At 29.5% G+C, this 144179-nt stretch overlaps 1 protein-coding gene across 2 annotated transcripts; it reads right to left on the bottom strand.

Moving 5' to 3' along the window:
* Window positions 1-30323: 30323 nt before the first annotated feature.
* LOC129969547 (chondroitin sulfate N-acetylgalactosaminyltransferase 2-like) lies at window positions 30324-125826 on the bottom strand. 2 transcript variants are annotated; one of them, XM_056084171.1, is made up of 3 exons: window positions 125655-125826; window positions 34327-34575; window positions 30324-31797 (listed from the first exon to the last, which is right to left on the bottom strand). In XM_056084171.1, the coding sequence occupies exons 1-3, from the start codon at window positions 125673-125675 to the stop codon at window positions 30415-30417; spliced, it is 1653 nt and encodes a 550-aa protein (XP_055940146.1). In that variant the 5' UTR covers window positions 125676-125826; the 3' UTR covers window positions 30324-30414. The 2 variants fall into 2 exon arrangements, with proteins under 2 accessions (XP_055940146.1, XP_055940152.1); XM_056084177.1 differs by lacking the exon at window positions 125655-125826 and adding an exon at window positions 34666-34749.
* Window positions 125827-144179: the final 18353 nt, after the last annotated feature.

The raw sequence follows: 144179 nt of genomic DNA, 5'->3' as shown, positions 1-144179 counted from the left end.
GTCTTAATTTGTTGCAGTTATAATATAGCGTTTTGATTCTTATGTGTTTCAAATACAAGACAGCCGCAATTAAATGATACCTTATAAAAGCTTACCTGCAATCTTCACTATTAATAGAATTTAACAATTAAAAATAATTATAACGATTCAAAACATTAATTTGAAACGTCATAGATAGAAAACGCTTTGCTCATGTTTCATTTGCCTTCATTTTATTTTTAAACTCTATTTAAAATTTAATTACATAGCAGCTTTAATATGCATACAAAAAGTAATTTAGTGTTCTTGCAAAGCTCCTGAGTATAAAAAAATAATAAAACAATAAAAAATGTTGGAATAAAATGTCTGAAAAATCTTTTTTTAAATTTATTAAAATTAGAAAAAAACTATCTGGAAAAAGAAAACTGATGTGTCTGAAAATCTTATTTTTTTTAAATTTTAAAGTGTTGTGAAAATAACTTTCGTTCAATAAAATGCTTTGAAGTTATTGAAGAAAAATATTAAAATTTGATTATTTTTTAAAAATTAAAAATTTGAAAAAAAAACCCCTTCATATTGAGCTTTTAAGTAATTACATTCAAGTTCAAAGGTCTTCCTGCGCGTTTTGGCATTTTTTTTCGTCGTGCGTTTCGGATTTCATGCTTTAATTTACAAATAATAAATAATTTCCTTCAAAATTTGATAGAAATCTGCAAATTTGGTCTAATGCCTAAATACCAAATTTTATTCATCTAGCTTAAATTGTTTTTAAGTTACTGTGTTCACAGAAAGGCAGACAGATATAATGCCAAAAATGTCTATTTTTCCTGACTCAGTCAGTTCTGAAACGTGTAAATTCGTAAAAATCTCGAGTTCGAATTTTTCAACGATTATAATACTTTTCTTTCTACTTCGTATATGAAAAAGTAAAAATTAGGAAATTTTGCGCACTATTTGGAACAGAAAAAATATTTTATTCATCTATTACTAGGATAAAATATACTTTTACTCTACGAAAACTTAAAGCTCGGGCTATATAAATTTTTATGTACACAGAATAGATTAGCTTTCATATATCTATTATATTTGATGGAGATTTTACAATGCCTCCAACTTTCAAATTGCTTAGAATTAAATATCGCATACTCGAAAAAAATATCGAAACGACGATTTCGTTCATGCAACTTTGAAGAAAATCCGAAATTTGAAGAGATTTTGAATAAATGTAAACACTTCCAAGAATTCTTAAAATAATAACACAATTTTAAGGAAAGTAGTATTAGCTATTCGGCACAAAAGAGCTAAAAGCCACATTATACAGTGGCCGTCAAGAGATTGAAGTTCAGTAGGAAAATTCTGAATTTCAAATTTAAGCACTATTCACCCTGTTCCACAAATGCTCTATAAGTCACCTTGCACTGTCTATAATATATCCTGGAAAATCCTATCGCATCATGAAGTATTTAAAAATTTTCACGTGTTTGCCACTTGCTCCCACTTGTTTAAGAGGCACGATCAAATTTTCAATATTGTGGTTTACTCGCTTTGCAGTTACATAAGAATGGCACTGGAAAAGCTTCTCATCAGAAACTTTTGGTGGGGGTGGCTCAGTGAGAACCCACACGTTTAGTTAAATTTCCGAAAATATTTCTTCAATCTTCGACACTTTGTTGCATTTTGTAAAAGTTATAATATGAAGAGAATTATCTGCACCATTTATTTGGGAGCTGTATTCAGTAGAATTTATTTCGTAAAGCTCAGCATCATGCTCCAAAATCGTATGGCAAATGTAAAGGAAACTTCATTTCTAATCATCACATTATAAAGATGCCTTAGATGAAGCATCTATATGCCCGACAGAGTTCTTTTACACATTGTATTTACTTTTATTATGCTTTCCAAAAAGTTTTAACAGAAATAAGGGTTAAAACTCGGGATTTCTATTGTGAGCACTCTGTCCTTATATAACACTAATTTTGGCTGGAGCTTTTTAACGAGATTTAATCTTCAATGATTTGACAAAAATCTTAGAAGATCTAGATTACAGTATTTCTCAGCCTGCGTTTTATATTTACAGCTATTAATTTTACTCGACTATTTCAATATGCCACTTAAGGTTTCTTAGACAGTTTAAAACTGGTGTGAGTAAAGTTTAAAAAGTTTTACTCTAGTGTTGCAAGAAAACGATATACATAAATTTATGTTTTATGACCAATGAATGAACATTACTCTTTGTAGCTTTATTAAAATTTTTTTTTTTTTTTTGCTAATTTACTTTACTGTTACTTATTTTTAAGAATTGCTCGAACTCTAAAGCTGTAGGTAGATTCTATAAAGTAGTTTTAATCGTGAATTAGAATATATAGAAGCAAGAAACAAATTCTCAATTGTAATTAAAAAGAAATAAAGTTTAGCACTTCTCTCAAAGTGAGTAATGGTCTATGGCATTGCGCAATGATGTCGTACAATGAAAATTTGTAACATTGTATGGCATCATGAACATTGCGCAATGCCATAATATTTCTGTAACATAGATAAAAAGAAATTATGCGTCCAACATGAATTTATATTAATACTGTGAGATCATAGATTCTTGTATACTACTTTATTTTTATTATAAATGAATTGAATAACTGATCACTTCAGCAAATATCTTCCAAAATTAAAAAGTCAGCCTTATATGTATAGCTCACATAGCATTTTGGAAATACTAGAAATTGTCATGTTAAATTTAAAAATTATTAGTTAGCCTTTATACCACTATCGCCTAAATGACGAATCAAATCAACAGAAAACATGACTGAACAAAAGCATCATTCAAAAATGAAAAATCTCAAAAACTATTTTCTCTTTTTCATATTCTTTGCAAAACGGCAGAGAACATTCGAACTTCCTTAAGAAAATAAAACCGAGCTTTTGAAAGCGAGACCATATGAAAATAATAAAAGTACAAGAGGAAGGCATGGCCCACACATGATAGCACTTCGAATGAGTTTATCGCTCGGAAGGAAATAGTTACAGAAGAAGGGGAAAAAAGTTTCCAAACCTTTTTCCTTGAATGGAAAGGGCACAAAAGCATGATTTACACATTCAGTCTCAGGAAGACGAGGTTATTGCTGGATCTATTTGTCATGGGCTCGCGTACGGTGGCAACTATGGTATATGTGAGGAGCAAGAAAGGAGAGGAGGAATACTTTTTTGGGGTTTTTGCTGAGGAGAGAAATGGTGACAAGATGTTTGATGGTGACGTGACGCATCATTCCGGGTGAAGGAAGCGCGTCGCGAGAATGTTATTTTCACATCTGTCCAAACTGAAGTATTATCTTTCCAACGTTTCTTTTCACGGGTTAAGGATATAGAAAGGATATGCTCGTCGATGGATAGCGCTGAATAGAACAGCACGGTATCCAAAAATGCTGAAAGGTGTATGGGTGGAGGGGGGATTTTCTGAATCTCGGTCTTTCAAAAGATACGTCTTTTTTCCCTACTTTTTGGGGAAGGAATTGGATAGTAATAGAATTTGATCCTTTACTTCATCGCTGATTTAGCATAGGTAGTTGAATAAAAAAATAAATAAGGATTTTATTTTCGAGGGAAAAAGGTTAATTTTCTTTTTACGTGCCTATATATAGACGATTTTTTATATTGTATTCATATATCGATTATAATTTATGGAAATTAAATGAATAAATTTTTAATACCTTTTATCTTTTGTTTACTTTAAGCTGATTGTCATCTTCCTTCTGGAAATTTGTTTTCTTCTAACGCGTGTTAATATGGCAACTTTCTTTTCACATTTATTATTCGTTCGATTGTCGATTAAGAAATGGTTTGTTTCATTAATTCTATTTTCAAAAATAAATTAAGAAACTTAATTAAATAAAAATATTTCACTCTTTTTTTCCGGGACTAATGTTTAAACCACCAAAATGTTTTGTAGCTGAATGACCGTGAAATGTAATTCATACATTTAATTTGATTTGAGACGATCACTTTATATTTAAATACTACCAGGGAAAAATATCTTTCTCATTTTGCAAACTTTAAAAATACTTTTCTTAGTTTTCTAACAATATTAAAATATACTTTAGTTTTTGTGACCTGTATTAAACCCGTAATTATGTAGTTTTCCCTTCTGTCTAGTTCGGTGACCATTTCTGTTTTGGGTATCTGTTGCTGTATTGACTCAATTATATATGACACATGAGATGTCAATGAATTATTCACCATTTTGTATCAAATTATATCGTCTATGTATGATTTAATTTTTAGCATATACATTTAAAACTTTCATTGTTTAACGCATTAGTGAAATTTAGATATCATAGCTGAGAGGTGAATTCCAGATATTAGCAACTCATTATTTGATACTTATCTTTATTTTAATATGACAAAAGCGATCATGGCTATATAACTATGCAAATATGTTCTATACCTCCCCTTCTAAATAAACGGGCCAAACTCAAGTAACTTTGTATATTTATTATTTAACACAAGCGACTAAAAAAAGACTGTTAACATTTTGAAGTAAGAAAATTAGATATCCAGTTAATTAGAAATTAAACTAAAATTTTTCATTTTTATCATTGCAAATTTGCAGTTGCAATTTTACCAAAGTAACCACAGAACAAATTCTTCCATTAAGAATATTTCAAAACTATTCTAAAATTTAAAATTTTCCTTTTTTAATGATACCACTTTAATTTTCTTGCAATTTTCCTTTCATTTTTTATTAATATTTCAAAATTTAATAATTGAGAAATGCAGATGATTTTGTGGTAAGGAAATTTAGATACTCCGCTGCTCGGTGACATTGAGATTATGAACTGATACACCTTTATTTTAGATATTTCAGTCTTTTATTTAATTGGTAACATTTTTGATTTATAAAAAAAGCTCTAAAATTATTTAATAAATTAAATACTTTTCAATTCCAAAATATTTCAGTTCCAAAATATTTGTTCTTTTTCTTTTAATAAATGTTTCAAAATTAGTTTTATGTATAATTTGTAACAGTACTCTTCATTTTTGAAAACAAGGAAGTATGCGAAGAACTGTTACTAGAATACATTAGCAGAAATTTGGAAAAAACACAAAAATAAATGTTTAAAAGCAAATTATTTGATTTATTTTAATGATTTTTAACAATGAAAAACGAACATTTTGTTTAAGTTTCTCAAAAAGCTTATTAAAACTTTTTTTACACTTAAATATTTGTGAATAAAATTTGAATTATATAAAGGTATTAATAATTTAAAAAGAAAATTAAGTATCAGCTGTTTTTAAAAATCGTCTGGTGCAAATGATATTCACATCTTAATTAAAAATAATTTCAAACGATAAAAGAAATTTGAGCATTGCTATATTTTAAACAAAAGTCATTTTTACATCAAAATATTAAACATGAAAATATTTTGAGCAATGCTGGTTATATCAACTAGTAAGAAAATATATATAAGGAAATAATTAAGCCTAATAATATATGCATAATAAGCCACCTGCAGTATCCAAAATAGTTATTATGCGTAGTAAATCACTTTTCATTACGGCAGTGCTATAATTTATATCTCTTGTTCTGAGAACAACTAAAAGAAAATGGAAAAGGAAGAACGACAGAAGCTAAAGAAGAAGTTTTCTTTATTGAATCTCTCCAGACAATAATCTGAACAATTGAGTTGATTAGACCTAATCACACTTAACTGAAATTTCTTTATAGTCTGGTTCCTTCTTTTTCGAAACAAGCGTCAGTTTGTATTCTTTCAAGTTAACAAACACAACATTAAGAATTGAATTTAACTTCATTAACTATTATTCATAAGATGTATAGTAACCGCCAGATGATTTATGGTATGAAATAATTCCCATAAATTTATACATATATATTATTTTCAAGGGTAAACATAGTTCTCTTTTATGTTGTCGAAAACTACTATGTTACTTTATAACTGAATTTTAATTTTTTTGAGAATATTGAAATATTAGATAATGGCATTTTCAAAAATTTTAATGTTTTCAGTAAGTATTTTTCTACTCTATTTGTATGTTCGATGCAAAATTTGCAATCGATTTTAAACTTTCCAATGGTCTAGTCTTGAAATTTTAAACATAGTTAAGAACTGAATGACAATGCACCATTAACTCGCTCTCTTGTCTGTCTGTCCAATACAAATTTTGCAATCGATTAAAAATTTTCATTATCGACAGATGCCGCCATACCAAGTTGTGTGCTCATCAGAAAGTTAGAAAAAAATCAATTGCAAAATTTCACAAACACGATTAGAAAAACAGAAAATAATTATTTCAATGCCTTTTTCAAATCTACCATGTTTTTAAAATGGACTAAAAAGTATAAAATAATTTCTTCCAACCCCATACAGATTTATAACCTAATACAGACTCTCTTGAAAATTTGTGTGAGAATGAATTTTTAAATTTTACAATATATATATCATATCTATATCATATGACCCATGGCTTCATAAAAACTATTAAAAATTTAAATTTTTAGTAATCTATTACAAATTGCGTGCTATCCTCTGTACAATTATTTCTCTTTTATTTACTTCATGTAAATTGGCCAGATAACAAATGCAATCTTTCTTCGTTAATTTTTTAAAAAAAGGAAGATAATCATGGGATTAAATATGAAATAGTGAAAAAACTTTAATTTCACCAGAACACAGCAAAGTCTGGTTGAAAATTATGTAAAACATTTTTTTAAAAAAATGTTAGAATCTAAGGAAAAAAATGTTTAAAAATGAAATGGATATTATTAAAAATGTAATGCTCTGTGATTTAAAATAATCTAAAAATATGTTTTAAGCAAAAATATTTTTGAGAATTATTGCGGGAAAAAGTAGGAGATCTTGTAACATTTTTAATTAATTAAAATGAAAAAAAAATCTCCAGGATGCACATTTCTAATCTCAAAAGTATATCTCTGGTACATTTGGTAATAATCGAACCTGCAGGGAAAACACACACACACACACACACACACACACACACACACACACACACACACACACACACACACACACACACACACACACACACACACACACACACACACACACACACACACACACACACAACTATTTTTCTATCACTATTAGAGCGTTTTCTTATTGAGAAATTATTTGGATGTATTTTTATGGCAATTTGTTACTTCCTTTTATGTAAATATAGTAATATTGTCATTATATAAAATATAAAATAAAGGTTAAATTTATTTTACATTATTTGCAATTCCTGATAAATTTTAAACACTTATTTAAATAACAATACAAAATATATCAATTTTTGTTTCAAATGTCTTTAAATAGAAAGATATTTTAAGACAATCTTATTTTTTTCAAAATTTGCCTTATTTTTCAAGTGTTTTCCAATATTGTGAGAACATTTTTTTCCCTCTATTTATAACTCACATGCTTAAAGATAATTGGAAGTGGTATCTGTCTATTTTATTTTTGTTCTGTTAGTGTTCATTTTCAGAAATCCAGTGTTCTAATAATTCTACGAGCAATACACTAATGAGGCGAGATCAGTTTGCCAGTTAAAAAAAATATCGAAAAAAAAAAGAATTATTTTAAGAATGAGGAGATATTTGAAATCTCGTTTGATTCCATTCCGGTTCTTTGTTTCGGTGGATAGAAAAAACAACAACAACCGAATGATGAAAATATACTTTGTTTGAAAAAAAGATATTTTATGCACTGTTCTGAAAGTAAAGGCAAAACTGAATAAAACATTTTTTAAAGCCATAATCCTTATTAAGCAAGTAGAAGATTCTATTCATTTTTACCATAATTTTTTTTCAGTCAGAAGAGTGTTATAAAATTTAGTATTTGTGGGAAACTTATTTTTTCCGACGTCAAGAGTTATATTATCATAAATCGGTTCGAATTTACTGATTCAATTTTCAAATAAGAAAACAATTTGACGAAAAACACTTGAATAAAATTAAAATAAAAACAATGCCAAATGTATTAAAATGTATTATTTCAGTTATCAACATCTCTCTTATTTTGTCGTATACGAAAAAAGAGTATTAAAATCGTGAAAAAAAAATCAGCCACGAGTGTTTGATGAATTCTTACGTTTTAGGTGTCTTTGTGTTTAGCAAATACTTTTTAAATCATACCTGTGTGTTTTTGAACAAGAAATTCAAACATACTTAGAAGTTTGATAAAAAAATATCAAATTTCTAGATTTCTGTAAAAATTAAAACGAAATACATCAATAGGAATATTATCTGTTTGTCTGTACAGCATACGTGAAAATGATAATTAAAAAATTGTAGATGGAACAAGTAATGGAACAAAAATGTAAAGAACTATATAAAACAACTTTATCAATGTGCATCAGTAAAAGTGTAAGTAATTTAAACTTAAAAATTCACTTGGAAACGCTTCAGTATCTCATTGTAGTTTTATGCCAGAATTTCTCAACCTTTCTGTATTCGTGGCCCAATTTTCAATCATAACTTTCATCGCCCCCCCCCCCTTACAATAAAATGTATACAATAATAACGTATATTGAGTATTTTGGATTCTGTTTTTAAATTATTTTTAATTAACTGCCAAAGCAAGAGTAAAAGCGAGCCAACGTTGGCGAGAAATCACATCTTGCATTTTGGACAAGCGGACAGTAAACAGATGAAGCGAATGAAAGCGGAGAAAATTTAAATATTATATTTGAACAGAAAGCCAAATAGGGAGATAACGTTAAAAAAATATGAAAATAGAAAAATTCATCAATGAAAGTTAACCTAGACGGGGTGAGCTAAATTTAGAAACTGGGAATACATTTTTTCGAATAATCTAAGAAATAAAGCAGAAGCACGACTAAACAAAAGAGAAAGAAATAATATTTGTGGAAGGGAATCCACATCACCGATGCCGTCTTGAGCATGCATAGAGCAAATGTATTCTCATAGGAAGAAGGAAAATATTCGATACGCAAGTTTCAATTCCAGCCAGTCTCATTCGAGTCGATCCTTTTATCGCTATCGAATCAATTGTGAATTTGTATGTTATATATGTTTTAGTGTTAATTGCAATTAACCATATAAAATATTCACGGCAGCAAATTTATGCAGACTCATGAATAAATTTTTAAGCGGAAGTAAGCAAGCATTAGACGATAGTCAAGTATCAACAAGTACACAGACGAGCGTGGTTCCGAAAATAAAATCAAGGAAATATTCTCAAGAATACTTAAATTTTGGGTTTACCAGTCCTGAAGTAAATGAAGAAAATAGGCCCCTGTGTATCATTTGCTCAAAATTGTTGGCCGCAGACAGCATGAAACCTAATAAACTTAAACGACATTCGGAAACGCTTCATAGTGAGTACGTCAACAAACCCAGAGAATTCTTCGAATTTAAATTAAAATCATATAACAAGCAATAACAATCATAAGAATTTGCGTGACAAATTGTTTTCAATACAGCTTGACGAAGCAACAGATAGTAATAAAGATGCTCATTTAATTGCCATATTCGAATTTGTGGTAATATGTCAGTAGTAGAACTACTTTTCTGCAAACCAATAGAACTCAAAACATCAGCAATCGCATTATTTGCTATTTTAAATGATTTTATGAACGAGGCAAACATAGAATGGAAAAATTGCGTCGGAATATGCACCGATGGTGCTCGTTCAATGTCCGAAAGATTCCAAGATATACAAGCACTTTTAAAACAAAAATCGCCTCAGTGCACATATTGTATGATCCACAGAGAAACTTTGGCTTCGTAAGAAATGAGCCCTGGTTTGAATATTGTGTTAACTACAGTTGTAACCGTAGTAAATTATATAAAAATGAGACCCCTGAAATCGAGAATCTTTTCCGCACTTTGTGAAGACATGGGTTCAGTACATTCAGCGTTACTATTTTATTGCGAGGCAAGATGGTCATAACGTGGGAAATTTTTGCAACGTGTTTATGAATTAAAAGAAGAAATCGCCATTTCCTAGAAGAAGAAAACAGACAGGAGGCCGAGAATTTTCGCGATAGTTTATTTGTGATGAAATTAAGGTACTTGGTCGACATATTCGAGAACTGAGACTGGCTATTTCTAATATTAAGCCTTCCTTCGAAAAACTTTGCTCTGCAAGACAGGCCCAAGGAAGTCACTAATAATTATTAAATTTGTTTTTAATTTAGTATGTTTTGATTAAGTAAGTTGTTTTACTTCAATAAGTTATTAAATATGTCGAAATGTATTTTGTTTTCTATGTGTATGTGTGCTTTCCTTTCAGTCATAATATTTTCTCTTTTTCTCTTTTAAATAATATTTTCTCTTGGATATTCTCGCGCCCCCCAAGGGGGGCGCCCCATAGGTTGAGAATCGCTGTTTTATGCTATTATAAGTATTGAAATTGCAATAAATATTCCAAATAGAATGTGTTTTTTGTTTGGAATATAATTTGGAAATTAAATAAATTCGTAAGTCAAGGGATTAATAAATTATACTTTAACTGATGCATTTTAAGATATTTTTTAATTTTACTTTTGATATACGAAATTAGAAGAAGAAAGCACAGTAATTTTTAAAAATTTCAAATTAGAGTTTGATGAATACATGTTTTGGATCGACATAAGTACGAAAATATCATTGTTTTTTTTGGAATTTTGTTTATCTGAGTATGATAATTCTAAAATGGAGAGTTACATAAATGAAGTTTGATATATTGATTTTATATCTATCTGTTTAGTTTAGTTATATTAATATCCCTTTTCAAAATAATGCGATGGTTTTGTATTTTAGAATTAATAATTCTGAACATCAGCTAAGTGCCAAGAATGCCGTCTAAGCCTGCATCCCATCTCCTAATATTGCTGCACACATTTGGCGCTTGTGGATTTAAAATGCAACAGATTACACGGTGGTACTTGGCTGAAATAAGGTTCCGAATTAGGAAGCCTTCTGGTCTCTGAGCCGAGAACACCATACCACTATGGCTCAGATTATACACCTGTATCAAAATTTAAATAAAATTTACCTTAAGAAGTATATCTGTTAGGTCGTGTGCAGTATATCTGTTAGGAAGTATATCTGTCTCTTAAGAAATATATCTGTTCGTTCGAACTAGCCAAGTGAAATTTAACCCAAGGTTTATCACCAGAACAGCAGATTTGCATTCCTTTGGATCAAATCTTTTAATGGTTTTAATCCTCGGTTTTTCAATGCGTGTATGTACGAAAACGATAAGTCAAAAACGCTAAATAGCGGTATAAACGATATTTGATTCACTAGCTTAATGTCTCTACTAATAATAATTATGAAAGTGTGCGTGTTATCACTGTAACAAGCAGACCGTCAGATCTAGGGCATCTAAACTTGGTACATATAAATTTTGAAGATGGAAATAGCAACGTTAACGATCTCGTAGTGATTTTTTTAAATAATTAAAATTCTATTTAATTTATAATTAAGCGAAATTTTAACGTTTTTTTGACCATAACTTCGAAAAATATTATAACGCAATAATGATTTTTGTGTTACGAAACTCAAAAACTCAATCATTTTTCAATCATTTGTACAAATCTTTTCTGAAATTCGGCAATTAAAAAAATTTTTTTACTTAATTTTTAACAAATAGATGGGATAATTACGCTGCGATTCAGACCATTTTCATTGGTTCATTAAATACTTATAACTTGATTTTTTCCCATTGCAGTAAGCTAAAGAAGAATGATTGTTTAACATCTGCTTAGTTTACGAAACGAAAAATGTAGTTACAATACCACAAAAGTCATAATAGAGACGAACCGGACATTTTTCATGGATGATGTATGAAACTATGATGTCATGGGACTTGTCTCCATCAAAAAGGTTTATGCACACATTGAAGAGAATGTATTTAAGACAATAATAATAATAATAAGGCTTTAATGTCTGATAGTTGAAGGAATCTTGGACGTCAAGTTATATCTAAACGATTTGTATCTTAATTAAAATTAAAAATATCCATTCCTGGCGAACCGGTCGATAATTAGAGGCAATTAGTAACTAAATATTTGTAACGTTCAAGTAACCTGTTGAAAGAAAAATTTCCAAAATCCATATCCGAGATCCAATATTATGTTAAATACAAAACGCACAATATTGCATCTAGTATGCGAGAAAGAAGAGGAGAGAGCAGCTCAGTTATTTAATAATAGGAATTGTACAGATTCAAATGCTTTAGAAATTTTTCAGATTTCTTCAGCTCTTTCAGAAGTGTTCCTAAATGATTCAATTCCAAGGCAAGAGCAAATAATTTATTTAATACTTCTCAGATTAACAGACGGAAGGAAGTTGTTAGTTCCTCTCTCTTCCCTCGTGAAACGAAAAGCATTATGGTTACTTCTCTGAGCTATTCGAAAACACGAAAACGTTTCCTATAGTAATAATATTCCGACTTATCAAACGGAAATTATTGATGTTCAGTGTTTTCATTGTTAAGGATTGATGTATTTATTCTACGCATTATAATAAAGAAATAAACAAAGAAGATTCGAATCTCTTCCAAAACTTAATTACAATTTGTAAAATTAAAAAAAAAAATCAGCTTTTGAATTCGATTAAAAATTATTTTGTAATTCATATTTTATGAACTTAATTAATGAAAGTTGTAGAAAGTTTTGTATAATATAATATTTTATATAAAATTTTCTTCAATTAAAAATATTATGCACATTAAAAAAATCTGTTTTATATGGACTGCGTTGGCTTTCGTTGAGAGGTTTTATAAAGCATGTTTTTATCTTCAAACGTATTACGTTACATCATACAACCATCGATTTGATGTGCGATAATTATAAACATTTTTATGCTACAGATATTTACTGTACTATGTGTAAGTATCTCAAATTTTGCCCCTTAATAATAAGCATAACGGCTGCTTAATAAAGGTTTGCTAACAATAAAAGACATGAAAATATTTTCTTCTTAAGTAAAGGCATGCAAATCAGCTTGTTTACAAAGCACAAAAAGCAGTGCAAAAAACAGAGACTGAAGATAATAAAAATCAGATATTCAAAAATAAAAAAAGAATACAACACGGGCACGATTGTTAGAAAGTTTTATCGAAACAAATATGAATAAAAAATTCTTTATACAATATTTTTCAAATTATAGATAAATTTTGATTTATTAATAAGAAACTTATAAGCTGATTTTTATTCAAAACAAAATGGCACAGTTCTCAAAAATCTCCACTCATCAGTTAGCTTCCTAATCAATTCTTAATTTCCCTCGATGATCGCCGTAATTGATGAAAGATGGCTAACAATTCCGTGCGCAGGTAACGATCTCGTTTAATTAGGCCCTTTTACGAAGAGAAATGGAAATGTAAAAGAAATTACTTGTTGCTCTAAATGAGCTCTATCAAATAACAAGCTAAGTGCCCAATATTTAGAATTATTAAGATAATTACCTATTAGTTTCAAAATGAGAGTGAGGGAGTTGGAAGTATACGAAAGTTAATTTGATTCCAATCCAATGACTAGAAGATTAAACGAAAGCAGTTATGCAATAAGTATCCAATTCCATAATGAACTTTTTTTTGAGTATTTGAGTGAAAAATTCTAATTCTGATCTTTACAAGTATTAATTTTTACCTATAGTAGTTTTTATGTATAATGGCAAAATATGTAATAATCATTTTGTTTTATTTTGAAATACAATTGAATTTGCGCAGTTAGAATATTTTTAATTAGAATTTTTCTCTTGTGTTTTGAATTTACAGTAATAGTAAACACTTTTTAATCCGGAACGTTTTATCGGATTATCAAGCGTTAATCTATTTTCAAATGGAACTGGGTCAATCGAGGTAATCAGGACTAAATTTTGCAAATGTTGCCATTGCAGTTTAAAAGAATAGTCTCGGATACAGAAATGGTCATAATCATATTGAGCCAACCTCAATAAGCATTGGCTTCTTCGTAAAAATCTATGAATCAACCAATCTTCCTTACAAGAATGTTCCCAATTAATCTAAGAAATGTGGAATAATTGGAAACAAGCGTTTTGGATTCTGTTTCCAAAAACGAATTTAGTTGAAGATATATTTAAAATGAAGAAAAAAGTATTATATATTAATTCTTAATGCATTTTACAGCCTGTTTCCAATTACCCATAAATATAGTTCAATTGATTTTTATTACTTTTTATTATCTTTAATTTAGAGTAATTTATATTCATATTGTCTCCGATTTTGTTAAAAAATAATTAGAAATATTGCGATATAAATTTTTATAAAAATATAAAGGACACACGTAGATGAAATGCTATCAGTATTAAATTAGTGCTATTAGTATTTTGTATTAAATTACAGAGTTTCCACTTCAAGAAGAATGTTCAATCCACCATTTAACTAATTCTTCTTCAATATTTTCTCTTTTTGAATAAATAAAATTTTCTTTTTTATCATCTATTTTAATGATAAAATCTAGGAGAATAGTTTTTATTTGACTCTGAAATCTCACTCATTACCAAATGAAACTTGATTTAGTAAAATTGTTACAATTTAAAGCTGTCTGTCGCATCCATTTTACCAGTCTATTACATCATTCCCGCAGATGTACGAATAAAAATGTCTTCATTCTGACATCTCAGATATAAAACAATTACTTCCGCTATTCTTTCAGCCTCTAATTCCTGTTGAAAAAAGTGAAAATTAGTCTTCAGATTCTTCATCAATATCACGCTTTCTTCTATATGTGAGGGCGTTCAAGCAATTTCATTTAATAATCAACCACCGACTTTTATACGTGAAAAAGAATAAAAAACTATGAAGATCATTTGGTAGATTTTTTTAATAAAAAATTTAACATGAAAGAATAAACAATAGTAGTTGCGCCAAATGTTACCGTTTCCCTAGATTTACTACTTCCCTAGATTACTATTTCCTATCATATAAAAACATTTTATATACACACACAAAAAAAAAAGACAAGCATTTTTATTTTTAAGTACCAAACATTGGAAATTTCAGTGATAATTGAGAATATTAACTTTCTTCTTAAAAAAAACATCAATAGAAGTTTCTTCGTAACTATTATATCATACAGATCCAAAAAATTTATAACTTAGCAACTTACCTTCCATACAACCAACATAGAGGAGAAACAATGAAACTTACGAAAGTTTTGATTTCACTTTTTTTCTGAACACATTTGAAACTAAAATAAACAAACTACGCCAGATAATACTGCTAAAAGTGTTCTTTTTCACTTTGAATATCTTAAGCAAAGCAGATGTTTTTAACTTCGCTGATGTTTCACCAGTGTGGAGGTATCAATATTTTTTATTACTCTTCATTACCTTCCCAATTTTACCAAGGAAAAATTAACAAGTTAAATTGATATTTAAAACTAATTCCGATAAACTATTGTAAAACAAGAAAAAAAAAGTTTTACTGTTTAAAGAAATATTTTTTACTAAATTCGAATCATGATTCAGGTAGTTTCTTCAAATTAATTATGGATTATATACAGATTAATGATTTCTGCAGAATCCTAATCGGTATGTGATTACAGAATGTACTGAACTGAAGAATATCTGAATAAAGAGTGTTGATAGTAATATAACAAAAAATATTATCCATAATTCGAATCATATATTTCTAAATCCTTTTTTTTAGCTAAATAGTCCATACCTGTGTCTTAGAGATGAAATGTGAATAACTTGTTTAAAGTTATTAATTAATTTGTAAGCCTTTTTGCTTAGTAATGGATTTAATTTTCCATTAAATGAAATGGAAATAATTTCATTTAATAGATGTAATCAAAATTTAAAAAATTCTAACTTTTAAAATATGAATTATGAATTGCATTGTTTATTTTGAATTTTCTCGAATAACTATTCCTTATGCTGTCTATTCCTTAGTTATTAATTGAAACTGTTATTAACAATAAATATTTAATACCACTTTAAATGTAAAGATTATCGTTTTCTTTTTGTTCTCGCTTTTAGATCCAAATTTTCTTAATCCGAGGTTTTGGATAAATCGAGATTTTATTATATTTCATTAGATTCGAATCGACCAGTTTCAACTACAACTTTTTCTCGCTTAAAATGTCCTGTTAATGTATTTAAAAGACTGAAGGAGAAGAATCAACTTTCATCGAATCGGTTATCACTATATTTTTCAGGTGAAAAAATGCAAATATATATATAACTATTTCAAAGGATTATTTAAATTTGTTTCAATACCATTTTAATTTTTTCAAAGAATAAAGATCTTGTGGGAAATAATTGAAAAACAAAACAAAAGAAAGTTTTTTTTTACCCTTGAAAACGCTATTGATAGTGAATAAAATTCATAGGAAATAAAAAATTATTAATCATTCATAAAAAAAAAAGTAAGCTAACCATCTGTTGTCTTTCTAAAAGTTTGAAAAGATTTTTATTCATGCATCATCAAAATATTACTGCCTAGTTAAAAAAAAAAAAAAAAAAAAAAAAAAAAAAAAACGCTATTGAAAAATATAGTTTCGAACGTAAAGCCTGAAAGGATAGATTTTACATGGGCATTATATACGTCTGTTTAAAAATTAATTTCTGAAAACACGAGAAACTATAAAGAAAGTTCGTTAATATATTTTGCAAGCAGTATTTTATTAGTTAAAATATTTCGAAGTTGATTTCCGAATCTACTCAAATTCTAAAAATCGTACACATTTTCAGAATTCAGTAACATTAAAAAAATCAATTGATTCTAATTCTTGATATATTGTTACTAATATTTTTTTACCATATTGCCATCTTGAATCAAAGAATTAATATGAGACAAAAAAAAAAAAAAAAAAAAAAAAAGGGTAACATGAAATTTATTTGATATTGATATAGGAAATCTAGTTTGAAAATTGCAAAAGAAGTATTAATAATTATAGAAACTGTGTCTAAATGAGGCCATGGGACAAATTCTTAAAAAAAAAAAGCAATGGAAAGCTTAGGAAATCCGCACAGTGAAGAAAATGTCAGATTTCCAAACGGGCGGAAGGAAAAGTTCTGAATGTTCTGTTTATTGCGTTCTGAATTGCGATTGATCTCTTTTCCGATGTAAAGCGAACTTTTTTCTGATTTAGGGCTTTTTCAAAAACTGCTGATATCCTGATTATGTCAAAATTATTAAAATAATGTGATTAAAATTTGAATAGAATCAAACTTTAGTTTTGTAAAGATAACAATGTATTGTAAATGTAACAATGTATAACTAAAATGTAACTAGTATTTTCATTTGTTAAATGTTTTTAATTATGTAATTATGAAATATAAGGCAAAGAAATGACTTCAATATTAGTGAAAGAAATGGAAATATTGGGAAAGAGTTTTATGTTTGGGATTATAGTAACGCGTTTTTGGATTCTAGAACTGGGATAAATTTTGGTTTTAACTGGATTATAAAGCAAATTATAGATGCTGTTGTAATTATAAGTTGGAACTTTAAAAAAAATTTACATTTCTGTATAGGGTAAATAGTTGAATGTTAACTTAAAAAAATATGAACTTTATAAACTCTTTTAATGTGAAAATAAAATCCAACATAGACGGAATAGTCTGAATGTAGAACTATATGTTACGATGAAATTCATTAAATTGGACAAAAAAGCATCCAATTTTTATACGAATATACAAATAGATGCCACCAATAATTATTGAATGTTCTTCATAAACATTAAAGTGCAATTACTTAAAATATTTTTCCTGCAAGTTTTCTATGAAAAATTTTACTACAGCAGTTTTATTATTACTTCAGTATTATGAATATCATCACACCACCACTTCATTTACATATTAATTCCACGAAAAAAAGAAATAGTTATTAAGAAAAACAAATAAGATATAAAAATTAAATATGGAAACAAAGTTTTGTGTTTATTTTTAGATACCTTGCTATCTAAATATTCCAAATGCCCAGTTTATTACTAATAACTTTTTGCAGCGCATTAACTTTTGCTCGTAAAGAAAATTCTATAATTTGTTCAGCTTGCTAAGCAAGTACATTAACTTGACATTAAATTTTAGCAAAAAGATTTCTTTTTCTCTAAATAAATCAAAAAATCAAATTTTCTCTTTTTTTTTCTTTATATTATTGGCAGAGATTTCTGGTCTTCTGTTTCTTAAATAATAGGTGATATTTAGAATGGGCAGATTTTGCTGATATTTGCAAATTTTTAATAATTTGTTTTAGTTTGATTTTTTCACGCCTTCAACTGCTCAGTGTGTTTACTTTCGAAAGTCCATAGTGAATTAAATACACATTTTCTCAACATATTGTAAGAAAAATCCCAAATCTTTTGCATAAAATTACTTTTAATAAAATAACCGGAGGAATTTATAATAATAATGTTGAAATGCAATAACAAATGATTTATAAAAAATAATAATCACACGTAGAAAAGTAACAACGAAAATTTATTTTTAAAAAGTCATGTCATTCGAGACGAAACATAAGAAAAAAAAAATTATCTCTGAAAATAAGATATAAAGATATTCATGGAAAAAAACCCCGATTTTTTCCCAATCTAGCCATGCAAAAGGAAATAAGAATCATGTCAATGAAAGGTGAGGTGTATATTTTTCCCACACCATCCAGCATTTTCCACCTTAGAGTTGAAAGATAAAATATCGTAAAGAAAACACGTTCATATAATTGGTACACCTAAAAATATCTCGTTATTTCTCTGTTGTTAAAGAAGTTAATCACAAAATTTTACTATTTCATACACGATGTTAACATGAAAACATGAAATTAAAGACTGTTATATGTTCTCTAATGAATATCGAAGCTTACCGAATATGTCGAATATCTGGTTATATTTTTGTCGTTCTTGTTTATAATGGCACTTGCCATGGACAAGCTCGCTGACGAAGTCAGCGATTTTAAGCCAAGGGAGCTTCTCTTGTTTTAGTAGCGCCAACTAGGGCCAAGAGTACGTTTTAGCTACTCACGCATCACATTCGCTTGCATAACCCCGCTTTATAGGGGGGGGGGGGCACATTCACACATCTTAGAGATAGAACAGATGAAGAACAACCATACCCGAACTGGGACTCGAACCCAGGACGCCCATGTCACGGGGAAGACTCGTTACTCCTAGGCCAGGACGCCGGTGGTTATATTCTTAAACAGTTGTACTATCGCCGGTGTATATCGACAAGGACAAATAAGTTCTGGTCAGAAGTGAAAGAAGAAGACGCTACCAGAGAGGCGAACATGACAGTTTAAGATATATTCATTAAATACCATCGTATAATATTAATCATATAATTTTTGTGTAAGTTTTTTAATGATACCTTTTTTTCCCTTCAGAATGTACTGTTTGCCTTATGTTCCACTGTTTTATTATACATGCTGTTGCTTAACCCTTTTGCGTACAATGACGTGTCTGATACGCGCACCAAATTATTCAATTTTTAATTTTAAATCTGCATTTAAGAGACATAATTAAGTATTTAAGAATGCCAAAATCGCTTAGAAATGCTTTTATGTCACAAATGTTTCTTATGTTATTATATGAATCGAAATAAAAATAAATGTCCAAAATAAGATGTCATCTAATTTGGAAGTTAAATAAATTCGTATGTCCAGGGCTTAAGATTTCTCCTAATTCGATATAAATCATAATATGTTTTAATAGTAAAATGTGATTAAAAATGAAGTTTGTTTTAACGTAATAAAACACATTTTTATTCAACGTTCGCTTTAAAGGCATGCTGGATGTCGGCAGTTGATAATATGAGAAAAAAAATTTAGTGTTTCGGGTACACATCACGCAATACAAGAATGCTGATATTCATCAAAGACTATTGGAATTTGCCAAATAATGATTTTTCACACTGACATATGTGATAAGGGATGTTACAATAGCCGAACAATTTTCGATCTCAGAATTGTGACGAAACTCCATGTCTTAGGCTTCCCTGAATTCGACTTTTTTAAACTGTAATTGTAGTTGAATATTATACCGGAAACGCAACAATTAAAACACGGAAAAATTTGACATGTAGTCTTTAAACCAAAATTATGACTTTTTTATATCAAATTTGCATTATTCATCTCTAAGTTACTAAATGGGTGAATTTTTCTATATGATTTTTACACCAAGATGATTGATATGCCATTTATTTTTTGCCCTAAATTAAAGAAAGAGTAGATTGTCTGTTCACTTGTCCGTGTATTTGAGATTACGATGTTTCAAAGAACAACAAGATAAATGAAATTTGGTATGTTACCTTGATACCAAATCTGTCGATATATACCAATTTTGAATCCAATTGGCTAAACTCAAGGTATCAAAAATGCATATTTGACTCATTTCACTTTAAGACAAGTTAAAATGCGTCATATTATGTAAGTATAGAAGTAACTCTCCAACTGGTTAAATTATTTCTGTAAAAAAAATGAAAAACTGGGTTTATTTTATATTTTAGAGATATAAATAAGCAAAAGCACAGTATTTATGAATATTTTATTTTCAACATTAGGAACAAGACAGAGATCAAATAATTTTCTTTTTACAAGATACAAAATGTTTCTGCAAATAAAATTATCTGATCTGAGAGGACTAAAAAGTAATAAATAAATGTATAAAAATTTGAATAGCAAAAATCACACTTTTTTTTGCACACACATTACAAAAAAATAAGGTTTGCTTCTTCAAATGTTTTATATGGATTTAGATAATAGCACAAAATTATATCACATTTTCAAGATAAAATGAGAAAAATACAGTTGACTAGAAAACTTCATGAATGATCAAGTTAACGACAAAAATTACAGCACCTGATTTAAAAGTAAAATTTTAAGACGCATTCTTTGGTCTTACCAAATAGAATATATATATATATATATAAAAAACGATACGAATGTCTGATTTTAAGTTTTATTCTTTTATATCGGACTAAATTTCACCTTGGCACTTTAACTTGCTTAATTGAAAATTATGACAAAAACTTGTAATTAGAAAAAGGAACCAAAGTATGTTTTTTTATAAAAATGTATTCGCAAATTTTAATAAAATTATCATTGGGTAATGTTTTCAAGTGAAGCATGTTGAAAAAAAAATAAATACGTTTACTATATTAAGTTATATCGGAGCTATTTACTTTCTCGTATTCTTGTCAAAGATTTTTCTGAAATCATTTTTATATATAACAAAGTATACTCCACAGTAACTGATAATGCTGAAATTAAATTAGATTAACTCAGAAAAATATCAAATCATCCATGATATTTGAATCTATTTCCATATTTAGACACACGGTCAGTGCACAAGTATTGCAATACAATATTTTACCTATTTTATCAAATACTAAGCTCAAAAATAACCAATGGATTTTTAACTCGGAATTTTTAACCTATTAGTTGACTGAAGGTTTAACGCAATAATTATACACAAAAGTTGTCAGTCCACAATTTTTTTTTTGGCTAATTCCCAAATTTAAATATGTAATGAATGAGTATAAGTTAATTTTCACAACTCTAACAGACGAAATTGTGTTAATTTTTATTTTATAACTTGATTCCCTTTAAATTATTGAACTTTTGTTAAAAATTGTTATTCTCTGCCTATCGAAATGTTCCTTTCACTGGAGCTGAAATATTAGTGTATAACAATTTAGGGAGATGCCAAATGCATAAATAATCATGAACGTAATATATTTAAAATCTCAAATATTTCTAATAAACAATTGATGCCTCAGTTATCGCGACTCTGACGAGTTGGCGGCTGACTTTTGAACTTAGGCGAGTGTATTTGCTGTGAGGGAGAGAAGTGAAAAATAATAGTGTGGGTTACAAAAAATATGATTTTGTAGAATTAGGAGCATTTCTTCATGTTTATTATCTACGGGATATCTTTATAATCGGATTATAAAGGAGGAAACACAGCTAAATCTGGCAAATTTGTCTCATGTATGCCAATATTTCAAATTGACTCATGTCACATAATAAACATTTTATTCATATAATATCCGCTAACTCGTCAGGGCCTAGTCATATTTAAGTTTTGTATTCAAATTCGATACCAAATATCAAAACCTCAAGTGCGATTTATAACAGAGTTATAGAATTCCCATTAACCGAAATAAATCATCTCGATCGATAGAAACTGAAATCGATTATATAATTAAGATAACCGAATGGATTTTTGTTTTCGTGTGTTTTGTTATTTGGTAAGAGAATTGTCACTTGTTATCAATGCAGGCATCTGGCACTAAGCTAGAGAGCAATTTCAAATAGGTTATTAATTCAACGAATCAAATCAACTGATAATTAGAATTGATAACATCCACTCACATACTTTTTAAAAAGAAAAAGGAATTCAAAAATAGGAAATTGGAAAAGTTACAAAATAATTAGAACAGTTTGCCATGCTGAAATAAAGCATTGATTTATTTGAGAATTGAAAGGTTGTTGATTGAACAATTTGCATCAAAATTTGTAATGATATTTAGGAATCAATTTTTTAAATAAAAAATTGCTTGATTAAATTTCATAGTTATTATAATCGAGAATTGATTCTAAAACAGAAATTACGAGAGATTGTGCCATACAAATGGATAAAATTAGATTAAAAGTGATGACAGAATGCAATTTTTCCTTCTTTTAAGTAAATCCTAGAGCTTGTTACTAGCCATTTTAAATAAAAAATACAAAAATAATTTTTAAAAAATTAAGAATAAATCGTATGTTTATCTGACGATTCTCTTTTGAATTATTTCTATAATTTTTTTAAAAATTCTATTATTTATGGATATTACCGATGGTAGGGTTTTATCTTAAATTTTAGCTATCATTTTTTCAATTGTCTTTTCTTATTCGAAATCAAACTAAAGGCTGTTTCTATATAATATTTATAAGCCATATCATATATTATACTGACCTTCAAATGTCTTTTTTAGGCAGTCGGGGAAAAGTAATATAATTAATGCATTTATTAAAGTTCATTTTTTTTTCAATTTCACTTTACTATACATTTGTGGTGTTTCTCTCTATTCATATATATCTACGGAAAATACGCATTTGTTGTACACTTATTTTTTTTTATCTCGGAGAAAGTAGAAAAGGTGGAAGACTTGCAGGATGAGATAGTTCTAAGCTAACTACAAGCACTTTTCAACACATAAGATAAAGGGTAATGTGTTCCAATAAGTATATACATTGCTAGATTTTAATTGAAGCACATCATCTTACTGCATATTATGAATGCTGGAAATAATACAACAAACACAATATTGGAAAAGGTAGAAAGTAGATACTAATACAAGAAATTACTTATTATTCGGCGAAAGTCTATAAAGACATTAGTTATTGTAATATGTAAAATTAGATTTCAGTTATTTCAATTTTTAGAAATGAAGTTTATTTCAAATAATTTGAAAGACAAAAAACTGTTTAATTAGCACATTAAATATTTTACTTGTTTTGACTTTCGAATCGTATATTAACCGTTTCTTATACCATAGTATAAGTAATTATAATCAAATTAATTAGCTTTTAATTGTCCATTTATTTTACTGCTTCTAATTGGAGCTCTTTTAATAATTTCAGAAATTAAAATATATTAATAAACCCTTTAATCGTATAAAGTGATTTTAATAATCAACTTAATTATAAGTTAATTATTGTTTTAAGATAAAAATACGCCGATTCCTAAAGCTAAAAATTTTGTTTAATCGAATTTTTTGATTAAACAGAAACTGGAAGCTTCAATTTCTTATTTCGAACTATAGTGGATGTTTTGATTTGCGTATTAATTTTAATTAGTGCAATTAACAAGTATTTTTTATTCAAAAACGAAATTAATTAATTTTATTATATTTATCTCAATCTTAAAAATATATTAATGTATAATTAATGATAGAAAAAATTAAAGGATTATTATAAACATGTGTCCAAAAGTCATAGACATAAATTAAATATTCAGTTGCTTTACAGGTGTGTTTCTATAATAATGATATAAAAGGGAGCCTCACCACTTTTTCATTTTAGTTTTCCTTCACTTTTTATAGCACATCATTCATCTTGCAAATTACAAAATAAAAGAAACTAAAATGTTTCAAAAATTTTCTTTGTCTTTCAATGTTAAAAGACAAGATTACGAGTGTATAAAAAAGTCTGTATGTATTCGAAAATCGAAAAAAGCTGCATTTTATATGAAAAGAAATAAACGACATATTTTTATAGCACCCTGAAAGTAATTAATAAATCATTAAATAAATTTGCTAGTTAACGAAATTAATCAGTTTTGCGTAATTAATACAAAATTAATTAATTCAATATTATATCCAATGATATATTATTGACTACATAATAGAATATAGTCAATTAATAATTTGAATATTAATAATTTTCTTATTTTATCCATAATAAATGAAATTAATCATCATTTTGCAGTTAATTATATGGCCTACACATAGCATAATTTTAAGAGCAAGAGAACAGTTAGCCAAATTTTTCGCAGAAAAGAAATTAAACTATATTAAAAAATGCATGAAAGGCGTCTACTTCAATAATTTTTTTTTACGTTTACTTTTATTTTTTATTTTTGTTTACGATTTGCTTTTGTAATAATTACATAAGTGAGTTCTTGAAGACACAAGCATATATACCTACCAACAAAATATGTAATCTATTAGAAACCATAACCTTAAAGTTCAAAGCTATAATTTTAGCCTCAAATATGATGGACGAGAACAAATGAGGAAGTTAATAATGACGCATTGAATCGAAACATAAGTACTTTACAGATATTTTTTTTTTTTTTTTTTTTACTGATACGCAACTTTCTAAATGCCAAAGCTTTTATTTAAAGCATAAATTGACCGATTTCACAAAAAGTTACTTTTAAATTCAAAATTATCCTTTAATAGACATAGTTCTTACAAAAGTTATTTATATATATGAGTATTAAATCCGCAAATTTAACTTGGACGAGGATTAGAATAAATTACCGATCAGATTTAAGCCACTGCATTAGCCTATAATCCAACAAGTAATGACGTAAAGCTCTCCATTTGGAGTTCCATGTTAACAATTATTATGAGAAAATTTAAGATTCTTAGAAATTTTCCATCAGTCGATGTCTATGATTAATATTCGTTAAGGCGAAAAGTTATTGAGTAATACCTCGAAATCGAAATCGAAATCGTCTTAGATTTCATTGTAAAATCTCAAAAACGTTTTTCGGAATAAAAAGCCGCTAGATTCAGAACGATCTTCTTCAAAGGCCAGATATGATCAGAGTATCCATAGATTGAGAAAATAAACATGAATCAAGTTCGATACCTTTTACAATAACCAAGTTCTTGAAAGAATGTGCGATTCCCCAAGTCGATGCCAAAATGGAAGATTAAATTAAATTTCTCTATTTTTTTATTTTTTTCATTTGCACCTACTCACACTTTTATTATGAAACAAATATAATAAAGAAACATTGTAACATTTAAGATTGCTACACTTTAGTGCATTTGGACAACTTTTTCTACAACAGTAAGAATAGAGATGATTAGCGATTAGAAGTTATTGACATTACATCTGGCATCAGTATAATTCTCGTTTTATTTGACTTGTGTAGAATATCAGATAATTTTTTTTGTCTTCAGAAGGTGGTGAATGACATTTAATGTTTACTTATAAATTCAGGATTGGGCGTAAAAGTATTACTCAATTTATTTTGCCTGTTCTATCATGATTTCGATTTCAAAGAGAAATAACATACATCTCAGGTATTTTTGTATAGGTAGGGTATTTTCTAACCGCATGTATTTCCTTTGCGTTTTCTTAGTCTAAAAATATAACCATTGTTTCAATTTACGATACATTAAAAAAAATTTCTTTTTTTCTTTACAAAAGGATAGAAGGTATTTTTGTGGCACCATTGCTTCAAGTTTATAATTTGCAGTGTTCTGAAGAAATGAAAAAGATAAGCTTACAAAATTTCATATTAGAATAATGCTTTACATCTTTTGTCAAAATAAGAAAACTGTTTTTGTAAAAGGGAATTAGTGAATCGATTGATGTGTACACAGTATTCGAGATTAAAAAAGAAATAAATTAACGTATAGAAAATCTTACTTATTTCAATAGAAAAATAGAAGTGTTGGAAACCAGATCCGTTGAGAAAGCAATATTACCATCAAGCAGAAAAAAAAAAGGCATTATATATACTTGGAAAATTGTTTTTACATATAAGCTACTTAAGAAATTTCACAAAAGTTGGCTTATTTCTCCATTATGAAGTAATTGAATAGTAGCGGCGAAGCCTTTGAAAGCTAGGGAGGAAAATTATCAATATAGAAAGAAGATTATAATCTCGTATTTCAAGAATAAATAAGTAGTAACGCTAATATTTTTAGATATTCTGTTTCACTTTCAAATTAAAAGGCCGCGCCAGAAATAAATCGGATTAATTATATTTCCTATCTGTCACACGAAATAAACAAATTCACAGTCCAAACATTTAAAATACATTTTATTCTAAATTCAGGCGACAGTTCTTGTTGAGATTCAATTTTGAAACATTAAGAACTGTAAAATAATACAGCATTGTTTTTCTTTCCATAGCAGGTCTTCAGATAGATTCTTTTAAAATATAGCATAAATAATTCAATTAACGAATATATTCTATAATAATGGTGCGACGTTGATTTCATAATAAATTTAGAAGAATTATTAAAATGGTACATATAGCTAAAAATCTAATTAATCAAATTTTTAACTATGTATCAGATTAATTCGTGTTACAATTTGATTTTAAACGAATGGATTTTTGAACTTTAATTTTGTTCTCTTTATATATCTGATAGGAATACCAAGTTGAAAACTAGGGCTATTTTACCACTTACCCGAATGATAATAGAAGCCTACATGCAATTATATTTATTCCTTAAACATTAGTTACTAAAAGAGGATGATTACATTTTATAAATAGTTGAAATTTTAAAGAATTTTTTTTAATGTTAATATTTAAAGTTCAATTAAATTAATCTTTCCAACAAGTTTTTAATATGAATTATTCACTTAAACATGAAGAGCAAAGCCAATCTGGAACATTTCATTCAAATCTATGACCAATAAGGGACATTTTTCCAAAAAAGTTTCGTTACTCGATTATTTTATATGTTAAAACGTTATTTTATATGCTAAATGTTAGGGTTATTTTATATGTTATGTTATATTCATATACGGTTATTCTATATGAATGAATTGCTGTGATAGTGTATATAAACTTAAATACCATTCAAATTTGTTAGCAGATAACTGCAAATTTGGTTGACAACAATTAAACAAGCTTTCAAAGCCAATCTTAAAGACAGATATAATGATTAATTATTTTATTAAATAATCTACATCTGGCTGCCAGATTTGCCAGATTTTAATTGTCTAAAATTAGAACCCCCATTTTTAAAAATTGAAAAGAAAATCTACACTTTATTTTGAATTACATGAAAACAAAGATATATTTATTCGTCTTATATATTAAATCTAATCATTATAAATCTTGGTAGTATATTTGGTTTTTGATGTTAAATTTAAAATACAAAATATTACTTAAAAGAGTTGACTGTGTTTTTCTAATCTAAATTTTATCATAAGAGGCAAACGATAATTATTAATCCTATATCGTTTGATTTTTTAAAATTTCTGCCAACATTCTTTTGTTGTTTACACAAATTAAAATCATGAACTTTTCGTTCCTATTAATAAACTTGTGAGAAAAATTGGAAAATAGCATAGAATACGACGGTCCACTTTGCCATTTTCCATCATAAAATTGGCAGTTGCACATAAATAACATACATTGAGCGGACTATCGAAACAAAGTTTTTCCAAATGTGACTTTGTTATTATTTTTTTAATTTGGAGGAAAAAAGGCAAACTGAATTTTAAAATTAGACGAAGCTAGTAAGCCAAACGATAAGTATTGCTTTCTGAAAATTAATAAAATTGGAACTAAAGTAAAAACAGCAGTTCAGGATACGAGAAATATACTTTAAAAATAATAGAATGAACAAAATACATATTAATTTATTTCGATCAAAACTGAATGTAGAAAACTGAACTCTCGTGCATAAAAAAGTTTCCACTTTCAAATTTGGAGTTCAGGTTTAATTTTAAAGAAGAAACTCTGCACCGAGAAGAAACGAAAGAAATGAGTTATTTTTCCTTCTTATTTCGTTTTACTTTTTCGGTGTTTCATTTCACAAATGCAGCTGCGCGGAGATTTTCAATAAGCTAGAGTGCTACTCCGGAAGGATGCAGAAGTCGGATCTGAAGTGAAGATGTACAGCCGGAGGAAAATTATCTAAAATGAAATCGAGAAGAAACTCGAAATTAGAAGGAATCTTTGCCTACTTACTTTATTCAGAGGAATAAATCACATGTCAGCCACCGAGACAGAGAGAAATTGGGAAACAGAAAAGAAGTGTGTAACTTCTGAAACGAGTTGAATTTAAATATAACGAATGATCTAACAGTAACAATTTGCTTTATTCCGCCATCAAACCAAACAGCAAATTGCATTCTTATAATCTGTCTGGGTTGTTTTTTTCTAACTTTCCACTATTTTATCAACAGAATGTTTGTCGCGATTCATTTCTTTGGGAATAAAATGTTCATTTCAACTAATAATAAAGATAAGTGTGTGCTTTTCTGAGTGTGCGTTGTCTTTCTACAAGCCAGACCAATTGATTAAGAACTACCAGACTTGGCATATATATATACATATTTCGGAGCGTGGCAATTTGCATCTTGGAATGATATTTCTGAAATTTAATTTAAAATTAAAAGAAATTTATCCTTTTTTCCCCTGATAATTTCCGAAAATATTGCAGCACAAAAATGAATTTTACATCTGAAACTTCAAATATATAATCCTTTTTAATTGTAGAAAAAGTTATGCAGCAAAAATTACAATTTTTAATTAATTTTAAAATAATATTTTATGTTTATTCTAAAATATATTTTATTGTTGAAACTGCACTCAAAACAGTTTCATAATTGTTGTTAATATATTCTGTCCTGGTTTTTTAACTCATTGTTGATAGTTAAAATATGAAGATTTTAATTATTTTTTAATACTGAATAAATTTTAGTAAAACAGTATGTTTTTGATAAACGTCTTAAAATTTTATTGCAGAAACAATGAAGGCACAACTTAAAAATGAAGTAATGACTCAAAATTTTCAAATACTACTGCTCTTTTTTTGTGATATAATATTGGAAGTATAAAACAGAATTGTGTAAGGCTTCTAAAATAGTATGATTTATATGTTTATAAAAACGGGAAATTTAAAGATATTTTGCTAAGGAAGCCATTAAGATAAAATTTCATAAAATACAATGATACTTTCAGAAATCATTAATCCTGGGAACCAACTAGTCGTCAAAGGCGGATAGTGTTCATTTCAAAATTTAAACCGATGAATATACAGGTGAATTTTTTAATAAATGTATATTAACATTTAAATGAAATCTGCATATCCGTGTTATATACTAAAAATGGAAGTTAGCTTTATTTTACGTTATACCTGCTCGTCACATTCAGCATATATTAATACAGCACTGAAGTTGAAATAATTCTGGCTAACAAATATTAGAAATAATAGTTGAAGATTATCAGAATTTCATAATATGGTTCTTTATGTCTGCTAGTTTTAAACAAGATCTAAATTCGATTCTTTGAAATATAGAATTCAATTTCAAATTGTTTCGACTTCTTTTAAAGTTGAATTATAAAAGACAAACATGATGACTTCATATATCGCAACATTAATTGATGAAATATTAATAAGGTTTTGAAGTAAATGTATCTGTTATTCTGCAAACTCAATCCAGCATCGGTGAAATCCTTTCTAAATGAGATTAAAACGCTGTAGTTCCTTCCTCAGTCAAGTGTGGGACTTTGCATAGTTTCTGGGGGCAGTAACATTTGCTCAATCGGAAACACTTCCCATTTAAAATCAAATATTCAGAAAATAGTAAAAGAAAAAGTTGAGGGAAATGCGTTTAAATTTATTCCTCGATCAATTAGTATATTTTTCTCCTACAAAATAGTACTGAGAATTAAAAATAATAATTTAAAGTAGATTTTTACAAATTGCTTGAATTTCAGAAATATTACTTTTTTTTATAAAATGAGATTACAAAGATCTCGGCGAAAAAACAATTAAAATATAACACACCTTGTTTTTATATGTTTAACATCGCTGGAATAGTCATAATATAATCAGTTCTAAGTGTTAATTATTAGTATCTACTTTTTACCAGTATGTTAAATTAATAAAATTAATGTAAAAAATTAAAATTTCCATAAAACGAAAAGAAACACATATTCACAACTGGATAAATAAGCATCTGTTAAAATAAAGGTAAGATAAAACTAATCACAACTTTATAGTACACTTTGAAGTGACTGTAACAAATAACATTTTCAAGTCTCGGTTCGCCCCTCATGAGGCTTTTCTATCACATTCACAACACCGCCACTGGCGGTTGAAGACCTTATCGAGGCCAGATTTTTTTGATGATTTCTAAGTTCATCACCAAAAGCTAGGAGGCCCAGTTGAGCATGAGAGGCCTCCCCAAGTGCTCTTGACCTTAAACAAGCACGGTACTGATCCACTGATAAGTCAGGGTCACAAAGCTTTTCGTGCCAGTTGTGAAAGATGCCAGGATCAGTCGCCCTGACAACAATAAGGTTACTGCGAACATACTTTCTATACAACATGACATCTTCCCCACCCCAACCTATAATGTCTTCGTCGAAACCTTTTAGATTCATGAAATCACTTCTGTATTGACAAGTCATACCATAACCAAAATCTCTCCAGAAACCAGAATCTCTAGAGATTGTCAGTTGTTCTGCTTCTGAAGGCGTCTCTTTGCCTTGTAAAGAATACACTAAGGAAGGATTATAAAGGCTAAAGACAATAGGATAATACACTTTTTTGCCTGGCGATGCGTTCAGACGACAGCGTTCTAGAAACCTGTTAGTGAAGACAATGTCGACGTCACATAGAAACATTAGAACATCTCCTTTAGACCAGTGCTGGACACCTACCTGCAGCCCTTTCCCCCTGGAAAAAGTCTCATTCAAAGTCAAGAGTTTAAGGTTCCGGAATTTAGTCTCTCGAGATACTTTAGTCAGAATCACGCGAACATCATGAAGACCTTCGTCCCCGAAGTAAACTACAGTCAAGAAAACTTTCCTGTCATGCTTGATGGCCACTTTGGAAAATCTATCCATGAACGTCCTGAAAGCGTCTATTCTGCCTGACAAAGGCAGAATTACATTGATAAGTTCCTTTGAAGTTTTCACTTTCTCATTGATAAGAGTCTGCACAGGACCAAATGGCCTTATCAAGACTATCCGGTGATAAGCCCTGGACACATTCTTCTCTTTGAAGTATAGCTCGTATTGGGTTCCTGTAGTTGGTTCGTTTCTGAAGAGACCTTCAGCGAAGTCATCCACAGTGTATCGTTGCTTGCCCTTTTTATCTCGGTTGAGGACATCCAGAGCCCTGACGAAGACTTCAAGAAGGTCCTTTCGTTTATATCCGATGGGTTTCTCGACAACTCTTTTTCCAAGTCCCAGAGCGACTGGGTATACCCGTCCAAAGGTAAAATGGCTGAAAGGAACCACCTCATACTCGTTGTTTAATTGAACCCCGTGACGAATTTCGGCGGAGTTTACTTGCTTGCGAAGATAATCAGAGCACTCTACAGGACGCTGGTTTTCAGATGAGGATCTTGATGGAGGTTCAACAATCGGCACAGAGACGGGATCCACAAAGGGCTTTTGCAGATCAGAAACCTATGGCAAGAAAATAAATAAATAAAATCAACTCGTTTCAGACTGTTGGTTAAAGTCGCATTAACTTCCAATTTCGATGAAGCTTAAGCTGTTTTAAAACTTTAAGTATATCACTTAGTAGAACTTTGTTATCAAATCTATTTTAAAAATTTCATCCGCATTTCTATATGTAATGCTTAGCTGTAAAACTATTTTGGATTCCTAATTTCATTTTTAATTTATGATTGCTCTTATAGATCGAATAAAACGAAAATCATAGATTGTCCTTCAGTTATTCCTATAATAATTAAAATTCTGAAAAGGGATTGCATTGAAATTCAAAAGTATAAAGAAGATATTAAAGAATGTTCAAAAAATTTGATAGATATTTTGATGAAATTCCAGAGTCTTTTTTTTTCTCCTCAATAGATTTTTTTTTGATATTATGCTTTTATGATCCCTTATCCACATAAGTACAATAGTCATAAAGAATTGTTATAAGGATAACCAGTAAAGAATTGCCTCACCATGGCTGAGCACGTGAGGCTTAACTGAATCATATTCAGCGGGACAGTTACAAGGGAACTTCAGTTCTAAGTGACGAAGTGAATTAATACGGCCCCACCTTTTCTCTCAGAAAGTACGTTCTGTTATCAGACTGGAGGTACTTTATCCCAAACTATTACTATATCACCTGGATGAAATAAGTACCATTGGTGCTCCTCTTAAGGGATACATAAGGATATAGACGGCATTCTTTCTGCCTGCGATAAAACTTTCTTCTAGTAAAAGCATTTAAAGCTGTTGTAGGGAAATCACAAAACAATACATACATACATAATTCTGAATAGTTTAAGTATAGTTTTTAGAAGTCAAAAGAGATTCCTATTACGAGTAATTAGGTAAAGATTACAAATAAAGTTGGTATATTGGTAATTTATAACAAACATTGATTGGTAATTGATAACAAACTTTAATGAATTATCATAGTTAAGTTTCTCTTGTAGGAATAATGTAACTGTAGAATGTGTTTGATGAAATTTAAAGAATCTACAAATATTTATCTTTTCTGTCTCAATTTGGTTAATCGCAAAATATATATTATAGTGCATACATTTTATCAAATTATTATTAAACGATGTAGAAATACTGGTAACAATTTGTGATAAAAATCCTACAAATTACCAGTAAACCAGCTACAACTCTTATACAGTAAGTGATTTTCATAAGTGAAAATATGGGAAAATATATTTGATTATTTTTATTATGAAAATGAATAATAATTCGGATGAATAATTATTATGAAAATGAATAATAATTCGGCAAATATGATATATATATATATATATCTGAATAACGCAAACATATGTCAATAACAGAAACCTATTCTTTCAATAGAAAAGCTATGAGGAAAATTTGTCTGAAATTCATTAACAAGATAAATGGTAATTTTAATTAAACTGAAGCTGGTCGAAGAAAAGAGGAATCCAAAATATTCAGGGAGAAAGTGATTTAACTCTAAGATGTCTGTTTAACCATTTGACACTGTATTTGAAGCATTTATTACAAATATGTTTACGGCTCAGTGAGTACTGTTTACAATGTGAAGAATCTGAACCCAGAATTCTCTGGAAATACTGGAGAGGAGTAACATGGAGTGTTATTAGAGAGAAATTACAGTTTAACCTTTAATGCTTCTTTGTCATCCAGAAACTAATTAGATGCTTATAATGCTTTGCTGATCGCAACTGTTGGCTAAATTCCTTAAAAGACAACGTAATTACTTTGATTAATAACAAAATTAGAAATTTTGATGTTAGACAAGGTCTGTCTATATAGCTTAATTCAGAAATTGTATTACATACAAGTTGTCCCTGCATTCATGGGCTAAATTTTAAGGGTAGGTAAAATACATATAAAGAAGCATTTCTTTGTATAGCAATATGATGTCGGAAATGAAAAGTGCAGGTGGAACTAATAAGTGTAAGTAAGTGCAAACAAGACGGAAAAATGTAGTGTTTACCTCCAATGACTCTGATAAAAACTTCATTGCAAAACTTTCAGTTGCTACTGCAATTATTCATGGAACACCTGACTTCTTGGAAGGAGTATACGCTAATTACTTCCTAGACGCTACTAGGTTGTATCGATGTTTCTGATGAGACATTTGTGCGCTTACTGAAATATGTAAGTAAAGAATTTTCTCTTTATTTCCTCAGTATTTCTTGTTTTACCAAACTTTTCATTTTCGACCCCACATTTTTATACAAAAAACGCTTCTTTACACGCATTTTACATGCCCTTAAAGTTTGGCTCATGAATTCAGGGACACCCTTTTTTGCTGTATCTAAAGTGTTTGTTCCCACAGTGGCAGTAATTGTGTGCTAAAAATTAAGAAAGTGAAGCTGTACAGATGAAAGTATTGTCCGTGTTAAAAACAAAATATAAGAAATGGAACGAGATTTAAAAATAAAGAATCGCGTAAATGCTTGTCTAAATTTGAATATCTTTCATTAATAAGTGCAAATTAAGAAAATGAAAAGGACGTACTTTCTTCTTCAAGTTGGCGATCTCCTCTTTGAGGGACTTGATTTCGGCACGGTGTTCCTCCTCGCGGCGGTGCAGCAGATCCAGATAGTATGAATCTGGGGACATGGACTGCAGATCGCTGGACAAAGAAGGGTCCTCGTCGAGCCGAAGTCCGCAGTGTCCAATTAGCAACAGGAAGGCAAGCGAGGCGGCGGTCAGAAGGAGCAAAGCACGCGTCACTAGGCGCATGCTATTGATGGAACCCACCACCTGCAAAAACAAAAATAATCTTAAGCCACACTATATCTGACGTATTAACCTTTTGCACACGGAAAAATAATTCGATGCAAAATTATTTACCTAAGAAGGGGTATTAGGTGAATTAGGGTTACAGTTTATTGTTCCGAAAAATAAATATATAATTGTTTCAAGTTGAATTTCCCTGAAAAGTTAATTTACATCATTTTACCATTCTGTAGGTATTTTTAACAATCAAAATTGAAAAATAAATAAATAAAACGTCAAAATGATGCACTGTCTTGAGTGGTGACCATCAGTCACTCCTCGAGTGCAAATGATTAAATAAATAAAGTTGACAAATATTTTTAGCCCCCACCCCCCAAAAAAAAATCCATTACCGCAGAATTTTTCTAATACTATTTTATTTTGATAAATATTAAATCTTAAAGGATTTATAAAGGTTCTGGGTAGCAATTCTGAAATCTGAAATCTCGAAAAGTAAGAATTCAAAAAGTTCCAATAAATTAATAACTAAAAAATTTTAATAAATTTTAAGCTAATTTTGGGTTAATTAAACATCATTAACCATTGGCAAAATCAAAATCAAAATTGAAATATGGATTAGGAAATTAATTTTATTAACTCGCTGTTAATCGCAATCAATGCATGGATTTCAGGCAACTATTTTGTTTTCTCTTGAAATTTACGATAGCTAAAATGATCGACAAATGGGGATAGCGGCTAAAAATTTTCCGTTTGAAATATATTTAATTTTGCTCTCTAGGATTGTAACTAAAATTTTACATTTTTCCACTTTTAGCGAGTTATATGTGAAAAAGTTATATCTTGCCGTGATGCATACCTCTTAAATATTATGAATAACGAAAGATTAATATAAGAATCAAACAAATAATTTAAATTTCATTGTATCAATTAAAATTCAAATCATTATGCAAAAAAATGTTTATAAAAAATCGAGAAAATTTGGAGAAAAAAATTGCACGATATTTAAATCGGTGTCATAAATACAATTTAAAAATTTTTCAAAATATAAGTATAATTTTTGTGCAATAATATTTTCGGAACTCTTATTTATCCAGTTAAAATTATAATTCAAATTTCAAGAGTAGCACAATTTTTTCTTTCAAAGAATATGCATTTCGCATTTAGTAGTTCCAGCAAATAATTTAGTGTGAAATGTTAACATACAGAAAAATTCCTTTCTTATTAATGGAAATTAAAATACAGAAAATTCATACTATAAAGAATCTCAGAAGTTTAAATTAGTTGGTTATATTAACGGCGCTTTGGAAGTCAACAAAATAAAGGTCAAGCCAAAAATAACCTTAAACTTTAAACCACGGTCAGAAGAGGAGGACGATACACTGTGTATGCACTTCTTCTCTAAACTTTCTTACCATACCAATGGGAGGATATGTAGTGACGGATTTTCGGAGTAATCGGAGTTTGAAATCGGAACCTTTCGGCTCCGAAGCTGAGACCTTTTTATTAAGCCACCGCTTGTTCCAAAGATAATTTTAAAACGTGAAGCAATTAGTAGGCACTTTAATGACTTAAGTAATTTTTTTTCTAACTTAGAGAACATTTTGTTTCTTTCGAGCAGATTGGATCATTATTTTATTATAAGAAAAAATCTAGCTTTTAAACAATGTCTAAATCTCATCATATGGAAAAATTGTATGCAATTGCGTTATGTTAATATTAGTAGATCATTGGTTTCATTTAATAAATTCTTTAAGCAAGTGAATGCTTCTAAAATGTAACTTCACTTATAATTGAAAACCTTTAAAAATATAACACCATCATTAAAATACATTTTATTACTATTTTTTGTTATTAAACTCAGCAATTGCACTGAATTTTTAGAAATCCACTACTGTCACTGACATCAGCGAAGCTGCGTAGGAAGAAAGTGAAGGAGTGACAGTTGTGTTTATACTTGGAAGCAGCTTATTTTTTAACAGCTGAGATCACTCGCATTTTAATTCGTCATTTATTTCCTTTTTAAAGTTGCAAACATTTTGCATAGATTGAGTGGTTTCTACACATATCCCACAGAAACGGTTATGGAAGGGAAATTGCGTTTGAAAGTGAACAATAAATTTTACTCATATTTGAGAGAAATAAAAAAAATCCAGTTATCTGTTAACGTAAAAATATGAATTGAAATTTTTTAAATGAAGGTAAACTTTTGTTAAAATTAAGAAGAAAGAGAAAGACGAAAGGTACAGCTTTTAGTTTCTTAACATTTCAGTTTTATTACTCATTAAATAAAATTTGTTTCAAATGTTCAGTTAGGGGTGAGAATCAATTTTTCAGCTCATAACTTCTAAGTTATACAAACTATTGAAAAAATTTCATTAGAAGTTGTTCTAATGAAAAGATGACAAAACTGTGAAACTTGAATTATCTTGTTTTCAATAACCAAGAAATTATGGAGAAATGAAAACTCACATTCCGATACACCATTTTTTTTTGTTGGATGACCCCTTCACGAAATTCATTCTTCCTACTGTATATTCCTTGCTCGCTGCAGTCCGATCAAAACTTTATAAGATAACATGAGTAAAGTGTTTTAACCCTTTAGAGGGTCATTTTTTTCTAGTCATATTACGTTAAAATATTTTTAGATTTGAAATTAGAATAAGAAAAGGGATTCATTTAGCTTATTAGATAAATTTAATTTGATTCATTAATTAATTTGGTTAATTAATAATTAAGTAAAAAATCAAGACACATTTTGTCTGAGATAAAGAACTGATACATTTCAGTTTCTGACTTACTAAAAAAATTCGTCAGAACTTATGCCAACCTACATCATTTCATACAAAGATTGTTATATTTGGTGGTTAGCATACTTCCCACGGCCCTACAAATGGTTAAGCAAAGTGTTTATAATTTTGAACTAAGGGCTGTTTCTAAGGGCATGATAAAGATTTGCGGAAATTCTCATGCCATTTGAATAAGTATTATTCTCATAAGAAATCTCCCTAAAAATTTGAAATTATTCTACTTTTATTGCTTTGATAGATATTATAATTTATTATGTAATAATATGAATAAAACGATACATTGAACAACGAAACTGAAATAGAATAAAAGTTTAGTTATGTTCACTCCGGTTTTGAAATAAAAAGCTATTTTAAGAAAAAATGTAATTTTGAACAGTTATGAGATAAAGAAAACGACACTTAAATTAACAACTCGGCTTTTGCGACACATTTTTCGAAAAAGATTTGACCATCGAAGTCAGATATAACGTGTGTCCATATATAGGGCGATCGATGGCTGTAATTGGATTTTGAAGCAGAAAATCTACAATCCAGTTGCCAAGATCTTAACATCAAGCCACAGAGTTCTAGAAGGAACCAAAGTTCGACATCTAGAAAGTTAATGAAATAGAAAATATTCGTTCCCACATATTCAGAATCAATAATTTAAACTGTGTTACAACAAAAATCCAATTTTATTGACTTTGAATTCTGAATCTTAAAGTAAAAGTTTATCTTCTTGCAAATAAACTTTATTGCAATTATGTATATCTGTATAACATTAAAAAACAAATTTTCCATCAGGGACTTTAAGCACTTTCACTTGATAGTAGTATTCTGATAGTTTGGGTTCAACAATGTCACAATACCCTTTAATTAAATAGTCAACACTCGAAAAGTGTTTAGCACGGAAAGAAATATGCCATCAAATCAAGCTTGAAGTTACATGACTTCGAACTCCTCTAATTTGAACCGATAATTCGAGATGGTCTAGCTTAGTTTAGGTCAGCGGTTCTTAACCTATGGGTCGCGACCCAAAATTGGATCGCGAAGCATATTTCTTGGGTCGTGCTGAGTCCAACCAAAAAAGTTAGTAATACAACAAATTTCAGACATTTTAGAAATGACGACTTGAATAAATATCAACAATCGAAAATGAATGTGAACTAACTGAAAAAATTACATGTTTTAAAAATAAACTCAAATTATGGAGAAATAAGGTTAAAATAAAGAAACTTGCTTCATTCCCGACTCTTAATTTACTTGTTGAAGACAATAATATTGATATCACAGATTTTGAAATACAGAAAATTATTATTAATCATTTAGAAAAACTAATAGCAGACTTTGATCGATATTTCCCTGCAGACGATGTTTTCAAATATAATTGGGTTCGAATGCCATTTAATTTTGATGTAAGTGATTTGCATGAGGAATTTGTTAATATTAATCAATTTCAAGAGCAATTAATAGAAATACAAAGTGACCAAGCACTTCGATACAATTTCTACAAAAACACTGAATCTTTATGTGCTTTCTGGTTAAAATTAAAAACCGAAAAGCCAATAATTGTTAAAGAAGCCCTAAAAGTATTATTGCCCTTTGCAACAACATATATGTGTGAGGCTGGTTTTTCGGCTCTGTGTGTAATCAAAAACAATTACCGGAACAAGTTAAATCCTGAAATAGATATAAGGTGCTCCTTGACAAGCATTCAACCGAGGTTTGAAGATCTTTCAAAATGTATTCAAGCACAAGGTTCTCATTAAAACTGTATGACTTGCATTTAAAATTTAAAAGACTTAACATATGCATTGATATTTCTTTTTTTTTTTTAGGAATAAGTTAAAATGTCAATTATTTTCAAAAAGTTATAAATATATTTTAATTTGGTCAATAAAAATTATTAAAAACACTTGATTATTAATTAAATTTTCCTTGGATCGAAAAGTACTTTTGTTTATCTTTATTATTAAAAAAATAAATAAAAAAATTGTGAGTTAAAAAAAATTTTCATCGTAGGATTGAAGATTTTTTAAAAATACAATCTAAAATAAAGCAATGAAAAAATTTTAACTTTTTTTTTGGGTCGCGACATGAGCATATTTCTCAAATTTGGGTAGCGGCTTAAAAAGGTTAAGAACCACTGGTTTAGATGGAGAGCAGTTTTCCATCAATTGAACAATTTTTTTTTCCATTTTGCATTAATATTTATAAAAAGAGACAGAATGATCGCCTGATAGGACGTCGATGTGAAGATCTACTGATCTTCCATCAACCACTGATTATAAATGTTTTTACGATTAGTTCAGTTGTTTGACCAACATCTAACCATTGTTTCTGATTATACGTAATTCATAGACATATCTATTTCTAACTCATGTTACTACTCATAGAAAAAAAATGATTCCATCGAATAAAATTTGAAGTTGCATGGTTTCAAATTAATTGGTGTGTTTTTCAGAATTTTACTTTACGGCTGGTGTAATATATGTTCAATTTAAAAAAAAGTTCTATATAATTTCCATACATCTTGAGGGGATTATGCAATATTCGACATATAGTATCCTTCGATTATTTAAGTATATATTCAAGTTTGCGATAGCTAATGACTGAATTCTTCACTTCGATTCTTTTTCTCCTTCTGTAGGCTCCTATTTAATTCACAGCTCTAATTTCTGTGCTTGATTTCAAGTATTTGCTATTCTTCCTTGAATCATTGGAACCAACTTTGAGTTATTCGATCACTGACCTTATTATGCTCTTCAAGTTAACGCATTCCATGAAAGTCTTTTATAACTTTAAGGCACAATTTGAAATAATTCTCAAAATGGATCAAATCATTCATTCCGTATGGATTCTTTTATTATGAAGGAAGATCTTCAAATGAAAGAATTCTAAACGAATATAAGTTATAAAAGGGCATATAATGCTTTGAATTCAACAAAAGTTGCAAGTCAAGGCAAATTCAAACTATGATATGCAAGCACTCAGATAACGAAAATACTTTTCATATACTCTAACATGTTTGGACAAGAAACCAATGTAATAGGTACAAATTTATATGTCAACTGATGCTGTTATAGTTCAATTTGGACTTTATTGTTGAGAATAAATTTGCATTCATGAAGACACTTTTAAATTCAACCGTTTTCTTACTCCCCTCTGCTTGTGTTGTCTATTTTTCGAATGTAGTTTTAACGATTTTCCATTTGGAGATTTCGTTGTTTACGTTACGTTGTTACATTATTTGAAGACATTACAATTTAGTTTTTTCATAGCCCATTGTTAGAATAACCTCAGAGAATTCATTCCACAAATGTGTTTCTTTAAAGTTCACATTCGTTTTCATAATAAACCAAAAAGGAAATTAAATGCAGCATTTTTCCTTTTACATCCTATTTACTAGAAAACTTTAAAAAAACTTACAAAATATATCTGAAAATGAAGATGAAAAGATAATTATACCAAACTTTCAACTTGAAAAGAGAGAAAAAAAAAGGCCCACTTCTGAAAAGCGTGGCCTTTCCATTACATATTTATTTAAGGCCACCTCACCTGAATGGGGACCTCAAAACAAAAGATGTGGATGGGGCCATAAAACGGAAATCGAAACTGCCTTCCTGCGTCTCCGGAGCCATTACATTACCATAAAAAACAAGGCCGAGCAGCCAGGAGCAACTCCGGAAACAGAGGAAAAACAGGAGGAAAAAAAAAAGCTGACCAAGAATCTTTTTTGGCCTTGCTTTCATTGTTTTCCAAATGATGTCTTTATGAGATAAATTCACAGAACCCCGAGAAGTTATGACAGCAGATGCTCGCGGCCATGTTATCGTAAAAGTTTGCTACAATAGCTGAATTTACCTAGATGAAGTTAGGGGAAGTATTTATGGAGAGAGAAGCTAAATTAGTTTCTAAAAAGGAAGATATGCACTTCTGGAATTCTAATCAGGCTTCATTTTGTGCAATCGTGGAAATAAAACATGCTTCGAATGCGATAAAAACTGAGTTCTGAAAAAAAAAAAGTGTGTATTTTTTTGCATCTTTTTTAAAACTGATGTAGAATTTTAGGCTTTAAATTTAATCATCATATTCAGCTTCGTCAACGAATGTAAAAGCAGCTCTTATGAATATCAAAGAAACTAAGTCTGAATAATTCTAAATTTGATAAATAAAATTGATGATGATGTCGTGTCCGCGTTACCACGGAAAGAGGTTGCAGTAGCTTCTGAGGGCAAAGACCCCTGAGCACCCGAGGGCAGAAGTCTGACTTCTAGCTCATGAAACTCACACACATTCGCTTGCACAACCCCTTTTTACAGGGGGGGGGGCACATTCACACACCTCACAGATAGAACACAGATGAAGAACAACCATGCCCGAACCGGGATTTGAACCCGGGACGCCCAGATCAAGGGAAAGACGCTCTACCCCTATGCAAGGATACCGGAATAAATAAAATTAAGACAATTTTTCCATATGTTTCGATAATATCTAATATAACATTTTCAATGTAATAAAATTGCATTGTATTTTTTTTTTCTAAAATTACCATGAAAGCAGGTATGGGAAAAAAGGGAAGAGATGATGGTTCCAACACGAAGAAGTCTGCGGACCACTAAGCTAGAAATTGAACCGTGTCTGAACCAGCTCCCAGCTGTAATTTGAGAGAATCTTCCAAAAGGATACGGAATACACCGAGGCAAAAGGGGGAGAGACTTGAAGGATTCCCCACCGTAATTTTTTTGAAAAATAGGATGTTAAAAAAGGTCGTTTTGAGGTACTTTTATAGTGCATTTTTTAATTATATGCTTTATATATAAAATGGATTTTTGTTTGTTCGTACCCTATGCCGTCCCATTCAATATATTGCCATGAAACTTTATCAACTTATTGCTTGCACCTGCGCAAAGGTTATAGGACAGTACAGTTATTATATATAATATATAAAATTAATTTTTGTTTGTTCGTACCTTATGAGCTGCCATGCCGTTCATTCGATTGCAATAAAATTTTGACAACATATTGTTTGCACTTGCGCGTAGGATTATATTTATAGCATAATTATTATCATTTAATTTGAACACAATAAAATTAACACACAAATCGTTTTTATGATTCAATATTATTTTTAAATTGAATGTCGACAAAAGAGAAATAGTAAACGGCAAACGGTACATGCTATTCAGAGTTAATCGCACATTTATCAAACAAAATAAAATTATTATCTTCGATGGCAATCAATGCGAGTAAAATAAATTCGAAAATATTTAGTGCAAGAGTCAATTTTCATTCAGCCTGCAAGATATTTTATTTGCTGTGAATTGCACATATTATTTAGTATTTATCTCACACATACAAAATAGAATTGTTATTACCGATGCCGATCAAGGTAAGTTATTGATAATGGAAATTTTTCTATTTTTTCAGTGAATCGACACACGATGTTTCGGTTATGCAATCATATATCGTGTTGATCGCTTCGTCAAAAAATCGTCTCCGAAACATTCGTCACTTAGTAGATCTATCAACGTAGTACGTAGAAATAATCGAATTCGAGAATCTCTAACTAATCAGCAAGCAAGCGAGCAATGAAATAGATCGTTTACAAATACAAAAATTCACGTGCTTTAGAATTTCAGTATCAACATGCGGGAAGAATCGAGGCAACTATTCTTAACGGAAAGTAGAATGGAGAAGATGTGCTCATTCCACGCATTTCCATTATTCCCACCGATATGCCTTTTGACTTCAAACGACTGCACTTCTCCATTCGACTTGCATTATCGATGACCATCAATAAGGCGCAAGGTCAATCACTTAATGTGGATAAAACCTTGAAAATCCATGTTTTTCACATGGCCAGTTGTTTGTTGGATGCTCACGAGTCGAAGAGAAAAGAAATTTGTTTTTAATGAAGACGAAAAACACAAACCCAAAAATATTTCTACTATAAAGACCTCAATATGAAAATATAAATTAGTAATTATTATTTTTACTTCTTCTTTATATATCATTCAGTTTCAATGAATTATTCACTGTCAACAAGAAAATAAATCATTTTTCCTATCATTCCTAACTAAACAAGACAGCTATTTTAAATTTCAAACAATATTTCCAAAATTATTTCTCCTACTGCAGCAACGCGCCGGGTACTAGCTAGTATATATATTATATTATATATTTAAGGTCTGACTTCTTTTCAACCACTCCCGGGGTTTAGAAAGACCACCTGTGGTCCGTGGACTATCGGTTGGAATTGGTTGGTTTAAGTTAATTATTAAGAAAAAAAAACTACTAAAATAAATTTCTAAAAGAGTTATTTCGTTTTTTATGAGGTTTTATTTAATTTTTGATATAAAGATGAAATATGCAAACGTGTTATTATGAAACGTGTTTATAAAGATGAAATTTTGCTATCAGTTTTCACTTTTTTATGTTACTTAAAATCTGAAGTTTTCAAATGCTATGTTTATCGATGGAAATACGATATTTTCTACATTTTACAATGATTTTTATTTATTCAGAATTTAAAGATATGTCAATAAAATCATATTTGATTCTATAAAATAAATGAAATTTGGTATTGAATTCGAGATATGTTCTTTCTTCCATAAATCTCATGAATTCTCCAAACGAAGTATTCATAAGTATTCTATCTTGAAGCTTGATGGCGGGAAAAAATTGATTACAAGATTTCATAATATTTATAAATATGAAATATATCAAAGAAAAATATAAAAGTAAAACAAAAAAAAATTTAATGCATTTTGATTACTGTATTAAAAGGTAGAATTAAAAAAAATGTGGAGGTTAAAACAAAATCATAAAAGCTGGAATAACTAAAAATATTACTTTGAAGAAAATACTCCGCAATGTATGTCACAAGGTAGAGATTATTTAAATAAATAAAATAATTATAATAGATTAAATAAATAAAATTAACATATGTTTTAAATTTTGCTGAAAGAGATTTCTATCAGCGCTTTGTACTTTTACAATATTGTTGATCTTCGACTTTCCGATATAATCTACTTTTTGTAGTATAACAAAGACATGCTTATTAAGATGCATATTTCAAATATTTCATAGTGTGTAAAATCTTTGTTTTTTTGGTTAAATAATGAAATCCGGTCAGTTTATCAAAAAACAGATGTACTTTTACAAATACAACATCAGTAAATTATGCTAAAACTTAAACAATTTTGTAACAAAAATAAACAAGCAAAATAGAATATATTTGTAAACAATATTTATGTTAGAATTAAGAAGTAAACAATGATTTCAAATATTAGAATTTCGATAAATATTATTTATATTTAAAGAAAATTAATATTTGAGCTTTCATCACATGTATAGAGAGACCAGTGTTGCTTTAGCCTTTATAAATTTCACCAATTTAATATATATGATGCGACAGAAAATTGTATCAAATTTTCAAGTCAAATCGCATTTCAGCGCACCTTGTTAAATTGAGAACTACTACATATCCTATAAACCTATTTTGACTTACTTCATTCGGAGTTTAAGTGCCGTAGGCTTCAAATGCATGGAATATTTGAGTTTAAATTCTCTTGTAGTGAATTTTGCTTAGGATTAGTTTGTTGCAAATTCACAGGAAAAGTAACCATAAGCATCGAAGATAAAGGTACACTTTTAAAAGGAAATATTTTGTAAAAAAAGTAATAAATTTAATTGGATCTTTAATTTGGCAGATTAATTTATTTTGTAGTTTTCCGACAATTCTAAAAATGCAATCTGCTGCGCTAACCATATTTAATTTAAATATATAATAAAAATTATTATATATTTAAATTATTATTATTTAAATTTAAATATATTTAATTTTCATATTTCTTCACCTGTATTCTTGTTCTCGGTATGTTTTCATGATCGTATTTTTGACGTGATATAAAAAATAAATGACTATATTTATAAAATGCAGGGATTGTTATTGAATCAAATTTAAATATGAAAAAATCTGATAATACAGAATTCCCAAAAAATATTTCCTTTTGTTTAAATCGTAGGCTTTTATAATGGCATTTTCACAATTTTTAAAAAGGAATTTTTACATAATGTAAATTAAGTTTTTACATGCATATTTTATAATATAACATTTTTGTTTTATTAAAATTATTTTAAACTAACATTCTAATCATAATTGCCAGGAGACTAGTATTTTTTTTTTTGTAACATTAGCAACGGTAGTTTCATCGTTGCTAATGTAACAATCATTCTTATTCTGAACTTAGATATCATATTGATTCCATAACTCAATCAACATTTTTGAATCACACAATATGAATAGTGGTTTTTGTGAAAATTTTTAACATTCAGACGATAATTTAAAAGAGAGAGCAAATAATTACTGAAAATATAAAATTGTTTAAATCCAAACGATTTTTATGTATTACAACCGAAAATATTCAAAAAATATATGAAAGATTTCTATATTTAAGATGGTGTTATTGCATTGCATATTGATGCAACAACGATTTCGTTTATCTAGAAATTATTAAAAGAGCAATTCGTCAGAGAAAATTGATCAAAACTTTGGACAGAATTATGATTAATCGTGGCAAAAGCCAAGGACGGGAAAGTACTGAAAAAAATCTCTCCAAAAATCTCCAGACAGCAATAAATTTCTATTGCCAGCAACCAGTCCTTTGTTAAACAACCGCGAACTTCCTAATCAGCGCGCTTCCGTCAGAGGGCTGGTTCCTGCACCGCAGATAAGCCGGGGCGGCATCCTGTAATTAAGGGGCTTCTACTGCGATGGCGATCGCCTCTCACGATGCCAGTGGAAAAGGTTGCCCTTGTGCAGCAATAAAATGGAATTTTTTTTAAAAGATAAGACTTTTTTTTTTTTTTTTAATGAGACTTGAAGAGTTCTTGCAAATTTTTATAATGCTCTGGAACTGAGCGAATAAGAATACTGTAACTAGGCAATTTAAGAACGAATAACGTTTTATAAAAATTTAGATTTTAGAGAAGAAATTTGATGTCATATTTATACAATTTTAAGCAAAATAGTAGTGTTGTTCTCGATTTAAAGTAACATGCTGATATGAGAATCAGTGACATATAGAAACCGTGACATCTTTCCTGTGAAACAAAGCGACATAGAGTAGAATATCTCAGAAACAACAGCAAAGGAACCTCACATTTGCCGGCCTTTTTTCCCCGGACAACTGAAATATATATTCAGAATTTATTTATTCATGATTTCAATGTCTCATCTATACAAATTTCATCAAGTACAGTCCTTTATTCATGCCTTTCAATCTATAGAACATAATTAAATGATTTCGAAAAAAAAAAAAAAAAATAGAATACAATGTTATCTTAAATTAAGAAAAATTCAATTTTAAAAGAAAACGTACGCGAAATTTTAAAACTACATGTATTATCGCATTGAAAATATGTATTTCTTAGTGCAATCATGGTATTTTCATCATTGAGTTAATTTGATTTATTCGTCAAAATTAGATTTTATGAAAGAAAAAAAAGAATTTTAATACATAATATGTTGTGAAAACTTCATTGAAAACACGTTTTACATATAAATTCTATTTTTTTTTTTGAGAAAAGGAATTCAGGAATTTTTATTGTATTTCGAAAAAAATCTGACATCAATATTTAGCAATGCTCAGTTAAATGATACATGATCAATTTTATATACTTTTAATTGATAAGATTAAACATAAAAATTTATGTGTAAGATATTTTTAGAAATATTATTAGAAATTTCTTCATGCAAGACACAGTTTACGCATGTTAAAACAGTTAATAAAATAATTCAAAGAGTCATCGTGCCCCTTGCAGTGAAATGGTAGATCTACCGTATTCGAAAATATGAAAGTAAAGAATGGGTGGACCAATAAATATACATGTATATATTTCATTAAATGATAAAAACCAACGAATAATTCTTTTAATTTTTTGTATAAACAAATCTTAAATGTATAAAATCATCTCACTACATGTATCCAATACAAATTAAAACACTTGAGCTTTGAAGAAAATATTTGAACATAGATTCCCCAATATCCAAAAGCTCGGAATAGGAACATTTGTTTCACTTTCTGTGTGGCGCAACTGATTTAACAAGCACGTCATACGCCTATCCACTATTCCTTGCCTAGAAGCGAAGCCACTGTTACTATTAAATAATTATCTCCTACGTGGAGGTGTCTGAACACGTACCAGTTAATTGATTTTAAATGGGAATTTTAGGCTAGAAGTGGTTTGTCAAACACAGATATTCGCTCAATTAGGTGCTAAGCAATTAAGTTATGAAAAATTAAGCAATAAAATAGAGAATTTTGGAAAATATTGGTATAACCACAGATCTGTTAGAACTGAAATGATTTCATCTCCACAGAGACAAACAAATAAACAAACAAACAAACAAAAAAAGTCGTCATAACCACACAAAAAAAAGCATAGATATGCTAAATGTATTGTTCAAATTAAAAAATGGAAACCTAAAATAAAAATTAAAGGCGTGTAAGCGTAGAATTTATACAGTATTAACAATTTATTTGCAGTTCATGTTGCGAAGATATAAATACATCCTTCTGAAAAATATTACTTTAAAACAATTTTTAACACACAGTACTTAGTTTGTTAAGAAGATATTGTACTTCATTTTCTTCCTTTTATCTTAATTGAATTATTACTAATGATTAGTCTATTGTTAAGAAATGAAAGATAATTAATGGAAAAGTTATTTTGAAACAGCAATTTCTTTTCAATCAAAATGACTCGCTTAATTTTAAAATCCATTAAAAAATTCTCAATGAAAAAATCCCATTTCGAAAATTTAAACCACTTATTTTATGAAATGCAGCTGACTAAAATAACTTTTAAAATGCAGCTGACTAAAAGTTAAAGAATTAAGTGGGCAAGCCATACCTTGAATGTAATCATTAACTGTAATACTATTACTACTGAAAATACTAATAATATAACTACAACTTAAAGTTCTGAACCTTTAAAAATGCTTTCAAACGTAAACTGAATTGTTTTGCTAAAGAATCAGAGAGTATCATTTAAATGGCTAAATAGCAGAAGAATACAAAACCTCACGAACTGGTTTCATGCGATTTAAATATATTATAGCGCATGCATATGGCTCATGACAAATAGCATTCAAAACTTCCCAACATGATGAAAAGTTTTCAATTTCAAGGAGATTGTATTCAGGGAATTTGTTTAGCTTAATTATCGAGCTCCAAAAAAACGTTTAAATATTTAAATATTTACATGATTCAACTAGTGCAAATGATCGGATTTCTAAAAAGTCAATCGTGAGCACTGCATCAATCAGTCAGTCACAAGTCCCTCCTAAAATTAAATAGATACTCCGTTACACTCACACTTTGATATCGGTCTGTTCTTCGGTGAAACGATTCTCAGGTGCCAAAGAAGTGCACTGAGCATAGCTGACGACTGATGTGGCAAAAAAGAGGTATTCGTATTTTTCGCGTAAAGACAGTAAACATGCATGTTTCTCAGGGTGAATATAAGAATGGAAGCATATACAAGATTATCTTCAAAATATACTCCTTCTTTCGAAATAAAATAAGAAACTTTTTCAATGCAAATAGCATACTTTTCAAACAAAAGTATTAAAAAGCAAATGATTTTGATTGTTCTTCAAAAGTTCAATTAGAATTAATGTTATCAAAACTAATTTGTTTATTAATGACACTTAAGATAATCTGATGTTGAAATTTTAGTATTCAGTTACGCTTTTGAACAAAGGTTACAAGATAATACCAAAAATCTACTTTTGTTGCATTAAAGAGAATTAATATTCTTAGAAAAAGCTAACAAATTAGTTCATTATAAAGTGATCGTGGAAAACGGAAATTTTACAGGATATAAATTTATTGATGAGAAGTGAATCAAAAATAGATACAAGTGCATAAATAAACTTCGAAAATTTATAATTTTTCTATAAAATTTTAACGTTTATATATATTTAAAAACGGCAATGAAAATATAATGAATACTAAGTGAAACTGATTATTTTAGCTGAAAGTCATGAATTTAATAAACTGCCTATTGCTTTCCGGCTCACTTTAAATTTTAGAGTAAAGTTTTGTGAAACAGTTAATACACCAAACCTATGATTATTGAAATTAGAATTCTAATAAAAAATTATTATGATTAATATTTTAAAAAATACACTCATTTGTACTTTTGGCATGATTTCTTAAAAATTGATTATATTAGAAGAAGAAAATGAACTCTTTCATGTGTGAAATATCAAAATAAATAATGCAAGTAGAAAAAAAATTGCTAAAAATTTTGTTACAAAATTTCAACGGGGAATTTCTGGTTATAATTTTTTTTTCTGTCTGAAAATGCAATTTTACACCGTTATGTTTTTTTTATTGTCTGAAATGCACTTTTTATCATATAAAATTTAGTAACATTATGAATACATGAGAATTTCATAAAATAAAAAAGCAGGCCGACATTTGAAGAAGTTGTGACAAAGTCTTTCATTCTTTTTTATTTCAAAAAAGGCAAGGAAAGAAATAAAGATAAATTATTTCTAGTTTTACTGCAATATATACTAGAACGCCGCTCATAAAAAGGCGAGATTATTTCAGTCAAGAACAGGCAAAGAGATTTTTTTAAGGGGAAATTATTAATTTATAGAACATTCATATTTAAAATTCCTCTATTCATTGCTCCTTATCGTCGTAAATATTCTCCAAGAACGTGCAAAACTTTGCGAGTGATTGAATAAAGGAAGAAAACATTTAAGGAAAATAATATATATAACAGTTCAAAATATGGCTATGAAATGGCATATTACGGTGGAAACAAGCAATTCACTCGAATTTTTTTTTTCTCTTTCAACATGGCGCATTATGTGTTATAAAACATATTGAAATTCGTGAAGAATTGGCTTTCTGTTTCTTGCAATCCAAAAGTTTGAGTTTATGAGGTAGAATTTGTTAATTTATTTCATAAGGTGAAAAATGTTATATTGAATTCTTAATTACTGACAAATAAGTTCTAAACTAGGACGGATATATGATCATCTACATTCATTCAAATTTTAAATATATCTAGAACTAATAAAAGAGAGGTAGTTTAGCACTGATCTTGCAGTCAGTGTTTAGATCCATATTCATCAAACTATTTCTTCAATGCATAAAAAAATCTCGAAAATGAGGGAATTTTGTTATTTTTCTCATTGGTACAATTGTTTTTATCTAAAAGATTCATTCTTCATTCGCTGTCATTAGGAAATTTGGACCTTAATAAGACTTCGAATAAGTTCAAACGCTGCTAGAGAGTACTTAAAATGGCAGTGAATTTTAAATAAACAAAAATCCATTTTCTTCATCATAGAAAAGGAAGAGAAAATTTTTATTTAAAAACAGTGACATAGCGAGGGTAGGTGGCATATGGTGTATGGCACCATCTTTTGTCCATCATTTTTTGTTTTGTTTGCAGGTAGTAAAGATTGCTGCCCATAAGAAAAAGTTTGAAATTTCCCAGCCAACACCAAGTTCTCTATTGATATAAGATTTTATAACTATTGCTGAATCAGATTGGGGAAAAAATATGCGCGCATATAATGAATTTTCACACTATTAGGCCATGTGGTGACTTTGCTGCTAATTTTTTGTATTGTTTTATTCTGTAGATGTTTTCCTTTATTACATCTCCTACAAAGCTTTACACTTTTCTCAGAGTAACTACAGCAGAAATCATTTATGAATGGGAAATTATAATTGTGCTTGAGCACCCTATATTTTAATAACTATCCGTAAAAAGAACGAAGGATCTTGATGTATGAGAAGCATTGAAGTCTATATATTGAGTATATACACTCATGTCCAAAATTAAGGTCACAAAAGTGTTTTTCAAAGTAATTTTAAATGGCTACCAGTAAAATTTAACACGATATTAACTTTTGTTGTGGGAAAAAATGTTGTTTAGCATTAGATTTTGAGGAACTACTGAAATTAGACTGTTTAAGCATCTGGGATTTTTGCCTGCAATTTTGTGAATATTGCATTAAAAACTAAAAATTTAACCTGTTTCCAGTGAGAATGAGTTCTCCTAATCGTTTAGACGAATCCTTGAGATGGAGATCCGTTTGCAGGCTTGAAGCTGGGCGGTCTCAAGCGGAGGTGGGTCGATGGTCACAAGTGACACCGAAAGTGGTATCCAGGTTGTGGAATCAATTCCAAACAAGTGGTACTGTAACCAGGAAGGCCGGCCAAGGTCGTCACAAAGCAACGACATCTGCACAGGATCGCTATTTGGTATTAAGCGCACGACGGCATAGGCTGACAACGGCTCCTTAACTTGCACGTGACCTTGCTGCTGCGTCTAGAATAAGAATTTCCAGACAAACAGTATACAGACGTCTAGCAGAGAGGGCCCTTTATGCCCGGCGACCAGTTGAGTGCGTCCCTTTGACTGCATCTAACAGAAAAGCCCGGTTGTTGTGGTGCCGAGCGCATCAGTCTTGCGCACAGCAAGAATGGGGGCGTGTTCTTTTCAGTGATGAGTCGAGATTTACCACACAGAGTGACACTCGTCGAATATTCATCTGGAGAGAGCGAGGAGCTCGCAATCATCCCCCCTAAGTAAAAGAAATCGACAGATTTTTTGGCAGAAAATTCTTGTCTGGTGTGGCATAATGTTGGGCAGTTGTACACCACTGCACGTCTTCGATGCGCTTACTGTCAATGCATATCTCTAAAGGGATGAGATCCTTGAAGCCTATGTGAGGTTGTTCCGGGGTGCTTTTGGCCTAGACTTCATATTTATGGATTAAAACGCGCTTCCACACAGAGCCCAGATCGTTGAGGATTTTCTTGAGGAAGAGGATATTCGACGTATGGACTGGCCCTCGATGTCTACGGTTCTCAATCCTATTGAACATATTTGGGATGGTCTCGGAAGAGCCGTTGTACAGCGTAACCCCCCTCCTAATACCCTCCAAGAGTTAAAATTCGCTATTTTAGAAGAATGTGCTTTGTTGCCCCAAACATTTATTGACACCCTCATAAACAATATGAAAGCTCATTGTGAAGCCTGTATAGCAGTGCACGATGGTCACACTCCATATTAGACAGGCTTTCCTCGAGATAAATGCTTTATCTCTGATTCATAATGTAACACTTTTTGATATACCCTGTTTCTTAATTCCCAATTAAAATCTTTTCCGTGTTGTTATGTGTCTATGTTCTTTCTTCCATTGCAGTGTACCTCTGTGCCAAATTTTGTGGCAACACAGTGAATAGTTTTTGATTTTTCGCAGATTTTATGTTTGTGACTTTAATTTTGGATATGAGTGTAGTTGTAAAATCAAGAATATTTTGTCTTCATTAATCATTTACTTTCCTTTTAAAAATAAAAACGTAATTGACTTTGTCATAATGAGCGTAAATGAACCTGAATTTTTTTTTTTTTTTTTTTTTTTTTTTTTTGGCTGTTGGCGTTTTTTTATTAATGTTTTTGTTCATCAAGCTTCTGATATCAAATTGCCAATGCGGAGAGAACACTTAATGTATTAAGTAATTAGATAATTGTTTAATATTATAATAAACCTTCAATAATCCTAAACAGATATTTATCCTTTAATTTTTATCGCATAAACATAAAATAATGCGATTTTTATTATTGAATATATTACTATATTTCAGGTAATTTTATTAGAATTGATAAAAAATATTTAATTCTTTTCTTCAATAATTTTTTTTTCTGATTTCCCTTCCTTTAAAGCAAATTGTTAAAGTTAATATTTTAGAAATTCCAGTTTCTAGTCCGAAATATGGTAATTCTTTTATGCTTGATCCGTTTACTTTTATTATAACAATACATTTTTAATTATAAATCAGAGACAATATGTACACAACAACTTATTCGATTGTAAGTGTGAATACAGTAACTGAAATTATGTTGTTGTTGTTTTCTTATGGTACTTGTCATAGACAAGCCCGCTGACGAAGTAAGTGATTTTAAGCCGAGAGGCGCCATCTAGGGCCATGGGTACGTCTTAGCTACTCATGCGTCATATTTGCTTGCACAACTCCTTCTTATAAGAGAGAACATTCACACAACTCACAGATGAAGAATTACCATGTCCGAACCGGAACACGAACCCGGGAAGCCCAGATCACGAGGAAGACGCGCTACCCCCCATGCCAGGACGCCGGCAGTAACGGAAATTAGTAAAAGTATTATCATAAAATATATTTCAAGATATTTTTTAAAAACATTATTAGATTTGGCGAGAAACTATTAAAATTAGAGAAAAAAATTATACGCAAATAAAATTGATATTTTCGGAATGCTTACTTTTTAATTTTAAGTGGTCAAGAAATAGCTTTTATTCTGAAGTTACTGAAGAAAAATATTAAAATTTCGATTAGTTTATTCATAAGCACTTTCTGTTCAAGACGTAATTACGCACAAAATTTGGGAAATTAAAACTATTGATCCAAAAATCTGGCTTCTGGTTGATATTTAATTTTTTTTCTTTTTTTTTTTATAACTATACATATCGCGCGATGTAATTTACAAATAGTATGCCTGGAGTATGTTGTTTAAACTTTTGTTATTTTCAATTGTCATTATGTTTAATTTTGAATTCTAACTATCCCTATTAATCGAATTCATATCCTTAAAACAACTTTTCTATTATGATTTTAGGGCAACATTGTCAATTTTTAAAATCGTCTAAGATGGCAAAAAATTTAAAAATATCAAAATGATTTAGAATAAAAAGGCAGATGAGAAAACATAATGAGAATAAAATGTTATCGTAAGACATCCTAAAAAACGTCACTATAAAATGTTTTTGAGTATACCAATAACTGCAAATATAAACAGCTATGGAAATCTGCTTGTGTTAACAATGTTTGTGAGGAAAATGTTATGCTGGAGTGTTTAAAAGATTTCATTTCATGCGAAACATAAAATCAATTACCCGTTTATAAATGATCCTTTAAACGCAAGTCCAATTATCTTAATGTCTCAGTCATCAGCCTGATATCAGCGAAAGGTCTACTTAATGTAATTACACGGTTTTAAAACGACCCACTCTAATATTAATAGCAACTGCGAAAGAAAAAGAAATATTTTCGAAAAGTCCAGCATTAAAAACTTTCCATTTTATCAACAAGTACTTTCACTTTACCAGACCACCCAAAGTTAGCGTAGAATCATTTCCCTCAGCTGATGCAGCTGAAAATTATACTATCGTTTGCTTTTATTAAATGTTCTGTGGGTTTAAAAGTTTACATTTAAAAATCTGGCCTTCAAAGCCAATAAAAATGCACTTGAACTGGTTTTACCGCCGAGTGGAAACCTATTTAAGCGTGAAGCACGATGTGGTGGTAATGGAAACAATTAACCCTTGGAGAGTTGAATCTTGATGGATAGCCTTCAACCCATACTTTAAACTTTTGAAATGATATAAGGAAAAATGAAATCTGCCGATCGTAATAAAAATTGAAAGTGAAGCTGATATAGCTTCTAACATTAAAAATTTTCATCATCAGATCTTTTATTTTCCACTCTAGACTTGTACTGAAAGCAATTTACTAAGACGTGGGAATGCTTGCCAAATGAATGCAAATCTATTCTGGAACAAAAATTTAAAAATCTTTTCATTCGACAGAATCTTTTCGTGCACAATTCTAAATGATGCATCGTTTTGAAGTTTCCTGACTTCTATAATTTTATAAAATTATTTAGAGAAAATAAAAATGGCAAATTAATTTTTGGAAAAAAATCAAATTTATAAAAAAAAATATATATTTTTTATATCTCCAAGTATTACAATCAACGTATAATAATTTGAGAGGAAATATATTTTTAATTCTTCGTTTTTTGAGCGCGAAGGGTTAAATTCCAGTGGCATGCTCAGACTTTCTATGTTATAAATGATAAAATAAATAATACTTTTAAAACAAAATGAATGTTTTGGAATCAGAAAATGCTAGCAATAAGCTTAGATTCTATAATTGAAATTTTATCGCAATAAATTAGATGATTTTCTTCTGAAAATTTAAAAATAGATATTTTTTCTATTATATAATAAATCCGAATATAAAAATGCATGGTGTTTTATCATGACTTAAAAAAAATTTGTTTCTTTATTTTGAAGTTAGATTCAAAATTAGTGATAAAGGGACTTTAAGTAGCAATTAATCCTGTCGCATAATTCTTGAAATGCAGTGGACAAAAAGAAGAAATCTCAAAACGTTTGTCACACTTTCATGCAAGGTCGTGATATACCGACTATATAACTGATTTTAATTACGTTCTTTATAATTAGCTAATTAAAATATTATGATTACAATTTAAATTATTAATTTTTAGTGGTAAAAATAGTAAAATTGTCTTTAAATCTCATTTTTTTTATAAAGTTATTTTGTTTAACACTTTTATAACAATTGAATGCAAGAACAATTATGAAATATCATTAGATAAACATTCAGCATAATTTCATTATGTTTAACCACCAAAATCTATTTCAAATACTAATTCATTTTGTACTCCTCTGACAAATGATTATCAAGACTATGAATTTTTTCATGAGAATTAAGTAGATTTTTTAATATTCCAAACTTTATTCATATTCGATCAAATTTCAAACGATTTTTTCTCTAGTATATTACAAATAACAATTTAAAAGAAAATCTGAGTAAATTATAAGCATCAATACCTTAAAATTAAAATACATTTTAGTGACATTCAATTAACTCAAGAAATTACCTCAGTTATAAATCGCTCATATATTAACAATGTTTATGTTCAAAAAAGCACATTGTTTATTTCCGGCCAGTTTGGCAACAATCATACATTCTAACAAATTGAAAAATAACTAATTTTACCTATGTGAAACATCAATTGATTGGATACTAATAATCTGTACGCAAGTGTCATAAAAACTGAGTGATTTGTCTTAGGTAGTAATCGGATTTTGAACTTCAGAAACTTGCTTCTATTGATATTTATAATTTCACATCAAAATGAGAAAACCGCAAAACAATTACATCCATTCAATCAGTTTGGAATATTTCATTACATAGATCTCAGGAAATTTTTTGGTATACAAATATCAGAGTATTCAAAATATTTGTTATTTCAATTTGCAACAAATCTGAAAAAAAAAAAAAAAAAAAAAAAAAAAAAAAAAAACGGTATGGGGGTGGGTGGAGAATACAGAATTAACATTAAATTCTAGTTTCATGGAAATTTAAATATTCAAACCAAATTAAAATTCATTAAGATGACCTTAAGGGACCCGATAAAGTTTAAGACTCTAATGAAACGTTAATGTAATGTAAAGTAAAAGCAACTTGTTAAAATTTTTGTACTCTATAAAAATAGCTTAAAAAAGTAATCTTACATAATTTTCTACTCGTAATGCTTGAATTTAATAGGCAACAAAGCTATTAAGCAATAAAATGTAAAATCATAATGACCAAATACTAAATGATGGATAGAAAATACCATTACCTGCATTATGAAATGGAACAGATCTAAGAATTAATTCAAGACGCAAACGAGCGTGTGAACCATAGAGTTGAAATACTAGTTTATATACCAGCTCTATGGTGTGAACGCTAATACGCAAGTTACAAACTCATTTACTGTTACAAACTTTACATTCACACTCAATGTAATCTCATTTTTAACTCCTTAGTAAACAAACAGATAGCAGTATCGCTTTTCGAAACCTGTTTCTTGCGGCCCCCTAACCGGAAGAGAATTTTTAACCCTCCCCATCTGTTCGTTTGCACCCCTTTGTTACTATTATCAAAGGCAGGATACAGGGTTCCAAAGAAAGGTATTTTTCTTCATACTTCTTTAGAATCTGAAAGCTAATAGATAAAGAAACTGAAGAATGCATATCAGTCATTTTCTGGTGTTAACAAATTGATTTTATGATTTTTAGTCTCACCCGATAGACATTTATACCAGTAAGCGATCTCAAGATTTTTAAGGTTTATTCAAGCAGAAGTCTTCACCATATGATCTGGCCACGAGAGCTTGTAATAGTAGAACTATGATAATTTATTCCTATATAGTTTTCACCTTACAGAATATAAGGTGAAAGCTAAGGCATCAGAATTTTTAGAATTTTATTTAATTTATTATAAGAGATCAGAAAAAAAATTATCCGATAATCTTAAATCTCTCCTTATTTCTTTATATCTTTCTCGTATAAGAATTTTCAAAGAGAAAGTATTACGATTTTCAAAAAATTCTAACTCAAGATTATGATGAATCTCCATGATTTATACCTCTAAGTCCGCAAAGGACATTTTTGGCATTATGTCTATCCGTGAACTCGATAGCTCAAAAGTGCTTTGAACTCGACTGTTAAATTTGGTCTTTACATCAAATTTACAAATCTATCAAATTTTGTAAATCTATTCGTCTACCTGGCTGTCTGAGTACAAGAGAGCATACTAATTTAAAAACTTAAACAACTAACGAATAAAATTTTATACACAGATTTTTCACTTCAAGTATAGATTTGCACCAAATTTTTAACAGACTAAACAGGAGGGGAGGTGGTTATCTCTGTCGGTTTATACATTCTCATGCACGTGAACACAATAACTGAATAATGCAATGACTTAGATAAATAAAATTTGCTATGTAATGTTTCTATAATTAAAATTTGATACCAAATTTGTTTTTGATTTGTCCAAAAGAAAATGTCCAACATGCAAACTCGTTTTTTTTGTGTGTGTATCTATTGTACCAAACACAAAGCTCTTACGTAGGAGACTCTGAAAATTAACAAATACTATGTATGCCAGGAATGCTAATGTCCAGAATTTTTAATGAAGGGAAGGAGAAAGTTTGGGGTATATGAGAACACACAGAATTATATTAGTCGAAAATATTGGAAATATTTGCTTCTGTATTCAAATTATAATACCCTCCCGAGTATCCGGCCTAATGTGGCGGAAGGCAGGCCGGATAACAAAAAAGACAGATAGGCCGGAGTTCTATGAACCCACTTCTTTGGCCACAAAGATGAGAAGACAAAATTTTTATGCAAAAACTCACTGTTATAATACTTATTTTTATGCAGAAAACCTAAATAACTTAACCTAATGCCTAAGTAAATCGTAGGCCTAATTCTTAAGAAAATTGACTCAAACTGATTTATTTTTCACTGATAAATAATTAAGATATGAAAAGAATAACTCTAAGATAAGAGTATACAGTTTTTAAGTTTTGAAAAGTTCTTAATAGAGGATTGCTTTTGTAACGCTTTGCCTCCCTCATTTAATTATGATTAAAGGAAACTAGGCCGGATAGTCACGAGCAGGATATTTGGAAGTGTACTGTGTTTAAAAATGTACATTTTATAAAGATACTTTATAATAATTAAGTAAGAAGGAATTAAATTTTAAGAAATTGCATGTGGATGATCTAAAGCTTTACACAGCCAAACCTCATCAACTATTAAAGCGCAGATCACCTAACCTGTTAACTGTAAGTACTTAAAATACTGAGAGTATCTTCTTTCTCACAGATTATTCAATTTCCCAAAGTTGGTGAACAAAATTCCTTGCTTTCAGAATAATCCTAAACAAACAAAAGAAATTATAACAAAATTCTCTTCCGAGGAAAAAAAAAAAACACACTAAAGATGCGATAACAATTTATTCTGAGCCGCTAGTTGGGTGGTAGTTAATTTGGACGCGATGAAAATTAAGCCAATCCCATTAAACAATAAGCCAAAGCCTGTCGGAATAGCAGAACTTTGGGTAAAGTTATTAGGAAGAGGTTGACTTTTGGCGAGCAGGAAATAAGCCTTCCCCTCCTATTGCGGCAGATGTTAATTAAAATTTTAATTAAAATCTTTAATCCATGGCGCGTGCTAGCAGTTTGCAAAGCAGCTGATTCGGAAGCCAAAAGATCAACAAGATATCAACAAAACCAGATTTTTTTAAATATTTATATTTCCTATTCTTTTCGGCGAGACCTCATTGTTTACAGTTTGCAAAGGGTTCGGAATGAATTTTGCCATGAAAATGTGAAAGGGTTCAGAAGTTCAAGCATACTTAGATGAGGGGATTCTGAAATTAGAGAAAGCCTTTTGGAGCAGAATAAATTATCAAAGAGAAGGGCGGGAGATTTTAAATGTTATTTATTAACCTTAGCGAAGTTTTGTTACATTGGTAGCTATATTGTTTTTGAGTAACATATAATTGTAGAATTTTCATAAAATTCTAATTTTTTTTATTGCTTTTTCAGAAACATATTCTCATCAGACTGATAAAATGAACACATTCAAGAGATTTCTTGATATTTTTGAAAATTAGTGTTAGCAAAAATTTTGTTTATTATATATATATAAAAAAAGGTTTTAGTTTTAATTTATTAGAGGCAGTAAGGATTTTTAGTCAGACGTTGGAGCAGTTGACTGTCTGAATTTCTGCGTCATTCCAGTATATTTCAATAAATATTTTAATAATTTATACTGGTTTCTTGATATCTTATAACTTTAAACGAGCAATTTTTTTTATATATAAAGATACTTCGTATATTATGGAAATGGCTGTGACGATTTGGATCAATTTTTATATTTATATAAGATTTTGCTTTTCAAGTTTATGTATGTAGGTGTTCTTTCCTGAAAAAAAAAAAAAAAAAAAAAAAACGAGTTTTTACACAACACACACACACACACACAATTTTTTTTGTAACTAAATATTGACATGATATACATGTATAGCATTATACATGTGCATACAAATATTGACATGCTATATATGTCCTGCATAAGAGATGGGGTAATAGTTATCGATCCGTACTCTCATGCATTTGAAATTCAATTAGATTACGCTTTGAACGAGCCATAAGATAGGAAGCTTGGTCTCTCAGGTCTCTAAATATTACATTTTATTTTATAGAAAAGGAAACTGTTAAAATAATTTCGCTTAGTTTTCATTGCAAAGCTCTGTTTTCCTGTGATAAGTAAAAGATTATTTAAAATATTCCTTTTAAAAATTATTAATTCTGAAAACTTGATAAAAATGGAGACAAATTTATCTTTAGCCTCACTTTGTTTAAAGAATCGCATATTTTTTTCACAAATAAAGCATTTTTCTATTATTTATACTTGTTTTCTATTTGAAGATATATTTATTAATCTTTTTATATATTTTTGAATTATTAAATATTAAACTAAACACATAATGAAGTTTATAAATTCACTGGCTTACTTGCAAAAACATATAAGAAATGAAAGATTTCTTTATTTTATAGGGATTCAAAATTTAATTAAAAGTAAGCAACTAAAAAAAGTAGAATCTTCTATCAAGCATATAAAAAAGGCAATATTGCTTCAAATTTAATACACGCCAAACGATATGACAAGAATTATCCTTCTTTAGTTTTAATTCAAAAATTTTTTGAGAAATAAAAAGAAAAATGCTATAAACTTTAATTTTAAAATAACGAAGAAATATATCTCCTTAAATATGACAAGAATCTATCAAACACTCCCAAAATATTGACCTACTGTAACATTTAGTTAATCCCGAAGTTCAAAAAATTCGAACGACATCCCATTTATCTAATCTGTTTATCCTCCACACGTTGTCCAGAAAACTTTGGAATCTAAATTTTTGTATAGCCTCGTCCAAGTGTGATCTGGAACATAAATAAGGAGCGCAGCTGGCAAGACGAACGAAAGATTGGCGTGTTCGGGGAGAAAAAGAAGGAAGAGTAAAAAAACAACAAAAAAAAAAAAACACTGGAGCGGAGAAAGAGTGTTCTTTTTCTATTTTCTCTTTCTCTATATCTACCAAGTAATCTGATTTAAATTAAACAAAACACCTTCGGAGAATAAAAAGAAGCCCCGTTTATTGAATTAGGATTCCCAGTCGTTTCAAAACGATCTGGCATCGAGGTTATCGGAAAATTTTACCGCCAAGGCTTAGTCCCTTTTTATTATTTTTTCTTCTTGCCGCTGCTTTTCTATTGTGTTTTGTTCTTTGCAAGGAAAAGGAACTGTTAGCTTTTCATTAACAGAGACTTTTCTCTGATGATGCGGGAGAATTTTGGGCATTCCGGATTTCGAGTTGATTGTCATCGGGGAATATATTTTGCTTCGAATCTTAGATTAATAAAAGAATGCTTCCCTTTTAAAAAAGAAAATAGTTCATATCTGTATAAACACATGTCCTTTTAGCTTAAGTTTTATTTTCTTTGTCTTAGTTCCTACATAATAAACCCAATACAGTACAAATGGTTTTATTTTTGCAATATTTTATTATCAAGACGAGCCTTTAGCTGGTTGAGTCAATTACTCTCAGTTGTGTTTTGCTCCAGACTGCAGTTACTCTTGATTCAACTCATTAGCGTAACTAGAGTGGAGCAGTCAGTACTGGTGGAATTTATATCATTACAAGTGGTTCCATCTTTTTTTCTTTAAGAATTCGAATAAGATTTTTTTCTTAGTTCATTATTAGAATTTTAGAAAAAAAAAGTTCTAATTTTGGAAGTCTTTTTTGTAGTTTGGATTCAGATTAGATTAACCTTCTCGAAAATTGTTTTCGATTCAATTTTATTTTTGCACCACTTATATGAAATTCAAAATTCTGCACAGAAAGATTAGATTAAACATAAAACAATAAAGAAGTCTGTCTTTAAAACAATAATTAAAAAATATGAAGGAATTTTAATTCTGGGTTGTTTTTCAAGTTTGCCTTTTTTTTCACTCTAAATCTCAAAATGAGAAAAGAGTAAGGAGTGACCGCTGGACTGAGACTTTTCTGTAAACCAGGTGACTAACTAATTTTTTTTCCCAAATGGTCTTCGCGCCTCCCAAGATCTACCTTGTACAATATTTTAAATATTTTGTTTCTATAATTTATTTTTTAGATATTTTTTTTATTGGAAAATGTTTTACTATATCGATGTACCTGAAAGTATCTATCCAGAGAAATACACCCAAATCCTATTTAGAAGCTTATTTAACCAAGTCTGTGAAATAAAGGGTCGTATTAAATAGAAAATGTGACATTTTCTGTTAATTAAAACCACTTTGGGAAATTTATATATTATTAAGGCTGAAGTCTAACATAACTTCAGTAGATCTAATTTTTGAAAGTTTTCAGATGAAATTAGCTCACATTTGAGTTTCATTTAGAGGAAAAATAGAAAACTCTTCAACAGCCAATCAGTAAAACGCTCATCGATTTACCAGTTTTGGAATAATGCTGGTCAGAAGATGAAATTCATAATCTTCTCATTCATGTTCTTTAGCCATATCACACTGTAACCGACTAAGTGATTAGTCAGCAGGATTTATTGTTCTATCAAAGAGATTGAATCGAATAGCAAAATTTAAATGATTTTTTTTTCATATTAGATGTTTGATATTTTATATTCTTTATACTGGGTGTCTGATCTAATTGTGGCAAACTATCCAATTTCCAAACTATTAATGATATGCATTAGTGATAGTAAAGCAAACGACCTGTTAGCAGTTCATTCTTGACTATTGATGTGTTCTTGACCGGCTGTTGATGTGTTCGTAATATGGGATCTTCCTTACCTTAGCTTGCTTTATTGATAAAACTGTTCTACACTAGGCAGTGTAATGCCATGGCTGCTCTTTAGCAAAACTGTACAAAACATAAGACGGACTGCTCTTAAGCTTATGTACAGAACATAAGACGGGCTGCTCTTAAGTTTATGTACAGAACATAAGACGGGCTGTTATGAACATCGAAACTGTCAGTTTACACGCAGCAGTGAAGAACGTCATACACCGTATGCAAAATGTTGTGCACAGAAAGGTCAGCATATTGAAAATGTTGCATGGATCCTAATACTGATGAATAAAGGATTATTTTCTGCGAGTCGCATGAATTCATTCATAACTGTACTGCCACAGCGCCAGTATTCCCCATCGGTAAATTTTAGTATTAATTTTTTTCTACGAAATTCATCATCCCACGACTTCCATAGTCTGTATATGAAATATGATTTCATTTCGTTCATACTTCATACGACTTCCATAGTCTGTATATGAAATATGATTTCATTTCGTTCATTCTTTTCAGCTGCAGATGCCACCAAACATTCAAAGTTATTTTATGGCACTCTGTATACATCATTATGCATTTCTTAGTATCACAACAAGTAGCTTTAAATGTCTGTCAGCTTACAAAACTATCATCGAAGTTTTGAATATACACGTAATTCAAAAAACGTTGTTTTTTGCTTTATAAATTTCTTAGGCTATGTCTTCTTTGAGATCCTTCTTTCCCTCTTTTTTTTTTCTTGCATAAATTCGACTCGAGAAAGAATAATGAAAACAGAGTTCTCAACATTTACAAATACAAACATCTCACCTTTACTTATCAACTATTAAGTTTAAAAATTTCTGGAACTTTGAAATATTTTCCGTATGTATATGAGTTGTGCATTTTCTGCTGAAAAAGGGTACAAATATAGCAAGGTGGACAAGTTAGAATGGAAGTCCAATGAATGCGCGAAGTTCGTAAATATAGGTATTCAAAACTTCCAGTCTCGGGGAAATCTCGTCAGTTCTTTATCACAATAAGGAGCCAACTCACGTCTATGCTGTAAGATTATTAAACTATATATCAAAATATTGCATTTTGGTTCTTCAACTAGACAATTCCTCTGATCTTGCCCCATGCGACTTTCTTTGGACGAAGAATTTGCTTTATGAAAAATGGTTTTCAAGATTCGAATAAATGCAGCGAAGAAGGTAGTGGAAGTTATGAAAACATGTAATCACAATTTACGTCTTTGTATGAATGAGGCCAAAAGGCCAAAAAATAAATAGTTTCTCGGAATAGTTATTTTAAAAGATCACCAAGCGATTGTTTTTGGATTTATATTTCAATAATAGAATAAGTTTCGGAATGTGTGAATGTAATACTTTTTTTTCTCATGGGTTCAAATTATGGATTTAAATTTATACTTTAAAAAGTATTTTCATTTTGATATTGATATTGTAATATTAAGAGAGATTTTATTGCACTTGATAATTTCATAATTATTTTATTGCAATTAACTTTGACCGTGTTTCCAAACACTTCATAGAGAATCGCTTAGAATTCTTAACCAGTTAACTGTTTTTGACGAGTATACTCCTCATGAAAAAAATGTACAACATTTTGCGTTATGACGAGTTTATTCGTAATAAGTATAAGCTAAAGTTTTGTGACACAATTTAGATAAGCATTTTCCGAAGAGGTCGAAACTGATTAAAAGCATTCGAAGCAAATAAGAAGTAAAAAATTAAAACAACCGGAGTTAATAATAATTGATAAACAGAATTACAAATAAAGTTCTTATAATTCGAGTGTGAATAAAAATAAACGAAAAGAATTCACAAAAATTTATCAAGTTTCAAGGAAGCAAATTAATTTAATAAGATTAATTTCTTTCTACAAAAAAAAATATTTATAGGTACTTGATGACTTACATAAAAACTCGTTCGTTTTCAGAAAAAAATATTAGCAGACGATTAACGAATGCTTTTTAAAGTACGTTAACCTTCATTTTATTTAATTCATTTTCTATGGTGTTAATGTACTTTTAATGATCGAAAGTTTGCTGGGAAAAATAAAATTTGCATTTAGTTAACATTCCGAATAAATTGAAATTTTATTATATTAATTCTTTTCAAAAATGAGTTAAGTGGAATATTTTCGGTAAGTGAACGAAATATTTTTTTTCCTTAGAGAAAAAAAAAGCTAAAGTCGGATGACTTTTTGGCTATACGCCCGTAATAGAATAATATAAAGCATTTGCTGTTCGACTTAAAAGAAGGAACCATTTATTCTTTTTTTATGAGAAATAATCATTAAATAATTGCAAAAAAATGCTCATACTAAGATTACAGGAAGGCATAGTAGATTAAAAATTAAAATTGAGCACAAACTTTGCCATAGTAGCGGTATTACTATTAATCATTCATTAAATAACCTTTTTGTACACAAAAACTCGCAATCTCATTTTCCTATTTCTCATCTTTCTAAAATACAAACCTGACAAAGCTTTCAGAATTCTTTCTTGCATTCTTAATATAGAAAACGTATTGTATTGCCAAAAAATCCGAATTCGAGGTTTTGACGAATCTCCACGTTTTAGACCTCTCAGAGTTTAAAAAATACATTCTGGGAAAATGTCTGTCGCTCTGTTTGTGACAAAGATAACTCAAAAACGCTCTGAGATAGTGAGTGAAATTTGGTATGCTGTCTTTAAGCCAAATTTGTAGATCTCTGCCAAATGTTGAGCAAACTCCTCTCACAGCAAATCTGTCTGTCCGGCTGTTCGAATATAAGTTAACACGACAAGGTTCAAAACGAAAAGAGAAACTTTATGAAATTAAATACCATGAACTAACAAAAATTCTAAAATGTTCTTTATCCATTCAGTTTGTGTGTTCGAAAATAATTGTCTTCACAATTAGAATTTAAAAAACATCTCCCTAAAAGGTATTAAAATTTACTTCTCTACTAACATTTTATCATTGTTTCTTGTTTTTCTGTGCTCCGACAAAAACTTTTAAATATCCCGGATAGTTTCCAATTTTTATATTATTTTTAGAAATTCTTAAATAATTATTTTCTAATTATTGGACTCAAGTTTAATTTGTATTTCTGAATTGCTCAGGTTCTTATTTTCATACCCTGAGTCTAATTCGCACTAAAACCAACCTACTGTTTCAGATAAATTTTCTTAATTCTTGCTACTTTCCAACATCCAATTTTTTTCCCTATTTTCTGCCTTTCAATTTGGACTGCATCTCCACCCTATCATGATTAGCATAGTTTGAAAAACATTTTTCATAACATTCATGGAAGAAAAAAAGATTGTTATTGAAAGAATTCTATGCCTACTTATCCTTTTGAAAACAAAACAAAAACTATATTTATAATGAATTCTATTTTATTTCCGTGCTTTTTTTTAATTTCCTATATCAATATCTAATACAAAAATATCTAAAAGTTTTTCTTGTACAACTCTTTGAACAACTTCTGATGAATCCTTTCACGTAAATAAATTCTCATAATTTATTTCAAATAATAAGTACCCTTTTCTAAAAATACCAATAATTCTAACAAGAAATTGTCTCTCACAGCAATAATTAAAGATCTTAGTATTTCTTAACTCTTTAAAAATGTAACTGTATTTAAATTAAATTAAATTATGACGTGGATGTTCAAAATTCGCTAGGAAATAATGAGTCCAAAAATTTCAAATCCACTGCCCAAGTGGTTATTTTTGAAACTGTATGCTTGTCATGTATGAGAAACTGTATGAGTTGTCTCTGGAGTGATTACTCCATCAACAATCAGTGACAACTCATCCATTAGTGCCCTAATTATATTTTAAAAATTAGCTTTTTCATTTTTCAGCAGTGAGAATTCGATAAACAAGGAAAATAAAAATCAGTAAAAAGGAAGAAGCAATATAGGAAAGAAATCAACTTAAGGAAAATGCACAGATCTGGGGCTGCCAAGCAATTTGCTCTCCATGCATTCAAAATTCGCTGATTGTACATTATTAAATTACATTCGAAAACCAAATCCGCTTTTATTTCTTTAATTTTAGTGATATCTCGACAAAGAGTTTCGTAGCTCAGGTTTGGCGCTCAGGGCACTATTTCTTTATATCTACAAGCTAAATTCACCTATTCGATTTTTTTTTTTAATTTCAATTTTGCTATAATAATACTACGACAGAATCGCATCCGATTCAATATACGTTTCTTTTCTTTTCTTTCGTTAGAATTGACTCAATTAAAAATATTAATCAATAAAATGCAGATGATTATAATTAAAAAATTTGGGCTACTCAGTGACAAAGTTTTTTTAAAGTTATATTTCAATTGTAATTTTTTTTGCCATATTGCTCTTTCTGAGTTCTACAGTAGCTTCTGACATCAATGCTGCCAATAATGTTGCTAAATTTTGAGTCATCATTGCCACTTTGACTGTAAAGAAATGCTTTTCAATCATGTTCTAAAAGGAAGCAATTTATATTTTTTATACTTATTTCTTATATTTGTGACTGTAAACGCCCAGACATTTTGTGTGTCACGAATTCTTCTTTTTATATATATATATGTATACGCGATCAAACACCATCCAACTAAAATATGAAATATTTTTTAAAGTGAAAATTATTGTGACAAATTATTAAAAATAAACCTTATAAAATTATAGATATCAGAAAACGAATAGCAATCAATACTGATAGTTTATTATAATTGCAGTATTTAAAATATTTTTCTATTATAATTCTAAAAAAAACATTTACAATATTCTACAAAGAAAATCGTTGGATTTAGAACTACTAATTTTGACAGACAATTGCTTCTTTGATAAGAAGAATTAATAAAAATTGTAGCACTTTTTATAATTTTGGACCATATTATTTCTCAAAAACTATTTTTAAACCACTTTTAAATTTAAAAAAAATTACGCTTTACACTGATATCCGTTTTATTTCTGTACAATTTTTCCTTCAGTTAAAAATATTTTAAAAAAATATTAAAACTTAATTTACAACTTCATTTTTTGTCATTTTAATTACTAGATTTAAACTCATGCATATTTCAAAAACATTGATACATATTTTTGGGCACGTAATTTTATAAAATTAAGAAATAGATTTTAAAGATAAAATAGATAAGAGAAAACACGCCTAAAGCATCAAGTAAAAGGTGTTTCCGAGTAGAGTTTGGATTCCCTATAATTGTAGGTCAAACAACAATCTAGTCTGTAGAGCGCCAACACACACACACAATTATAATTAGTATAGAGACAAGGCTTTTAAAAATTTGTGTTACAGCTATTATTAATATTATTAAGTAATTTTATTATAATTCCATTTATTATAACGAAGATAAATCTTCATCTTGAGATGGTGTAAAATACATTTTACGGCATAATCTATAGAAAGCATAAAAAAAAGTGACTTCATATGATTCTCAGAAATTTTTCATTGATAGCAATCGAGAACAAATTATGTTAGATTATCTACATTATGTCCTTTTTTTCAGAACTGTTTAAGAGCGGATATCAAACGCTGACATTCATACTCAGCGGCAATAAGTAATGAACAGGGAGCATAATACGATATTTTTGCCCCTAATCCTCTTTAGTCATCTAGCAAGTGTATCTGGGAATTGCTTTTATTTTTTAGTCTCTTTCAAGAATTTGCACTTTAGAAAATGACCTAAATGCCCTAATGCTTTACTTTCAAGGCACTCCACCCAAGAATGACACCTAGGGCATCTATACACCCCTTACTTCCCGATTGATACGTCACTGTTCAGGCTCTACCTTTAAAAACTTTTAATTACGTTTAAATTAAGAAAATAATTACATAATATATAGACAAAATGAGTTAGTTTCGACCACATTTTATTAATGGCTTCCTTATGTGGGAGTCTGTCTTCCGACAGTCGAGAGGAGATGGACAATAGATTTTTTTTTCTTCCTCGAAGCGACAGGTAGAAAATGCGACGACAAATGGAACGATGGAAGTTAATTGTGAAAGATGCTTCGACCCATTCACAGAACGACCTTCGTGGGCAATTAACTGACGATTCATCGTAATGAACGAGTGAGATACCGAGTCGTATACGAACACTCATGATTTCCTGGCATTGAAAAAAAAAAGCATCGTAGAAACCATCAATGAGATAAAAAAGTTCCTCTTTTAGTTTTAGCAGGAAATTACGTGCGCAGATCGCTGCGTTTTACTTTTTGGAAAATGAGCATTCACAATATAAGAAATATTTTAACGAATGAAGGTTATTTCTTTTGATCGAAAACATCATCGCAATTTCATTTAATAAATGCTAAATGTGTTGATATTTATAAATATTTCAGCATACTACTGATTTTGATATATTTTTATTTATAAAGTAGAAGTTAGGAAAAACTCAAAATTTACTAAATTAATTTGAAGTGGAGCATATTGTTATCACTAAATTTTCCAAAGGTCTGACTTATTTGTCACAAGTCACTTATCAGATACTGCACAAATATTAATTCGTTCCTTTTTAGCAAGCTTTACGATCCATTTTTAATTTTAGAAGGATGCTCAAAGAAATTCTGAATTTGACATGATACTTTAAAATATAATATCGAATGTTTTTGCACATTTCAATAATATTTCGGTCAGTAACAAACTATATAAGCTCATTTGGATGCAAAAATTATGTCGAATTTGTTAATCCTTCTTTGACAACAAAAAGCCTGTTCGGATTGTTTAAATGCTTGTCTCGGCTGTGCTATTAAGGCAACGGTTTTAAGAGTTGGATAGTACGAAAGAAGTTGAACAATTTCAATTTTTAATTTGAATCATCTGAAACAAGAAATTAGGGTAAATAAAAGTGTTAAACAGTCACTCATAAGAAGATCCAGTCAGAATAAACAAAATAAATGTATAAAGGTTTTTTTTTATGAACTAAGCAAAGTTTTCGATATCTTAGAAATATATAATTTTTCCTCGTAACATTTACTAATATTTCAACCGGCTACCAAAAAATTAAAATTATTTTAGAAATTGACGATTTATTTTTTGGTAATTGATGAAGAATTTATTCTAGCATTTCATGTAATTTATTTAATTTAACTTTATAATAGCCACATAATATGCAATTTAAATAATTTATAAAATAACTCACGACTGCATTCATAATTTTTAATTACTAGCAGAAATGCATAACTATATAGCGAGTGAGCGAAGTGATTTTTGGTTTAATGAAGCGAGAATGGGATATAACCCTGCCGTTGCCATATTATTTTTACAATTAATTTAATTAATTTATTTAGGTAATTGACATGTATTAGATTCAATAAAGTTACATTTATATTCGGAATACCATATATATTAGTGTACAATATCAACAGCATATTTCATTTATTGCAATCAAAGAATCTAGTCATTCTATTAAGTAGATTCCTATAGGAAGATGCCTATTTTGTTTTGTAATCAGCCTGTAGATATTTTAATTCGTTTAATAATAAATAGTAAATGTTGGAAACGATAAATTATTAATATGTTTCTTTCATAATTAGCAAATGATAATCCAAATTTCATTTTTTTAAATTGCAATATCATAACATATTTTTTAGGAATTTTATAGCCAGAACTATTCCTATTAGACAAATTAAGGCTTCACTTTAATTTCTGATTTAATTTTCACTTTAATTCGAGCTCTTATTTTCCCATGCGTGCCGAACCAAAAATGTTGTTTCAGATAAATTCTAAAACCATGAATAACTTTTGATTGTTTTTACAGGGTTCTCTTTTTCCTTTACCTGAAATTTTCCCATAATATGGGGGGGGGGGGCAGCAAAAACACGATTTTCAATTAAAGACGTCTATTTCCCCATTTTTAAAGAAGCCATATCAGACGCATCTATATTAAACCAGAATTTAAAAATAAGTTGAATACAACATACAAGATAACTCATTAGTTTTAATTTTAAAAACGGAAATATGCAGAATTGATGTATTCTGTTTATTTCCTGTCTCAGAGTGTTACTTTACAATAATTAGCATTATAATTTTTAAATTAAATCAGCAGTTAATCATATTTATACAGGATGTTGGTAATGCAAAATTTAAACCGATTTTTGATTCGGAACTTTTCTATTTTAAATTTTTTTTCGAAAATATTAATTTTTCAGATTTTTATCAAAGAAAAAATCTACTTCAAATATTCATGCCTCTTTTATAATTAAATCAAAGTTATGAATTTATTTCGGCAATAAATGCCACAATCATTGTAAAGATACAAAAATGGGGATAAAATGCTGATTAAAACACCCTTTAAGCTGAATGATAAAAAAAAAAAATAATGAAAAAAAAAAATAAATAGAAAATCTATTTTTTATGGAAGAAAAATCACAAAACTATGTCATGTTCTGCGATGTGAACTAACAGTAAAACAATCTGTCACTCCAGTTTTAAGAACGGGTACACATATCTGATTAATAGTTATTTATAAAATCGACATTACCTTCCATTACAGCATATTTTTCCATTGTTAAAAAATAAAAATGCCAGGAGCAAAATTCATGAATGTCGAGTCTTCGCGTTGAATTTACTTTAGAGGAATTACTAACTGTTTAATAGTTTTTTTTCAAAGCTAATCTCTTTTTTGCTGACTAATTGGATTTTTCTCTCAATAAAGATAAGAACTTTGAGCTTATCTATATCAAGCTTAATGCCGTATCCCCTCTCACATACCGAATGCAGTTGGTAAAAAATGAAGCATCTTCAATGATTAGTAGCATATTCATTTATATTATGGCGATATATCTGTTATTAATAAAAAATATTTTTAAGTATTCAAGACGCCATTATCAATGTCAGGAACGAAGTTAACTTAGGAAACTTAATAGTGATTTAAATTATTGGAAATCTAGAGATTAATTAAACATATCAATAATAAAATAACAGAAAAAAAATTCTTTAGTTTTGGTCCCTGGCAAGCATCTTGTACACGTCGTATTGAATTTTTTCCCTTGTGGAACTCTTATAAGAGAAGCTGGCAAAAAATGTACTTAACAAAGTAAGAAAGATATACACAGATACAATATTATATATAATCAAATTAGAAAAATAATTTTCAAATTAAATGTATATTGTAATTAAAATTTGTGCAATTATATATCAAAATAATATAACTAAACATTATGTTTTTTATTTTAGCATTGTTCACTTTCCTGTCTCTTACAAAGTTTTTGATAAAAAATCAGAGGGAGAGGCTTAGATGAAACTTTCTCGTACTCTCATAAATGTATTTTTGAATTATTAATTGAATGTCATTAGCGAATTAGAAAGCGTTCCTTAGCAATTTATTTGGCGATTAATCGCTGGGATGAAGTTAATGCACAGTTTATCAAAACACCGAATGTATATTTTGATTCTTCTTTAGAGACCGATTTAAACCAAAATTGGGCATAGAAAAACAACTGTCATCGCAGAATGGCAAACAAATTTCAACTATGCAAATCACTGCATTTATGCACCTTGCGCGAAACCAATAAAATTTGATATATAGTTTTTGCATCAAATTTGTCGATTTTAATCTAATATTGAGCAAAGCCCATTCAGAAGCCGCCCGTTCGAATATAAGTTAACACAATAGTGACAAAACAAAAAAAGCTAGATGAATAAAATTAATGTAGTTACCGCTCAAATTTGGAATAAAATTCATCAAAGTGTTGACCCGAACAAATGGCAACCCTTCGTCTTAAATTGTTTACCGTAACATATTTTACAGGAGTCTCAGATCGAAAATAAATTCATTTAAAAGATATAAACTTTCCTCGACGTCTATGTAAGGTATTGGACATTTTCTGTGACCTCACCACGAGTTAGAAATGTCTTAAGATTTTAAATTAGCCTATGAGGATCAAGCTTTAATACCGAGTTAGAACTCTGACATGAATGCCAAATCGAAGTAAATTTCGAATTCCACGAATAAAGTTATTGCCTTTTCGTTTTATTCGAAAATAATTCAGAATACAAAATTCTACAAATTATTATGTATATCTACTCAAAAAACAATGAGCATGTAGAAAAGGAGAGTCCTTGCTCAATATTTCTCAATGGAATGCATTTCGTGATTTCGCTTTATACAATAAAGGATTATATTTTTTTTCTTTTCCAGTTTTATCTACCTTTCGCGTGATCTCGAATTCGAAGTTCAATTACTTTTTTTTATTGGAACTTTATGTAAAAAATTTAAAGAAAGAAAAACCTTTACTTTAGATTTCCAGACTGATGGTTAATTTCTAAAGAATATTTTAGCTTTCTTCTCTTCTTTCTGCAAGCTCAAAAATTTTATACGTCATTTTCTAAAACTTGTGAACATACAAAAGTAATGATGAAGAGAGACCGAGAATCCGATTCTGCCAGAAAGAAGTTTCAAGTCAATAATTTTGTCAATAAAAATTAGCCATAAAAAGGAAATAAAATTCCGCCAGAGATTAATGTTTCAGCTGCATATACAAAAGGAAATTATTTTTTTTTATTGGTTGAATATAAATGCTTTCAAATTAATAAACAGCAATCCAATATTCAGTCTATTCTTCTGATTGGTAAAAGCATGGTAAATGCATTCAAACAGCCATTTCATTTATTTCATAGAATGATTACTTTTTTTTTCACAAACTCTAGTTAAAATCATTAATTGTCACTTCAAATTGTACTAACAAGTTCAGATGGTTAATGCACCAAGTAATTTGCATGTTTTTTACTTGTTTATCACATCTATGCAATAGGGTCCATGGTTGTTTTCTTTTGAAATTTTATAATATCAAAAAAGCAGAATCGTAAAATGAAACGTTCGTAAATGACATCTATAATTTAAAAAGACAAATAGAAGCAAAAAACATCATGTCACAAAATACCCTTCAATAAAAGCTTGTTTTTAAACAAATGTTGCATAGATTTTTAAAAATAGTTCTGCATTTGATCGAAGATATACTTTTACAATCCATTAAACATTTTTTGTTAAAACATACAAGCAGAATACCAAAATTTAAAAACTAATTGTTTTGTCTTCAACTGAGTCAGAATTCTTTTATCTAAATTCGATCCTATAGCATTGCCATTGAAGGTATTATACTACATTAAATCATCACACTTTACCAGTAATCAAAACTTCCGTTACATTTTGCCATTTTAAAGAAACAAGCTTCAATATTATTTTCACGGATCATTGATTTCAATTGCAAATAATGGCAATTTTATAACAATATTTTTGCGCAAAGTGAAGTTTTTACAGTTTTTCAAAAGCGGAAGCAAAATCATATTCTCTCTGTGCACAAATTCTTAATGTAAATAATTTTTTCGATTTGATTTACAGTTTAGAAATACACAAAGAAATATGTCTCTGGTTCAGATTATAAAGATTCGTGACGTTTGTGGAAACTACTCAAAAGTTAATGTCTGATTAAATTATTTTTTCAAAACAACCGTAGCATAACTAATTTTCTGCGAATCATGCAACTGGGTTTTATTTGATACGAATTTTGAAGCGTTCATTATGTTTTTCAGGATTCTCTTTGTCATACATCGCATTAATGCCATCCAAAGTCAAGATAAAAAAGCAGTTGTTGTCCAAACAAACTAGAAGATTGAAATCCATTTCTGCACGCAACACATAATGCTCGATGAATATTCCACATCACGCCGTTCTCTCACTCTCAGAAAAATCAATTTCTCAAGGGATCTTCGCCTGAAAACTCGTATCACAAATGAAGTGCTGAGAGCACGAGAGAGAGACGAATTGATTAAAAATTTCCCAGAAAAAAGATCTTAGGGGAAATTGAAAAGACAAATTCAGCCTTCAACTTTTAGAGAATCTTTACATCTTGATATAGCCGTTTTTAATTTTCTAGTTTAAGCTCAAGCTATAATAGAAAATAAAATGATTGTCAATATTTCGGAAATTTTATTTTTCATTATATTATGGATAACCATTATTAGGAATAAAGATTTTTTTAGAAAGAAAATTGGCCAATTGTAGTTTGAAACAGTTTATAGATTACATAATTAATGTTATGATAGTTTTTCTATCCGAATAAGGAAAATAAAGAAAAATAGAAGGAAATATAAAGCAATGGTTAGAAAAGCATATCAGTATTTGTCCTGAAATCGAGTATAATTCTCACCCTATATTACTTTTAAATGACAGTTTTAAAAGAAGGCATTAAATTATCTTCCGTTTTTCGAAACACTCCTTCAGTCATAAGCCTAACTGATAAGCCTTTATTTTTACAATATGTTTCTTAGTTATGATAATTATGTAACAAGCAAAATTTCAGGCAATTAATAATATTATTTAAAACTAAACTCAAAAAAAATTTCTTAGTTATATATCACTAAGAAGCGCCATGCGTAAAAATACTCCAGTAGAAGAATATAAATCAAGCTTTTTTTTTTGTTTCTAAGTCTTAATACGTACGTCAGACAGACAACGGCTTTAGCATAATTTGAAGGGGAAAAAGAATATGTAAAATGAATTTTTGTCCATTTTTTCCAACGTATTCTGTATCTGCAAAGAATAAAAGTGATGAGAGAGACAGTTCAAGGTTATTGTAACAATAGTTAACAAAAGGAAATATCTTCTAAAAGAAAAATTTCGCATATTCTAGACGACAAAGGGGGAAAGGAATAGAAAAAGAAGAAACAAACTGATTCGCATAATGGAAATTAAAGCCGGCAGTTGTAATTAAATGCTACAAAGAAACTTAAATTTGCTTCAGGAAGTCCAGGCAACTACGCATGAAGCGAGAAGTTGAGATGTAAAATTTTATTTGACGCCGTGGCTTGTCATCAGTCTATCATTAACCGGTCTTTTCAGCTGTCTCGAATATCGCAGACGATACATGCTTCCTGGATATACCATTTCTTCCGACCGCTTTGTTCGAAAATAGGATTAATAAAAATAGCCGCAGTTCCATCTCGAATTTCCATTTCCTACTCGTGGGCATAATCAAATGCAAGAGGCGTCGGCACGTCCGAGTTCCGAATGGAATGAAGGTTTGGTTTAGTACACAAATCATCGCCCGCACCTTGCGTTTTCCGCTTTTCTTATTTCATTAAATCTAACAGAATTATCTTCAATGCCACGTAATATAATCCTCTGAATAATATTAAATTTAACATTAAATTCTCTTTAGTAAACATTGTGGAGTTGCATACGGAATATCCTTTTCAAAGGCGAAACTAAAAATGTTTGTGATTACACAAAACCTTATTCTTAAATTTCTACCAGATATTAAAGAAATTAATGCATATCATTCATTCACTTTATTTTAAATCCTCAAACATGCTAAAAATTTGGTAGTTGAATTAATTTAAAATTTAGAATATAATAGAAAAAAATAAAAGAAAGTTAAAATATTTTCATAAAAATGTAAGAACAGTAGCTACTATTGTTTGAAAGATTTACGGCAAAAACTTTAGATTTTTTTTCAACAAAGAATTTGAAGGCTTTTGATATCACATATATTTAAATTTCTTATCGAGAACTTTTGATACCGCAGCGAAATAATTTTTTTTAAATATTGTTTTAAGTGTGTTCATTTAATATTATGCAACAATGATATCAATGACATCAAAATGTACCTTCAGAATTTTCGATCTTGAATCTAAAAATTTATAACAATTTTTTCGAAATGTTTGATAATCAATTTTCACTGTTGCAACTTGTGATATTCTTTCATGGTATTCGAGTGCATTGAAGAAATCAATATATTTTTATTGTCTATATATTATCATTAAACAATAATACCTGGGTGAATAATAACTGGGATAAGTACCACTTATTATTATCATTTTTTGTATAATCGTAAATAAAATCTTATCCTATAAATCGTTTAAAATTATAAATGAAATCTAACTGAATTACAAACGTGGGATCGAACATGCGAAAAAGGCATGGCAGTCCTAAGCCCTAACCACTACTCCATCACCGATACATTTATGCAGGTCATGCGTAGCCATATGTAAATATTTAATTATTAAAAACATAGGGGTTTTTTTTGTGTGTAAAATGAGTTTTTTTGTTAGTAAAGACACCTATATAGATAAACTTAAAAAGTAAAACTTTATCTAAATATAAAATTTCATCCAAATAGTTAGAGCCGTTTCCGATATACACGAAATAAATTTATATACATGCAAGAGTTGCTCGTTTAAAGTTAGAAGAATTGTGTGTCATAGAAGTTTCCGGTCTGCAGAAAGGAACATAACATTTTGTGTTTTGTTTTCTTTTATGACATTCAGAGAATTAATAGTGACAGAGATCTAGTTTCTTTGCCAATAGTGGCAGAGATCCAGTAACTTTGCCAAATCTTTTCCTAACACAATTGCAGTTCGGCAAATAAACTTTTCAAATGAAGTCAACTTCATTTATATTGTATAGTATTTTACATTAAGAGAAAAATAATGTAAAAGGGAAAAAATATATCAAATGTATCCTCATGGTTACTTTTCTCCAGAAAAGTTGAATATCCTGAAAGAAAGACGTCCTGCTGTAGTTTTCCTAAAGCCATTTGGAGACTGAAACCGAAGATTTAAAAATCCTGCACTACAAGAAATGTTTTTAAATCAATATAATTAAGGATTTGACAAACGTATTCAACATTTTAAATACAATAGATATGGATTAAATTACATTTCATGCCAATGCTTGACTTATTAAATTTTTCGCATTCAAAACAGAAAATGAAAAAAAAAAGATTTTTATAATTTAGAAATCAACTCAATTTATTATCCGTGTCAACGGATGTATAAAAATGAAATTCATTCTAAAAATAAATAGTAAATGAATAACATTTTTTTTTTGCAGTTGAGAGCCAAACATACTTATGAAATGGTCTGCTAATTGATACCATCTAGAACATATTGATATAAAAGCCGGGATAGCCTGGTTGATAGAGCACTGGATTCGCATCCTTTGTTTGGGAATTCCAACCCCGTAGACCGAAGACTACCCGTGTGTGTGGTTGCTATTGCACGTATAAATTTGTCGTGACCACAAAGTCCTCCATGTCGAGACAATGCAACTGGGGGTTCTGATTCAGAGGTGATCGGTCTCTGATTCAGGTCTAAATTACGATCTGTGGATGAGTGAATGAAATGCATGAATGAAGTCCACCCCGTAAGAAGGGTTGCGACGCATGAGTAGCTAAGTCGTACTCTTAGCCCTAGATGGCGCTACTGAAACAAGAGACACTCTCTCGGCTTAAAATCGCTGGCTTAGTCAGCGGTCTTGTCTATTACAAATGCCATAAGAAACAACAACAGCATATTGATATCATCTGAATGAAAATATATATTAAAAGGTGAAACCATTTAATCATTATTTTTTTACAAACCAACTGAATAGAAACTACGACAAGAAGACAAACTTAATAACTGAGATAGAGTTTCAGTTTATAAACCTTTATATACTGTACATAAAGCGAAAGTTCAATGTAATTCTGACAAAACAGGGATAAAATTATAAATAAAATATACCATAATATACATATATAAAATTATACCATTTGAGGATAATATGGCATCTGACAATGGTAATTTAAATGAGAGCAATATTTAAGTTGACATCAGAATTCTGACACCGCCAAGTGATGAACCTTCGCTTGTTCTTCCGTGGAATTTATAGGATGTCCACGATTTAAAAGATCACTAAAAAGTAACTGACGAGTCAAATAAATCATATAGTATCATTCTGAAAATTTTGGATCACATTTCATTTGCGCATTACTTCAGATCAGCTGCTTTTGCAGACCATTCTGAAATTCTGAAGTATATACTGAAATAATTATGAAGTATACATTTCATACAATCCTTTGGTCTTACGGAATCATATTCACTAAAATATTCTTGACACTCGATTTTTTAAATTAAATGTTTATACTGCTAAATCTGACCAAGTTATGAAATTTTTAATTTAGGGCGATCAATAAATTTCTTAATTTTAGATTAATTAGTCTTAGGGAAATTCTGGATGCTCAGTCGCATATCTTCTTTGAGACGGTCAGTGGAGTGATCTAAAATCACGCATTTTTATAAGATAGCAATATTTAAATTTTTATAACTCAACTATTTTAAATCACAATAGAGGGAAACATATTTTTTTATTTGAAATGTTAGTGTTTCAAAAATATTTTACTAAATATGATTCACACGACCCTTCGGTCAGAAAAAAATATATAAAATTCACAATTCATCAGAGTATTTATTGATTCGACTTTAAAAAAAATTATTTTTATTTCTCAGTCTTTAATTTATAATCAAATACTGTAAATATACTGGATGTTTTTTTGAAGACTGCAGCTCTTCCTGCAAATTCAATATTAGGTCCACTATGTAATCAAAACTTATTGCATTAATTGATGAAATGATATTTAAAATTCGGAAAATATTCAAACAATTGTTGCCATCGAAAGCACATAAGCACGAAATTTGAGTACACCAACATACTAGGAAACGAAAGAAAAAAAAAAATGATACCAAAATTCTGTCTTTACTAACAGGAAATCAAATTGTTAAATTATATTGCATCTGAGAAATAATTATACCTGGTGTAGGAAAAACTGCTGATACTTTTTAACAAATACACAGAAAAAATATTCGATCTAAATTTTAAATTTGCAAAGAACTGAGCGATGAAAAAATGGCATATAATGAAACTAGAGCTTTTGTTGAAACACTGCATACGATACAACTTTATATTGGTAAATCAGTCAACAATCTGCTTTGACTGGAACAAATAAAAAAAAAGATGCAAACGTAAAAACTCACATTTAAAATGCAAAACAGGTACACAAGAATATCGTTTTCCTCATAATAAAGGAAGAAATTGTAGCTAAGATAGAACAAAAACCAAACGTACATACATTTAAAATCATTTTTACCTTTATTATCATAATAAAACAGTTTAAAATCGTAATAAAATTATTCGAATTTATATTTGTTGCATGCATCTATATATTAATCAATCATTTTGTTTTGAATCAAAAAAGCTACAGACATAAAAGAATGTACGAAGATGCAAAATTATGCATAAATATTGTTTACAAGTAAAGAACAATATTTCTACTTTACGATAAAAGAGAAAGTTGCAGTTAAGATAGAAAAAAAAAAATCACACATTCACAAGAGTTAATTAATAATTTTTATAAAAATATTTTTTTTTTTGTTATCGACTCTTAATAAAATTATTCGAATACACATGTGTTGCTCGAATGCATTTCTCAAACGATTTTTTTGCAAATGTTCGACGCCTTGCAGAGCGCATATGAAAAGAAACGGATGCCAGTTAATTATTCTGAAATGAAAAAAGCTGCGAGCAAGCATTATTTATTGTCTGTAAATATTGTTCGTAGTAACGGCTGGGACTTAGAAATTAATTATAGCAATTAAGATAGAGGCTGTCTGAACTAACATCTTTTCCAAAAAATAAAAAGAACCGAAATTTTGTTTGCGAAATTTATTTTTTAACAACCTTTTGTTGATACTGTTTAATTTGTTTGGTTGAAGCTCTTGATTTTTCTACAGAAATTTCATTAAAAAATCGTTAATATTCATGAATGTCTTACTGTACAATTCATTAATCCGGGAAGACAGCAAAGTTATTTCAGTTGATTAAAGCCAAATAAAAGATAATTAAAACGTGTGGGTTTTTTTAATAAATGACCTGACCATTAATTTATATTTTTTATTTGCCCGAACTGTAAAAAAATGGAAATGCTATGATTTTCGATATGATTTTTTTGAAGAAGTGAAGAGAAAAAGTAATATTTATCATCTGAAATTTTTTTTATCAGAAAAATTAAGAATGGAACCTGAAAAGTAGCCTTCAAAATATAAAGAGAAAACTAAAGTATAAAAGTAAAACAACTATTAATTTACTTACAAAATTAAAAGATCGGATTTGAAGTTATATGATGGCTATCTTGAAATGGATCATGCGATTTTATACCGCAATGATCTGAAAATGCAATCCATTCTTCAAATTTCCATATCAACCTCTGGAAGACCGAACTTCTTTCGATAGTTTTTTAAAAATATAAACTCGTGTTTTATCAGGGAAAATATTTAGATACGAATAGCATACTGATTACATATGGATATTTTTCATTCTTACCTACCATTATTATAAAAATTGCCCGTTTAAAATTATTAGATGCCAGTGTGAAGACATCTAGACCGTGTTAGAAAATTTAATGCTCAAGGACTTAGGACATTCTGTGGAATCAAATTTGGAACCCACGACTCTCCTAATTCGAAGTCAAAGTTGTAAACCATTATAGCCCCATAAAGAAAGAACATTCATGTTTTAGAATTTTATAAAATGTGAATGCATTTTTAACAAGATTATATTTCAATGATAGGTTGTTGGTGAAATCCTCATACTATTTAATGAAGAGTTTTCGCGCGTGGGAATAAACAGAATAAATAGTACACAGTTTTTATGAATGCAATAAGAAATGTACAGGAAAATATATAAAAAAATTTAAAATGTATATGTTATTTTCCTTGGACTTTAATAATAAAACGAGCGTTGAAAGTATCAAAGGAAATAAGATCCTTTTCGAGCTCCTTATTTCAATAATATCTATATTTTACAAATAAAATAAAAATTATAATTTTACATAATTACTCACTTTAAAAATAATTGTTAATCTGTATATATAATAAATTAATACATGTTCAATATGGCCATCATAAGAACCTCGGGCGAGAATTGTTTCTTCCTTTAACACGGTTAGGTGTCCCTGTTCGTTGAGGTCCACTATTGTTAGTAGAAATAGTATTTTCGTTTTGAATCAGTATCAGGAAGTAATAATAATATATATATATATAACATTCGGTCTTTTATGCCTTTTCATAGAAGAAAAGGGAGCAAGGGTTAGGATAGATAGCCTTGGAATGGAATGATAAAATTTAGATCGTGATCGTTGTTATTTATCAAAATCATAATTTTTGTTTGAAATATTTAAAAATAACATTCTAACAAATGAAAGTTAAGAACATCCAGTAATTTGAAGAAAAACACTCTAAATACTTTGGCTGCAGAGATTTCGCTTTCAAAGATGGAATATCATTTTGTAACCATTTTGTACATGCATTATCTATAGAAAATCTAAAAAAATGTCTATATTTATATATTTATGTAAATATAATTTTTAAATAATTGCATAGTATTTTACAATAGTATTTGAAATATGTTAATTTTTTACATCAGCAAATGTTAATTAAAATTTTAGAACAAGTAGGTAACTTCGGATTCAGGTTTTAAACTCTGGGAAATTTTCCCTTTTGTAATACTTCTATATCTTTAAATCCTTCATGCGTCACGATCTCGTATGCAAGAAATCAGATTTTTATTTTTCTTTATCACATCTATCTCCGAATTTCAGTTACATTCGTTCCTTAACAACTCGCTTTCTTTCGCCAAAGATCCTGAAAAAAAAATGCCTTAAATTTACATATCCGAATGTTTTCTTTTTTTCTCTCTCCATATTTCATCCCTCAATCCCCAGAGCTTTGCTAAAACTTTTACGGCTTTATAATATTAATTACACTAGGCCGGAAGTTTTCACTTTTAATTCCGAAAAAGCAAGCTTACCCACCCAGACTCTGCATTAAAAAGAAGCTCCAATTACTATCCCTTTTCTCCTGGAATCCTCCCCGCTTTTCTGCTGTTCGTATTCGAGAGGAGAAAAAAGAAAAAGCAGAAGCCAGGAAACACACTCTGACAGGAGGCGAATAAATGACGTTTCTATTGCCCGCCGCTGGAACATCTCGGATAAATTAGACTTGCCCGCCGTCAGAAAAAGAACAATGCCTTTGTCCCGAAGCAGCCCGAATGGAGTGTCGGGAAAATTCGGAGGGACGCCGAGAAAAATGGGGCGTGAATAAGGCTCTTCATGAAAGAAATCGTAATGGTGATCCACAAGGTTTCGGTCTTTTTGGGAATAATAATTGAGAATCTCGTTAAACTGTCAACCGTCTGCGAGTGAAGACTAAATTTAATATCCTGGAGTTGAGAAGGGAGTTTTGCTCTGGAAATCAGTGACTGGTATTACTCAAGGTGCTGCATCTAACAGGTGTTGCTTGAAGGGGAAGAAGTACTAAGTGGGATAACAGGCAGTACTTATTTTTTTAAACTTCACCTACATTGGTCATCTTGAAAAGTTATCTCGTATGTTTACCCTTAATAATTTGTTAAAAATCCATTTCTTTTTCTATTAACATTTAAATTAAACTCTTTGATTATTAAATTAAGTCCTTCAATTATTTTGGGACAAGGTCAGCTCTATAATATAAAAAAAGTTAAAAATTTCAATATTTCATAGTTTTGCGTTAAAATTTTTTTTAAAGTTCAATTTTAATTTTCTTCTTAAATTTCAATGACTTATTAAAACTTGGACCTTAATTTCAGAATTTCAACTTAATTAAAGCAACTGTCCCAAAATTATTTTCTTTCCATTTTCAGCAAATTGATTATAGAAAATGAAATACATAAATATAAGCATGGTATCAATTTTTTGTACTCTCATAGGATATATTGCTCGATTCACATGGCCATATATGGTGATAATTTGATTTTTTTCTTCAATTGTTTCAAAACATTGAAACCTTATGAAAGCAAAGGATAAAACATGTAAAAGATTTTGTTTACTTTTATTACATTCATTGGACTCTTCTTTTAGTAAATAATTATTCCAAAATAAAAGGTTCTAAGATATTACACATGAAAATATTAAACCATTACTGAAACAATATTTGCAATAAAAATATTTAAATTATAACTCATATTTATAAAATAAGAGATTAGCTACGATGCGGTTTTAAAATCGAAAAATATCTAGTATCCAGATTTTATTCTCTAATCACAGTTTATTAAACTTTTAGTCTTCAAATAAATTCCTCAAATTTTATTTCTTTTCCTTTTCTTGCATTACGCATGAAAATATCTCGTAATCATCAACAAAATATTGATAATAAAAAAAATGTATCATTTTCCTAAAATTAAGAATTAAATTTTGGAAAGTGTTGAAATAAACTATAGAATTTCAACATTGTCTTAAACTAAATTACATCGCAAATTTCCAAATTTCTTTTGTCTTTTCTAAAATTCCTTAATCTTTATTGTTCTCCTAGACTTTGAAAGCTTTGCAATTAAAATCACTGCAGCAAAATGAATGAAATGCAATTGCAAAGTTTAACAAAACTGTCAACTAACTAACGAACAATATATATTTTTGCATTTTAGGAGAAAGTATATTGATAAACATTATCTATTTTTATTATCAGGTTATAGAATCCAGATTTCCAAATGATTCCGTTGACGCATTTTTCATAGAGCGTAATTTTTTCATCAGTTACAGGGATAGAAGGTGTGAGAGTATTTTAACAGTGCTGGGCATACAAACCTCGCAACGTCTTTAATATATTGATGTTTTTTTCTACAGGCATAATATACTAAAGAACAATTTCATTGCAGTTTTTTTAAAGTCAGTAATGTTGCTATATTCTAGCGCGCTGTAGTTCTTATTACAATTCTAAGTCATTTAAAGGTATTGTTATATTGCCGCGTTGAAAAGAGGCAGTCAACTCTCCATGGCCGAATGGTCATAGCACTGGTCTCTTAATCAAGTGATCGTAAGTTCGAATCCCGCTCGAGACAATGCGATTCACAGTCTGTGTAGATACTTAATTCCTTGATTTTATGTTTTCCTTTATTTCATGTTCCAGGAGATTCTGGACATTTCTTTAGTTTACCAGACAAGTGTTCTGGACTTTTCTTACTGTCTCCAGAAAAGTATTCTGGAACTTTTCCAGTTAGTATAAAAGCAGAAGATCTGTCATTCACTGTGTTCTCAGTTCAGAGTTGAGTTAATAAATTGGTTTATCTCTACTTCTTGTGTGTGTCATTGAATTCCACACTAAAGAACCTACGTGACAATATTACAACAGAGTTTTAACCACGAGTTGAAGATTAGATTTTAAAAGAAAAAAAAATGCTGGTTTACATGGAATTCTCAAAGACCAGAGAAACATTTTAACTTGTAACACGTCATTTCCTGTTATTAAATCGCTTGCTGTTTTTCTATATACAGAATCTAACTGAACTGAATAGTATAGAATCTATTCGGTATAGATCTATATTGAATAGCACTATATATAATTTCCATATTAAAAATTAGAGTAATAAATATTCCCCAATCAAAAGTTAAAACTTCTATCGGCAAATATAATTATTTTAAGAATTTGCAGATGTTTGAAATGCATAAAAACAAAAAATACCGAGATTCAAACAACCAAAGCTATTCACCATTACAATACCTCACAAGTAAGTAATGCAGAAAACTTAGTTGAGCAATTATCTATTCTCAAGAAATCATCAATGACACAGTTTATTTTCGGGGCAACTGATCAATACTGTTCTTAAATAGTTTCCAGAATGGGTTTCGAACTTCTAATTTTTGAAATTATAACAATCACGTAAAATGCAGTCATTGCAACACTCGTATTTAGATTATATGCTGTATTTCTTCGTTTAAATTGATGGACATGCTTTCAAATAGATAATATTAATATCAGATATGGGAGGAATATATTAATCGCCTTTTATTATTTTCCACACAAAGTCTTTAAAAAAATGAAAAACTGAAAAAGTGTTAAATGAAGATTAAATGGGGTTTTTTTGAAAAATAAATGGGAAATTGATAATAGAAAAGAAATTCTAGTAAAATTGAACAATAAACAATTGTAAGAAAGCTAAATTCAAGATGAAACTTTCTTTCCGGTCCAAATAAACAATAATAGATTGAATGATTTATTAAAGCCTTTTTCAGTTTTTCAAAACCGATTCAGTTTAAATAATTTTACTGTTTTGGAGCTCTATGAGGACTACCTTACGAATTATAAAAAGATCTCGCAATCTTGAATTGTCGTCTAAAGATGAGAACTCTAGCTAAGCAAATAACACCCCTTAAGTTCTGCCACAGTGGTCGATGTGAAATCACTGTGGTGCATGCATCACTCACACATTCCTGGTGTATCTCTCATGGAAATGGATTTCAAACAGTATACCTTTTAGTTCCGAAATCGACACTAATTTTGATAGTATGAAACAATTTCTTTACCAAATATCATATTTTCTCCATCGATTTAGTATTGTAAAATATCAAATACATTTTGACACTCTCGTCCAGAGGGTCTCGAGGTACAAAGCAACGTCCGATCGCGCATGTGCGGAAAAAACATGCCACTGTTTAAGAAGTTCCATTTAAGGCATTACCGCATAGTTAAGGCAAAATTATTTTTAAGGAGGGACGTTTAATGCTGATATTATAAGACAGACTTCCATTCTAGCGTATTTTGCTACGTAGAATTACACATTTGATGAAAAGTTCGTCGTCACTTTTTATTTTCCTATCGTTAGCAAAGCTAGAACCTCCTTACATGTTGAAGATAAACTAGATATCATTTAAGCTAACTAGCTATTTGAAAACTCAAGACATCGGAAAGTTCTACAATAATATCTCCCCCCTCCCCCCCCAAATTAAAAGGACTTAGTAGAAACAAAAGAAACCCTCCATTGAAACAATACCCATGCCCAAAACAAGGAATTCCTCCCCAAGCGATCAGCAAAGTTTTCTTTATTCCTCTCACCTCTTGGTAAATCCCATATGACCAGGGAAAACGCCCATCGCACCCAAATCCCTTCTTCGAAAGGCGCCACGATTATGCATTCCCTGCAGAATTTTTGAGGCGCGGGTTCAGCTTTCCTCTAATTAGACCCGGTGCTTGGAGTGCTTAATTGGACATCGATTAATTAATCATCCCGCGACGAGCTGTAAAACTCGATGCGCATTTTTAAGATACTTAGGGCTTATTATGGAGGCGTTTTATGCGTCGCTCGATCACTCTGCATTGTGCGGGAAGATTACGGCCAATTGAAAGAATGGGCTTAAAGAGTGCGCAGGACATTCAAATTAGTTTCCAGTCGCTAAGTTAATAATCTCCGATTAGTTATTTTGCATTCGAAAAGGGTATAGCTGTGCTAAGCGTGGAAGTGGAGGATTAACGCAGTTTGAGACCCTCGAGTTAAAATTCTAGTGGATTCTTCGCTAATATTATACGAATTTGCATATTGTACCTCATTATTTAAAGCAAATAAATAATCTTGAGTAGTAGAGAGTACATTAAATAAGTTAAATAATCAGATTAGTAAATCATCGTTTTAGAAACAATAATAATATGAACTTCTTGTACGAATATTGGTAAACTTTATGGGAACAATTATGGCAAGAAGAAAACTAAATTTCTGGCAAAATTACATTTAATGGTAACATTGAATTTTTTTTTTCAATATTCCGAGCCACAAAGTGTAAACCTTAAAAAAATAGACAACCTATGTGTTTTTCAACAAATAGTTAATATTAACATTTCATGCCAAATTTTGAAAGCATGAAAAATTCGAGTCGCTGTTTATTTGCCTGTTATTGGAAGCAAGCCGTTTTTGGCGACCAACTGGTTTACTGAGAATATTGGTTGTATTTAATTTTCTATTAAATCTCTTATTCATAATTTTGATGTTCATGGTTCTTCAGAAAAGTGCTCAGCATCAAATTGTGAGGGGTATTAGGGTTATGTTACTTTAATAGCCTTACACTTGCTCTCTTTACTCTGCAAATGAATCATCTTAATGAAACCAAGTCTCGTGACATTATAAGAGCTATTAAAAACATAGCTGCCAAAATAATTTACCTTTTAACTGCACATTGAAACTTCACTTAACTATTTCTCACAAAAATCACTCAGATAACAAAGTTAAGCATTCAACAATAGAAGAAGATAATGCAATTAAATATTTAATGGAGCAATAAAAACTGAAAGAATTTCATTCAACAATATATTAAAAATTATACAAAAATTGTTTTAAAAAAACCCTCTCATAATTTAGGGAAAGAAATATGCAAAAATTTGGAATAATTTTTTTTTTTTTTAATTTTAAAGCAGGGCAAGAATTATTTTTAGGCAATAATATTTTCATAAATAATTGAAGAAAAACATAAAAGTATAGTTCGATTAAAATTTCGTTTAAAATGAAAAAAACCTCTAAGATACGCATTTTCACTTTCTGAAGTGTATGTTTATAATAAATTTGGCAGTTTTAGTTCAAAAGATTCGAATTATACATTGCCAACATAGACCATACATTATTATTAGTGAAGATTCAAGTACTATCCTGTTTAGAACAGAGTCGTAGAAATACATTTATTATAAATATGATGAAATTCTTAAAACAATCTCAAGAAATGTATGTAATATTTTTTAAGAACTAAAAGATAAAGTCTTCAGAATTCCCCAAAAGAAGTATCTAGTAGAATTGCATATTAGTCTTTGGTAGCTGTTTCAACGCATTATTATGTGAATTTTTCTTGTAGAATATTCGCTTAATTTGAGATAATTGTTATGGCTCTTCGACAAATTAGCACAGATCATAAGGCTTTCGAAAAATAGCCGACTTTTAATTAGTTCACGCCAAATTATATTAATAAAAACATTGCATTTTTTTTACTGGTTTTACTAATCAAAATTTGAACTCGAGCTACTTTGTAATGGACTATTTAGTGTTGGTTATTCCGACACAGGTGATCGTGAACAATTAGTTATAAATAAATTATCAAAATTAAAAAAAAACATGTAATAGAATTTATATTCAGTAGATTCAGTATGATAATTTAGTGATGAAATTAGTTATGACTAATGGAGGATTAGTGTTTTTAATTTTCATCAAAATAGGAGAACAACCGATCTTTTCATAATAGATCGTTATGGTATCGATCATAATCGATATTTCCTTATAGAACTATTAATCGATTATAAAATAGAAAGAAAATAATTTCAATCAATAGGTGGAAAAAGAAAATCAGTTAAACAAAGAAACAATTGCAAAATTCAAAATTGTACAAAAATTATGCAATAGAAATAAACACAATAAACTTCCATATAATGCAATTAAAACCCAATGCGTTGCACTGATAACTTGACTGGAAATCAAGTAGTAGGTGTCAAGTACAGCAAGCATGCAATATAGGAAATGCATACTTGTTATAAAATTTGGCCAAAAACAAAGCAATTCGTTAAAATAGTCCCTAATTCATAATATATTAAAAGATTATGCTTACAAAAGTCTTTGTATATGTTTATTCAAATAAAAAAAAATATTAGATATTACAGTGTTACATTATAAATGAAGAAATTGTGAATTATATTGATGCATTTCTCTTTTTACTTGTCTTATAAGATATCTACACAGAAAAAGTATTGTAATAATCAAAAAATTCGAGCTCGAGGTTTTAAGGAATATTCAGACATTTCCAAATCCAAAACAGAAAAAAAATATGCCTGTTTGTCTGTCTATATGTATGTGAACATAACTGAAAGGAGTATTCGAGTTTGGGGAATAAAATTTGGTCTACTTGTCTGTCTATCTGTATGTGAACATGACTGAAAAAATATCTCGAGTAAATCGAATAAAATTTGGTATGGAAAAAATTTGCAAAAATTTGATAAATATGCAATTCCGATAACACGAATTTACATATTTATCAAATTTTGAAATAAATAATTAATGAAAATTCTGACTGCTCAACTGTCCGAGTAATGGAAAATAGGATAATTAAAAAATCTTCACTCTCTTACAAGGCATAAAACATTCATATATGGGATTATGAAATTAAAAATCTGACAACTTATGATATACATGTCTTGCCTGAGGTTTACAACTTTATGTCCAGGTGGGATAACACTTTATTAGGGAGTATGCGAGACATTTTCAAGAAGTTTTTATAGTTTAAAAATAATCCTTTAAGACTTTTTCTCGAGTGACAATGCAAAATCGAATCTTTATTACCAACAACATCTTTAAGATTCTAATTACTTAAAAATTTAAAAATAAAATAGACATATCTGACACAAATTTGATATGAAATGAAATTTCAGAAACTTATTCCACAAAAAATCTATATGAATTTAAACATTTCGAAATATCATTTTAGCTGAAATTTAGAACTATCGAAGAGAAAAGAAAATTTGAAGTGAGTTATTTAAAAATACTAAAGCAATGTTCGTCAAATCATTTTTAATTTCCGATGTTATTAGTTTTCTAAACCATCCAAATATTGCCTTTTCCGATAACACGAAATTTTGAATAATACCCATTTTTATTTACCTTTCAAAAGGGGAGCACTTCTCTTCCCAAACTCGCGCTGCCGAAACCATTCAAGCTTACCGAAAGCATAATTAAGGAGCCCAAACAGCTGTGTTGATGCAACATTCCTCCTCCAGATTTCGTTCCCCAATCTTATTCTCAAAAGGACCTGAAAAGGCACATTTTCGATTGCGAAATCTTTTCGTTGTTCCAGCAGTGGGTGTTATTAAACCGAGCATCTGGTATTTACCTTCAGGCACTTTGCAAAATCCTCTCTGATTGAAATCGGGAAGATGAGGACCCGGGTTATTTCGATTGCTATTCGCTACAGATTAGAATTACTGGGGCATTGTCTCATTTCACTGGGTTCCTTGAGATAATGAGGGAATTTGAAGAACACATTTTAATACTCGGGGAGAAAGGCTAATATGATCGGAACTGTCAAGAGCTGGGGAAAGCATAATTTTGCAAGACTTGAGGAGAGTCTTTGTGTTTTCGTTCGTTATCATTTAAAATAAGAGACTCAGATATCAAAGATGCAAATGAGAGAATTTGGGCTGGGAGAGAATTAGCTGGAGTGTTCTATTCGCATATACTCAAGACATTCTAGTACCTTCTTTTCTATTTTACTTCCATCTCCTGAACATACAGCGTTGATGGGGAAGCATAGGGAGGAAGACAACAAACGCTCGAAGGTTATGGCAATCCGCGTGCATGTGTGCCACCACTCTCCAGTTTCTGTCTGTAATGACGCAATATTGCTTCTTTTGTGCTTAATAATATAATGAAGAAAATCGAGAATGAATTTCGGATGCTTTCTTTGCTATCGATTGGACAGAAATATTGTCACCGATCTGTATTTTTGTCTACAGGTCCATATGATAAATTTCGTTTATCTAGAACGAAGCAATACCCCATATGTGAATACGCAGGTCAACAAACTGTCATTACTTTGACAATGTGATCCAAAATTCAATACACTTTCATTCTGATGATAAAACTGGATACAAATTTCATCTGTTTTTTTCTGAGAATTTTTTGTCATTTATTTTCGTATATGGACAGAAAGATAGCTTCTCTTAGTTGGATACCCTGCATATTTTGACAGAAATGCATACATTTCGTGTTAAGGCTGCAAATTGGATTTCATCGTCCAAATTCAGCGCAGTTTCGAGTCAAACAGATGGCTAGACGAACAAAAAATGTGTTTTATGGAAATCTGGAGATTTGTCTAAATCTCGTAGTCAAATTTTTCGATGATTATTATACTTGAAACTTCGTATATTATCGTGTAGGAGAAAGACCAGCACGAATAGTCTCCCTGAAATTTTCTCGCATACTCTTTAATAAAAAATTTTATCCCCTTTTCCTTGCATAAAATTGTGGATCTTGGTCACGAGCGTTCAAATTTTTATATGCAGAGATAAGAATTGTGTTTTAAAGCGCAGTAAAGAAAGATAGTACTTGTATGTTCTAGTACATTACAGATTCAAATATCAAACAAAATTTTGAGCTATATCCTTTTAAATATGGATATACCTTAAAATTACAAAATTAATACATATTGAAAGATAAATCATTTTAAATATATTTGGACAAAAAAAAATGGAGAAGATTTAAGCTAATTCTCATAAAAAAAAATACTAGTGTGTACCATAATGAAATGTACTGCCAAATTCACTTTCACACTGAGACTCGGTGCAGTGGAGATTAAGCCATGAAATAGTTGGTTACAAAGCAATCTCCAGAGTCTTATTTTTTTTGGAAGGGGGGGGGGAGGAAGAGGGATTCGCATTGTAAAGTATAATTTCTTTAATAGCGGAATCTTCATTTTTGTCTAGTTAAAGAAGAATCTGGCAAAAAGCTTTTTATGAAACCATTGCCAACCTTGAGTAGTAAATCTCTTAACCCTTTTTTGCATAATTTCCTTCTTTTTTTTGTGAAATAAATCTGTGTCATATAATTGATGCTCTAGATTAAAGGAAAAACATTAAAAAAATCCTAATATATAAAAATATAAAATAATTAAAAAACAGTATTATGAAAATATCCATCATCATGGAAATTTACATGTTAAGCTCAGTACAAAATCTTTAATCTCCCTCTCTTCTCAATTTCTTCACTCATTATTGCTTTTATTAGCAAAAACTCTCAGATTTATAAAAAAATAAGGAAGATATTTCGCGTTTCTTCCAACCACAACAAACAACACAATGACAAGCTCAAACCCGCTATAATGATAATGACATTTGATTTTTTGACAGCTCTGTTTCTTATTACGCAATAATCATGATAAAAGTTGCCAGCAGCAACCAATTTACAGTACACTTGTTTTGAGTACAATTTTTTGTTCAGTAAATGTTATGATGGGAATTTCCATCCTCATGCAAAGAAGGGTTAACGTATCGATATTTCAGATAAAACACGGCATCCTACTGATACTGCGTGCAATTTAAATTTGGAGTATTTCGATTTATATTATACGGACAGACCTAATTCCAAAAGTTTTCCCGATTCCAACTCTAAGAAATCAGGATTCATCAAGATTTTAATGTAACATTATTTTTATGATTATTCTTTCTCTTTTTCGTGTATAAAAAAATAATTTATTTTTATAGTGCAGTCAGCAATAACCGCTTCAATAATTCAGAAGTACCGTTTCCAACAGAAAATGAAATAACGGACGAGAGTATTATACGGAAGACGAGTCCATGTCAAGAAAGGGAAATAGCCTCCTGCATAAGGATCAAATTAATAATGGGCAAGGGCTGGCAAACGCAGTAGCTGATCGGTTAATGCCCAGGAGAAATTCTGCCCTTCCCCCAATAGATCAGGGAGTGGAGTTGCCATCTCGAACTAATCCGGACAAAAGCCCCTCCAGGATATGAAGGAAATACGACCTGTTGTTGCAGAAAAGAAATCCCGATTGCGAGAGCTCTCGAGAAAATACCCGATATATATATTAGACAGATATAAAAGGAAAGAAAAAAAAGAAAAGAGATCGACTAAATAAGATCTTTCTTACGGATTGCCGATCTTTGTTGGGGAAATTGAAAGGAAAACAATAATGATATTATCTACAAAAAGGCAATGATAAAAATATTGGGTTATATAATTATTAAAATCGTATTATATTTGTTATAATAATTAAATCGTAGTTGTAATATTAAAAAATGGTCACTTTTACTATGAAAAAGATTTCGTACTTTCCGTTTTAATTTAAGCAGGGAAAACGTGATTGTTTTAAATTGGAGAAAAGAAGCAATTATTTAGTTCTTACGAATCATGGATTCAAAATTTTAAAATACTTAAATTCAAAATTTGAAGATTTAAAAAAGTTTTTAAGTTAATTAAATTAGTGAGATAAAATTTGTTTAAATAATGAGCGGCGATTTTTTTTAACTTAAAAAGGAAGGAAAAACGTTTAATAAGTCAAACAAAAGGAAATGATAAATAATTATAGAAAATTAAAGTAAATTAAGTTTTAATAAAGATATTAAAAAATTTCCATTTAATATTAGATTAAGGCCTAGCGCAACGAATTTATATACACATATCAATGGTAATACTAAAAAAAGATGCTGGTAGATTACGTTCATCTCCGTGGGTTATTATAACTATATTGCAGAATATTTGGAATATTCAAAATTCTGAACTACTATTATATGACCAGAATAGTACCGCATTTTATACTTCTCTGACATCATAAAAATTCTGCATTCAGAAATTTGAGAAAGAATACTATATTATATATAAAATAAGCTAGATTATTACACATAGAATATTCTGAGATATTTTTATGCAGAGAATGAGGAAGAAAGATAATAATTAAGTTTTAGATGTTCTTTTAATAGAGTATCAAAATGAAACAATATATCGAAATTTAACGAAATTGCATTCATGTAAGTTGTATGAATAAGATTTCATCCTTTAAGTTAAAAAAAAGACACATTTACTTTAAAAATTAAAGATGGGTTCATTCAAAATATTTTCCTTCGGAAACTACAACATTTATCCTTCTTTTGACTGACAGTCAAATTCAATAAAGGAAAAAGTATAAGGTTGTTTATTTAAAATCGATTTATCAAGCCAATTTTTGATATCTACGTGGAATTAGAATTTCTCTCCAGAAAGGACATTCTACATAGAACGGAACAAACAGTAGTCTAAAGGATCAACATCAAAGGAATAGGACAATTGGAGCAATACATGCTTATGTCAACAACCTTATGCCATTCGGAATATTCTGGATGTTTCTCTTTCCATGTTTCATTCATATCGCTTAAATGTTGTTTGTTATCGCTTAAATGTTCACCATCGGTGGTTTCATTAAGTAATCCTTCCAAATCTGCATCCTGTGTTTTTTTTAAAAATGATTTACCGTTCTCTTTGTAACTGTATTGAAACCATCATTTTTGAATCGAAGGCACACTTGTCAAGTTGTATTCGATGGGGCATGTTCATCAGAAGCGTGCAACAGCAATGGATGTGTTTCTGCTGCAGTTTTACTTGCAATGAAATAACGTAATATAACTTCCCGCAAATACTGTTTATTTATTTGAAGCAAAACTCGACATATTTTTTAAACTAAAAGATATAATGGGGATTTATTAAAAATGAATTGTACTTTTAAATACAATAGATTAAAAAAAAAAGTTCTATCAAATATGAATCTAAGATTTAAGAAGTCTAGTATAATATATTTCATTAAAATATAACTGAAGCTGATTCTTTATACATGCACTGGCTTTTGATTTCTATTTTAATAACTGCAATATTTTCAATCATTTTAATTTCACAGTGCTGTTACCAGAAACAATATTTTTAGAGGCGATATTAATAGTAATAAAGAAGATTTTTAATTAAAATATAAAATATTAGAAAAAAATATTATAAAGTTGCCACAAATGGCAGTCATATCCGACCAGTTTTTTATAGTGGAATTAAGAGTAAGAACTAAAAGTGAATGGCGACCTACTGAAAAATGTCCTCGTTAAAAATTGAAATCCAGTTTTAAAACTTATTAAAAAATTAAATTTAAATCAATAAATTCTAAACTTGAAAATACACTTCCAATGCATACAAAAAACAATTTTTTTGTCACAATATATAAAAGAATATAGGAAATTAATAAGAGTAAAAAAATGCTATTAATATTCTAAATCTATTCTAAGCTTTTTTTTCTAAATCAGAGAGCCATTGAATGGTGAAATAAAAAAAAAAAAAAAGAGTTAATTGAGAGAAATGCAAAAAAGTAGAAAAAAGTCCGCATAAACAAATCCGATAAGGCTGTCCTAGTCCAACCATAGAAACTTTCATACCAGAACACACAAACTGAACTTTCAGCGATAATGGCACTAAAATGAAAACTTCATCGGTTTTTCAGATGCCAGTAAACTTCGGTTGACTGTGCATAGAAAAGTAGGGAAAAAAATTAAAATAACTTTTTCCCTCTTTTTCAAGCCAGTAACTCGGAAGCCGAGAGCACCATAAATATTCAAATAATGTCACCGGCACATACGAAAAGAGAATTAAAAAGAAGATAACGTGTTATTAATTTTAACGAAATGTTCCGACGAAATTCTGTTTCTGGGGTAAAAAAAATCCTTTTTTTTTCAGTTGGGCGTTCCAGTACGAATGAAAAGGAATGTGGCGAGAATTATTCCTGATTAACTGTTAATTAAAAGACCATCTTTTGGCTGAATTTATTCCTCATTATCTCGGCACGCTCCGTTGAAAAGAGGGAATTTACAGATAATGAATACGGGATTTAATTTTTGAAGATTTATTTTACTCAAGTGAAAGCTTTCCTTTACGAAATCATACATTCCATAAAGCAATAATTAAAAAAAGTTAAAGAATTTTTTTAGAAGAAAAAATATAAAATTATTTCTGTAAGTATATTAGTATAGCAGACAGTAAGATTTAGTTTTATACTATCATTTGTTAAATTATATTTACCTTTGAAGAATTTTTTTAAACGTGAAATGTATAAAAAATATTGCAATTTTGGAAGGAAAAAAAAACTCATTCTAGGTTTAGATGCATTTTCACAATTTAGAATTCCTCGAGGTCGGCTCAGTTCAGTTATATTAACGTCCCATTTTTAAAGCAACATTAGGTCTGTTTTGGGATGGACCTCGTAATTTTGAATCGCGGTCAAATGATAAGAACGACACCTGACCTGGCACCCTCTCTCTAAACTGCCATACCACATCAGTGGGACGACGTTTGAACTCGACGGATTTAATATACACTAGACCCGCTTACGCGACGGGTCTCGAACTTAAAAACCTCCGGTTCCGAAGCCGAGACCGTGCCAACAGGCCAAGGCCAGCCATGAGTTCGGGAAAAAGATCTATTAGTCTAGTAACTAAGGAGCGTGAACCGCAGGAAGGAAGTTTATGGGCTCTATTTCTTAACAGTAGTCTTTAAGAAAACTATTAAAAACCTAATAGACTGATGAGCATTTTCGCAAGCAAGTTGTTCGATAAGAGAAATTTCTTTGATATTTGTCCAAGCAAAACGAGAATGTTGTTTACTTACATTTAGAATTTATCCAATTGGCTTAGTGCCGTAGAATGAAGAGAAATTAGATTTTTTATCTGAAGTGATGATACTTAGGCACATATTTTGATTTTTTAAAAAAAATATGGCTTTTTCCTATTATGTAGTTGTGTATTATTAAGCTAAATCAAATTTAATTATTTTTAAATTTTATTTTTGTTTAATAATAGCACGGTTTTTTAAATCGCCTAGTCGTAATACCCAAAGTGACTTACAGCTTAAATAGAGCTTAAGGTTCACAAATTTTTACAGAAATTTTTTTTCCAAGAATTTAACGCTATTTTGAGGAAATGGTAAAGACACATTCTTGATAGTTATTTTGCGTACTAAAAATTAATAAATGTACTAAAATCATTTTTTTGATATATTAATATATACTAATAAACCAAATACTTTTTATATATAAATATACTAATACGATAAAATACTTTTTATACATAAATATACTAATACAATAAAATACTTTTTATGCATAAATATACTAATACAATAAAATAACTTTTTATATATAAATATACTAATACAATAAAATAACTTTTTATATATAAATATACTAATATAATAAAATACTTTATGTAATAAAATATTCTAATATAATAAAATACTTTTTTATGTACTAAAATATACTAATATACTAAAATATTTTATATACTAAAATACACTAATATACTAAAATATTTTATATACTAAAATACACTAATATACTTTTTATACTAAAATATATTAATATACCATAATACTTTTTTTATACATCAAAAGAAAAATAATTATTGCCTTTTAATATGCTAAGCAAACCACTAATTTTTCTAAAATTGCCGATAATTTGTTACAAATGTTTCAAATTTTTCGATTCAAGAGTGTTTATTTTCCTTTGAAAGAACTTAATTCTTGCAGTTCTAGAAAGATCTCCGAGTAGCAACACAATATTTTAATATCCGTCAGAGAACTCGTCATAGAAGTCACACTCGAATATTTTAAACTCTATTTCATTTTTCCATCGTCATCTGTCATTTTATTCGAGATCCTGTTCAATAACTCCGATGTAAAAATGCTCCCAGCTTTCTCCTGGATTGAAAGGAAAATGCAAAAACATACTGCAGCAGAAACCGATTCTCCGCGGAATTTGTTTTCCCTTCGCGTGACAGTTCCATTTTGTCGCCTCTTCCACGGATTTATCAAATCAAAATGGTTGGATTTCTTTATTCCGCCGGATCAAGACGGATTCTATAAAGAAATTTCCCTGAAAAATCAAACCGAATCACTTTCTTAGATGGCATTATTGAGAATCGAAACAGAATTTTTCGAAAAGTAGAAATAACTTAACATCCGATAATGAAGTTAAACGACACAAGAGATATGAAAAAAAGAATTAGTTGAGAGAAGAGTCCTCAATTTTTTTTATTACATCAAATAGCAAGAGCAATGTTTTTTCACAAAGAAAAAATTATAAAAAAGGAAAGCTTTAAATAAATATTCACCAAAATCAAAAATATATTAAGAATGCGATTGACTCTTTTACAAATTAAATTTTTAAAAGTTCCTATTTTTTTGTATAAAAATATAAGTGCACGGCATAAAAATTTTACATATTTGTTATCAAAGCACTAACCGTTTCGTTGACCAACTGTTCACCTATCATAATAGTAGCAATGCTTTAGAAATATCAATCAACTTTGACAAATGGAATCTTATGAATGAAACTACTCTTATAAATTATATTTACGCAATAAGCATGAAATATTTTGATTGGCTTCTTAAGTACGTAAAATGGAGAAATTGGCTAAATCGGTCCAGTAGACGAAAAGGGAGTTCTGTTAAGATTTTATTTTCAGTATTTTTTAAAAATAGAAGGAGTAGAGAAGGTGACAATAAATGATTATCTAAATGTCATGGGCTTTCATATGAAAGAAAGTTTTCGAAATAGGTAATGTTGTGATAAGAGAACTCTGCCACGATTTTTACCCTTACAGAATAAACAGTGATAAGTTATTTTTTATATTTTTCTCAAAATTCACGTGTGATGGGGGGGGGGCATCTAGACGTTTGTGAGAGTTTTGGCTTTTTAATGTTTCTAATTATTCTCCATTATATTTATGACATAATTTTGCAGATGCGTGGCCGAAAAGAAGAAACTTTTGAAACTTAACTTCACTCAGAAGTATATTATTTTACAGGAAAGAGGCGATGATATAAAGACGTCGGTTTACAACGCGGAACAAGAGTAAAATTATCCGAAATTTTCCTGTCAGGGATTTTAATATGAGATTCTAATAGAGATTTCTTTGCCAAGTGCCGATTCAAGGAAGGAAATCTTATGTATCGTTTAAAAAAATTGTGCAGATGTTAAAAGGATTTTTATTCCTTCGTGGCAAAGACGGAGTGAACAATTTTGTTAAGCGCGTGTTAAAAATAATTAAATAAAATAGTGGGAATTAGATCAAGAAATAAGAGAACATTTTATAAGGAAGTTAACATGGGCTAATTTAAGATAATTTGAATCCTAATTAATTTCCTAATTTTTAAGAGATATTACATATTATATACGCATATCAACAATATACTTGATTTAAATTCTAACATCAACCATAGAAACATTCTCTATACGATCATCGCTGCTGTATGTAAATGTTACTAATCAAAAACCACATACAGAAAATCACGCTGAATTTTGATACAAGTGTAGCAACCAACAGTCATTTGGAAACAGAAGTAGCTTCTCTACACCTATACATATGTTTTGTATCTATTAATGGTTCAATGAGTTAAAGGGAGAGATTTAAATTTTTGGCAAAATAAAATAAACAAGCAAAATAAAAAAAAAAAAAAATTAAGGGAGATTCGAATTTTCAGCCCAAAACATCGTCACATTTATAACAAACATTTTTCGTGCAAACAAACATTTACATTTACAGCAAACATAAACATTGTTGTGCAAACTAAACATTTACATTTACAGCAAACATAAACATTGTTGTGCAAACTAAACATTGTTGTGCAAACTAAACATTTACATTTACAGCAAACATAAACATTATTGTTCAAGCTAAACATTCTTATAATATCTTTGCAACGCCGTTAATAAAATAAAAAGTAATGTAAAAATATTTCAAATACTTTGAAGAATTAAAATAACAGTAAGAATTCTATAGAAATAAAATTTATATTATTGTAAAACTACTTTTGGATTTTAAAATGGTACAAAAATTATTTTTCTGTGAAGTTACTGAGAAAAAAAAACTTTGAAGTTTCGATTCATTTCTAATTCAAAATTAATCGAAATCTTGAAAATTGTCTCAATGAGCATTTTACAAACCAAAATGTAACTGCCAGCCAAATTTGTTAGCTCTAAGTCTAATTATATCTAGTAGAATATTTTTATAGCTTTGAATTATACATAACGCTTATCATAGTTTATAGATAGCATTTAAACCTATTAACATCACAATATATGATAAATTTGATATAAATATAACGAAGTAGTAATACTCGCAATTATTGGTCCAGTTTCATCTCACATTTGGCCTTCAAGATTCCAGAGTTGAATAACAACAGAGTAATATCAACTATCATCTTTTAACCCTTGGTTAAAAGACATGATTGTTATCAAAATGACAGCCAATATTTAGTGAAAAGCAAAAATAAACGAGCCAATAAAATTAGATGCTGACGGAATTCATGAAAATGTTGATCAATGTGTGTTTATTTTTCATTTCCGCTTTTAAACGAAATCCTTTGGGGCTTAGCGGGGATCCAAGGGTTCATCCCGAACTTCCGTTGACTGGCACGGGGCCACGGGGTTCTTGAAATTCTTCCAACTCAAAAACAACGCTAAATTACACTCCTTGCTTTCTTCATTGCCATCTTATTCGGTCCGGGGCGGAGGATGAAAGTTTTACAACCATTTCCCCACTCATTTGTAGCGAGATAAATAGCCAGCAGAGATGGATGGAGAAACACTCGAAGTCATTCCCTAAAGAAAACTCAGCGAACTTTTTTTCGACTGCGTGAAAATGCTTTGAAGCATGGAACGGCTGTTATTAAATGTTGCAAGAAATTAAATTCGTTGAATGATTATATTCAGCTTAATTGCTTAGAAAATTTAAGATGTAACAATAGTTTTAAAATCTCATGTTCCATATCGTCAGTTTTTATATTCTCACATACGAATTAAATTAAAAAAAAAATATCGTCACCATAAAGAAATTCGAACCTCAGATGTTGATGATTCTCTGTTTTAACCTTGAAGTGCATGCATTTTTATTTTTATTAAATAAAATTTGAAATCAACCGGGAAATGAGAATAGTTATTGGAGGGAAAAAAACCATAAGTTTTTTTTTTAAAGCTTATTGATGTATTTATACATCACTTCTTGAGTTCTACAAATCCATTGCGTCAATATTATGTCAAACATAAATAATGTCGCTCATTACGTTACAAAACATAATTCAATGAAACAATTATTTTTAGCATTTACACACAAAAGGAACTTTGCATTTGCTACCTCCACTGTGTGGTATCTTTGCAAAGTGGAATTTTACACCTCAATTAGTTTGAAAATATAGGCCAGTGACAAACGCTGTCTTTTCGTACATCCGTACACAGTAAATATGAGATGACCCTCAAGGTTTAGTGAATTTATGTAGAACCAATTTTGCATACTGATGTATTTTTACATCACAAAATAGCTACATTTGTTCTTGCATAAATTTATCAGTATATGCAAAACCTAATATCACTCGTTACTCTTACCTTGTTTCTATCCTAAAACAATTTTTCCTGTATGTTTTTATTACTTTTCATATAAATAACTGCAATTCGTAACACCCGCTGGAATGAAATTATATTCAGATAGCACGCCAAAAAGTAAGACTGTCACATATAAATTATCAATGATTCTAATTATGTTCGGTAACGATAAGATAGTTTTGGTAAAATCAAAATAAATAAAAACACTATGAAGCAAACTAAAAAACACATAAAAGGAGATGAGGTTTTAAACAAACGATGCAGATCTACATCGCTATACATTTAAGGGTTTGAAAGCTTCCCGAGTTTCGAAAAACACTTTAATATCTGATTGCGAATGCAAATCAAAAAAGGATACAGTTAATCGAATAACGCATAGTCTAATAGATCTGCATCCAATTTCCGACGATATCCGTCTTAGAGAAGACTCTCTGCCTGCCTATGTACTTCTCCTATACAGTAGCTCAAAAATGAATTGAGCTACATGTATGAAATGCGAGACAGTTTGTTCCGAAAATTTCAGATTTGCATCAAATTTTGTAATACATCCGACAGAGGTTGATTATCTACCGGTTTGAGAATTCGTTTGAATGTGAAAAATTTAACTCAGAAATGCAACACATTATATGAATGAATTTTAATATATAGTCTTCACCGAATGATTTTAATTTTGTGACAAATTTGGATCCTAAACGTAAAAAGGTACTGTCCCAAAAGTGTTTTTTTTATCATTATGTTCATAAGTAAACCCTTTAATGGGCCCTTTTTTTCAAGTCATATTATGTTAAAATATTTTTAGGCTTGAAATTAGAATAAAAAAGGGATTAATTTAACTTATTAAATAAATTTAATTTGATTAATTAATTTCGTTAATTAATAATTAAGTATCAAATCAAGACGCATCATTTTGTATAAGATAAGATATTTTTGAAAAATTAAGTTTCTGTCTTTCTATGAAATTTTGTCAGAACTTATGCCAACCTACATAAATTCATAAAAAGATTGATAAATTTGGTAGGAAGCATACTTCCCACGGTCCTTGAAAATGTTAAACATACAACGCGGCATGTCGTGAAAGAATAGGTGAATTTGAAGGTGAATAATCCCGCTTAATTTTTTATTAGTTAGGAATGAATGACTAGAAGCTATTTTTATTCAATCATCGAATTTCATTAGAAACATCAAAAAGTTAAAAATACAAAATAGGTAATTTATTGCTTCAAATTGCAGGGATGGTCATTCTAAACGTGTTCCTATTTCTTGTATTTTTAGTGGGCAGGAAATGATGAGGCATTGATTTGTTAGATTAAATTGAAAAATTAACATAAGAAAAACAAGTAATATGAGGTTTTTTTAAATCTATAAACTGAGTCTCCAAATGTTAAGAGAATCAAGTCAGGTATAAATTTAAAATGCTATAACTTTTTTAATCGAAGAGAAATTTGTGCAATACCATTCAAGCACATGCTAAACAAGAAAGAATATCATATCGTTGCCAGCTGTAAAATTCTCTTCTCTTCAGAGAAAAGTTATTCAAAAATACTTATCAGTAGTTTTCTGTTAGTGAGAAGGGGATTTTTTCCAAATATGCTGTTCTCTCATTTCAAATAGAGTTTATATTGTTTTTCAGAAAAATTCTGTGAAATTTAAAATTGATGTTAACATTTTGTCACAAATATAGACATAATAATCATCATATAAGTAAGCTGGAATTTTTACCTAACTAAACAGTTTTAAAGTTTTGAATGATAGCCATTCAAATAACACTTTAATATATCATTGCAAAAAAAAAAAAATGTTTAAACATTTTTTTTTTTTTACTTTTAAAATAAAAAGCAATTGGAACCAGTTACTAACTTTTATTTTCATTATGATGAATGAATATTTTCACTCTAACTTTCACAATTCTGAGATAATTTTTTTATTTCATTTCATGTATTAACCATAGCGTACAAGCTACTCTTAAGATGCTTAATCAATAATGAGATAATTTTAGAGATATTCAAGATTTTTCTAAAGGACAAGAAGATTTTTAGAAAAACTTTATTAGATTGAAATAGTGTTTCTATCAATTCATACTTTTCTTGAAGTAAGATCAGAAATCGGGAATATAATATATCAGATTCAAATATTTATATTTTCTATTATTTTTAAACTATGAAATCTTTTTTTATAAATTTTCCCATATTTTTACCTACTAATAGCCGCCTCGGTGCATCATGTAGGATCATATTATTGCTTTTCAAATTTATAAGCCGAAATTAAACTATATAGAGATATTATAATTCAGTGTAAAGTTACAAATAAATAAATACCTTAAGTATTTTATGGATACTTAATTCAATCTGTAAGACGGTACATTCCCGAAATGGAAGTTGTCATCTAATTCGATAGTAAAAGCACAACAGATAAGGGGCGAAAGAAAAAATGCTCTTATTTGCAAAGTTTGATTCACAAAGATTTCGAAACAGCGACATAACATTGGCCTGAAATAAACAACCCAAGCATTTTAAAACTTCTAGTCCTCCTTATTTGCCTCTTTCAATTTAATTAACTCATTACATTCCTAAACGGGATTAGATGCATAATTATTTATTTAATATCTAAGTTCGTTTTACATAAACATCGTGAAAGCAAGTCGAACATTGGTTTATTATTGTCTAAAATGATGCAATATAGGCTGTGGTTCAAATATAAATAAATAAAAAAGCTCATTAACTTTTGTTAATGAGCATTTTTATACTGAGCATCAAGAAATAAAGTAATCTGTCAGAAAAGGCAACGATGGATAAAAAGCAACAAAATCTCACTTACAGTAGACGTTCAAAAAGAAGAAACATGCATAGACAAAGTAAAGCTTACTGCAAAACGAAATTCAAGATATACAGTGGGGTTTGTATACATGGCGACAGCAGATGTTTGGTTCTTGGGATAAGAGAAATGTAGGATAGTTTTGTATCAATAATAGTAAAACCTTTACAACTAATAGGAGTGGTTTCCTTGAAACTTTCTCTCATACTCTCCAATAAAAGTCTTATTCTCCTCTCCCTGCATAAAATAGTTAACCTAAAGCCACAAATGCCTTCCATGGCATTGGTGAACAATTATTGTGATATAGAAATCTTTGGCGCGAATCTAGTATTTTTACTGAATCCATCTTGAGAATATGTTCTTTGGATGCCTTTTTTTCTGACTGAAAACTAAATTACACGGAACTGCTGTTGTTATCGTACGACAGCATACCGAATTTAATTCATTTCAGTTATTGCGTTTATGTGTACTTGTTAAAGAAGTAACTCATAAGTACAAATCAACAGATGGTCAACCCTTTGAGAAATTTAATTCAAAACTTGCTAGGAATCTATATTTCAGAGGCTAAACTTGTGTAATAAGTTTAGTTACAATAAACTTGTGTAACTAAACTTGTGCTCGAACAGCTACATAGCTAGATCAATGGAATAAGGAAAATAATATCGTTATCAATTGGTATTAATTTTACTCCAAAAAAGCAGACATCCTAAATGGTTACTCGAAAAACAGGACATAAACATTAGGTGATATTCAGTTAAACATGAATTATAATCAGAAATTTATACAATATAGGGTTTATACAAAAACCGACATTTTGAAGAACTGTTTTTCAAATTCCATATTTCCAAAAAAACCGGTTTTAGCCGGTTTTCGATTTTTTATCAAAAAAAAAAAAGAAAAAAAAGAAATAGAATAGGGAAAAATATTTTCTCTAAGTAATATAAAATAACAAAAAGTGAAATCAATATCAAATTCAATAAAATTAAAGATTACATATAAATATTATTTACACAAAATAACGAAAACTTAAATAAAAATTTTGAATAATATTATTTTCACTAATTTTAACTTCTCCTAAGAAAATAGGATTTTAAAAAGCATAAAATAACGACTGAGGGTGGCTAAGTTTTAAAGCTAAGTCCAATTTTGGACACAATATTGCTTGAAATTGAAAATACTCGTTCACTAATTACTGAGCTTGGTTTTACAGTTTTCATCGCATCAAATAACAAATCTAAGATTTTTGTTATTTTATTCGTTGCCTGAAATAATGAAAATTCATCTTTCAGTGTCTTTGGATTTGCAAGTTTTTCTTCGGGGTCTTCAAGAAACTTATGAAATGATTTTTCCCTGGCTTCTTTCAAAAAAGCATTACTCTGAAGAATAATTTCTTCAATTTTCTCTTCACCAGAATCGGTTTCCACATAAGAATTTGGAAATAATCTAGACAATATCTTTCCAGATAACTTAATAATTTCGGTTTTTGAAATTAAAGAAAGTACACTAGATTTCTTCGCTGAACTAGAAGGGTGCAAATACGGCAAAAGAGTCGCTAATTCTACTTTCCTGAATTCGTATTTCTAAAACATATAATAATTCCAAACTTATTTCAGTGTTCAAATTTTTTAGTTCATTTAACAGAAATTCAAATATACCTACACTTGTTAATAAATTCGCATCTCGTTGCCTTAAGCTCCCAGCTGCTAGACAAATCTGTCCCAACCGATATTTTTTTTTTTTTTTTTTTTTTGAAGATTTGGAATATCCAGGCTTTTTGGAAAACCAGTTTTCTTACTTTAAAAACCGGTTTTCGAATGTGACAAATTTACTTAAAAAAACCCGGTTTTTTAAAACCGGGTTTGAAAAACCGTCAAACCCTAATACAATCTTTAGAATTAAAGTTCGACCAAAGAAGTTTATATTGCTATATAAACTTGTCATTGAAGCCCTTCATGGTCTTCCTTGCATCGTTAAATGCATATATTTAATATAATGGTCTATATATTACTAAGCGGTAACTATTCGTGATGAATAATGCATTATGTGAGCTATAAATTGCAGTATTCGTGGTATTCAAATGCACCATTTACCCACATTGAATACAATGAGGCTACACACCCACGAAACACCGGAAAGACTATATTTATACTACTTGACAGCTCTGCTTGTGTTAGTGAAGGGATACAAGAGTAAACATTAAAATTTATACAGTAAATCACTGGTTGTAAGGAGGTCGATTGACAATTATGTAAAAAATGAGAGAAGTTCAGTAAATGATGTCCATTTAAGAGAGTACGAGGATTTAAGGTTCTTAAACCGAATAAAATTCAAATATCTGCTAAATTCTGAACAAAAGTTTTAAAGTATGTATTATAGTGTTTTTGTTATAAGAAATATTATAAATATATAGAAACGTGGGTTTTCAAGCATTTTTCCCATTAAATGTAAATTATTCATTTCTACCGTACGTAGATGATCGTAAGATATTTTTGGGCATAAAGTATTTTTTGACTATAATATCAGCTAACTTCATACATTTTTTCCCCTTTTCATTTTGAAGAAAACAATATTTCATTATTTTTTAAATCTAATCCTTTTTCAGAATTCATCTCGAAGGTTAAAGCTATCATCCCTCTCGTATTTTTTAAATTACTTCTGTATCCTTTTTTAAAAGATAAATGAAAAATAAGAACGATAAATTTATAGAGATTCATTTATTCAAATAAAATACCTCGAATCAAATATATTCAATAAATTAAGTTTCAAATGCGTACCCGAAAATAAAACCCTTGTAAGAACCATGATAAAAATTTATTTAGTAACTGTTTCAAGAAATAAATAATAAAATTTTCTATTAACAAATTTTCCTCTTTACAAGAATTCGGAAGCAATATTTTACAACATACATTTTTATTTTCGTAATTTAAGGGTGCTTACCATTTAATTGACAGCAACTTCACATTAAGGCTTTGATTTGTGATGTAAAAATAACACTTTCAAATTTCAATTGCGTAACTTAAGCTGGCAATTTTTAAAAGCTTAATACACTGACTTGTTGAAACCCTGAAGTATTCCTGCATTTAATATCTATGCATTTAAAATTATTGCAAGAACGTGTGAATTTGATTTCCAGTCTTGCTATATTTATGCTTGGTTATCAGTCCATTTTACAGCTACAAGTTTAATTTTCAATAATCAAATGCTTGGTTTTCAATAATCAAATCTCGAATAGAGACCTTATAGCTAGATAATATTGCCTTTCGCTACGATCGTCAAAATCTATTTACAAACAACACAGGATACTTTAAAACTATTACATGTATATCTTGTATATGATGATGTAAATGAGTTTTTACTTTTTCTAAAGAAATGCTTTAGCAAGATTTACTGGCTTTCTACAATTTCCATATTCAATTATGTTTCTTGGGTCTTGTGTTCTTTTTCATGTTAGTCCAGTCATATGCAATTGACTGAACTAATATGAAAGGCATCTATTATAAATAAGGAAATGAAATCTAAACTAAAAAAAATCTATGCTCTATATTGAATAAATCCTGTTTATAAATAAATTTGCAATTGAAATTTATTTTTAACTTTAAAAAGCATTTATTACATCGAGAAAAGTTATATGGAATCGATAGAATTATTCTAAATTTCCAGAATATTTAAGAAGTATTGAAACTTGCTTATATATGATTAAAAGAGCACATATATTGTTTAACTCTTTACTAAAAGTTAAGTGTCTGACAAGTGTATCAAATTACAAACTGATATTTAAATCTGTTATTGCGCAATTCAATCAAAGAAGTCAATTAATTTAAAAGGCTAACATCACTCAAAGAACTTAAATGCTTCAAGCGTCTTTCACATGTTCTTAGATAAACTGAAATAAAATTTAATGCCCCAGAAAGAATGTCATTTAATTAGGAGTTTGAAACAAGTTAAAAAAGATCAATGGTGTGCGCAGAATACGTGTGAAGACGCAGTTAGTGAATATGCTTCTAAAGAAATTAAATAATGCTGTTGCCAACATACTTTTAAAGAAATCAGAAAACGCTATGAGTCGATATACTTCTAAAATCAGAAAACGCTATGAGTCGATATACTTCTAAAATCAGAAAACGCTATGAGTCGATATACTTCTAAAATCAGAAAACGCTAGGAGTCGATATACTTCTAAAATCAGAAAACGCTACGAGTCGATATACTTCTAAAATCAGAAAACGCTACGAGTCGATATACTTCTAAAATCAGAAAACGCTACGAGTCGATATACTTCTAAAATCAGAAAACGCTACGAGTCGATATACTTCTAAAATCAGAAAACGCTACGAGTCGATATACTTCTAAAATCAGAAAACGCTACGAGTCGATATACTTCTAAAATCAGAAAACGCTATGAGTCGATATACTTCTAAAATTAAATAACTATTAGTCGATTTTATTTACACTAAAAATATAGCTTTAAATTAATAGTTCTCAATATTCTTTTTTAAAAAATAAAAAGCTAAGAAAATCAAATAATTCTAGTGAGTAACACGGATATTTCCAATTCAGTTTATTTCTCTAACTTTTCACATCAAATATCTACCTTTTAAAAGTAACGTTAACACTACATCAGAAAAAAAAAAAAAATAACGCGTTTTTTCTTTCTTTCTCATGCATCAACTCTTGGAGGAAATTCCCACTTTAGAAAAGCAGGCAGAACTTCTTTCATCGACAGAAATGACCAATCCAGTCAAAGTTGCAGTGAACGGAAAGATTCCATAATTAATACTGAATTCTCCCTTTCTCGAATTCAAAGAATTATCGAACGTTCCCTAACCCAGTAAATTGTTTCTTCCAAGAAGCGGAGTCTTTCGTCGCGCCCTTATCAAAATACAGTTCTCTTATCTTTGAGCTGTCGTTGTTATCGGATTTAAGGGAAGGATGGAGCGAGATTCGATTTAAAAGCTACAGCGGTAAGTTTATTTTGGCTTGGGCGAGTTGTCTGACTGACCGGAAACTGCAAACTTTGCAAAATTCATGGCAGGCTTTTCATTCAACGAAGGTTCAGAATCTTTAACCCTTTTAAGGACTCTTCTTTTCATGCAGTGGTAGATAAATGGTATCAATGTAAATTGTATTAAAATGCTTTTCGGCTTGAGTATGATTTAAGAAAAGATTCATTAGGCTTAGAAGTTTAAAAAAATTGGTTCAAATAATTATTAATAGGATTAATTAATAAACTAAATCAACCAATTAATATTTAATTTATAAGTACATTTTACTTATACTTTATTTATAAATCTAGAATGTATTGGTTTTATTTCATCAAAAAATTTGATAGGAATTCTAGGGCAACTATTTTTTTAACTTTCGATGTTTGAGCATTATTATCTCAAAATAATAACCGATGAATAATTCATTTAATCAAAACCTATGATTTAAAGCCACGTCACGTGGTCAAAGGTTTATTGATATTTTTTTATTTTTTTTTAAATTTTTTAACAGAGAGAAGCTGTAATTACAGTCGACAAATTTATTTAGTTTATGAATTAAATAAGTGATTAAACTAATTAATCTATTAATTTATTAAATTAAATGCAATTAAAAGAATTGATGCATTTGGTGACATATTTCCTATGGTTTTGAAAAGTACAGAAAACTTGCACTGGTTTTGTGAATGTGGAGGAGGAAAGTCCAGTCTAATTTATTTTATGTATTAATTTGATATTACTTAATTATCTATTTGCTGGTAAAAAATGGAGTATTTTTTATTAGGGTGACCTACAGTTTGTTTCTCATTGCGTAAAAAGGATCCACTTTTAAAGAGGCATGTCACTGGAGACGAAACTTAGATTTTATATGAAAATGAGCATAGAAAACGCACTAGATGCAAGGACAATATGCCTTCAACTGTCGCAAAGTCGAGAAAACACTCCCAAAATGTTCTTTTTAATGAGTCCATTTGGTGGGTTTGGAAAGGCATAGTTTTCTACGAGCTTCATCCACAAGGTGAAACAATAAATTCTAAGAAATTCTGTCATCAACTGGATCAATTAAAAATTGCCAGCATTAATGAATCGACGAGGCGTTATTTTTCATCATGACAACGTGAGATCACATATTACATTAGTCGTAAGAGAGAAGCTCTTACAGTTTGATTGGGATGTTTTACCACATCTTGCATACTCTCCAGATCTCGCTCCATCTGATTATTACTTTTTTCTGTCCTTAAAAAATTCTCTTCGCGATAAGAGCTTTAAATTCATCAGCGAAATAAAATCGCACCTCGAGGATTATTTCTTGTCCAAAACACAACAATTTTGGAAAGAAGGCATAATGAGGCTTTCTAAGAGATGGAAGAAAGCAATAGAGCAAAAGGGTTCTTATATAACAAAATAAATAAGCAGTAAATCTTGTGGATTCAATTCATATTAGAAAGAGGAAAGAAATCAAACTTATGTTTGATATAGAAGATGCTAGCAATTTTATTTCTTACCAATTTTATCAACTTTTTATTTATTAAATAATGCTTGATTTTCATTCATTTTAAATTATTTGATTAATTAGAATATTAAATTATTGAAATTTTGGTAGTTACAAAGCAAAAAGCTTGTGTGTGAACCTGAAATCTTTTATTGACTGAATTAAAATCCGATGCATTAACAGAATAAAAATTTAAAAATATTTTTCATTCCGTTTTTTTAGAAACTATTTTTACGTTAAATAAAAATGCTCAGTTTATTTTTTAAAAACATTTTTTATTAATCCTTACTTTTTAGACAATAAATTGATAATTATTTACAAATATATAATGAATTATGAGATTTAATGGAATACATGCTCTTTCATTTTATTTTACTTGTAATTTTTATTTTCAACGAAAATATTTTGAATCATGTCCGCGGTTTTTTTTTAATGATTAAAAAGTATTTCGAAATTTTCTTAATCCCATTTAAAAGAAAGGATAAGAATTTACAGTAACTTGAAAAAATTATGACGTATGTGTCAGATAATTTTGATTAAAATTTTTATGCTAACATGTCGTTATTTTTATATGAAAAATATTAAGATATAAATGGACATAAAAACTTCATTTGTTAAGTACATCATTTAAAGCTACTTCAAGAATGCTTCCCCAGCAAAAATAATAAAAAATTTGGAAATACATTAACTTTTCTAGTGATCAAACGGAAAAGCTGCTCAAACCCAGCCGGCGCAAGTGAAAAACTAAATCAATTGAAAGCTAACTTGTTGTTGGTAAAATATAAACAAGCACAAGCATATTGGTAATTTGCAAAAAATAACTGCTGAATCAAAATAATCAAAGAACAAGCATTCCCAGAAATGAGTCAAACTTGATTCCTAATCAGATTTAAAAAAAATTAATAATTTAGGTCTTTAAAATAAATTATGTTAATCATACACATTTTGAGTTCAGAGTTCAAGGATGTTATGTTGACAGTGGAATTACCGTAACGGCGCGGAAGTGTGGAAATTCTGGATGGATATTTTGCAGCAGATGGCAATAAACTGTCGCGTGATGACACAAATCAAATTAAGTATCGTAGTAATTGCCACTATTCTGGCTAATCAAGTTGATATTTGTACTAATAAATATTGGTAAAATGATAATACAGAATAATTTTATTCTTCATTTCATGAGAATTAGCATAATTTCATTAATAGTGGCAATAACAAAATGTTACATTTAATGGAAATTTTAAAAAAAAAAGAAAATTATTGATTGTATTAGGAATTTACCAATTAGTTATTACTTACTAACTGTAATCGCACCAACACATATCATTCATTTGCAGTATAATACACACTGCAAATGAATGAAAAAGAGCTTTTTTTTTTCATAAACAAGAAGCTCATGATTACTTTATTCATTTTAGCACAGTTGTTTACACACACACACACACACACACACACACACACACACACACACACCTCCGAAATATCTTTTTAAAAAGAATACAGTTTTCAGTTTGATAAGTGCAAGTATCGAGATAAACTCTTTTGCGTTTTTGGTAAAACTTTCTTAGAAGTTATTGAATAGAAATGAAAAAGTGTTTATTATTATTAGAAATTTATTTCAGCCGATGTCAATATGAATTTAAAGAATTATATTTTGCATCACAGAACGATAATTTTGATGTATTTCAATATAAATAACACAGAGCAGTTAATAAATTTTTAATGTTGTATGAAAATATGAAATCTGGAAAAATTATTCTGACATTAACCTTGCCTTTACACACAAAAAAGTAATGAGATGAATCATACATATGTGAGTATAAGATTTCTTTTTAATGTTCAGGAATCTCAGAAATAATTGTAGGTTTGTTATAATTCCTAAGAATTAATGAGAAAGTTTTTACTATTTTTCAGCTTTTATAATAATTATTATCCAATAAGAATGAGAAAACAATGCATCTTTCACAATAAAGTCAGACTGGACACAAGACTGAAAAGGGTTAATATCTTTGATATCGTTTCTTTATTATTATTCACAGAATCATAATTTTTGGAGATTTTTTCATATGATTTTCAGATTTCTTAATGCTTCGACAATAAGAAACAAAACTCACCAAAAAAAGAAAGAAATATGGATATATTACAGACTGATTTGTAGAAGATTTTTAAAATAAAATAACCAGAGAAAAGAACACTTAATCCCATATTTTCGGCAATCATTAGCATATTTGATAAATCAAACATCTTAAACACTAATAACACTTTTCAACGAATTGAACTCGAATAAAATAGCTAGAAATGAAAATCGTGAAGTCTGTACATTTATACATTTGATAATAATTGCATAAAGTCAAAGAATTTTAATAAATTGACTCGGTAAAAAAATAAATTAGCATTGAAAATGGAAAGTGTGCTTGATTTCATTTTCTTTTTTCCAAAATGTATCTGAATACTGAAAAGAAAAGATAAGCTTTACTAAATTTATATTTCAACAATGTTTAGCTGTTTAATATAGAGTTGCCCAGAAAGTCTCGAAGAATTTTGGAAGTAAATTAGAAAGAATATTTTGTACTAATAATGAAGTTTATTCAATAATAAATGTACCATTTCATTTGTTAATACTTCAACATCTTTTGAGAAGTTTATTATTCCATTATTTTTAAACTTATCTAGTTTATCGCTAAAAAATTGCTCAAGCTGTTGTTTACAAGCCTTCAGATGACTGAAACCTCACCCCTTCCCTCCCCTTCTTTAACAAATTTTGCAATGGATAGAACAGATGGTAGGCCAAAGATGGCAAGCTAGAACTACATGAAGGACGGAATAAGACATTCCAGCCAAGCTCCAATAATTTCCACCGGATGGCCATAAATATATGTGGTCTAGCGCTATCCTGGTGAAAGACTCCTTTGCGATTCAACTCCTCCAGTTATCTCTGGTCAATTGCTTATTTCAAATCCTAAGTTAGCTATTATATCTAACTAAATTAGATGCTTAGTTAGACAGTACCAGCTTATATTAAACGATACCATTTAATTCTACCAGTAGTTGAATATAACTTTCTGTATACATATTAGACTTTGGGGTGGTGAATGAGAGCTCACTCAAGTAACAGATGAGTTAACAGACAAGTTTATCATAGATGACCTATTTCTCATCTACCTCTGCCATTCATTTCCAATAGGATAGTTTTTTTAAATTTTGTATAAGTAATTATTCGAATGTTGAAATAAGTTCCATTACTTATAGGAGTACTTACTTCGAGGAGAACTCAAGTATCCAGCGGACTATGAAGTCCTATTACATCGAATTGCATCTCTTGTATTTCAGGATTAGTAATAACGTAGATTATTATTTGTAATTAGAGCCTAACTATAATAGACATCAACGGCGATGTCCTACTGTAGCACTGCTAGTTTTAAGCATAAAATATATCTTGTATGAATTTGTACATTATGTGTTCATTTTTAACAATATCTTTGAGAACCGGACATATTTTTTTCTCAATTTAATGAACATTCTTGCCTTTGGGGTTAGTACAAAAAATTCTTAATTGCAGAAAATGCATTTTCTTTTGTCCTCCATAGTTACACTGATACCAAACCAATACAATTCGATCAATGCTGATGGTAAACTGACACAAATATTGGTGAAAATATCTTTTCGAAAATAATTTAAATGACTAATAACATTAATTATTGAGGGTCCCAAACTTCTGGATCCTAAACTTTTGGAAAGTAATGAAAATTTCAGAATTAGCAGCTATATTTTATTGTGCGTTGAAAAAGGTGAAGCGTAAAAAAATAGATTTATTACATAATATTTCATGAATAATTTTCATGTATTTTTCAGTCGAATTCTTAGATTTTATGTCTCTCAAATGCCCAAAGAATTAATAAAAAGTATCATAATAAGCAAGAAACAAATTCATACCCAAGTATAACCAAAAATTAAATTTCGAACCCTTTGATTTCGGTTAAATAATTATGCATCGAATAATTTGATGCATGATATATATTTAATACAGGGATTTTTTTTATTGCTCTGAAAAATAAATGTATGTAATTGTTTTAAAATGAATTTACCTGAAAAATTAATCCATAAGTAACTATAGCATAATCTGTAGAGAACGATGAAAAATGATGAAAATAATTTTTTAATGCTGAATAAACGTTATTATAAATTGTAGTTATTAAAACTTCAATATTTTATTCAGAGTTTTTACATTTATTATATGCCCGTGCTATGAAAGATAAGAATATAACCATATTTTAAATATCCTTTTCGTAACCAGAAAATATGTTAACAAGAAAGATCGAAATTAGAGAATGCCAACACCGGATGTTTGATGGATTTCGAATAACGGCTAGATTAATACTGACCTTCACCGGATATAACATACATTTGCTATATCTCGGTCTTTCGCATTATTATATAAACACAATAACAAATGCAGAATAATAACAGCAGTTAATTTACATTATATATTCATTTGTGGGAAATATTAGAAGTAAGATTCTATTATTAATAATGTATATTTAAAAGACATTTACATCTTTTCAGGGCAATTTTAGCAATATAGATGGTTTTCACTCCACTACCCTACATAACTACATGTTTGGTGCCTTGAAAAATATGAAGTTTAGTTTAGTTTAGTTATATTAACGTCCCGTTGTAAAGAAACACTAGGGCTATTTTGGGACGACCTCGTAATTTTGAGCCTCGGTCAGATGACGTGGACAACACCTGAGCTGGCACCCCCCCCCCTCTCCACATCACACCAGCGGGTGGACGTTTGGCCTGAAGGATTTAGCGTGCAACAGACCCCTTACACGGCGGTTCTTCGGTGGAATCGGGTCTCGAACCTGAAACACAACGGCTCACAAGCCGAGACCTTACCACCAGGCCACCGCGGCCCATTTGAAAAATGTGAAAGCGGGGTGATTGTATATCAACAAATGTTTTTTAAAACAGACAAATGGAAAAAAAAGCACACAACTGTAGTAAGTTGTAAAATTATGGGGTGTCAATAAGTATCACTCTTAATTTTTAAATATAATAAAATATGCAACGAATGACAATATTAAGGGGAAAATAAAAATACATCATTACTTTTCAGGTTAATTGCGATACATGATGAGGCATTTACCTCAAAGCTGGGTCAGTTCGACAGTCCCTTTCTCAAAGGAATGGCAATGGCCCGCAAGGTCGTCGTCAGTCAAATTTCCGACCGTCGGGAAACCGTACATGGGTACAAACAGATGAAAGTTTGAGGGTACTAAATCCGGGTTGTATAGTAGGTACTCTAAAACTTTCCAACTGGATTTTTGCAATTTTCCCCTTTTTCTCGAGTAAAACATGAAATTGCTATTACATTAATTTAAACACATTTAAAATTATTTAAACATTAAACTATTCACATTAAACACTATATTTACACAATAAACTGGATTATTCAATGATAAAAAATACAAATAATTAAAATGCTTCGGGGAAACTTTATTATCGAATCATTTTGTCGTCAAGTTATTTTTAAAAATAAACATTGCGATAAATCAACCAAATTAAAAAATATATTCTTTCCAATTTTTTTAACTCAAATATTATCTTTGTTAAAAAATATGAATAATAAATGTTTGTTCTTCTTAAACATTTTCTTTCTTAATAAGAATTTTTTTTCTTCCTATCAAAAATGATGTTTCTACCCGTTTAGCGAATAAGCCTTAAAAGATAATGACATCTTGAGGGGGAAGGAGAGAAGAAGTTCATGAAAAGACAAACCAATAATTGAAATGTACACGTAGATTTGCTGCATGATGTCTTTTACATTACAAAAGAGAAATGTTATCCAAGCAGATGATCAGAACGAGAAATAAAAGTAGTTGCTTAATGGTTTTATTTAACTTTTTTTCCTTCTCATTTGCTGTACTGAATAAAATATTTCCATTGTTGAAATATGTTAAATTGCATTCGCAGAAGTTCGCAAAACCTGTTACAAAGAAACGCAATTAGCGACAGACTCATATTTTTAGAGCAGTAATGGAAAATGATAATGACTTTACGTGAAAATGACAAGTAAGAGGTATTAAAGCCTATTTAAAGAAAAGGCAATAGCAATAATTCAGCTTTAACTGGCACATATATATTGGATAAATGTACCAATATTTGACTTTAAATTCAAAGATTTTATATTTATTAGAATACTTAAAATATTTTTTATTAAACGTTTAAGAGAATATACGATGAGATATGTTGATGTCTTTAAAAAATATATATAACCTCTATATTTTGATAAATCCTCATAGTTCAGATTTTTCTGAGTTTGATAACACGTACTTTGAATTTTTTGTTTAAACATGGTAATTCATAAATACATATAAAAGGTCACAATGGTCCGGATGATAAATTTTCAGCTTCTGGAATTGAGAGTTTCAGGTTCGATACAAAATCTATTAAAAAGTCTTAGTAGAATCCTGTCTGAAAAAGTATATGGATCTGGTGCTCGCAAAATATGACGTCTTGGGTCTAATGTCCTTACGATGGTTGGTGAAGATGTTTGGATAAGGGATGTTAATTGAGATATTAATCCGATCATCTGACTGCAGTTTAAATTTTTAGCCCTGCTTCAAAATAGAACAATTATTACATCAGTGCAGGACATTAATATAAATAAGCAGAAATACATTAAGATACATGGATGCACTTTCGACAGTTGATTAAAATTGTAGATTTTCTAAATAAAATTTTGGATAAAGTCCCTCTATGGGGGATTGTTCGTGTGTGTGTTTGTGCGATATCACATTAACTCAAAATCAGAAGTAACTATATTTTTCATAACAATGGTTAATAAATGAAATTCCAGTTATGTAAAAGTTAATAATTTGAACCGTAATTTGATGACTTTTAATGCTTATGTTCACTCTTTTCAATGCATTATCTCACTCGGTGAATCATTCAAAAAATAATTCACAGGGATTCAGAAAATAATTCAGGCAATGGAAACTTTTGAAATGAAAGAAATTAAGCTTCCATACAGACTAAGCTATAAAAAAATTAAAAATTTATTTTATAATTTTTAAATAATTATTTCTTGAATACATAAATAATTAAGTCCTTTTTGGTGTCCTTTTCGTCTAGTCTGCGATCAATGTGAAGTTCAATAAAAGTGCATCCATTTAGGTCCATTATTTTGTGATTTCCAGATTAAAATTTAGTAAGAAATAATTTTTTAAAAATGTATATCGCCAATTATGACAAATGCAGCCTAAACAAAAATTAGATGATCAGTTAACAATGACTGATGTGACCTGAATGAAAAGTCATCGATAGCTAACGCGATACGAAATAAAAGTATGCTTGCTGTCAGCAGCCAGTGAGTGATGCAGTCCAAAAGCAAATGCCAGGATCAGTCACCAATGACTGATATGGCATTGAACACGTTAAGAGCTTATTATGAATATAAACTCACGGAGACAATAATAGTGGACTGAAAGCAAAATTTTGATTTGACAATGTTTCTAGACTGACACACTATTGGTAAATTGCGTCAAGCAAAATGCGATATGCGCAACAATAAAATCGTTCAAAACATTGTACAGAGCAAACTATTAGACCTAAAGCTTCCAAATTTAGCAAATAGTTATTTCTCGGATACTAAGTACCTAATGAAAAAAAAGTTTCTTAATTTTAATTGATTTCTAATCAAAACTCAGTTGAATTGTTTACATCCATCATCAGTGGTTTAGGAATTTGTTATCGAACAAAAAGAATTTTCACTTCATTAAAAAAAACTTTTTTTTTCAGTTATATGGATTTTATTTCTATACAGTCTATTTTTGATTTTATTAATTTTTTAAAAATATTTTAAGTACTTTTCTTTTATGGCACAAATTTTTATTGTTTAGTTACTAGATATATTTTCACGCACGTTGCGACGATGCCAAATTTTATTTGCATACATGATACTGCAGCTATTAAAATAACAGTAATTTAACACTTTGATTATACATTTCTTTGAAACGAATTTTGTATTTGAAGCGCATTTAGTTTTTTTAACATGTGAAGGCAGTAGCTTTTGCATAAGAATTCGTTTATTTCTTATTATTCAGGATATATACTGCTATGTGGTATAGAGATAACTTAATTAGAATTACAAAAAAAAAAAAAAAAAAAATACGGAACGTCCTGATACGTCAAATGTACCCAAAGGGCTAAAAAAACAATGATAAGTGAATCAAACATAAAACGATATGTTATGTTTCGAACAAAAGGTTCGAATCTTAAATTTCTTTTTTTCTAAAATAGATCTTAGCAAATAGCAAAAACATATTCTAAAATGTTTTTTTTGTAAACATCTAATAACCATTTTCATTCTTTGTTAGTCAAATCAAAGGTAGACTGAGCAGATAAAAAAAAAGTATGAAAGCAAAAAGCTTCTATAAAGCTGAAAATTCTGCTTAAAAATCAACAAAACATTCCAGTAGTTCTCTTGTTTGTTCGTTTTTTCCAAAATCAATATTTGCTACCTTTATATTTTATTTAATACATAGAGTTTTTATGTTGGCTATTTATTTTTAAAGCTTTTTGAAATTCGAAAATGTTGAAAATAAATTTCTAGTATTTACAGAATTTAATGTTACTACACATATAATTACATAATTCATATTCAGATACTTCCTTTCTATTTCCCTTTGATCCTTCAAATGTTTCAATTTAAAATCATTTTATCAGGAATGGTATATTATTAAATTTTAATTTATATTTTACATAAAAGGCGAAAATTTTTAAACAAAATACGCAACAGTAGCTAGAAAATATAAGTTTTCGCACGATTTTAGTGTAAAACTCTGTTTTGTATAGGAAATTAACCCATGTAATTACACATATCCTTGTACATTTCAGAATATTTGAAGTTGTCATATTTCAACTTATAAGCGTTATGTTCATCAGAATTTTTTTTTTATCGATACCTAAAAAAGTAGTGCAAACCACGAAGTAGAAAAAGAATGGGTGAGAAGTCAATTATCGAAGGTTTGGATTTTCGAAATGAAGAAAGAGCATCTTAGTAAAAAAATGATGACAAGACATTCTTTTTCTTAATAGAAAGAGCAATAAATAAAAAGGAAAAATTGATTTGGCAAGTGCAAATTTGTTTCTCGCGATAATTTTTTTTTTTCAAAAAAACATTTTTTTCATATATTTTAACCAGAGAACATCCAGATAAAGTTTGAATTCCCCCTTCTTAATCAATATTTATTTTTATTTCACACTATTTCTAATTTCCATTATGCATTTGGAGAAAATTGATCATTTTTCTTGATATTGAAAGGGATAGATAAGCGTAAGTTCTTCAAAGTGTTTTAAGATTAATAAAGGTTAATTAAAAATTTTCGACAAGTTAACATTTTGGATCTTATGTTTGTACCAATTCTCCATTCTGCGTAAGAACAGACTGAAGCAATTAAAAAAAAATTAAATATTTAAAAAACTATCAAATTAATTTTTAGGAATCAAATTTTTAAATCAAAACAGTTACTTTTTATTCCAACTCCCAATACCCTAACACAAAACTTTATACTCACACCGAATCAAGAATCTAATTAATCTTTCTAGGGAAAAAGGTTAAATGAACTAAAATTAATTAGCAATAAATCAAGAATTATCTTCTTTTTAAAAAATTGTAAATACTATTTCTAAGCAAACCAAAAGAAACTTTCCATAAGGATAGTTTTCTTACCAATTCATAATCTGATTGTTGAACAAAAATTTTGATTTCGATGTGCTGTTGTCAGATTCTAGCATTGCTCAGCAGCACTCTTATTTTTTTTCAAAAGCTTTCCCTTGGATTTTAATTATACGAGAGATACAACATGATTTTGAAATACAATTTCTACCATCTGAATATTTTGTGCATACCGTGATTTGAATCAACTATGTTTAAAACTATGGACTGATTTGATGAACGAAAAAGTAAAATCCATGCATTTTTTTTAAAAAAATATTTCTTTCTGTATCTTTTGTAATTTTTGATGCATATGGTAAACTGAAAAACGCAAACCATTTTTTTTTAAAGCAAGTGCACAATTAAGTTACATGACCACTAAGAAGTGATATCTTCAGATAACAATAGATAAAATTCGCGGTTTTAAGATCAAAGGGGAAACGGGATGATATAAAAAAAATACACCTCCGCTTACCCAGTTTTGTTTGCATCAGAATTTGATTTATTAGATCAACGTTCAATTTTGAAATTACACAAGAATCGCTTTTGGAATGATCTTGCGATTTTAAGCCATGAAGAACGTTTGAGCGAGGACTCGCTTGAGAAATGAATATTCCATAGAATACTGTTTCAATTTAGCGAATCTGACTCAGAATCTCTAAACCATTTGGGCCGTTGGAGTTAATAAGAGAGAATAAACTTTGAAACGAATCTATGAATTTCGGAAAGTTCACTTGTCCTTACTTATACTAATTTTATGCTATTTCGGCTGCATCTGATTTTGCATGATTAAGAATTGCTCATTTTAAAATCAAACGTTAATCAAATTTAACAGAACTCAGTGGAATTCGCACAAATACATTTTTTTATTGCGAGTCAATGAAAATGATAAAATCACAACTAATGTTTCCTTTAGATCTTTTTTTCCAAACTTTACTAGCGAAGTTTACTTTTTAAATGCAATTTTACTTTTTAAATGTAACTTCGAAAAAAGGTCGTACACTGCCTCCTTTCTTTTATATTAACATGAGACAAAAAAAATACAGTGTTTTAAGCTAAAATTAGTAACTTCAAGCTTCGTAACCTTTTTGCTTCTACATGTTCGTATACTTTTCATTACAGATCTTCTCTAGTTATATTAATTTAAGACGCTATTTTTTATAAATAAGAGCTAACCGAAATCATTTTGGATCGGAAGTTTTTTTTTCCTTCAGAGGACATCTAGTTAATTTATCTTTTTGACGTATTTGTAATTTAAAACTGATTGCCATACATTAAAATAAATGTATTTATATTACTGATGAAAAAACAGTACGCATTCATATTGATATGGAGTATAAACAAACTCTTGATTGAAAAAACTTGAGCTCTCCGATGTCCGTCACAGTTAATTATTCATTTCCTAATCGTTGTAAACGATCAGATGGAACATTCGAGACTTAAGAACAATTAGCCGTTGTTCGACCTCAAAAGAGTGATGTTTTAATTGATGTTTGTCTATTTTAATAAAACATTTTATATTAAGTTTTTTTAAAAATCTTTCAGAAATTTAGAATGAAAAAAAATCTGATGAAATTAGACAGGAACTGCCGAAATTACACTTTATATTTAGAAACTGTAATGGACTTTTTAAAGTTTAATCAGCAAATTTAAAAGTTCCGGTTTTATATATGAGTGTGGTGCCTTCTACAATATACTTAGAATTCCATACTTTCAGATATTCTTTAAATTAATATAAACATTTTTTTTAATTAAATTACTCTCAGAATTTAATTCAAAATACCTCAAACTTCAAAAAAAATAACAATGATTGCAATAATATATTACGAAAAATGAAGTAATTAGTTGTACATCAACGAAACTTTTCCTACTTCTAGTCTAAAAATTACTCACGGCAAACTGGAGGATAAAGGCAGATTCATTTTCATCTAATATCTCATGAATTTGATTTCAGGCAAAATTAAAGCTTAAAAATCACTTTTTAGCCCCTAAGGTATTGAAGTTATTGAAAAATTTGAAATACAAAAGTTACTCTTATTAAGGGCTAATTTGGTTAATTTGATTTATTTTTCTGTCTTGATTATTAAGGAAGTTATAACGAAATAAAAATTTCAATCCCCCACTATTTCCACCCCCTCTGAATTAGATGACCCATTTACGAACTTATCTGAGGTTTCTAGATTTCTCGCAACATATTCCAAGCTGGTTAAAATCCAAACAAAATTACTGCAATTAGCAAATAAAGCGTTATTCGCATATTATATAACTTTGGAACGAAGGGTCGTTTTTAGGTTTTAGAGACCATGAGCTATGAAGATCTGCAGAAATTTTCCTTAACTCTTGTCCCGAGAACTATAGTGATAAGTAGTTTTCCTATAGGAATCTAGTTCATAATTTTCAACGCGCTTTTTGGAAAGTAATTTTCGCTCATGAAACACATTTTGGTGGGTAGATTTGAAATTCTGGTTTTTAAACAATGAGATAACGTTAACAAGAATAAGTCTCAAACGGTTCTCTTGAAATAAGCAATTAAAAAAATGAAACTTTGCGGTTTCGGGTGTTATTTGAACGGGAAAGCTAACCACAGGCAATTGATACGTCTTGTTCGTTGAAACTCGAAAACTAAAGCGAAAATTCTTCGCATCCTACAAATCTTGGCCTTGTCACTTGAAAGATTACAAATAAAATTAACAAATTTTAGATACCGAGAAATCTTGGTATATATAATGCGATCTTTTTAAAATAGGTACACACATAAAAAGGAAATGCATCTAGCAATAATTCAGTTACGCGATTCTTTTCAATGTCATTGTTACATTAATTCAGATGAAATAACGAAAATTCTAATATTGAAAAAAAAAATGGATAAACATAAAATAATTAATTAGTTATATAGAGAAACTACAGCTGATTCTTTCGAAGATGTAGATGTTATTAATTTATTTAAAAAAACTGAAATTATACTGAAAAAAAAAGGGAGAGAATAGATTCTCAATTTAAACAAATAAAACCCCATTTTTATGTTGTTTGGGGAAAAAATGTTACGAATAACGTAAAAGTAAGAAAATGCTCTATCTTTTCTTTAATCACGTGTCGAGAAACTTTTTTATATTTATAAATAAACAATGAAATAATTCATTATACGAGGCTTTTAAAAATTACTTTCAACGCGATATTAATAATTTGAAACGAGAAGATTAAGTATAAACTGGTAATTAAATTTAAACTGGTAATTAATTTAAAAAGAATTACTATTTTATACTGAATTAAACTTTGTTATGATTTAAGCATTAGTTGACAAATTATTTTTATTCAATCGGCCAAACTATTTTGTATTTTCATATCGCATATTTTATAATTTGTGATATATATCGTTTCGACACAAAAGATAAATTTGTTATCAAAAAAAAAAGTAAATTATTTTTCTTAAAACCTGAGCAGATGAACACTTAAGTTATATCATCCGCATAGATTTAAAACAGTTACAAGGAATAGTAAGTACAAGGAAAAATAAAATAGTTAATATGTTTTTTTTTCATTTTAAAATATAATTTCTAATACTCAAATTATTTATCAGTGTATTGTCAATATGCAATATATAAGGCACAGATATTGAATTAATGATTTCTTTTTTTAATAGAATTGACATTTTTAAAGAACACATTAACTCGTTTTTCTTTTTCTTCCGACTTGGCCCTTTATTGCAATATATCGATGATGCTGGAAAAATAAAGAGGCTAAACTCAAAGTCAGTATTTATTTTACTCGTAGAATGACGCATCTGGGCGTATTATTTCAAAGCATCCTTCGGATTGCTTTGGAATGTATAATCTCCATTATAATCTAAAACAACTATGAAAACGAATTAATTTAATTTATTAGATATATATATCAAGAAAAATCAATAATAACAAATTAGACATTTAATGTTATTTTTGAAAACTTTTACCAAAACTTGAAAAGTGTTTAACAGATATTGCAATTATCTATATCAGAATTACTTATGTATAATAATGTATATTGGATGCATATTGGAATTTCTTGGTTTTGAAATGATTTGGTATAAATAATAAAAAATCTGAAGTATAAAATATCCAAACCAGGATTTTTTTTAACTCGGTACTCGATGTTTAATAGATCAAACTACCTCATTTCAGTAATAAGAAAACTAATAATTGCTTAAATAGCTATTATTTTTTTTTTATTTTATAGCTTTCAATTCAATTATTTTTCAGAAAATTGAAGCTTCTTATCTGAATATTATTGCGATAACAATAATAGAAAAAAATTTACTTTCAAAGCTTAAAATTGTATAATTAGCTTCCAAAATAGATTTACTTAATGCTTATATTAAAAAAAGTTGATATCTAAAGTTGACACTTTAAGTTGATAAAAGTTGATAGATCGAAATTTATATCTATAAATAATACGTTCATCAACGGACATCAAAACTTAACTTAGTCCTAATAAAAGGGCTCTTTTTTTTCCAATTTTATATTTTTAAAATTAGTTTTTTAATTAAAAAAAACATACTGGACACATACAAAAACATGGTGATAAAAAATTACACTGATATCACAGATAGCATTTTCAAAAATACATTATGTTTATTTATTACAAATTCAATGTTAAACATAGCAAAAGTCCTTGATTAATCAAAAAGACTTCAAAACGGAAAAACAAAAGGGTGTAATTCAAAAGTAATTTAAAATTCCTTTGTTTTTCTCTACACAAAATATATAAATTAGCTTCATAATTATATTTTTAATTATCATAAAATATTCGTCAAATACATATTTTGGATGTATGTATTGAATACCCTAAACGTGACTAATTTATTACTAGATTATGATAGCATGATCTATTTATTTTAATGAAATATTACCTTTAACTTACAGTAAACTGAACGAGGGGAAAAGGAAAAAAAAAAAAAAGCAAATTTAACGGAGAAAGTGTTATCAGAAACTTATGTTCATTATCGCATTTGATGAGCAATTTGCATGGTCCCCTAAGTGATGATTGTTTCCCTAGGATCGCTCTAAAAGCTGTCTTCTGCCTTCATTCCCAAGCATAAGTGAGTGTTCGTTATCTCTCTTCTCCAGTTAAAAAGTATGGTCAACTTTCCTACACGGAAAGTATGCTTTCTGTTGCAAAGTAATCTCTTTTTGAGATACCGAATGTCATATTCTCCCTTACCTTCACACAGACTGAAGACATTCAATCACCGGTTCTGGGTTCAGCTGGCATCCCCTCCTCCGGCATGGAGCGGCTCTTCTTCTTGACCGAATGTCATCTTTTCTCCCTTTCAGGATGGACAATCTCGGTTCAGAGGCACCGAATACCACGCTGCATTTGCATCCGTTCCCCGGCATCGCGCGGGGATATTTACAGGGTTATGGATTCCTGTCTTTTTCCCATTCACGTTCTGCGGATCACGTGATATCGTCTCCCGCAGCGCCATCTGGGAGCGAGTTATGGAAGGAGGTTCTTGCCAAATCGAATTCTTCCGAACGATTGGTTCGGTTTTATTCAGCCGGCTGGGAAAGATTTTCAGGTTTCTAGTTCTTCGGAGTGTGCAAGGTTGCCTTTTTTCCGTATTGTCGGTTTTTCTTTCTTTAGGAGTCTACAAATATAAAGGGAGGAGTGGAACCTTCTGGCGTCGTGCCTTCGATTTCGAAGATTTCGTGGACTGCATATTTCGTATGATTTTTCTGTAACAGATACCACAATTATAGTGATAACCGTTTATGGACAAGAATCAATTCACTCAATTGAATTTTTATCAGGAAATCTGCTTTCAGTAATCTTTAAAATAAAGTAAAATAAATAGATAAAGGAGATTCGAATTTCTATTTCGAATAATTCCTGCATTATTTATTTAATTTTAATATATCTATAAAATTTGCCCTTAATTATATCGCCGAAATAAATTTCATATTGAAAAATAGTCTTAATATCTTTGCAGTATTATAAGCAAATTCAGAAATTAAATCAATAAAGCAATATTATTATTCTTTATTAACTTTATTAACTTTTTTTAAACAGTAGAAATATTCTTTATTAATTTATTAAAATTATCGAAAAATTGCTGGGAAATAAAATTAATATAACAGGGAAGTATATTTTTAAAATTTTTTAAAGTAGTATAAAAATGAATTTCGTGTAATAATATGCTCCAAAATGACTGACGAAAACTTTAAAGTTTCTATAAGTTTTCAATTAACTAATTTTCTAATTAAAATTCTGAAAAAATACCCATTTTCGTAATAAAAAAAAAGAGAAAAGAATAGATGGCGAATTTAGCAGTTTTAAACTCAAAAATTTGGCAGTGAAAAATCTTGAATAACTTTTTTCATTATATATATCATATCACATCACGAAATCACAGTGCATAGGCAGTATGTCTTCCAATGAATACAGAAGCCGTTATGGCCTTGGTAAGGTCGCTGGGCTGACGTCTGCGAGGTCAGAAGAAAAGTAATAATCAGCTGGAATGGTCCATCTGAAACTATCTTCCACACTCTGTAATAAAAGTGTGATACGGTATTGAATATCATGAACGCTCACATTTTTATTTCCAGAATCCCACAAATGAGTATTTTGACTTCATAGAAAAGTGAAGAAACACAGCTATATCTTCTGGACGCCTTTTTTTCGACCGATTGAAATCTGAATTCATTACGGAATATACTTTCTTGTAACAAGATCACATAACAAATCTCATTTATTTGAGTCGCTGCGTTTTTTACTTTCTCGTATACGTAGTATAAAGAAAGTGCAGTAATCTGCGAAATACTCGAACATGACATTTTTGTTGAATCTCCACTTTTTAGACCTCCTGGTGTTCGAAAAACACATTTTTAGAAAACGTGCGTCTGTCTGTCTGTGACAAAGATATATGAAAAACACTTTGAGCTAGACATTTGAAATTTAGATACGGTATTTACACCAAATTTGCAGATTTCAATTAAATTTTGAGTAAAATCTGTTCACGATCAGTCCATCTGTCCAGATGTTTGAATATAAGTTAACACGATAATTACGATACGAAGAGAGCTACTCGATGGATAAAATTCGGTACACATATTTAGAATCTATAGTGTAGATACATGTCAAATTTTGAACCAAATTCAACTATGGGTTTACTGTCTGTCGGTCTGTACTTTCAGAACCATTTAAATGCAATAATTCAAAAACTCAATGATTTAAATATATCAAATTTGGAATGGAATTTTATGACTATAAGTACAGTTTTGTTGCAAATTTTTGTTTCAATCAGTTGAAAAAAACATGCCTAAAACACAAATTCAATTTTTGAATAATATCAACTCATGTCAGGCATAAATCGCTGAACAATTTGCCAAGAAGCACATGATAGATTCAGTAAAAATGCTAAAATCGCGCCAAAAGTTAATATTTCGTAATTATTGTACGCCGATGCCATGCAAGGCGTTCTTTGGCGTGACAAGTTTATTAAAGAGTACACGAGAAAGTTTTCGAGACACCATTCGGCTGGTTAATTATTGCCTTTACAAGCATGTAAGTATAAACTAATAAACGATCAATCCTTCAACGGATTTGATTCAAAATTTAATAACAATTTTATTGTTAAAATTCTGAATCGAAATTTATCCCATTATCTCATTACGTTTTGTAGTATCATGTTCACCTGCACTCAGAGAGGTAAGTCAAATTCAATTTTCAAATCTAACTCTCCGACCCGCCCGAAGGCACACGGATTTAAACCATAAAACTGAATGACCGGACCGTCGCAACAGCAACATTGGCGGGAACTGTGGTTGAGTGCTAAGGGCCGTCACCGGCCGCGATACAACCCTCCCCGAAGGAAGTACTTCCCGTCATCGATGGGAGGAGTCAGATCCCCCACCTATTAGTGTACCCTCCAGGGTGGCGAGATCCAACCACCATGCCGGAATCATCTCATCCTCATTTCGAGGTGCCCTCCCGGGGGTCCACTCAGAGAGGTAAACAAACTTCCTGTGAATGGATGCCATTCAAAAGTTGATAAAAACTTACATTTACTTTAGTGTAAAGAGAGCATATCAAATTATCATCAGTCATCTGAAAGAGTTTTAGAGCTGCCAAAGCGAAGGATAGACAGACGGACAAATGATTATTGTTCCAAGAATAGGTTTTACGAACTTAGAGAGGTGAAATGTGGAGATTGTCAGAATCTCATTTTTTTTTTTTGACAAATGAAATACTTTCTTGTACATGAAGAAAACATATACGATGATACGCGATATTTACTAACACACACACACACACATACATGAAATTACAGGACCGCGGTGGCCTGGTGGTAAGGTCTCGGCTTTGGAACCGGAGGGTTTCAGGTGAGTGACCCGATTCCACCGAAGAGCCGTAGTGTAAGGGGGTGTGTTGCACGTTAAATCCGTCATGACCAAACGTCCTCCCGCTGGTGTGGTGTGGAGTGGAGAGGGGGTGCCAGCTCAGGTGTCGTCCTCGTCATCTGACCGTGGTTCAAAATTACGAGGTCCGTCACAAAATAGCCATAGTGTTGCTTCAAACGGGACGTTAATATAACGAAAACGGAACGAAATACATAAAATTACCAAATATAGAAACTAATATACTTTTTTATACCCTTTTTTTAAAGAAAACTATAATAATATGAAATCAAAATTTATTTAATAGCAAATTTTCACAATATTTTTATTTGCTTGTTTCATAACCAATACATAAGATGTGTTTTTTGCTGTTCTATGTTTATTGAAGTAAAGAGTGGTTTGATGCTATAACATTTAAACTATCGTCAAGTTTAATTAAGGATATAGGGAAACATTAAAAAAAAAAGAAAAAAAAAAGAAGATATCAATTACTTTGGGACAATATTTCGTAAAATCAATCATAGTATAATATTTCATGTATGATAATTGTAGAATTTTTAAAGGATGAAACATTACCTTTCAAAAATTCGAAAAAATTATGAAAAATTCAAATGATAATTAATATGAAATCTTCATTTCTTTCTCGTATTACGAAGATTTGCACAATTGTAAAATAACAAATATAAACAAATTCCTTATTTTGTTGTTACTTATGACACTTTGCAAGCCCGCTTACAGATCTGTCAGCGATTTAAGTCGAGTGAGCGTCTCTTGTTTTTTCAGTAACGCCAACTAGGGCCAAGAGTACGACTTAGCTACTTCATGCGTCACATTCGCTTGCACAACCCCTTTTTACAGGAGGGCACATTCACACACCTCACAGATAGAACACAAAAGAAGAGCAACCATGCCCGAACCGGGACTCGAACGTGGAACACCCAGAGCACGGGAAAGACACGTTACCCCTATGCCTGGACGCAAGCCTTATTTTGTATTAAGGAATTGCAAAACACATTGAGAAATTATTAATCGAAATTTAAGCAAAAAATATGCACTAGTTTCGAATTTATGATGTTTTTTGCAAAATATTACAAAATTGAGAAAATAGTATTTAAATATGCAAATATGATATTAAAATGTATATTATGAAAATTATAAAAATTATTGTATTTTCACAAAGAGTGATCGCAGAAATAAAATTCAGGCAGATTTATAAAGAATGTTGTTCAAAATTAAGTTATAGAATAGAAATGTTTCCAATCTAGTTACATATTTTAAGGCAAACCAATATTTCAACTACACTGCACCAGACAGAATTTACTAATTTAAGTAGCTTAATTCCGTCTGGAGTTAAAATTTATATAAATTTTGTCTGTAGAATTGATTCTTATAAAAATGACAAGTAAAGGACAAAGCTTCTTCTAGAGACCAATTAAAATTTTTTAGATATCATTATTAAGTATGCCATGAAAATATAAAGTCTAAGTCAAAGAACCAAGTTAATTAATAGAATTAAATCTGAATGATATTTAAATAAATTGAAATTTGATATATAGTTTCGCTAATTAGTATCATTAAGGTTAAAAACAGATTAATTAGCAAATACATTATTAACCAGATTAATTATATGAATAATCTAAAGAACCAAATTAATTAGCAAAATTTATTATAGTACATTTTAAAAATGGAAGCAGGTTCATATGTAGATTTTTTCTAATTAGTTTCAATGATGTAATACAAATCCACTTTAAAAAATCTTGCAGATCAAATTCCATAGATGATTAGAGATAAATTGAATGAGGGAGATACTTGAATCTTTTAGTGAAAATTGTCGATCGAAATAATTCATGGAACTTACTTCAGTTTTTGTTCACTTTAGTGGTGGTAATCTTAACGCTGTCTCGAATTTTAATTTTGTTGTTTTATCATCTGAAATCTTTTGAAATAATTGGACCACGAGAAGGAGACAAGAGAAGGAATTATTTTCCTGTTATCTTTTATAGACTTTGGAAGAATTTAAATAAAAACCGATCTTACAATTTTCACAACTGGGATCAGCTGGAATATTTAAACTTAGTAGATACGCCGATTAAATAAAGAAGATATAAAAACTGAACCGGCATTCGTTTTTATTTTCTCGTATTCGAAGTGTAAAGAAAGTGTAACCTCGTCCAAAAATTCGAATTCCACATTTTGACAAATCTTCTTTATCCTACCTTCCCGAGTTCCGAGTTTTTAGCATTATTTTTATTTGTGTGACGTTTGTCCGTTAGTCTATCTGTCTATGAGCATGATAATTTAAAAAACGCTTTGAGCTAGACGGAAGGAATTTGGTATATGGACTTTAAATTAAATGACAAATTTCTTTCAAATGTTGAGCAAAATCCAATTAGCGGAAGCCTGTTTGTGTAAAGTAAGTGCAAGAGAATTCGATAACTCAAAAAAATGAGATAAGTTAAATTGATAATTTTCAGTACACAGGTTTAGCATCTAAAACATAGATTCCCAAGCAGCAAAAGATCGTTGGCCAACCATTGGCCAAGCATCGCCCCACGGAACGAGCGAGATTGGGGCGAGATCGGAGGCGATCTCGCCCCGACATTGGTCATGTCCCCCGGCGGTTCGCCGCGCGATGGCCGCCCCGACTTGTTTTCGACGAATTTGCCGATCCTTTGGCGACTTGTTATTATCACGGGCGACGTTATACCAAGCATTTCGCGACCTGTTTTATCAATGGGCGACCCAATACCAATCATTTCCCGACGTGTTTTAACAATCGGCGACCCAATACCAATCATTTCCCCATGTGTTTTAACAATCGGCGACCCAATACCAATCATTTCCCCATGTGTTTTAACAATCGGCGACCCAATACCAATCATTTCCCCATGTATTTTAGCAATGGGCAACCAAATGCCAATCAATAGGCAATTTATTTCTGAACACTTGCTGGTGTCAAATTGAAATATTAGTTTAATGGTTATTCAATTTTCTCAAACTCTAGAAACTAGTGTCATAATATTTAAAACTATCATACTTTCAAAATTTTGTATAGTTTACTTTTCTTTTTTACCTATTAATAATAGTGTTTGTTATTTATTTTGATAAATTTAAAATTCCATAAAATACTTGCTTTTGATAAAAATTCATGGAAAATGTCATTCTAATAATTCTTCCAATTTTTTTTAACTATTATTATAGCATAGATTTTACCACAACCTTACCCTATAAAATGTTTAAATGACATTTTTTTTACTGCTCTTTAAAAAAATAAACAAATGTTAAAATTATCTGAAATAATTTTAAATTTGATCCCCTGAACATCTATCTACATATAAGATTTATTTCCTTCATTGATATTTCCTGTTTATTTTCATTGTTTAATGCATGGGAAGAAATGTTAACATAATCATAGTTTCAATTACATAATTAATCAGAATGATTTTAACTGATATTAGAAATTTAAAAGTAGGTGTATTACATATATTGCCTATATCATCTGTTTTTAAAAGCTATTTTAAATTCGAAATAGAAAAATATATAATTCTTATTAAAAAAATATTTTTTTTTACTATACACACTTTTATATTACTTAATGTGAGTAATCAACAAATAATTCCTAAAGAATAATGAATAAAACACAAATTCCTATTTTAACACCCTAAAATTTAATGCATTGATTAAAAATAGTTTAAAACACTAAATTATATAATTCCTATTATATGTTTCTTCAATAGAAAATATTTTACAAGCACAAATTATTAAGTTACTTCAAATTTCTAATATTTTCATAATTTATGTTTAGTGAGGTTTAGATTCTTAGCAAAATAACCAAATTTGATCTATGTTAAACCCCGAATATTTCACAAATATGTTTCATAAAAATTCCATATACAAAAATGTAAGGCTTCTTTCAATTTTACTGATTCTATTTACTATTGACTTTACAAAATTACTTCATGAAGAAATTTTATACCTCATTATAAATTTTAGTGTTAGCTAATGTCCAATAGATAACATTTTACAAGCACAAAATAATAATTTACTTCAAATTTCTAATATTTTTTTTATTATCTATGATTAGTTTGGTTTTATGGCACAAGAATTAAATTTGATCTTTGATTAACACTGAATATTTCTCAAAAATTCCATACACAAAAATGCAGCACTTCTTTCAATTCTACAAAATTCCTTATATTTACTATTAACATGCAAAGTTACTTCAAGTTGTAGAAATTTTACACATTATAAATGTTAGTGTCAGTTGATGTCCAACATACAACATTTTACAAGCACAAATTAATAATTTACTTCAAATTTCTAATATTTTCTTGATCTATATTTAGTTGTTTGGTTTTGTAGCACAAGAACCAAATTTAATTAATGATTAACACTGAATATTTCACAAAAATTCCATACCCAAACATGGAACACTTCTTCCCATTATAGGAAATTTTATTTACTATTAATTTACAGAGTTACTTCATATTGCATTAATTTTAAACCTCATTATAAATGTTAGTGTATTCAATAAACAACAATTTACAAGCACAAACTTACTTCTTATTTAATAACTTACTTCAAATTTCTAATATTTTCATAATTTATGTTTAGTGAGGTTTAGATTTGTGTCAAAATAACCAAATTTGATCTATGATTAACTCTGAATATTTGAAAAATATGTTTCACAATAATTCCATGCACAAAAATACAACACTTCTTTCACTTATACGAAATCTTATTTATTATTAACTTACAAAGTTACTTTATAGTGTAGAAATTTTATACCTCATTACAAATGTTAGTGTTAGCTAATGTCCAATTGATAACATTTTACAAGCACAAATTAACAATTTACTTCAAATTTCTAATTTTTTTAAATCTATTAGTTTGGTTTTGTTTCATGGCACAAGAACCAAATTTGATCTATGATTAACTCTGAATATTTCACAAAAACTCCATACCTAAAAATGTAAACACTACTTTCAATTATACAAAATTTCTTTAGATAAATATTTTTTTAATTATTATTTTCTCCTCTTTATTTTTAGGAGAAAAGAAAAACAACTATGCAAAACAATTTATTTACAAAGACCTTCATTAAATAATATTTTAGAAATACAAAGTAAAATAATAATTTACTTGAAATTTTTTACTGAATTTTCTGTAATGACTTATACACCCAAGCAAAATCCTGAAACTATGACTTATAATTTACAAGAATAAATAATATTGACACAAAGTCATTTATAAAAAATTTATTTAAACTTTATTTATTATGTAATACTTGAAGAGTTTGAAATTTCTAAAAATCCACACACATTTATATAAATATTATATATATATGTATAACTGAATCTTCAGTTACATATAAAGAGAATTATACATTTATTTATACATTTCATTTTTCCTTTTTGATTACATTTGATGAACCTAGAAAACAATTATAATAGTAATTGAGATTCCGCTTCATTTAAAAGTACAAATAAAACATTTGTTGACAATTGGAGATGAGTAATTAACAAGCGAAAGTATTATAGAACTTCATAAGCATAATATTTTTGTTCTGATACTGGACTGTGTAAGCAAACTTTATAATAATGTTTAGGATAATAAAGAAAAAAAAAAAACTCAAACTAATGGGAGTAAAATTTATGTTACTGTTTTATGAAATGTGAAATAATTTGAAATTATTCATATAAGAGTACTCAAAAGTGCCTGCATAATCTCAAATTTTAAAGAAAGTTTAAAATAAATACATTCTGCTAAACTTTTTTTAGCCTCATGTCAAAATAAAAATAATTACACAAATGTTATTTCAATACCAAAATATAAAAATGTTATTTAATATTTTATTAAACTTCTTTCATAGAAAAATTGTAAATGAAAAGGAAAATTAACTAAGCTAAATAGAATTAAAATCACTTGAATTGTCAGTCTGCAAAAAAAATGAGGTTGCCATTAAAAATAATTTATTCAAATTATATAGAAAAATAAAATTTGTACAAAACAAAATTTATGCCTTTCTAATTAAGGCAAATAAGTTTTCAGATAAAAAAATCAGAAATTAAAATCTACCTACTTGTCATTCAAGCCTATCACATTACAACATTTTGAAGTTTTACTACATTTTTCACGAAAAGACGTTACATATTTTGGCACTTTAACACATACATCTGATAAATCCTTGATTGCTTCCACTGATCTGAGTAATTGCAACTGACCAGAGAGAAATTTTGTGATTTGGAATAACTTCAATTCTAAACAAGTTCTTAGGATATAAAGTGAATTGGGACATATAATTGTTTTAAATTTCCTTCTGATGTTCCAAGTAGGTAGAAACCATATTCCGTCATATTAATTGTAACTTCCAATATTTTGCTCTTTTTTGAAGTCAGGAATAGAAACTTGCACAGTAGTTTCCAAACAAATAGTGAGAAATTTTTTTTTTGTTTATATTTATAGATCAATTTTAAAATGTATTTTATCTTTAATTGCATTTTCAGTTTTGAAACAAAGGTTGCACAAAATTTTTATTTTATTAAATGAGAGATGTATTTCATACTTTGCCAGGTTGCCATTTGGCATTCTATAGAATGCTTAGAAAATGTATGAAATACAAATTGTTTCATACATTACTGGCTTGTTTTAGGCATTATATACAATGCTTGGGCATTCTATAGAATACTGGATTTCATATTTTGCTGGTAATACATATAAAGAATTATACATATACTTTTTCTTCAAGTTCACTCTTCTTTTTGCAGATTTGATGAACCTAAAAAACATATTCCTTAATTAGAATAATGATTGAGCTCTCATTTCTTTTAAAAGTACAAATAAAATATTTGTTGACAATTGGAGATATGTAATTAAGGAGTAAAAGTCTTATAGAACTTCATAAGCTTAATAATGTTTTCAATCTGATAATGAACTATATAGGCAAATATTATAATAATGTTTAGGACAATAGAGAAAAATAATATAAACTAATGGGTGTAAAATTTATGTTACTATTTTATGAAAGGTGAAATAATTATAAACTATTCACATAAGAGTATTAAAATATAACTACATAATTACAAGTTTTAAAGATTTTTTTTTTTTTTTGAAATTTACAATAAATATATTCTGCTAATCTATTTTTTTAGCCTTATGTCGAAATAAAAATAATAACACAAATGTTATTGCAAAACCAAAACATAAGAACGCAATTTAATATTTTTTAAAAACTTTTTTCATTAGAAATTGTTGTTAACAAAAGGAAAGGCATTGTAAATGAAATGGAAAAATATCTGCAATAATTTAAGAACACACACACAAAAAAAGATAAGAAATAAAATCACTTGAAAAGAATACAAACAAGAAAAGAAATGATAATGGTCGCTTACGCCTAACGCTAATAATATCACGTGCAACTCCATGTTTCAGGTAAGCAACGAGTTCGAACGGCTTCAACAAAAATAACCTTTTTTATTCACTATTTAGAATAAATAATATATTATTTACAAATATATAATAATAAAAACTTTACACTTACCAAGTTTCTTGAAATGACAGTGTGCGTTGCTGGTTGAATTTCAAAATCCAATACACGCCAGGTGATTCATGGGAAATTTCTAAAATATGTTCGCATAGCGCCGCCTAGGAAAAGCAACTTTCCCGACATCGAGGCGACTATGGGCCGATTGCTCTGAGCCGGTCTTTTTCACTAAGTCGCCGTAGGAGTTCGCCCCGATGAAAAAGCGATCTTCAGAGGCGACAGAAAAAAATATGGTCAGAATCCGATGTCGCGCCAATGCAAAGGTGACATTGGCAAAATATGGGCGGCGTATATCAGATGGATGCGATGCTTGGCCAATCGTTTAGCGACTTCTCTTTGCTGCTTGGGTTTGTATCAAATTTTGAACTGCATTTATCAATTGTCTGTCGGTCTATAGTTTCGCATCCATATAAATGCAATAATTCATGAATGAATGATTTAAATCAATGAAATATTGGCTTCAATCAATTGAGAAAAAAAAAAGGAAAACTCTCAAAATACAAATTCATTGCCATAGGTTAAGTAAAGATGCTAGATTCCCGCTAAAGATCTATATTTCATAATTATTATTGGCATTTATTTCTATACAAGGCATTCACATGTTGATTGCCGTATCATTCAAAATTCGAGTTACAACAAAAGTTCTCATTCAATGTAGAATTTAATGCGAATAGAATACGTCTATATTTAGTTTATATGTTCTTGTTTAAACACGTTATTCCTCGTGTGAATCGCCTATAATTTAGACCTATTATTAATATTAGGTGATATTATGATATGATTAGGTGATATTATATTATGATTTCCCCTATTTTTAATATTACCTAATTAGATATTCTCTTCTTCACTAAAACCTAGCGAGAGAAAAGACGTACGCTTTTTATTAGATAGTTGGTCCGAATCACTTTCATGAATCATGGCAGCAAACTTATTAAACAAGGTCGCCATTTTATGATGGAAGATGAGAATAAGATCTTTACTGGAGAATATGCGAGTAGGTTTTTGGGAGACCACACCTGCTGGTTTTCCGTACCTTTACCAAGATAGCTTTCTTGCTTAGTTTCAAGCATCGTTTAGTATAGAAATTATATCTTCCAAAATAACTTGAACAAATAAACTCTGAAGCTTATAAATTCAAAGCAAACGAAACAAAGACGCGAATTCCGCTTCGAAATGTAAAATGTCAGACCATTTTTTTTTCTTTTTGTAGAAGCTTACATTTCTATTTGAAGAACAAAATCTATTATAATTATTTTTCGATTTTTAGCCTATTGTTACGAATCTGTGATGCGGCTTCCCAGCAAAATTGGTTCCATAGGAGGTCCCAGAGCTTGGCGACAAACTTGGCAACCATTTGGCGGCTTTGGCGCCAAAATAGATTATACCCGAAACATCGAGAATTTTCCAGATCCGTCCAGTAGGAGCCGAGATACGCCTCGAACGTTCCTGATTGGTTGAGAGGCTTCTAGCCCCGCCTCCTGAAACCTATAAAAGGAGCAGCCGGCAACTGCCGAGTAGTCGTGGACCTTATAATACATAACCCTTTTTTTTTCCCACACACAAGAAAACAATACTTCCAAACTAAAATAAACCATGTATGATGCACTGTAATTACTAAGGTCAGTTTCATATCACTCCAAAGTTAACCATTTTTAGATTTACGGATGGTGGGGCCTGCGGCCCCAATGAGCCGTAATCCCTCTCAACAAAGAAGAGTAGTCGTGGACCAGTGGAGTCGAAGACTAGTCAGGATCGACGGTAAAGAACTGGCCTTCCAGAGATAAGCGGAGAAGCGACGGAGTGAAGCTAGTGCTGAACTAAGCTGTGCGCTACTGTCTGCAGTAGAGACTTGTTGTATGCTGCACGTCTCGGCTGAAGATAATCGTGTTCTGTGCTGTATATAGTTGTCGTCTTTGTGCTGTCCTGTGTGTCTTCGTGTAAATAAACGTCGTTGTTTCATTTTCTACTGCCGCCGGCTGATTGAGTGTTCTCCACACCATATAACTCCCACTATCCAAACGAACCCCGGAAAATTTCGTAACACTATTATTTAGCCAGTAAGATTACTAAGTTAACAAATTGTAAAAAAATATTAATATGGGTAAAAGCACAATTTAATTATTATTTTTTTGCATTACTTTACGAAAACAGTTTCATCTGCAAATGCATAATGGCATGCAACTTCACTTCTGCAATAACTAAATTGAATTAAATTCTGCGCAAAATGATTTAAATGCAGCGTAAAAAGAATATATTGTGGTAATTTATGTAAAAGGCAATTTTGATTTGAATATTTCTTTGAAAAATTTTGATTGTAATTTCTCCTTTGACGTTCATCTAAACACGTATTTGATATTGTCTGATTTAAATTAAAGATATCAAAGAAAATGTTGCAAATTATATCCCTAATAAGATAAGGGAATACGTATTTTGTCGCGGGTCAGATTATTTGATTAAAAAATCAAATTAGTTGCATATTTACTTTAAAGAGTGGAAAACCACATTAAGGGGAGATTTTTTTTTTTGATATTTTATTTAAATTAAAAACTGGATGAAATTTTTTAGTTTTCTCATAATAAGTTCAGAAATATTAATGCACAGATGATTTTAATATTGATATGATATTGAATTATGATGCATGATATTGAAATGATATTTGCATCTTTATAAAATTAAAAATAATATATTTAAAATTATATAATTTTTTTCGTTTTCAATTTCTTCTCTAATTTTAATAATTTTTAAAAAGTATTTTTAAGCAAAATTTGTAACAGTGCTTTTCATTGTTACAATGAGGTTCAAATTGTTTTCTTTTTTTGACATCTGTTATTTGATCGCATGTTCTTCTTCCACTATTAAAACTTAAGAAATGAAAATTCTTTTAATACTTCAATATACTTTGACAATTCTGTAATAAATTTTTGCGACTTCTAATTCTATCTTTTTCATTTTTGAGAAGACTCTACAAATGTAGCTCTCTAGTACCTTAAACATAATAGAAAGTAATATTTGTAGACCGAATTATTGTACTTGGCATTCTTTGATTTTGTTTTTGCTTAGTTATATTAGCGTCCAGTTTTAAGACGACACTATGATTATTTTGGGACAGCCTTCGTAATTTTGTACTGCGGCCAGATGACAAGGATGACACTTAAGCTAACACCTCCTTCTCCAAATTTCTCACCATACCAGGGGGAGGACATTTAGCTCCGACGGATTCAACGTGCACCAGACCCACTTACATGACGGTTCTTCGGTGAAATCGGGTCTCGAACTCAGAACCGGTATTCTTTGAATTTTTATAATCAGAATAATTCAATGCAAGTAAAATGCTACAGAACTTTTTCGCATAATGAACTTCATTTGCTTCCCACCAATTTAATGATGGAATCAATGACAAATTAAGAATAAGAAAGTGAACTTAAAGCACCATGCAAGACAATATATTTTATCATCATACAAGATGTTAGAAAACACACACAGTTAGTATTTTCATGTGATTTTTATTCTATAACTCGAATTTGGAAAAGTTATATCTGCAAAGAATAAAACAGTTAAAATAATGCAATCGAGATAAAATTTATATCTCGATATCGTTAAAGAAACCATTAATATGAGGTTATGCATAAAAATATTTACTGAAATTAAACGTAGTCGATATTTTAGCAATACTACTAATCGACGAAGGCGGCTATTATCAAATGCATTAACAGAAACTAGAATAATCAAGTATATGAAGTTTATTAGAGTTATAGAAAGTGCATTAATTTAAACTTGACAACTTTTTTAAAACCACATTTATTTATATATCAACAAGGAAAACATTTTATGTCAATTATTTTCTAATTTTTGGTTATTAATTTATAAATAACTGCCATAAATTTTATTCAGTTTTGCGATCATTTTTTTTTCAAATCCTTTACCAAATGGCAAAATATGTGTGGAAACAAAATTTACATATTAATAATTAGATGATAATCAATTGATAGTTGAAATCTGAAAATATTAAAGTTTCGTAATATGAGATATCACATGTTACAGTAAAATTGTTTACCAAAAGAGGAGGTAGTGATTTGATAAGATAAAAGATGAGGTAGTGATAATTTGAAATGATTTTAATGCTTCTTCAAATTGAAATTAATTCATCAAATGAAACTAGGATTTCATCATAGATCGTCAGTAAGAAAAATATACTCCTAATGAAAATTTCAACGAGTCATTTCTTTTTCTCTGATCGAATTCTAAAAATCCTTTTACATCAAATGAATTTTCTAAACAACTAAACACAAATCAGCTTAACATAGAATCACTTGAAAGAAATAAGTTAATTGAATTTTTTAAAAAAAATTCTTCTCTACTTTCCTTGAGTATTTTATTTTATGGAGCGTTAAAAAAAGAATATTTTACAAAAGAAAATTCAAAAAAAAATCGTCTTCTGAAAGGGCAATTTACAAAATTGATGAAACGTTCAATAATGTAGTTAATTTGTAGATGAAGATGAAAATACTTCGTTATTAAGATTGTGGATATAATCATTGCTAGTTCTTTTCTTAAATCTATTTTCAATCCATTGCGAAAATGTTCTTTTGAGAATAGAATGCGATTGCATTTTACAGATATAACTTGCTTTTATTAAATTTCATTGGATTTATCAGCTAGGAAAAATAACGTGTTCATATTTTCACTTAAAATAACTGTGTGTGTATAAGTATAAAGGAGACCAAGCTTCGCTATGCATTTTTTTTTCTTTTTGTAAAATATTGCTTCTTTTCGGAGAAAATATTTAGATACGAATCACATACTGATTATAAAGGAATATTTTCCAATCTTACCTACACATGAACTGGTCATTTAAATAAAAAAAGCCATGAATGCACTTAATCTAACATATTATTCGAATTAGTTAATTGCATTACTGGTATTGGATGTGAGCCGAACGTATTCGTATTCGGATGATGACATATAGCGCCATCTCACGAAATTTTGAGGAATCAGTAAGTTATCATCCTATGGCAACAATACAAGTACCACAAAATTTACGAGATGGCGCTATATGACATTGTCTGAATGAGAGCAGATAGAAAAAGGCTCTAATATTTAGTCATAAAAATATGCTTTTTTTTTGTATATAAAATCACATTTTTTTCAGAAAAGACATCTATATAGATACACTTAAAAAGCAAATCCTTATCTAAATATAAAATTTTAGCCAAAAAATTAGAGTCATTTCCAGGATACACGGAATAAATTTATATATGTACAAGAATTGCTCTTTTAAAGTTATAAGATACATGAAAATATTCATATATTATAGAAAGTACAATGTATTTACCGGCCATTATTTTCACATACGTCGACACTATATATATATTTCCAATTGCAAATGAGGTAAGCATTCATGTTATATTCTTAAAAAAAAATTATGAAATTTAATTTTTAATACGGTTTTATGTTCCCTATATTTTTGCTATTTTCTTTTTTAAAAATAAATCAATACATATGGAATCAGAATATTTAAAATAAGGATACAAATAGGCATGAAAATAATAATACATTTCTGAACATAGAGGAATCTGTCTTATTTTATGCTTTTATTTTTCCAGTGAACATTGAAAAGAGATTTTCCAAGCAAATTTTGAAAAAATATGAAATACATAAAAATTACATATTTAATAATTATTATTATATATTCTCTCAAAACATTTTTTTAATGCTGTGTCAATAAAAGCTCGGTTCATGAAATAGGTGATATTGTTACAAACAATATCACCTATCATACACCTATCACCCACAGTACGGTGCATTTTAATTGGGACAAACTCTATTTTTTAGAAATGTCTTCATTTTTCGGGAATTTTCTACTTCAAACCGGTTTCAACTGCATTTTCTTACAAAAAAGGGTTTTTCTTGACTAGTCTAAACTGGTTTGACCAAGTGATCATCACATGTAGAGCATTCTACCATCAGTTGCGTTTCAGTTGCTGCAGGTGGTTGATTGTGTGAATATTCTAATTCTAATGCCTATTAAAAAACGTATATATCACTCCCAGGAAAAGAACTAGAATTGGTATCCTCAGTCAGCGCACTTCAATAACAGTGAGGGATATTGCTGCAGCAGCTGGAGTTGAAAAATTGAGTGTTTGAAGGATTATTAATCAGCAAATTAAGTTTGGGACAGTTTCTCCAAAACGAAAGAGTAAATATGGATACAAATGCAATACAATACCTTAGATAGACAAATTTCTTGTAAAAAATAGTAAAATACTCCCTCGCAAAACAAGTACAGATCTTTAGATAGAATTATTAGCTACTGGTGTGAGCATTGATTCATCAACAATATGACGAAGGCTTATTGAAGCAGGGGGATGGGTAGGAAACCACCTGTTGTTAACACCTTCAATGAAGATAAAACGTTTGTATTGAGCCAGGAAATATCAACCCTGGACTGCACAAGACTGGAATAAGGTTGTATTCAGCGAGAAAACATTTTTTTGTGCAAGTGATTCCATCAACATTTGTTAGAGGAAGTGTTGGAAAACTCATTAGAAAACAACATATTAATCAAAAAGATAAGCACCCTCAGGAGCAGATATTTTAGGGTCATTTTACAACTGTATGATCTGGTATCTTAGTACCAGTTGAAGAGATTATGAACTCTAAAAAATACATCTCAGTACTAGAAGAAAAAATTGTGCCTCTGATGCAAATGTTTGCTGGAGGTGTTGGTGTCTTTCAACAAGATCTTGCTCCAAACCATCATTCCAAGGTGGTAAAGAATTTTTTTCAAGAAAAAGTATTAACAGTTTTGGATTGGCTTGATAATTCCTCAGATGTAAATCTCATCAAAAGTTTCTGGAATATTGTGAAGAACCATGCGAGTAAAGCAAACTATTAAACTAAGAGAAATATGATTCAGAATATTATAAAAGTTTCGTTACATTTTGGTGACATCAAAAACATATGTTATAAATTAGTGGAATTCATATTAAAACATGTACACTATCTCATTAAAGCTACAGGAGGACATATTTGCTACTAGATTGCTATACCAGGCATGTAAGTGAACCTATACTAATTAAACAACAAAGGTGAAACTTTTTGTGTCTATCCCGATTAAATTGCATAGTACTGTATATAATATGTTACAAATAATATAACATAATAGATATTGTTACAAATATGCAATATTGCTGCCTTGCGTAGTAAATCTCATAGTAAGGAAGAGAGTTTTAGCAGATATTTTTTTTCTGGATGCTTGATCAATAATCCATGGCCTAGGCGAGCATTTGGTGACTTTGAGACAAAATTGTATCTTCTCGAATATTTAGAATATTTGATAATAACTCTATTAATCATCAAGATATTTGATCTTTCTAGATACTTTTATACCTTATCATAGGAAACATATAAATTTAGGTGCACTCACGAAAGTAAGTTGAAGCGAATCGATTCTCTGTAGGAGGATTGATTGTGGAACGAGTTCACCAATTGTTTCACTCTAAAGCAGCGTTTACATGAGGCCAGCAATTGCGCGCAGTGGAAGACCAACTACCGCAGGAACATCATGTGACCTAACGGAACAATAGCAAATGGTTATCTCATCGGGACAACTATTTACCACTGTCCAAGTGCGGTCACGTGATCTTCCTGAAGTAGGCGTGACCTTCAACTACACACAATAGTTGGCCTCGTATGAGCCCTGCTTAAGTTCTACTCGCTAGTGCTGATATGTAATTAGCAGTTTACTTTCAGCATGTGTCCCGGAAATTCTGTTTCAGTGAAAGCTTCGGCTTTATCACGTTCCGG

Source organism: Argiope bruennichi, chromosome 1 (genome assembly GCF_947563725.1).
Source record: "Argiope bruennichi chromosome 1, qqArgBrue1.1, whole genome shotgun sequence".
In the NCBI taxonomy this organism is placed as follows: Eukaryota; Metazoa; Arthropoda; class Arachnida; order Araneae; family Araneidae; genus Argiope; species Argiope bruennichi.
This window is presented reverse-complemented; position numbering and strand designations above follow the sequence as displayed.

Coding starts and splice junctions, on each gene's coding strand:
- LOC129969547 (XM_056084171.1), bottom strand. CDS start 125,675: ATGTCTTCAGTCTGTGTGAAG. Junction 34,576..125,654: donor TGTCTTCAGTCTGTGTGAAG/GTAAGGGAGAAT, acceptor TTGTTTTTGCAG/GTGGTGGGTTCCATCAATAG. Junction 31,798..34,326: donor TCGCCAACTTGAAGAAGAAA/GTACGTCCTTTT, acceptor TTCTTGCCATAG/GTTTCTGATCTGCAAAAGCC.